This window comes from Macaca thibetana, chromosome 10 (genome assembly GCF_024542745.1).
Source record: "Macaca thibetana thibetana isolate TM-01 chromosome 10, ASM2454274v1, whole genome shotgun sequence".
In the NCBI taxonomy this organism is placed as follows: Eukaryota; Metazoa; Chordata; class Mammalia; order Primates; family Cercopithecidae; genus Macaca; species Macaca thibetana.
Genome location: NC_065587.1, coordinates 73,451,580 through 73,583,841, shown reverse-complemented (window position 1 = coordinate 73,583,841; position 132,262 = coordinate 73,451,580). Strand labels below are relative to the sequence as shown.

Genomic DNA, 132,262 nt, shown 5'->3' with positions numbered 1-132,262 from the left:
AAAAAAAAATTAAATAGAAACATACTTCCCATTGTGTTACAATTGCCTACTGCAGCAGTCCCCAGCCTTTTTGGCAACAGGGACCAGTTTCGTGGAAGACAATTTTTTCCGTGGATTTGGGGGGTGAGGGGATGGATGGTTTCAGGATGAAACTGCTCCACTTCAGATCATCAGACATTAGTTCGATTCTCATAAGGAGCCACAGCCTAGATCCCTCGCATGCGCAGTTCACAATAGGGTTCACGCTCCTATGAGAATCTAATGTACTGCTGATCTGACAGGGGGCGGAGCTCAGGCAGAAACGCTCCCTCGCCTGCCACTCACATCCTGTTATGTGGCCTAGTCCTAACAGGCCGTGGGCTGGTACCAGTCTGCGGCCCAGGGGTTGAGGACCCCTGGCCTGCAGTATTCAATACAGTAACATGTTGTGTAGGTCTGTAGCCTAGGTGTGTAATAGGCTATACTATCTAAGTTTGTGTAAGAACACTCTATGATGTTCACTCAACAAAACCACCTAACAACACATTTCTCAAAACATATCCCTGTTGTTAGTCAACACATGCCCGTATTTGCTGATACAGGTTGAGTATCCCTAATCCAAAAATTCAAAACCTGAAATGCTCCAAAGTCTGAAACATTTTGAGCGCTGATGACATGCTCAAAGCATGAGCATGAGAGACCATTGAGACCAAGCATATCAGATTTGGGATTTCAGATTTTCAGATTAGGGATGCTCAACCAGTAAGTATGATGCAAATATTCCAAAATCTGAAAAAAATCCAAAATCTAAAACATTTCTGGTCCCACACATTTTAAATAGAGGACCCTCAATCTGTATCACAAGAAATGGGAAATCCTCTGTACTTCTCTGAAACTGATATGAAAACTTGTACTTCCTCAGATTGTGCTTGACATTAAAATAACATTTGCAGCCAAATATATCTCAGTATAAATATGAGAGTGTTGAAGCCACCTCATATATATTGCTACCTTTTGTCCAGGATGGGAAAGGTTTTGCCTAACAAATGACATGGCTTAGTAGACAAAGTCTTCCAGAACCTTCCATCCTTGGGGGAAAAAAACAGACTTGGAACCACAAGTTCAGACTGGAGGAATGACTCAGATGGTGGGATTTACCCATCTGCCTCTGAGCTGTACCCAGAAGTCTACAATGACCACCCCCACACCTCCCCCAACCTACACACACACCAGGGCAGCCCTTGCGTTAACTGGACCAATGTTGTCTCCAGACACGTCCCCCAGCAAAACGACAAGAAGACTTCCTCCATCGCCGCTCCAACCTTCCAACCCCTTTGAGGCACTGTGAGCCTCAAAATCCCAATTTGTATCACTTATACATAGAAGCATACTACACTGCCACTTGCTTTTTTCACTTGACAATATAGTGTGGGCATTTCTACCAATGGGAAGATACAGATCTAATATTTTATGCATCAAGATACAATTTAACATAGCCAAGATCTCATGCACATGGATTCCTTTTTAGTACAGCCTTTTTTTCATCTCTTCTGTTTGCTTCTCCTCTGCCATCCCGCTCTCCTTCTGCCCATCCTCCTGCCTTGCTCCATGTGAGCAATAGGCTTGGTATCATTCACATATTTCTCCATGATCATCGCCTTGTCAACATCCAGCTAGCTAGCTATTCTACATGTACGCACACATATACACCACACACATATATATTCCTTCATGTTTTGTCATTGTTTGCTCTCATACACACTTTTCTGCATCTTGCATTGTTTACTGAGCAATATCTTGTGGAAATCCCTACAATTTAGCTGGTATCACTCTAATTAATTTTCCTGATGATTTCACAATATTCTTTGCTGTGGATTCACCATAGCTTATTCAAAGTTGAGAGATATTCATATTCCTAGTTTTTACCCATCATATATAGCTATAACAAACATTGTTTTATCCAGGTTTAAACAAATGATAAAATACATTCCCAGGAGTAGTATTGCTGGGCTAAATAGTATGGGTATTTTTAATTTTTTTTTTTTTTTGATGGAATCTTGCTCTGTCACCCAGGCTGGAGTACAATGGCGTAATCTCGGCTCACTGAAACCTCCGTCTCCCAGGCTCAAGTGATTCTCCTGCCTCAGCCTCCCAAGTAGCTGGGATTACAGGTACAAGCCACCATGCTCAGCTAATTTTTGTATTTTTAATAGAGACGGGGTTTCACCATATTGGCCAGGCTGGTCTTGAACTCCTGACCTCAGGTGATCCACCCACCTTGGCCTCCCAAAGTGCTGGGATTATAGGCGTGAGCCACCACGCCGGGCTGGGTATTTTAAATTTTAAGGGATGTTGTGACCAGATTGCTTTCCAAAAGACTATAATAATTTACATTTCCACCAGAAAGTACGAAAGTACCTTACCTGATTCCTCACTCCTTCATCTCTGTCAATAATGCTGTTATCTTTTAAATTTTGTCAGTCTAATAAATATAACATATTTCATGGTACCTTAAGTGGTATCTCCTTGAAGCTGTGTTTCCTTGATCACTAATGTGTTCAAGTAGTTCTTTTCTATTTCTCAGCCATTTCAATTTGCCCTTCTATGGATTTTCTATTCATATTCTTTACCATTTTTCTTTTTCTTTTTCTTTTTTTTCAACTTTGATTTTAAGTTCATGGGTGCATGTGCAGGATGTGCAGATTTGTTACATAGGTAACAATGTGCCATGGTGGTTTGCTGCACAAGTCATCTGCCATTTGTCTTTTAGGTTATCTTTTATTTTGTAAGAGTTATTTGTGTATTATGGGTGTTTAACTCTTAATCTGTATTGCAAATATTTATTTCCCAAATTTATTTGTCTATTGCTATTTCTTGGCAAGAAATAATTAAAGAAAAGTCAACACACAAATAAATTTGGGAAAAAATATTTGCAATACAGATACAGATTTGAATATCCATAATACATAAAACACTTTTATAAATGCTTAGTTAACTATCTGGATCCGCAGAGCAAGTGGGTTTCCTGTTTTGGTTTAGATAATTTCTCCATCCCTAGGTTTTATGTGTAGTCCGATACTTCATTCTTGATCTTTATCATTTAATATTTTACATTTAAGTGTTTTATGCTTCTGGAATTTATATTCATGATTGGTTGTTCCACTAATCTATCTATCTGTCTCTGTTACAATAAGGCAAATCCATACTGAATCTTGGCAAAGAGTCCTCAGCCTCCCAGGCTCAGGTGATCCTCCCACTTCAGCATCCCTGTTACTGGGCTGACAGGCGTGCACCACCACATCCGGCTAATTTTTGCATCTTTTGTAAAGATGGGGTTTCACCATATTGCCCAGGCTGGTCTCCAACTCCTGGGCTCAAGCAATCCGCCTGCCTTGACCTCCCAAAGTGCTAGGATTACAGGCGTGAGCCATCATGGGTGGCATAACTCCTAAATTTTGCAGAGATAAGGTAATACTCTTCATTTGAGCTGATTATTTGAATTTCTCTCGTATTCTGTCTTCTATCTATAAATTCTTACTGTGTGCTTATACTATGCAATTTTATACAGAGTATTATTCTGTTAGATTTCACTGTGTGTTTTGAAAGGTCCATTGCTCACCACTGTTTCCTCTTTTCTTTACTCTGTCTCAACTTGATATCTCTGTTTTGAGTCTTTTGGGTATTTTCCCCTTCCCTTCCCCTCCCCCCCCCCCTCTCCCCTCCCTTCCCCTCCCCCTCCCCCTCCCCCCCCCTCCTCCCCCCTCCCCTCCCCCCCCCTCCCCCCCCCCTCTCCCCCCCCCCCTCCCCCCCCCCTCCCCCCCCCCCCCCCCCCCCTCCCTCCCTCCCTCCCCTCCCTCCCTCCCTCCTTTCCTTCCTTCCTTCCTTCCTTCCTTCCTTCCTTCCTTCCTTCCTTCCTTCCTTCCTTCCTTTCTTCCTTCCTTCCTTTTCTTGAGACAGGTCTTGCTCTGTCACCCAGGCTGGAGTGCAGTTGCATTATCACAGCTCACTGCAGTCTTGAACTCCCAGGTTCAAGGGATCCTCTTACCTTAGCCTCCCAAATGGCTGGGACTACTGGCATATACCACCACACCCAGCTAATTTTCATATTAATATGTTGTATAGAGACAAGGTTTTGCCATGCTCCCCAGGCTGGTCTTGAAGTCCTGTTCTTAGGCAATCCACCCGCCTTTGCATCCCAAAGTGCTGGGATTATAGGCATGAGCCACCATGTCCAGCCTGAGTCATTTGTTTTTAGACAGAGTTCTTTTCTGAGATATTTCATTCTAAGGTGCAGTACATTTTGATGTTTCTCATGTCCATAACTTTTTTTACTCTGACATGTCAGTGATATCTTAGTCTAGTAGAAAAGATTCTTAGTTTGCTGTTTTATTTATTTATTTATTTTTAAAAATCAGTACTTGTTATTCCACTGTCTGTTAGCTTCCTGTGTTGGCCATCCTTTCCTTTAATTCATCAACCAAATATTTTAATTTAAAAGTTATATTTATATGCGGGATCCTGTGCCATAAAAAAATTACATTTTGATAATTGTGCTTAAAGAATTCTCTTTAAAAGGCTGGGCACAGGCCGGGCGCAGTGGCTCATGCCTGTAATCCCAGCACTTTGGGAGGCGGAAGTGGGTGGATCACGAGGTCAGGAGATGGAGACCATCCTGGCTAACATGGTGAAACCCTGTCTCTACTAAAAATACATAAAATTAGCCGGGCGTGGTGGCGGGCGCCTGTAGTCCCAGCTACTCAGGAGGCTGAGGCAGGAGAATGGCATGAATCTGGGAGGCGGAGCTTGCAGTGAGCCGAGATCTTGCCACTGCTGGCAACAGAGCGAGACTCCCTCTCCGAAAAAAAAAAAAAAGGCTGGGCACAGTGGCTCATGCCTGTAATCCCAGCACTTTGGGAGGCCGAGGCGGGCAGATCACTTGAGGTCAGGAGTTCAAGACTAGCTTGGCCAACATGGCGAAACCCCGTCTCTACTAAAAATACAAAAATTAGCCAGGCGTGGTAATCCCAGCTACTTGGGAGCCTGAGGCAGGATAATTGCTTGAACCTGGGAGGTGGAAGTTGCAGTGAGCCGAGATCATGCCATTGCACTCTAGCCTGGGTGACAGAGGCAGACTCGGTCTCAAAAAAAAGGTAGATAGATAAAGCATGTGTCAAACTGTAGTTAGAGGAGAGCACATGCATATTTTTAAGAGACATGCATTGAAATATGTAGGGGTGATATGACATGGTGTCCGAAATGTGCTTTAAAATACATAGTTGAACGAAGCTACAGTAATCAACAGTGTGGTGCTGTCATAGAGACAGATAGACCAATGTTATAGAATAGAGAGCCCAGAAATAAACCCTCACACATATGGTCAAATGGTTGTTTTTGTTTTTGTTTTTGTTTTTGTTTTTCCCGAGATGGAGTCTCGCTCTGTCGCCCAGGCTGGAGTGCAGTGGCATGATCTTGACTCACTGCAACCTCTGCCTCCCAGGTTCAAGCTATTCTCCTGCCTCAGCCTCCCAAGTAGCTGGGATTACAGGCACCCACCACCACGCCCAGCTAATTTTTGTATTTTTAGTAGAGACGGGGTTTCACCATGTTGGCCAGGCTGGTCTCGAACTCTTGACCTCAAGGTGATCAACCCGCCTCAGTCTCCCAAAGTGCTGGGATTACAGGCGTGAATCACCATGCCAGGCCAGTCAAATGGTTTTTATTTTGACCATTTATTAGGAGAAAAGACCGTCTTTTCATCAAATGATGCTGAAAAACTAGATATCCATATGCAAAATAATAAGCTGAACCCTTAGCAAACACCATATACAAAAATTAATTCATTATGGACCAAAGAACTACATGTAAGATCTGAAACTATAAAACTTGTAAAAGAAAGCATAGGGCAAAATCTTCATGACAAAATTGGGCTATATAAAAAATTTTTAAATTGTGCATCAAAAGATAATATCATCAGAGTAAACAGCCAACCCACACAATGGGAGAAAATATTTGCAAATCATATATCTGATAAGGGATTACTATCCAGATCATTTAGAAAACCCCTAATAACTCAACAACAACAAAAACAACGCAATTCAAATATGAGCAAAGGACTTGAATAGACATTTCTTCAAAGAATACAATACAATATACAATTGACCAATAAACAATGAAAAGATGTCCAACCCCAGTAATCATTGGGGAACTACAAATCAAAACAATAATGAGATGTCATTTTATGTGCATTAGGATGGCTACCGTCAGAAAAATGGAAAATATTAATAATAAATGTTGGCGAGGATGTGGAGACATTGGAATCCTTGTGCTCGGTTGGTGAGAATATAAAATGGTATATCACTATGAAAAACAGTATGGTGGTTCCTCAAAACAATAGTGATAGAATTACCATATGATTTGGGAAGCTGAGGCAGGTGAATCACAAGGTCAGGAGTTCGAGACCAGCCTGGCCAACATGGTGAAACCGCGTCTCTACTAAAAATACAAAAATTAGCTGGGCGTGGTGGCGGGCACCTGTAATCCCAACTACTCAGGAGGCTGAGCAGCAGTATCGCTTGAACCTGGGAGGCGGGGGTTGCAGTGAGCTGAGATCGCACCACTGCACTCCAGCCCGGGTGACAGAGCAAGACTGTCTCAAAAAAAAAAAAAAAAAAAAAAAAAAATTATATGATTCAGCAATCCCATTTCTGGGTACATACCCAAAAGAGCTGAAAGCAGGGTCCCAAAGATATTTGTGCACTGATGTTTACAACAGCATTATTCACAAGTTAAAAAAAATGGAAGCAACCTAAGTGTTCATGGGTTGAATGAATAAGCAAATCCATTCAACCTGTGGATGAATGGATAAGCAAATTGTTGTATAAATATACAATGGATAACCACTCAACCTTAAAAAGAGAGGAAATTCTGACCTATAGTACATTTATCTGCGTTGTACCTTGAGGACATTATGCTAAGTGAAACAAGCCAGTCGCAAAAAGACAAATATTATATAATTCCAATTATATGAGGTACTTAGAGTAGTCAAAATCATAGAAAGTAGAATGGCGGTTGCTAGGGGATGGGAGCAAGGGGGAGATGGAGAGTTATTTGTTGTTGTTGTTGTTATTTTTGTTTTGTTTTGTTTTGTTTTTTGAGATGGAGTCTTGCTCTGTCTCCCAGGCTGGAGTGCGGTGGTGCGATCTTGGCTCACTGCAACCTCCGCCTCCCAGGTTCAAGTGATTCTCCTGCCTCAGCCTCCCAAGTAGCTGGGATTACAGGCACCTGCCAGCACATCCAGCTAATTTTTGTATTTTTAGTAGAGACAGGGTTTCACTGTGTTGGCCAGGCTAGTCTCAAACTCTTGACCTTGTGATCTGCCCACCTTGACCTCCCAAAGTGCTGGGATTACAAGCGGGAGCCACCGTGCCCCGCCGAGAGTTATTGTTTAATGGGGACAGAGTTTCAGTTTTACAATATGAAAGAGTTCTAGAAATGGATAGTGATGACAGCATTATGAATGTATTTCATACCACTGAACTATCAACTTAAAAATGGTTAAGATGGAAAATTTATGTGCATTTTATCACAGTTTTAAACGTTAATGGGAAAGAATACTTAGAGAAGACAAGAAGTTGATGAAGCATGTGTGGCAAAATCTTTATGGCTGTTAAATCTGGCTGATGGCATATGGAGGTCTATTATGTTTTACTGTGTGTATGTAAATATTCATGATAAAACTAAATTTTTTAGTTCCAGAAATTTTTTTTGGGTGCTGTTCTCAACTCTTTCTAGAAACTCTTCTAATTTTTTGCTCATGCTGGGGTCTGACAGCTGACTGAGCAAAGTCAAGGAAGCATAAAACAGCAGAGCTGGTGCAGGGAGCAACAAATGCTTCAGCCTTGTTGGTGCATACAGTGTGAACCAGAGAGAAGTAAGTAATGAAAATGGAGCCTCCAGCAAGGGCTGGCTAATGGGCTGCCTTGTAGGCCACAGCAGATGATGTTCTCTCCCTGTTCTCTATACCTCTGGCCCTGCATTCCCCTGTAGCTGCAAAGGAGGGCAGTTTCCAGCACACTGACAGCTTCCTGCCTCAAGCATCTGTACATCTTGCTTTTCCTCTGCTTAAGATTTGGGTATCATGGGAATTTCCTCAACTGACGGCAGGTATATCCTGGAAGTGAGGGAGGCAGGAACTTAATCTCAACAATGCAAGGCGGGACTTAGTGGGAAAATGCCCCAGCCTTCTACCCTCTGACAGGATGATTCAGAGGAATGTTCCACGCAGTATCTCAGAAGACCTACAGGATTGGGCTGCAGTTACCCACAGGGGGATCCTGCTCATTATCGCACCACTGATGGGCCTTCCTCCCTCCACTGTTTCACTTCCCCACTCCCTTATTGGTGCTTCCTAGGACTACCTCCCAAATAAAGTATCTGCACCCAGATTCTTGTCTCAAGGTGTGATGATTTCAAAATATATTCATAAATTCTTTGACAATCCTCCCTTCAATAGATGGAGCTAATTTCCCTCCCCTTGAGTATGGGCAGATTTAGTGACTGCTTCTAAGGAATAGTCGTGATGTGTGTCTTCCAAGGCTGGGTCATAAAAGACTTTACAAATCTCCACCTTGTTTCTTTGAGTCATGCCATGCATACATGCAAGCATGCCTATCAAGGGACAGAACCACGGCCCTCTGACAACAGCCACGTGCCTGAGCCATCTTAGAAGTGGATTCACCGGCCCCAGTCAAGCCTTCAGATGATTACAGCTCCAGTTGACATCCTGATGACAACCCAGTGAGAGCCCTTGAGCCTGAACCACTCAGCTGAGCTGCTCCCAAATCCATAACCCACAATAACTGTATGAGTGTTTATTATTGTTTTAAGCTGCAAACTTTTGCAGTAATTTGTTCTGTAGCAATAGATAATATGCAGGGGCTGCTGTTGGGTGAAGCCAAATTAAGACATTAGCTGTGATGAACTTTCAGGACATAATCCTACAGGTGGGGGAAGTTACAAAAGGTTTTAAAGGGAAGCTCCCACCCCCAACTAGCAGACCCTACCTCGGGTCTTTTTCCCATTCAGGCTGCCCACTCTCCCCATGGCCATGGTTCGTATTCTCATCCAAGGTAGCAGAAGCACAAATTTAATGTTTCAAAAATGAAACATTTGTTTTATGATTGTTCTCTTGATGTTGAGAATTCATTAGAATTTTCCGTTGGTGTTCTCCAGCACAGGCATTTTGGTAGGGGGCTTCCAGTCCCACTCAGGATCTGTTGGGTACAGTTCCACTGCCACACCCCACCCACTAATTTCCTCCCCCTCACTCTAGGCACACCAGCCCCATAGAGCATGGGGCCATGGTATGGTGTCTGGGGGCAGGGTGTTCCATGACCCTGTCTGACTGTGCATTCAGATTCCTGTTCTCTATCCCCCTGGCCCACCTGCATTCCCCTGTAACTGCAGAGGACAGTTTCCAACACTGACAAGTATCTGTACATCTTACTTTTCCTCTGCTTAAGGCTTGGGCATCGTGGGAGTTTGCTCAACTGAAGGCAGGTGTACTCCAGAAGTGGGAGAGGCAGGAACACACACATCAGTAATTGTGTGGCTACTGATGTCCAGGTGACCTTTTCTCTCACCTCAGGGCCACTTAGGCTGCCTCTCTCATCTGGAAGAGCCAAAGAACCTGCATTCTTGAGTGGGGCACTTCCCCCAGAACTGAAGTCACATTCCACCCCCCTGTCAATCCCACCCTAGGTGAACAATCCATGTGCATCCCTGGAATGCTCTCTTAAGGTACCTCTCCATCAGGCCATCCCAGGGAGAACCCATGGCTCCCAGAAACTCTGGAAGTGATCACTATTGTCCCTCCTCCCAACACCTGTGGCTCTGGCCACGTTGCAGGGTGGAGGGTACCTTTTCATGCTCTCTGTGTGATGGACAGGATGACCTCTTTCCCCACTATGGGAGATGCTCTTAGCACTCACCTGACTGAAACTGCTCATGGGAACATTTTGAACAACATAGGAAGTGCCAGGGGATAATGCCCACAGGGCAGTCTTCAACTCATAATTGAAGGGATCAGTGTCAGCTCTTTATTCCCTCAAGTGGGGTATCAGAACCATGCTCTACACTTTCCCAGAGTTCTCGTGGGACTGTGCCCTCCCAGTGTCCCACGATGGTAACCTGCTCCACACACCCCATGTGGGGGGTCCTTCACTTCCCCACCATGCACCTTCCAGCTCTACAACTTGTACTCGAGTCTGTGTTTCAGTGTCTGCATTTGAAGGAACTATGACACATACCACAATTACACTGAATTTCACAGATGTCTCCTACTAAGAGTGGAGATAAGAAGAAGTTGCACATTACTCTGGAACTTCTAAAAATAATTTTCTCAAAATGAAATAGCAAAAACCCTCTCTCCACCCAAATGCAGTTTATCTCCTTTCAGCCTCTCTGATCCTGAGTGAGAATCGTCTTCTCACCCGGCAGCACGATGCCCCTTGAACTTAATCACATGGGGTCTGGTGTCTTCAGAGGTCTGTGTCAGGGTGTGGGGCTGGGGAAAGGAGGGCAGATCGCCTGTGGTGTCACAAGTTATTGCCACAAGCAAATACTTCACAAAGCACTTTGTAGGCTTTGAGAAGCCAATGACTATTCTAAACCTTTACCTGGACCTTGTTTCCAAGTTCCAGAATGTAGGGACCTCTGCTCACCTGAAGCCACCATGGGATGCCTTTCAAACTGGAAGATTGCCTTCCCTCTCCACCAAAGATGCTTCTCCTCCAGCCCCATCAGCCTCTCTCCAAGCCTGGCTGTCAGAGTGATTCCTTCTTCTCTGTCATTTTCCATACTCAATCTATCACCACATGTCATGGGTTTTTCTTGCAACCACCTCCAGAGTCTATCCTTGTCTCTGCACATCCACTGTCACTCCAGTAGTAGATCGCATCACTTTTCTCAGTTCTTCACTCACCCTGAGTCCATATCCTTTGCCATGTGACTTTGCAGCCCCTCCCACTAGAGGTGGTATGTTCTTCCATATGCCTTGACCTTGGGCTTGGCCATGTTGACTTACTTCAGCCAATGAGATGTCACAAAGACTTGAAATGTGCTTGTGTGGCAGGGCTTGCTGACTTGCACCTCAGACATCATCAAGAGAACACGTGCTGGCTAGCCCCTGGGCCCTGGAGAATGACAGACGTACAGGGCAGAGCTGCAGCAGGAAATAGAGCTATCCCAACTGCTCCTTACCAATTACCATTGTTTTAAGGGGCTTGTTTGTTACACAGCTATATTGTGGCAATAGCTGACTAATATACCCCTGTAGTCCAAATGACCACAGTTTTGTTTTTCAACTTCCATAGTAATCTCTTAACCAGTTTGCATGTTTTAATTTTGCCCCTTGCCACTCCATTGTATAAACGGCAGCCACTGTGATATTTTTATTGTAAATTCAATTGCATCTTTTCCTAGTTTAAATGATTTCAATGGCATCCCATTGTAATTTTTTTAAAGATCAATTTTTTAAGATCAAGCACTTCTAACAGTCTAGTCATTAAAGGGTTTGTGTAGATCTCAAGAAGAAAAACAGAAGGCAAATACACTTATCAAGTAAAGGAAGAAATGTAAAAAATATATATTGGGAACAAAGAAATCCTATGCCATCTCTTCTACAAATAAAATTTCTCAAAACCACACTCAGAAACAATGCTAAGTTTATACAAGTGTGTTTGTAACACTAAACAAAACTAGAATTACAGAAAGCTCTCAATTTATTCTATACTCCATCTCTGTTTTGGACTCTGCAGTAGCTCGCACTGTGTCAACCAAGCTAAGCTGGAGTCATATCTCCCAGAATTCCCTCCCCTTGGTGCGTCCAGGTCAGGGCTGGCCACAGGAGTAACTTGTGCAAGATTTGGAAAGAGACAGACAGCAGCAGCAGCAGCTGTTACATTTGGAAGATGGGTGTAGGCTTTAGATGCCACTACAGCTGCCTCTGTCCCCATCCCCATGGCCTCATCTGCCTGAGGTCAGTCAGACCGACAGCTCCTGTTCCTCACACTGGACCTCCTACATGTGCAGCTCTGAGGGTTTTTAAAATTTTTTAATTTTTTGGATGCAGGGTCTCACTCTGTTGTCCAGGCTGGAGTGCAGTGGCACAATCACAGCTCACTGCAGCCTCGACCTCTTGGGCTCAAACAATCTTCTCACTTCTCAGCCTCCTGAGTAGCTGGGACTACAGGCATGCACCACCATGCCTGGCTAATTTTTGTATTTTTTGGAAAGATTGGGTTTCTCCATGTTGACTAGGCTGGTCTTGAACATTTGGGCTCAAGCAATCCTTCTGCCTCGCTCTCCCAAAGTGTTGGGATTACAGGCGTCAGCCACCTGCGCCCAACCCACAGATATCTTCCGTAGGTCATCCTGGATGTATGAAAGACAGCCAGGTTCCAATTTGTCCTCATGGGTTTTGCTGTGGCTTCCTGGGTCTCCATTCATGTTTGCTTTTTCCCACTTCGTGTCAAGCTTTTCTTTGTAGCCTGCCCTGGCTGACCCAGGTTTACCACTACACACAAAGAACAGCCTTCTATCGATTTTTTTCCATCATTTCCCCTGTGACATCTTTCTGATCTTCAAGTAATCCTTACAGGTTTTACCTCACCAGCTTTTCCCACAAGGACATAAGGTCTAACTCCTATAATAAATCTGTGATTCAAGGGCATCCTATTGCAATAGGAACAAACCCCCAGCTCCTCATCATGGCCTGCAATACAAGGCATGACGTGGCCTCTCCCATCTCATCTTAGGTCTGTCTCGTCCCTGCTTGCCTGGGTACGGTGTCATCATTCCTTCAGAACAAGAGCCAATTGACTAGATATCGTAATCACATTCTCTGTTGAGTCACTTAGCTGCTTCAAGGCTCTCCTCCCCACGTTCCCTGGTTGCCTGAGTCTGGGGAGGAAGAGGTTAAGCTTGTTGGAAGGCCTGGATAGCTTGGGCCTGTTCTCAATCAGAGCACAGCAGGAAGGCGTGGGGCTGCTTGCTGGGTCGGGGAAGTCTCCATAGCAAAGCGATTAGGTCAAGTGTGGGAGAGAACATGCTGAACGTTCATCTCTGTGCATGGAAGAGGGTGGGCTGGGCCAGGGGCAGGAAGGATGGGCGGTCAAGGTCTCAAAGTGGTAAAGCCCTGGGAGTTGGCTTTGCCTCTGCAGAGATTTGGCCAGCTCTGGGCGGAGGGTCAGCGTCTCAGGCATCTCATGACAGGCTGGAACGGGTCAATGGACCAGTCTTGCTGGCTGTGCTGTCTCCAGCCCTCCCCTCCCTGGCTTCTTCCTGAGATTTCTTGGCCCAGGAAGCATGTCTGTCCTCCAAGAAACTTCTCCCAGCTGGCTCCTCTCAGCCGGCTCTGCATCACCGTGAGAGGTGGCGTTGGCTCCCCGTCTGGCCCTACAGTTTGGACCAAGTACACACATAGGGGAAGGTGAGTTGTGTCCCTGAAACACCACAGGAATCAGGGAACTTGACTTGTCTTGAATTTTGTTTCTTGGCTGCATAAGTGGAACATGAAACGCCTTTCACCTCCCACCTTCTGTTCCAGTCACACTGGACCACACGCTGTTCTCTGGTTGAGCCAGGCTCCCTCACGGCTTTGAACGTGCTGCTGCCTCTGCTGAAAATGTCCATTCCCATCTCACCCTTAAGACCTGACCCAGTTGTTACTTCCTTTGTGAGGCCTCCCCTTCTACAATGAGTCCTGTCTTCCTAGGGGCTTCTGTGTGGTGACGGCGTTACATCCCCGGTCTCCACCTTTAACCTCCACACAGAGCACCTGAAACTTTTAAAAAATATATAATTTAGGTGGGGCGCAGTGGCTCACGCCTGTAATCCCAGCACGTTGGGAGGCCGAGGGGGGCGAATCACAAGGTCAGGAGATCGAGACCATCCTGGCCAACACGGTGAAACCCCGTCTTTACTAAAAGTACAAAAATTAGGTGAGCATGGTGGCGGGCGCCTGTAGTCCCAGCTACTCAGGAGGCTGAGGCAGGAGAATAGCTTAAACCCAGAAGGTGGAGGTTGCATGAGCCGAGATCACGCCACTGCACTCCAGTCTGGGTGACAGAGCAAGACTCCGTCTCAAAAAAAAAAAAAAAGAAAAAAGAAAAAAAATTTAATCTCTACTTTGAACCTCGATTTGGCTGGCAGCAAAAATCATGCTGGTCAATTTCTGAGAAATGTGGTCATTTTAGGTTAAAATTCACTTAATTCTGAAATGTTTCTTTCTGTAGTCCCATTCCTACCTTCTCACCAGAGTCTCGTCTCTGTTTCGGTGGTGGTGGGCTGATGGAACATGGGTGTTATCATGGTTCTGGGCACAGCATTCTTCCTCCCTGGCTACTCCCAAGATGTTTGAGCTTCCATGTGGTCCCTGGCAAGACTCATGGTCCCCTTGTTCCAACCATGAGGTGCCCTCAGGTCCCCAACTTTCTCCCATCTGACTTCCATGCACTTCTCAGGGTTATGGGAAATGTTAGCCACTCTCCTATAACATCCTGCAATCCCTAGAAGCTCTCTGGGTCTACTTAGGTCCCTCTGCTGCCAAAGATGCCTGGACAGCCCTATGCTATGGGTACCATGTTACACCAGATGACTGACGGGAAGTGGGGCAGGTCTCTACCTTCAGATCCCAAACTCGTATGAAATCTGAGGGTCTTATTGTCCACTCCCATCCTTCTAGATATAACCCTAGAGAGAGGGTAGCATGCAGGACACTTTCTCAGGATCCATCCCCTCCAGCATCAAAATGACTTGCTTCCTCAGCTCACCTCTCCCTACCTGCCTTCCCCCTGACCCTCTTCCCTGCCCCTAGGATCTTTACCTTTTAATCCTTTTTTTCTCTTTTTTTTTTTTTTTTTTTTTTTTTTTTTGAGACGGAGTCTCTCTCTCCCTGCAGTGGCCGGATCTCAGCTCACTGCAAGCTCCGCCTCCCGGGTTCACGCCATTCTCCTGCCTCAGCCTCCGGAGTAGCTGGGACTACAGGCGCCCGCCACCGCGCCCGGCTAGTTTTTTGTATTTTTTAGTAGAGACGGGGTTTCACCGTGTTAGCCAGGATGGTCTCGATCTCCTGACCTCGTGATCCGCCCATCTCGGCCTCCCAAAGTGCTGGGATTACAGGCTTGAGCCACCGCGCCCGGCTAATCCTTTTTTTCAAGCCGGGATCTCACTCTCACCCAGGCTGGAGTGCAGTGGTGCAATTTCAGCTCACTGAAGTGTACACCTTTCAGGCTCAAGTGAGCCTCCTACCTCAGCCTCTTGAGTAGCTGGGATGACAGGTGCAAGCCACCATGTTTGGCTAATTTTTTATTTTTTAATTTTTTGTAGAGATGGGGTCTCTCTATGTTGCCCAGGCTGATCTCAAAGTCCTGGCCTTAAGCAATCCTCTTGCCTTGGCTTAACTTTTTTTTTTTTTTTTTTTTGACTAGTTAATATATGCACATGGAACAAAAGGAAGTCAAATAGTACAAAAGAACACTCATATTTGTATATAATTTATTTAATCCTACATTTCTTAGGATGCAATCAACTGACTTCACCAAGAGTAATGACAAAACCCCTTTCTCCCAAATCGTCTCTTTTCTCTCCTCCATTCAGTTTGGACCAGTTATTGCTATTATTAGTTCTACTGCTTTACTGCTCCATAGGGACACTGAGTGTTTGTATGAGAAAAATCGCCTTTGTTCAAGACAGTCAAGCATTTTGCAGTTTGCTCATTATCTTTGGTCCCCACACACTAAATGACATCAACACTGCCCAAGCTCCAAGACCACCAAAGAAGCAGACGCTACCCCTGGCCAACAGCCTCTCTCTAGAGGATTCTTGTATAACTTCACACTTATTTGTATCTCTAATAGCTAGGCTACAGACTTTAAACGTATCTTTTTGTGGCCTTCAACTACAAAAAAATGAGAAAATCAAGATACTTAACACATTCTTACCTTCATTGGTTTTTACAGTTTCTGCTTTATAATGGTTTATAACATTCGTTTTGTTTCGCAACCATAGTTCCAATAGTTGTTTTAATTGTAATCCCGAAACATAAATGTATTCAGTGCTCACTACTGGTGTTTTTGCTTCTGTTTCTCATTTGTTTACTAAACTTGGTCTTTTTGTATTTTCTTCAAGGTAGCTGAATTTTTGTAGTTTTGAAAATATGTGCATGTTCTATATTTGGACTACAGTTTGGGTTGATATGAAGTTCCTGAATCATGTTTTCTTTCTCTGAGGACACCATAGGAGCATATGTGGCACAAGATTGTTTCATTGTATTCTAGCTTTGAATCTTACTGTGCTGATGTTTATAGTCAATCTGATTTTTTTAGCTTTAAGTTCGGGGGTGCACGTGTAGGTTTGTTAGATGGGTAGATTGAGTGTCACAGGGGTTTGGTATACAGATTATTTCATTATCCAGATAATAAGCATTGTACCTGATAGGAACTATTTACAATCCTCATCTCCCTCCCACACTCCACCCTCAAGTAGGCACCAGTACTCAATGTTTAGCTCCCACTTAAGTGAGAACATGCAGTATATGATTTTCTGTTACTATGTTAGTTCACTTAGGATAATTGCCTACAGCTCCATCCGTGTTGCTGCAAAGGACAAGATCTTGTTTTTTTATGGCTGTGTAGTATTCCATGGTGTATATGTTCATCACAGCACTGTTTTCTCAAACTTTTTAATTGTTTTGCAGATTCAGGGTCTCACTATGTTGCTCAGGCTGGTCACGAACTCCTGGGTTCAAGTGATCCTCCAGTCTTGGCCTCCCAGAGTGCTGATATTACAAGTGTGAGCTACCACACTTGGCCCTGATGGGACTATTCACAATAGCAAAGACATGGTGTTATTTTTTGTTGGATGATCTGATCTTTCTACTGAGTAACCAAAAACTCTTTATCTTTGAATTAGGGCAATATTAATAGGATATATTGGTATTAGTTAATCTGTTCCTTTAGCAATTCATTTAGTGAATGTTCACTGGGGGCTCCTAGATGCCAGGCATTATTTTAAGCATTGGGAAAACAGCAATAAACAAAAAAGAACAAAAATCCCCATTCTCATATCTCAAAGAACATACATTTGGGTGTAAACATACATTGGGTATAGTTTAGAAAAAACTATATCCATTTTCCCAGAATATAGTATTGTCTTTCAATCTATAAATTCACATTTTCAGTTTAGGGAAGTTTTTTTAATGTATATATTTGAATGCCAATTCAAATGTTCATATGTTGACTTTCTTCTGTATTTGTTCCATAGCTATTATTTCTTCTCATCTTAAAATTCACGGTTATTCTCCATGTTACTGCATTCATTTTTCCGAAATGTACTTTCCAGGCTTCTAGCTTAATTTTCATAGCGTTTTGCTCCTTCATTGGGTCTTTCATTTCTGTGATAGTTTTATTCTTCTCTTTCACTTTTTTCCTGAGTCCTGGTAGCTTATATTTCTCTTCTTTCCCTTGTCTTGTAATTCTTTTCTGGTATACTTGTAATTTCTCTTTTTTTTTTCGTTTCTTTGTCTTCTTTCAGTCTTTCGTGCTTGCTTGCTTTCTTGCTTTCTTTTTTTTTTTTGGACAGGCTCTCGCTTTGTTGCCCAGACTGGAGTGCAGGTGCAGTGGCATCATCTGGCTCACTGCAGCCTTGACCACTTGGACTCAAGTGATCCTCCCACCTCAGCCTCCCAAGTAGTACAGGCAAGCGCCACCATGCCCAGCTAATTTAAAAATTTTTTTTTGTAGAGACAGGTTTTTGCCATGTTGCCCAGGCTGGTCTCAAATTTCTGGTCTCAAATGATCTATGTGCTTTGGCCTCCCAAGGTGCTGGGATGACAGGTGTGAGTCACTGCGCCTGGCCTGTAACTTTTCTTGGAGTAATTGTTTACAGATAATTTGTTTTCATTAAGTTACTGAATTCATGAGAAAATTCTTGGTCCCAATGATCATCCCAAGACAAAGTCTTTCTCAAATGTTAGCAAGAAGTCTCTTTCTGGCTTATTGGAAAGCTCTGAACAATAGAGTTGTGTGTGTGCGTGGTGGGTGTGGTGGTAGTTTGGCCTTTCCTATGCCAAACACAGACTGTATAGTTCACCATGGTTTTATATATATATATATATATAAATATATATAATTTTGAATGTGTATGCAATTTGTATTGATGGGGTAACATTTTTCCCACCAAGTAATTGGTATTTCCTTCCAAAAATGGAAGGGGAGCTTTGGTGGAATGTAACCCTGGGGTTAAAAAAACTTGAATGGATTCCTAGGAAAATTATATGACATATCCCACCTAATTTGAAACATGGTTCAGTTACCAAATTGTTTATAAGCACTTTGTTTAGCAGGAAGGTGGCCAAGAGACAGTTTAGCCTTGAGGCTGTCTATCAAACACTTTTTGTGAAAAGAGACAAAAGTTGGAAATGAATAAGTTTAGATTATGTACTTTAGGTCCTTTTCTTTTTGTTTTTTCTCTTACCAGCACCTGTTCATGTTTTAACTGAAGAGGGAAAGCCTAGTAAGATAGGTCTCCTGTCTGGGGCCCGAGACATGGGCACATGAGCCTTCTTAGATATCAGCTGAGCGAGAGCTTCAATCCACTCTCCCATCTGCAAGGATGGATCCAGGCACTGTGTCATATAAATATTTTAAATGCTATAGAAATTTCTTAGTGGTGGATAAAATGAACTCTTTTAATTAAGATAGTCCTGCCCCATGAAAGATAAACTTGTAGAGTTCAGTGACAAAATCTTTGTTACTCAAATTTCCCTTGGTCTCTCAAGTTTATGAGAACAAATGGAGTCACATTAAAAGCCATAAATCTAAATGTCACCAACTCACTCAGACTTAAACCATTTGAAAATACCTCTTATAGGCTGGGCACGGTGGCTCACGCCTGTAATCCCAGCACTTTGGGAGGTCGAGGAGGGCAGATCATGAGGTCAGGAGATCAAGACCATCCTGGGTAACATGGTGAAACCCCGTCTCTACTAAAAATATAAAAAAAAATTAGCCGGCCGTGGTGGCAGGCACCTGTAGTCCCAGCTACTCGGGAGGCTAAAGCAGGAGAATGGTGTGAATCCGGGAGGTGGAGCTTGCAGTGAGCCAAGATCGCGCCACTGCACTCCAGCCTGGGTGACAAAGTGAGACTCCCTCTCAAAAAAAAAGAAAAAAAAAAAAAAAGAAAATACCTCTTATGCTGCTTTGGTGGTGGGGGGCAAGGGCAGGGGCACAGGGCTGGCAGTGGGGACGAATTCCTAGAGGTAACTCGCGCAAGCTCATTAGCAAATCCAGGGGACTTCAGAGTTGTATCTGCTCAATACCCTGGTCATGTCAGCCTTGACTGCAGGATCCTGTTAAGTTCTTTAACAGTTCACTATTGCTATAAAACAAACTACGCCAAACCTTAGTGGCTTAAAGTGACAACCATCTGTTTTGTTTATGCTTTTTATCAGCTGGCTATTTGGGCTAGACTCAGCTGGGTTCCCTCAAGCGTTGGTGGTCAGCTCTGGATTTGGGTATGGGACTTGACAGATCTTGGTTGGGCTCTTTCACATGCCTGGGGCTTTGGCTGGGACAACCGGGCCCACTTGGCTCTGGGCCGTGTGGTCTCTCATCCTCCAGCCAGCTAGCTCAGGCTTGTTCAATGGTACAGGTAATGTTCCAATAGAGAGAGTGGGAGAATGCAAGGCTTCTTGAGGCCCAGGCTCTGAAAAGGCACAACATGACTTCTGCCTCATTCTATTGGCCAAAGCAAGCCACACTGTCTGCCCAAATTCAAGGTGGAGATATAGACTCCACTTCCTTATTGGAGGAACTGCAGAGTCATATTGCAAACAGCATGTGTGCTGGGAGCCAGTAGTTGTGACCATTTTGGCAATCAAGCTGTCTCTTTCTAGGTCGTGTTGTCAACATAACAAGCTCTTGAAATAGAGAAGCTGAACAGTGGAGGGTTGGCCCCTTAAGTTTCTTGGGTCTCAGAGTACCTGGAAGTTTACAAAACATCCCCTTCAGTTGTAACCTAAAACCCCTTCTTCTTTCCAGGAGCCCCCTACTGTGTGTCCAAGGGACCAGATTGGGAGCAGAGTTGAGTGACAATCTCATTAACCTTCTGTCAACTCAAGCCTTGTTACCACTTGTTTTCTTCTTTCCTTAGAATGCAAATTCTCTCCCAAGAGGGTCTTTTTCGCCTGTCAAGCAGATATCCAACCGGCATGCCATGCTGGTGCACCAGATATGTGAAGAGGTGGCGGCAGCCCAGGGGTAGACCTCACTTAGGCTTCCTTATTTCTCTATATCTCATTGGATCTTCCTCTGTAAATTCTTACTTCCTGGATAGCAGAGGGAAAAAATATCTGAATATTAGTCTGGTAAATGAAGTCTTATGCAATAATCTAAACAGTCCCTCTGGTCTTCTTATGTAAACACTCTCTCAGAGTTCTTCCTTCCTGCCCAGCTCTTTTTAAGATGCATCTTTGGGAGAAGTTGTACCTTAATCTCATGGTGGCAAGTGAGGCTGGTACTCAGGATCACAGGGAGGCCTCTGGGTCCTCCCTGGGCCCCACTGCAGATGGCCTGCTCTGGACCCTCCCTTGACAGCAGAATGCTGAACATGCTGCTCCCATTCCTGAGTACTGGGCTGGCATCTACTGCTGACGTCTGCAGCGTGTGCAGTTTAGGGTCTGGGTGCTCCAGGCTCTTTCAGATCTCTGCTCCCTGATCTTCACTCTGCCTTCGCTGATGCACCCTCTGGGTCTCCATTATGTCCTCCTGCCAGCCCCTGACTTAGGCAGCCCCTGATTTAGTCTCCCTGCCCCTCTTCATCCTAGGGCTTAGAGCAGAGGATTTGTGTGTTCTGTGTCGCATCCCCTCTGCCTATGTCTCATCCCAGCAGAGCAGTGGCGGATGGCTCCACGAACAGGAACTCGTCCCACCTTAAGGGACAATGGCTACTGTTTCTCTTTTTTCTTTCTTTTCTCTTGTGATGGATTTTTGTTCTGTTGCTCAGACTGGAGTACAGTGGTGTGATCTCGGCTTACTGCTACTGCAACTCCCCGCCTCCCAGGTTCAAGCAATTCTCCCGCCGCAGCCTGCCGAGTAGCTTACAGGCATGCGCCACCATGCCTGGCTAATTTTTGTATTTTTAGTAGAGATGGGGTTTCACTATGTTGGCCAGGCTGGTCTTGAACGCCTGACCTCTGGTGATCTGCCCGCCTCGGCCTTCCAAAGTGCTGGGATTACAGGCGTGAGCCACCGCGCCCGGCTGACTCCTGTTTTTCTGCCTCAGTTGTTTCTTTTAGGCCAAATAAGTCCTCACAAACCAGGAGGTAAGAGGAGGTGAGCTCAACTAGTGGAGAATGAGAGGAGTCAGCAGATGAATGCCCCAACCCCCAGCCTTTAATGAGATAATTCTAAGGTGCGTTCTACACAGTTCCTTAGACGGTTCTCAGAGAAGTCAAGTCCCAGTTGCCCACAGCAGTAACCTGTCCAATAATGCACCTTTCCCCACTCTCCACTTCCTCCCTCCCTCCCTCCTGCTTTCTGGGTCCTCCTCAGTAAATGATCTGCACCCAAGTCCTTGTCTCAGGCTCTGCTCTTGAGGGAGTTCAAACTAAGATAGGCCCTGTTAAAACACCTGTGGCTCACACAACTCAGCTTCCTTCTGAAGCCCCTGGTCCTTGGGAGCAGGTAGGAACTTTGGCATCACATCTACGCCACACAGGGATTGTGGGTGACCCCAGGAAGCTGAACCCAGGCCCTCCCTCTGTGTACTCGTGGTGCTCCACTGAGCTGACCGGTATGAAGCTGTCTAGGTTGGAGGAGAAGCGAGTGGGCAGCCGGGGTGTTCATTTTTTTTTTTTAGGCAGAGTTTTGCTCCTGTAGCCCAGGCTGGAGTGCAATGGTGCCATCTCCGCTCACCTGCCAGGTTCAAGCAATTCTCCCACCTCAGCCTCCTGAGTAGCTGGGATTACAGATGCCCACCACCACGCCCAGCTAATTTTTGTAATTTTATTAGAAATGGGGTTTCACCATGTTGGCCAGGCTGGTCTCGAACTCCTGACCTCAGGTGATTCTCTTGCCTCGGCCTCCCAAAGTGTTGGGATTACAGACGTGAGCCACTGCATCTGGCCTGTAATCCTTGATTCTGTCCCCAGAACTCCACTTAACCCACCAACATACCTCTGCTTTAAGGTCAAAGGTCATAAATCAGGGAGATGCAGCATCCAGGACTTTCTGTCTTTGTCCCTTTTCCCAGAATCCACTGGAAACTGAGGAGTGGGCTTTGGGCCTCTCAGTTCTCTGCATAGCCAGCCTCCTTTTCCCAAGCCACACAGGAGAACTCTGATCTAGTAGCAAGATCTGCCTCTCCAGTTGTTATAGGGGGAGACAAAGAAATGTAGAAGCTCCTTTTTCTTTCTCTGGCCATGCTTGTCATTCCCACTACTGTTTTGCTGAGGAAAAAAGGCACTTAGCTTTGAGACTCCAAACTCATCAGTGGCCTCCTTGTTCTGTAAACCTGTGCTGTCCCAAGCTGGTAGCCTGTGGTTATTGAACACTTGCAACATGGCGAATACCCCCGAGGAACTGATTTTTTTTGTTTTGAGACGGAGTCTCGCTCTGTCGCCCAGGTTGGAGCGCAGTAGCGCTATCTCAGCTCACTGCAAGCTCCGCCTCCCAGGTTCATGCCATTCTCCTGCCTCAGCCTCCCGAGTAGCTGGGACTACAGGCGCCCGCCACCACGCCCGGCAAATTTTTTGTATTTTCAGTAGAGACGGGGTTTCACCGTGTTAGCCAGGATGGTCTCCATCTCCTGACCTGTGATCTGCCCGTCTCCGCCTCCCAAAGTGCTGGGATTACAGGCGTGAGCCACCGCGCCAAGCCACAAGTTGTGTTTCTATTGGAGAATTTTAGACAATTGTAGACAATGCTCACCTGTTGCTTCCTGGGCCATGAGCCTCTTCGTCTGTCCTCTGGTGGTAGAAACCTATAAGAAAACATGGTCTGGTTGGGTGCGGTGGCTCATGCCTGTAATCCCAACACTTTAGGAGGCCGAGGTGGGTGGATCACAAGGTCAGGAGTTCCGGGCCAGCCTGGCTAACATGGTGAAACTCTGTCTCTAAAAATAACACAAAAAATTAGCTGGGCACGGTGGTACATGCCTGTAATCCCAGCTACTCAGGAGGCTGAGGCAGGAGAATCTTGAACCTGGGAGGAGGAGGTTGTGGTGCGCAAAGATCACGCCATTGCACTCCAGCCTGGGCAACAAAAGCAAAACTGCATCCAAAAAAAAAAAAAAAAGGAAAAAAAAAAGAAAATACAGTTTAAGGGTAGACTTTAATTATTAGTTTAATATATGCAAAATATTATCCCTGTTCAAATGTGTTGCTCAATTCTGCCTTGAAGGATGAAGGATGAAGGGCTATTCCTTTCTCTCCTGTGGCTTTGGTAGGCAGAAATTGATGAATGGGAACACGTTTTCTGTTGTCATGCACGAATGAATCCATCAATCAATCAATTTATTCACTAAGATGGAGAATCTAAGTAGAGACAAATGTGTTCATGGCTTGGCAAGATGGCTTATGCTTGTAATCCCAGCACTTTGGAAGGCTGAGGGGGAGGATTGCTTGAGGCCAGGAGTTTAAGACTAGCCTGGGCAACATAGTGAGACCCCATCTCTACAAAAGATAGAAAAATTAGCTGGGCATGGTGGCACATGCCTGTAGTTCCAGCTACTCGGGAGGCTGAGGCAGGAGGGTCTCTTGAGCCCAGGAGATTGAGGCTGCAGTGAGCTATGATCATGCCACTGCACTCCAGCCTGGGTGACAGAGTGAGACCCCATCTCAAAATTACAAAACAAAACAAAAACAAAAGTAATGGGTTTAGTTTTAAATAGGGCCTAGGTTCAGGATTTCTGGCAGCCCAGTTTGGACAACCTGAGCTCATCCCTAGCCCCACCGTCACAGGAGGGTGAGCTGCTCTTTTGGGAGATTAGAGAATAAGGGATTCTAGCAGCATCTGTCTGATTTCCTGTACAGCAGAGCTCCAAGCCCCAGTGATAGAAGTCATGGCCACCCTTCACCAAGTGTCTGGGGTGCAGGGAGGGCCAGTCTGTGATGAAGGAGAAGAAAGAACCCCTCAGGGAAGACTTTCTGGTTACTGGAAGCCCTTTAGGCTCTGGATTTGCCTCTTATACTGAGCTCTCCATGCAGTTCTGACACTGAGATTAGATGAGATTATCTAGAAACCACTGCATCTGCAAATGCATTCCCCTAAGGTTATTTCTATTACCTGCAAAGGAAAGAAGCTTAACTAAGAGTAGTGGGTCCAGATGGGGAAACTTAATGGGAGAGCTTTAACTTATTTAATTTATAGTGTTTATAGCTCAAGAAGAAAGAACCAGAAGATATATACATATTTTTTTCTACAAATAAAGCTGATCAGTGGCTTTCTTTTTCAGGGTAGCTGACACAGTTCTCAGCACCACCCTACAGCTGCATTTTGGGTTCAACAGACTTTTGTGGCTGGCCTGGGAAGCAGATCACCATTTATAACATTGTTTCTAAGGGAGACACATTCCAAGATCCAAACAATGAATTTAGCAAAGAATGCTTGGCTTCCAGGCTGGATGAGCTAGGCTGGTTGTACCTTGGGGGTTGGCCTGAGGCTCCCTTTCCCTTTGGTCAGTAGACACTGCCGGGTTGGGGGTAGGCACGTGAGGGGGAGAGCTCTGAACAGATAGGGAACCTGCAGCCGGGCTGCTCAAGGGCCTCCTGTGTGCTGGGGGCGCCAGGAGGTCCAGGGATGGAAAAGGGGGGGGTGAGAAATGGACAAAGAAACTTGGCCTCCTTGGCATTGCTGTCACGTCTGGCCGGCCCGCCAAGTCGAAGGGGCCTGTTTAGCCCCTGTCCGGCTCAAACTCTTTTGGGAATAAGCTGGGGTGTTAGAAAAAAAAAAAAAAAAAATCCCACAGCCTCTGCCTGGCGAACCCGGGCCGCTGGAGGTGGGCTTGGTGGGGCAGCGTGTTTGTTCCCTGGGAGTGGCTGTCACAGTGCCGGGTGAACCAAGCAGCTTGGGCCAAGTCTCCATCCCTCTTGGAGAGGGCAGCAGCAATGAGGTGAGGGGAGCCAGCTCATCCTCCCCAACCCTGCACTCTCACCCCCTCCCCACCCCCAGCCCGGAAGAATCGCTGGCGGCGGGAGCCTGGACGAGCTGGCGGGGAAGGGGACGCAGCTACAGCATTGTCTGGGAGGGAGGGGAGAAGCTCCGCCCCTAGAGGGGAGGGGAGAAGAGGAGGGGGCGGGAGACAAGGGGAGGAAGAAAGGCGAAGGCAAGGCGAAGGGGTGTGGAGTGATATGAAGATCGAGAGAAAAGAGGGGACAGCGGACTAGCAGACCCGGTAGGGGCTGAAAAAGGCCAAGGGGCGGGAGGGAGGGAGAGGAAAGAGGAGGGGAGCGAGGAGGGCGGGGCGCCCGGTCCCCAATCGCGCGGCCACCGCCTGCCCAGCCTGGCTGGATTTGAGCCCTGCCCGCCGATCGCTGGCCGAGGCGCCCCCACTTTTCAACTCCACGGTTCCCGCGGCGCGGGCGCGATGCAGCTGGCCCGGGGTGCAGGCAAGGCGCGGGGCGCGGGGCGCTGGGAGCTAGGCACTGGCGCGGGATGCCGGGCGCAAGGTGCAGGGCGCGGGCCACTCTCTTTCCGCGTCCCCCCACCTCGCCAAAGTTTTTCCACGATGGTCCCTATCCCGGCTGGGTCAGCCCCTTAGTCTTCGCCTGCTTCTTGTCTCCTCTTTCCTCCCCCAGCCGTGGAGCTCCCGGGGCGCGCCGACTCCCCCTCCTCGCCCCCCCGGGGCCATGTAGGCGCAGAGCCCCAGCCGGCCTGCCTTGCATCCGAAGAAAGTTGTGGCTTGGAGCTTGGAAAGCCTCCGAGAAAGGAGGCTTCTCGGACCCCTGGGGGTGTCCTTACTTCTTTTCGAGCCCACGATGGGAAGGTGCTCCCACCCCATCCCCGGGGTCTCTGAGACTTCCTGGCGAGGTGGGGCGGCGTGGCAGGTGCAGGATTCCAGAGGCCCTGACAGACCCGGAGAGTGCCCGACCCCAATCCGCCGCCGTCTTCTAGGCAGATTTCCCCGAGGCGGGTCCTAGTCCCCGGCTCGGGGAGGCGGCGAGCTTCAGAAGGGCACAGGGTGAGCGGGGGCCCTTGGCCTCCGGGCACTTCCCCTTTGCGGTCTCCCCGCCCTCCTTCGGAGCTGGTGCCTGAGGTCGCTGGGGACCTCAGCCTGGCGTCTTCTCTAGCCCCAAGCGAGGCAGGTGCCGTGGGCGGCCCCGGCTACTTCTGCATTTCCAGCGCTTACTTTGCATTCAGCTCTAAGTCGGAGAGTTCTGGGGACAGCCGAGAGTGCCAGTGGCCTCACTGGGAGACTGAGGGTTCTGTTTCACCTCTGGGGCGCTGCATGGGTCCGGGCTGTCCACAGCCCCCACCGCGCCTCAGTGACAGGAGAAGCCGAGCACGAGGCCTCTCATCACTGCGTGTACTCTATTTCCCAGGTATCTGGAATCCTGGCGCCTAGAACGTGTTTTTCGGGAGAGCAGAGGCTGTGTCTAGGGCAGGCTGGGGTTATAGTAAGTACCTTGTAAATGGTGAATGAATGTATGAACCAATCAGCTGACAAACAACAATTTGTCCTGGAGGGGGACCCAGTTCCTGCCACAGTTGATCTTAGTACAATGGGAGGAAAGAATTAGAAACAATGATTCTTTTAAACAGCCGGGAAGACACAGCCAGGGGGCTTCTTTCAGGAACATCTGGATGAGGAATCTGCAGCTAGGCTTATTTGACTAATACATCCACATTTACTTACTAGGCACTTTTTCTGCAGGTGGTCTGAAGAATTAAAGAAATCTCGCATGGCAAAGATATATCGGGTTGTTTGAGGAGAGTCAATTTGCAAAAAAACCAAAACACTCGTGTTCAAATGTAGTGTCCCAGGGACACAGTGTGGCATCTACCTGGGTGGTGGCCATTTGGGATCAGAGACCCTTGTGTGGGGGGGCATTGGGTGTGGGCAGCAGCTGCGTTTTCTCCTCTGGACAGGTCAGCCTGATGCCTAGGGGCTGTGGCAGTCCAGCAGGCCTCACAGGGGTAGAAGAGGGCCTCAAATGATGGCTGAGCTTGGAGAGGGGGTAGTTTGGGAAAGAGTGGGAGCTCTTCCCCTGGGAGAAGGTGGAGGCATAGTGTACAGCCTGCCTGAGCACCTGCAGTGTGGACTGGTACAGCTTGAGAGTCCCTCTGCTGGGGAGGCTGGAAGGCGAGTTCCGCTCCTCCTTCAGCAGATGGAAGAGCAGAGGTGGAATATCGGGGAGACACATGGTAAGCCTTGGGGTGCAGCCTAGACATATCCCAAGTGCTCCACTCCCCTCATTTTTATGCTGTTGAAATTGGGTTGGAATCATGATGGCCCCTTTGAGAAGCCTGGCTGAGAGGAGACCAGGGATCTGAGGTCCCTTTTCATGCCTTCCTCCAGGGGAAGGGGACTGTGTGCCCTCCACATCTGGCCAACTGGGGCTGTGCCCGCATCTGCTGCATCTCCAGCCAGCATCATCCCCACTTTCCCGAGCGTGGCCTCACTCTGTCCCTGGTGCTCCACAGCCTACCTCTCTGCGTCTCTACATGGCTTCTGTTTGGAGGTTCAGGTCTTCTCGCCAGTTTGTGTCATCTTAGGAGTCAGTTGGTGTGGTGGACAACCCTATGCCTTGTTTTCAATCCTTTGGATGCTCTGACCCACCTGAGACATCCCAGTTGCTATTGGTTTTGCTTTTACTTCTTGGTCTATTTCCTGGTGCCCCGGAGTCAGGCTTCATGTCTGCGTTCTATGCGTGAGCTGCTTAGGAATGGCTGAGCGACTCGGCTGGAGAGGTGCCCAGGGTGTGCATCTGCTGTCTCAGAGGGCTGGACGACGTTGCTTGCCAGAGAAGGGACCTGTCATCAAAGCACAAAAGAACCTGGGCCTGATTATTGCTTTCAGACCTCTTTAGGATATTTTGGCAGGAAGTGTCCTTACTGAGTGGGAGGTGGGGACAGAGAGGCAGGGTCAGGTTGCCAGAGAGTCTCACAGAGAGGCTGGGAGATGGACTGAGTGACCCCATGAGTAGTCCCAGGACTCATCTCCCCCAGAGCGAGAAACAGGGCAGGTCTCAGCAGTGTGCTTGGAATGGAACAAGATGTTCAGCGTCTATCTTCAATCTGTAGTAGCTGAGAGCTGCCACAGCTGGGTTTATAAAGCGAGGGTAGCAATTCCCTCCTGCTACCTCCCTAATACTCTTCACAATGTGGTCCAGTTGTTTACTCCAATGACACACTGTCCTATTTCAATACCTCCCTGTCTACAAGAAGAATTTTTATTTTTTATTTGTATTTATTATTTATTTTTTTGACATGGGGTCTCTGTTGCCCAGGCTGGAGTGCAGTGGTGCAATAATGGCTTACTGCAGCCTCCATCTCCCGGGCCCAAACAATCCTCCCACCTCAGCCTCTTGAGTAGCTGAGACCCCAGGCATAGGCCACCATACCCAGTTACGTTTTTATTTTATTTTTTTAATAGAGATGAAGTCTTGCTATGTTACCCAGGCTGGTCTCAAACACCTGGGCTCAAGCCATCCTCCTGCCTCAGCCTCCACAGCCTACACCTGCAGGATTACAGGTGTGAGCCACTGTGCCTGGCCCAGAAGAATGTATAAATGTCCTCAAGGTGGAGTGAGCCCCCACAGGTCTCCCTGCTGGTTTCATTTATTTGGCCTCTTGTGGGTTCCCATGGACCACGTGGCCGTGTGAGGTGGGGGTTGGGAATGGGGCAGGAAGCACCAGGGAAGGAGGGTGGCACATCCTCTGACTTGGGCTGGGCAGCCAGTGGGTCATTTTTTATCATTTCTGGGATGGCAGACTCTAAAGCCTGTCATTACAGGTTGATGCAGCTGTTTGGGGTGACGGCTTGGGGCTGGGGAACTGCTGCTCAAGGCAGCTGTGCTGGTACCAGAGAGAGACCCTCTCATCCATTCCTGTGGAACAGGCAAAGTGACTTCCAAGGGCTTTTCCTATTCCTTCAATTGGTGAAAATTGGCAGAGAAATACCTGTGCTTTCTTTGAACATGTCGACCCAAAGTGATTTGGCAAAGTCGATTTACTTCATCGGCATTGTGCTTTAACCGTCGTTGGCATCCAGTGAAGTGCTCATTTTTATAAATGTCATGAAAAGAATATTGGATTTGGAGTTTGAATTGCATCTTACCATTTCCTAGCTGTGGGACACTGGATAATGTAATAGATGCTGTCAGCCTCCTGCCCATGTTCCACTGGTCTCAACCAATGACTGATGGGAGAAGGTGTGCAAATACTCCAGCTTCCTCGCCTCTCTGTTGGGATAAGTTTGGGGCATGTTCTGTGCTGTCTCTAAGAGTTCCCTTGCAGGACTGAATCCCGACTGCTCATAGTGTTAGCTCACTCACTTCCTCATCTCACTTTCCCACTCCCTTTGTACTTGAACTTGAGTTCTTGTTTCACGATCTACTTTTGGGTGAAACCAACCTAAGACAGGTTTTAATCTATAGTTAAAAGTCATTAAAAGTTTCAGTTTCAGGCCGGGAACGGTGGCTCACACCTGTAATCCCAATACTTTGGGAGGCCGAGGCGGGTGGATCACTTGAGGTCGGGAGTTCAAGACCAGCCTGACCAACATGGTGAAACCTCGTCTCTACTGAAAATACAAAAATTAGCCAGGCATGGTGGCGGGCGCCTGTCATCCCAGCTGCTCAGGAGGCTGAGGCAGGAGAATCGCTTGAACCTGGGAAGCAGGGGTTGCAGTGAGCTGAGATCTTGCCATTGTGCTCCAGCCTTGGCAACAAGAACAAAACTTCCTCTCAAAAAAAAAAAGAAAAGAAAAGAAAAGAAAGAAAAGACTCAGTTTCCCCAACTGTAAGATGGAAATTATAATAACTATCTCACAGCAATATTGTGAGGGTCAAATGAGCTATCATATGTGCTCAGCCTGGCACATAGCAAGCGAGTAGAAAACCATTTGCCGGCTAGAAGCAGGCTATGATGGATTTGGGAGTGTGTATTTTGGTGGAACATAGAGAGTTACAATGCTTGGAAAGAGAGGCTGCTCTTAGGTTAGTTGAGGAAGCTGAGGTCACCTGCACATGGTTTGCATTCCTAGGTTGTGACCAGTGATGTGCTGGTAAATATTTAACACCTGGCTCTTGGTAAGGGTTTTGGGGGAAGCCCTGCTTTGTGGTGTTTTCCAATTTGTGTGATATAAATAAATATTCCCACTAGGGCTGATTTCACTCTACCAACCTGGTGTCAGTGAACACTCAGTTGGGAAGAGTTGTGCGCCACTGGCACCTGAGAGCCAGTAGGAGCTGGCCCCAGCACACATCTGGCCATGACTAAGTCAGCATGTGACCCCAGTGATTTCAATTTCCAATTCTGTACATGGGAAGGGGAGGATAAGATTTGTACTATGCATCCAAGACATGGGATATGTTCAAGCGCTGCCCTGAACCAGTTGAACCTCACCTGCATGTGAGATACTTCTGGGGTACATTTAATGATTATAATTATTATTGTTTTTTTGAGATGGAGTCTCACTCTGTTGCCCAGGCTGGAATGCAGTGGCATGATCTTGGCTCACTGCAACCTCTACATCCTGAGTTCAAGCGATTCTCCTGCCTCAGCCTCCCAAGTAGCTGGGACTACAGGTGCATGCCACCACGCCCAGCTAATTTTTGTATTTTTAGTAGATACGGGGTTTCACCATGTTGGCCGGGCTGGTCTTGAACTCCTGACTTCAAGTGACCCACCTGTCTCAGCCTCCCAAAATGCTGTGATTACAGGCATGAGCCACTGCGTCTGGCTAATGATTATTGAAATATTTATGCTGTGAGACTTTCTGACTCTCAGTTTCCCCATCTCCAAGGCAAGGGATTAAATGATTCCACGTGTCCCTTCTAACCCTTGACCTCTTTCAGAAGAGTCATCGCCTTGTCCTTCTGTCTATACAAGAACAAAACCTTTAAAAACCTTTAATGACAAAAAACCTTTTGTGTGGACTACATATGTGGCACCCACCATGAGACCCCCGGCACTGGCCCTTCCTAGAGTCCTTCCTGCTGGGAATTCAGTGGACATTAACCCAGTATAATCCTGCTTGTCTTGTATATCAGTTTCACCTCAGGGCTCCAGCATGGTGTGTCTCCAGAGGAGGACTGGAGAGGTCGAGGGGGAGGGACTGGTTTCTTACGGAATGGACGGTCCCTTCCTTTCTGAATCACTATGCAACATTATAGACACCCGAGTGGAGTCTGCTCACGGTTTACATTCCTAGGTTATGACCAGTGATGTGCTGGTAAATGTTTAATACCTGGCTCTTTTTGGAAGGAGGTCTGGAGAAAAGTCTGTGTGGAGAAAGAGAACTTTCTGTGACAGAATTCAACATCTTGGTGTAATTTTACTCTTAATGCTCTGTTGACAACCCTCCCAAACAAGTCCCTGACTCAGCAGTTCCACCCCTAGGAATTCTTCCCCTAGGGATGTAATTGGATAAATGCAGAAAAGTATGTATATGGGGATGTCCCTCGCAGCATTATTTATAATAATGACAACACTCTATAGTGACAAATGGAGACCAAATGCCCAACAGTCATACATTAGTTAACCATGGCATATCTATACTTTGGAATACCATGTGGCTACAAAAACATAGGCTGCCGGTGTGTAGCTATTAACATGGAAGAATATGATATATATTTTTTTTGAGACGAAGTTTCACTCTTGTTGCCCAGGCTGGAGTGCAATGGTGTGATCTCAGCTCACTGCAATCTCCGCCTCCCAGGTTCAAGCAATTCTCCTGCCTCAGCCTCCCGAGTAGCTGGGATTACAGGTGCACCACCACGCCCGGCTAATTTTTTGTATTTTTAGTAGAGATGGGATTTCACCATGTTGGCCAGGCTGGTTTTGAACTCCTGATCTCAGGTGATCCACCTGCCTTGGTCTCCCAAAGTGCTGGCATTACAGGTGTGAGCCACCGGAATAGGATATATTTTTAAGAAGCAGGTTACCAAACTGTGTGCTATTTTTACAAACTGTATCACCCATTTATATTAGCATCTGGAAGGATGTATGGTAAAATGTTAATAGTGATTATCTCTGGGTGGTGGAGTTTTGGGAGATTTCAATCTTCATCTTTTTTCATATGTAATAGTTTATTTTTATTTTTTATTGTGGTAAAATATGCATACCATAAAATTTACCCTTTTAACCATTTCTAAGTGTACAAATTAGTGGCATTAACTATATTCACAATGTTGTACAACCCATCACCATTATCCACGTCCAGAACTTTTTTGTCATTCCAAACAGAAACTCCGTACCCATTAAACAATAACCCCCTCATTCCTATCTCCTTCCAGCTCCTGGTAGCTTCTAGTCTACTTACTGTCTTTATGAATTTGCCTCTTCTAGCTACCTCATATAAATGGGATCAAACAATATTTGTCCTTTTGTGGATATTAATCTTTTCATTTATCTATATATATTTTTCTTTTTTGTTTTTGAGACAGGGTCTTACTCTGTTGCCCTTGCTAGAGTACACTGGTACAGTCATAGCTGTCTGCAGCCTCCACCTCCCGGGCTCAAGTCATCCTCCCACCTCACCTCAGCCTCCCAAGTAGCTGGGACTACAGGTGCATGCCACCAAACCCAGCTAATTTTTTATTTTTTGTAGAGACAAGATTTTGCCTTGTTGCCTGAGCTGGTCTTGAACTCCTGCATGCAAGCGATGCTCCTGTCTTGGCCTCCCAAATTGCTGGGATCACAGGTGTGAGCCATGGAACCTGACCTATATTTTAAAAATAAAACAAAAAAATGTTTATTTTACTTATGTAATAGAAAGGAAAGGGAAGCCCTGGCAGGCAGTTGTGGTATTTGGCCCCTGGTGATTCCGTCTCAAGCTGGGTCATGTGGTCCTGACTATCCTTCCCGGCCCGGGCAGTGTCAGGGTGCTGCCTCCATCTCAGCCTCACAGGACGAAAGTGGCCAGGGTGCAGGTGTGCAGCACCACTGGCTTGGGAGCTGACCACAGCGTGGCTTGCTGGCTGCTGGCTGCTGGCCCATGGGGCCCAGACCCCCTGCTGCTGAATCTCAGGGTTTTCTGTGTGGTGATGGGTTTGGAAGGGTGGGCTCATGATTCGCCGTGACTTTGATGGAGCAGCTGCCATGCAGAGAGAGAGAGATTCAAACCAGGTAGAGGTGGAGTTGTGTGGAGACTAGCTTCCTTGAAGCTCGAGAAGGAGGGTCTCTGCCTTTCTATTTCAAGCATCCTTTGTGTGTGCCAAACCCCTGCCCTGTTAAACACCCATCCCAGCGGCTGTAGGGCTGGCTGTTGAATGTTTTGTCCATAGCATGGCATGGGATGCAGGGGGCTTTGGTGGGGTCCACGAGGCCTCAGGTACTCTGGGGAGATGGGTGGTAGCCTCAGATAATCAGTGCCCCTTCCTAAAGTGCCATGTAGGGCCTTACAGCTGATCACACAGACATTTGGGGCAAGGATGGCTCTTTTGCGTACAGTCGGGGCCATGGTGCCATGGAGTGGGGGGCTTGTGAGGCAGAGTGTGCCCGCAGGTCAGCTCAGGAAACTGCGGGACCCAGAACTGGGAAACCAGGTCACATGACTGTATTCAGGGGTCACGGGAGTGGGTCAGGTGGCTTTTCTCTGGGACATTTGCTCTGAGGCAAATGCTGTGAGTTCCTTGTTAGGTGAGTTCCCTGAAGTGCCCGCGGCTCCTCCAGTGAGTTGGTAAGAGCGTGAGCCTGGGAGAGCACTCACGGTCTCTTCACCTGGCCGTGCCTAGTGGGCAGCTGCCCTTTGAATCTTAGGCAGTCGTGGGGGTGTACAGAGGTTTGATAGAGCCGCCTCTGCAGGCCTTGTGGAGGAGCAGTTCTGCTTTACATGGGGCTGACTTTCCTTTAGGGCTGGTCAGCTGTGCCCAGGGTAGACAGAGGAAGGTGTGAATGTGCTACTGTGGCAAACTTCCCCTGGAAATGGTCTGGAAACCCCCCGATGTGCCATTTCTCCTGGCACTAGGAGGGGTTTGAGATTTGCTGTGAGCGGGGAATTTCCCCACACATGTTGCTGGGTGCGTTAACTCGAGGTTAAAGGAGGGGGGATGTCAGATGCGCCGCAGTGACTGCTGCCCCCACCACACCGGAGGGCTCTGGACACACCCAGCACTTCCTTTGCTCTTCCCACTCACTGCTTTTCAAGTCCAAGGAACCTGCTGGGGTCTGGGGGTGGAGGCCAGCGATCTTAGCTTTTAGGTTTTCAGTCCTGTCCCCAGGTGTCGAGTAGAGGAAACCCCAAGATCACTGCACACAGAGCTCAGAGTCTCAGCCTATAGCACCAAAAAAGGAAGAATGCTGGGGTTCCCTTGAGGAAGGGGATGTGAAGTCAGAGATGAGTCTGAGTGGCCTGTGACTTGGAAATCACGCAGTAAACAGGAAGTGTGGCTACCAAAGAAATCTGAACTTGTAGGAAACAGGGGACCCGGAGCCAGCCCCTCCTTACCTGCTTGGATCAGTCTGTCTCTCTCTCTGTGAAGCTGGGAGAAGAACCCTCAGATAGGCCAGCAGGAGCACTTGGGGACACAGGCCTCGGGCTCTCTCTGCAGGGTGGCCTCCCTTAAATCCCGTAGTTACTGGATGGGAGGAAAGCTTACCTTGCTCTTCCCCAGGTAGACATTAAAACTACCCTATAAACTGGCTTGGCTTTGAGAAATGCAGGCCAGGGAGTGTCTCGTCTTATTTGCTTTATTGGGGCCAGTGTTGTCTCCGCCAACTTCCCACTCTCCCCTTGGGTTCCACAGCCACAGGGAATTTGTCACTTGGTTGAATTGGAACCCACAAGAGGCTGTCTTGGCTGGTTAGCATTCTAGGTCTTTAGTTTCTCTGAGCCAGAGTCTAGTTCTACACATACCAAGCACACACACCATGCATGTGGACACACACATACACACATACACAGCGATACACCACTCCCCAACCATATGCTCCATCCACACACTGGACTCTCACTCACACACCGGGAGCTATGCTCACACCCACGCACACACAGCTGCTTCTTTCTGGAGTCTGTGCTTCCTCTATGCTTCCTTTTTTGTCCTGCTTCAGCGCCCTGGCTCTCTGATTAGAGGCTAAGAGCTCTGAGTTTCCTTCTACAACATCCATCCTAAAGGTCAGGCACTTGTGGACGCCGGTGGGGCTTCCCTGTAAACATGTGGCTGCTTCTCTGGCCTGCGAGGCCATTGTCTGGGTGGGCCCAGGACTGCTTCCTCCCATCTCCCGCAGTCGCGTCTGGGAACCCAGGCTTGGGCAGGGAGGGCTGGGCTGGGCCGCAGTTGGTGGTGGAAGAGCCGGGTCTTCGTAGGCTGACCTGCGTGAAGAAACCCCAGCATGGCTCTTGGTGCGTCTCAGTTCCTCCTGTGTCGGTGGGCCAGGCAGGGGCAGGTCCGGGGATGGGAGTGGGGTAGCTTGCCAGGAAGGGCCTGTACCTGTCATTTACCAAGCATCGAGGCTTTTCTGGGAATGGGGTGGGGATGGTCTGTGGGGTCTGTGAGTGGGAGGGGTAGTTCATTGTCCCCTCAGTGTCCCACCCAGTGTGTGATACGGGACTGAGATTCGATGGCTCTGTGACTGCAAGTACCCACGTCCTCGACCTGTGGCTCTGGGCCTCTCTCCTTGGCCCCTGCAGGGTCTGCTTTTTCCACAGCTTGTCCTCTAGGCTGGTCACTCACTCACCTCCCATCCCCAGGACCCCCCAGCCTGCTGTGGGCTGGTAACTGGAGCCAACCTGCTCCTGCTGCTCCATAGTGAGCCTCTCAGATCCAGTGCTCAGCCAGAGAGCCATAGGAGAGCACTGGGCTTCGTGTCGGCTCTGCCACCTGGGACAAGCCACCTAACCTCTGGGACCTTCTGTTTCTCATCTGTAAATGGCTAAAGTGAAGCCTTCCCCATGAGGTTCTTGGAGGGACTAAGATAAAGCACCTAGAGCCAGCTACCAGCAGCAGCAGCAGCAGCCCCGGGTGCTTATTAGGACTGTACCTTCTCAGACCCCACCCCAGAATTACTGAATCAGAAACTGGGACAAAGGGACCTGCAATCTGTATTTTAACAAGCCCTCAGAGGGATTCCAATACACACTCAAGTGGGAGAACCACTCCTCCAGAATACAGTTGGGTTGACTGATTTTTGGCCGAAAGCACTTTCTTCCTTACCACCTCAAGAGAAGTTGTAGTCTATTGTTGGGTTCCGCTTGGCAGCTGCACCGCCCTGGATTTGAGCCTCAGCTCCGCCCCTTCCTAGCTGTGTGTCTTGGGGCAAGTGGCATAGCTTCTTTGTGCCTCAACTGTTCAGCTGCAAAATGAGGATAATATTCTTTCTTAATGAGGTTGGTGTAGGGGTTAAAAGAGTCCAAGCAGTGATGGGGCTTCTGTTCCATAATGCAGGAAGGCAGAAGGCAGAGTGTGCCATTTCCTTCTGAGGCAGCCTGCATTTCGCCCATGCCCAGGACAGGCTTGGGTTTGGGAAGCATGATCTGGCATCTCTTACCATCTCTAGGTCTTGGCAGGGCCCCAGCCTGCAGCTCAAGTCTCCTTCCTCATGTGGTGCAATGGGGCTGGGGTTTCCTGTTTGCCATCCACACCACTTCCTGCCCCACTACGAGGGGTCTGAAGTGCAGAGGGATCAGCACTATCTCCTCTGCCATTGCTTGGTTACAAAGCAGATTCCCTCAGGAGACCTGGCCAGTTGGTCTTTAACACTGTAGTGGAAAGCACTGTGCCCAGCAACTTTCTTCTCCAACCCAGGAGATCCAGGGTGTCCTCAGAGGGAGGTGCAGGGCTCAGAGAAGAGGCGTGCACAGGCCCCAAAAGGGGAAGCTATAGGCCCCCAGTGAGCGTTTCCTTTGCATCAGACCTGGGGCCTGGGGCTGGGGTCCGGCTTCTGTGACATGGTGCCCTGGCTTGCAAGAAGGAGCCCTTTGCATCAGCTCAGTGCCTGCACACATGGACCCTGCAGGACGCTCTACACTGTCCCCTTTCTTCTTGGAAATATTAGTAGCAGGGAGACGGTGCTAAATACCCAACTCAGTTTGTTTTTAGAAAATTCCACCCCTTCCTTTCTTGAAGGGCTGCTTTGAAATACTTATGGTGATGTCCTCAGTCTACACAGTTCTTTCCTACAGGTTCCACAGTGGTGCTCAGCCCTGGATGTACACTGGCATGACCTGGGGAGGCTTTGAAAAATGCTTCTGCCTGGGCCCCTCCCCTAGAGTCTGATGTAATTGATCTGGGCTGCAATCTGGATGTCAGGATTTTAATTTATTTTATTTTTTAAAGACAGGGGTTCACTCCATCACCCACACTGGAGTGCAGTGGTACCGTCATAGCCCACTGCAACCTCGAACTCCTGTGCTCAAGCGATCCTCCCACTTCAGCCTCCTGAGTAGCTAGGACTACAGGGGTGCACCTCCTGAGTTGCTAGGACCACAGGCATTAACTGTGCCTGGCTAATTTTTTATTTTTTAATTTTTTTGTAGAGATGGGGTCTCACTATGTTGCCCAGGTTGATCTTGAACTCCTGGACCCAAGCCATCCTTGTGCCATGGTCTCCCGAAGTGCTGCAGTTACAGGCAGGAGCCACCATGCCCTCGCTGACATCAGGATTTTTTTTTTTTTTTTTTTTTTTTTTTTGAGACGGAGTCTTGCTTTGTAGCCCGGGCTGGAGTGCAGTGGCCGGATCTCAGCTCACTGCAAGCTCCGCCTCCCGGGTTTACGCCATTCTCCTGCCTCAGCCTCCTGAGTAGCTGGGACTACAGGCGCCCGCCACCTCGCCCGGCTAGTTTTTTTTTTGTATTTTTAGTAGAGACGGGGTTTCACTGTGTTAGCCAGGATGGTCTCGATCTCCTGACCTCGTGATCCGCCCGTCTCGGCCTCCCAAAGTGCTGGGATTACAGGCTTGAGCCACCGCGCCCGGCCTGACATCAGGATTTTTAAAGCAACCCCTTTCTCTACTCCCTCCCTGCCCCCGCTCTGGGAGTTTAATGAGCACCCAGAGTCAGAATCCCTGCGATGTCGGGTGTCTGTAAGCCACCTCTTCCCACTGCCTCCCATCCTTGGTTTCAGTCAAGGCTTTGGCAAGTGCCCAGCCCTCCCACTGGTCAGGTGGTGGCTCTGTGGGGTTTGCCACCCCGGGAATTCTCCATGGAAAGCCCTCTCCTCCCCAAGCCTGTCTCAGAGACTGGGGCTGCCTGGATCCTATAGAACAACTGTTGCTCTCCCTCCCTTACCCCCACTGGGAGCTGAGAGGGGGGTGGTTGGGGCCTGGCCCCTGCTCTACAATCAGGAAGACAATTCAGAAAACAAGAAGCAAAAGTGACCACCAAAGGGGGGCTCTTCCCCTCTCTCACCCTGGACTTTCCTGCCAGGGCTGCCCCTCCCTTGGAGGACTTTCCAATTCATAAATGAGAGGTGCTGGGTCTCCAGGCTGGAAGTGAAACCATGTAGGTTGAGCCAGGGTCCTGGGGATGCTCTGAGACCAAGGAAAGGTGGCACATTCTCCGGGATCCTGACCATGGAGCGTTTGGAGGAAGCAAGACCTAACAGCAGAGGGGATTCTACTGTCTTTGTTGGGAGCTCCAGATGCCTCTCCCACCTCCGAGAGCGTCTTGAGGACTTGGTGTGTGCTCTCTTCTCAGGAAGCTGAGCCTGTGAATTTCAAAGGCTTGGCCAGCCCTGCATTTATTCTTGAGGAGGCCTCGTGTGGGAGGCTGGAAACACCTGCGAGTGGGGTCTGCGGGAAGGCAGGGAAAGGATGCTTTGTGCAATTGCTGCAGCTTCAGCTGGTCCAGAGCTTGGGCGATGCTGACCCTGTTCCTGCAGCCTAGGCTCCAGCACCAGGCTGGTCCTGAGTGGGCAGCTGTTTCCTCCCAACCGGAGAGTGAGTGGGGGACAGTGAGAGACCCAGTAGTTGCTTCAATCTTGATATGGAGCAGGTGTAATGGATGCTGCTGTACCACCCAGGCCCCCTTAATCTGTGGCATGCTGTGCGTGTTGACGGTGCTGGGTCTTAGCTGCACACGTTTCCTGAGAATTGCTCTTGCAGGGAAATGCCTAGGGGCTGGCTCTCTGCCAGTAACGGACACGCAGTGGTCTAGAAGCGCCACCTGCCCGCCTCCAAGTAGGACAACTCTGGGGGCCCTTCACACCACAGAGCTCCCCAAGGGATCAGCTGTGGCTGGGCTCCAGCTGAACCCACCTCATTCCTAGCTCCTCCCGCTGCCCCCGTCCTGCCTCCCCAACTCCCTTACCGGTTTCTCCTGAAAACACCTGCACAATAAATCACATGCCAAAGCTTTCTCTCAGGCTAGGCTTCTTGGAATCCCCTGGCCTAAGGTAGCAGGTTAGTGTCCCTGGACAGACTGCTGATCCCCTTCCTGGAAGCAGTAATCACGATAACCCAGGTGCGGGAGAGAGGCCCAGGCTGGGAGCTGGGGGCTGGGGACCAGAAAGGAAGCTCCAGGCCCACGGGGGGACAGAAACACCAACAGGTGACTTCTGTGTGGGGTACGTGCTGTGCTGAAGGGCAGGCCGAAGTGGGAGTGCCTGTCCCTACGTTGTCCAGGGGCCTCAGGGTTCGTTTATAGGGGGAGGTAAGTTTTGATGGTCGAGGCTAGAACATGTGAATCTGGGTCTGAGGGGGTGCATGGGCACACTCACAGAGCATAAAAAGTAGGCTCAGAAAGTTCTCTGTGACTGGGATGTCATCATATTAAACGGCCAGAGGACCTTCCCTTTGTCCTGCTAAGACCTTCCCTTTGTAAAGACGTGCTCTTGGGTCTTAGGGAAGGTCTTACCCACAAGTTGTCTTTCAGGCAGTCAGGAAGTCATGAATGGGTCTCCACGTAACCAGCTGAATTCCACTGACAAGCAGAATGCATTGCCCGGGCATTTAATGGAGCTGAGGAGAATCTGGAACATTCTGCCGAAGCATGAAGCCAGTGCCAGAGGGAAAACTGACTGGTTGGTAGCCCCAACAGGGTTCCAGCATGACTGGAACCTGGGAGGCTCATGTCTCAATGAGGCAAGCTCACATCTCTAGCTATTTTAGTAGACATGCTTTGTGGTCAGTAGATATTCAATATATGCTTTATTTTCTAAAGTGTGGTTTCTAAAAAGAAGTACTGATTTATAATTCTAGATGGGGTAAGTAACTATGTTCATAGAGGAAGTTCAGTAGATTTAAATATGTTTTTGACTTCCAAAGACCGGCTCCATATTAAAAATGATTTTTGAGCCAGGAGAGGTGGCTCGTACCTTTAATCACAGCACTGTGGGAAGCCAAAACAGGAGGATCACTTGAGGCCAGGAGTTTGAAACCAGCCTGAGCAACATAGCGAGTCTCCATCTCCACAAAAAATAAAAAATTAGCTCGGTATGGTGCGCGTGGCATGGACCACGTGCACCTGTGGTCCCAGCTACTCAGGAGACTGAGGTGAGAGAATCACTTGAGCCCAAGAGATCAAGGCTGCAGTGAGCTGTGATTGTGCCACTGCATTCCAGCCTGGGTGACAGAATGAGACCCTGTCTCAAAAAAAAAAAAAGGATTTGTGTAAATTCTGCCTCTTCTTTCTTGTCCCCTTTCTGCCCCTCTTCTCCTTTCTCTGTGTGGTAGACTATGAGGTATTTTGGTTCTGTGCCTAGATGCTGGCTGATGTGGGAAGTCCCTCATTCCTCCTTGCCTCAGTTTCCCTCCTATAAGACATAACAACCATTAGTCTGTATTCCCAAGGCACTGTGGGAAGTGATGATCGTAAATGGTTCTTACAAGGCGTTTTGGAGCCCAGGAGAGCACCATAAATTCTGGATAATAACAGGGGAGGCAGAAGCGTTGCAACCAGCCAGCTGAACGAATCCCTGTCTCCAAGGCCACAGATACTGGCAGACACCCTCAGAGGAAGTGTCCAGTTGAATCCAATTGAGTCCACATTCCTGTTCCACCAAGCTTCTTCCTCTGACCTTCCTTGTGTGAGAACAATGCTCTGTTTAAGGCATATCAGAATTAACTGTGAATTTCCGGTCCTCTGTTAGTGCTGCTGCTGCTGCTGCTGCTGCTGCTGCTGCTGCTGCTGCTGCTGTTTGCCCTAAGGTGGATGTGAATGTAGCTTAGTTTCTTTAGCTGGCTGCAGGGAGCCAGTGCTTTGTGAGGGTGGTTGGAAAGTTTGTGAAGAAAGCTGCAGATGCCCTAAGGTGGGCAAAAGAGGAACTGGGTCCTAGAGTCACCTACCTATAATTTCAGTTCAACTATGGGGTAGCCTATGTAAATATTTTCTTAACACTCTTTTCCCAAGAAATGTAAAAGTAAGAAAAAAGGTGGGGAGAAGTCAGGCCATAGACAAAGATGGGGCAACATGAACCCATAGGTCGGGGTTATAGCTGTGGCTTTCGTGAGATCACCCAACAGGTAGAGAGTGGCTGAGCCCTAGAAAATTCCCACAGTTGGGGCCATCAGACTGATTTGTACCAATCTGGTAAGTAAAAAGGAGGGACATGAGGGAAGTTGAACACCGTTTCACGGATTTATTAATTACTTGTATTGAGTTTTCCATGAACTATTGTGCATGTCCTTTTCCCATTTTATACATGAGCATAGGACCTTTTTCTTACTGATTTATTAAAGCCCTTTATGTATTAAGGACATTAGCCCTTTATCGTATGTTTTGTAAATATTTTCCCTCAGTTTTTAATTTGCCTTTTTGACTTTGTATAGCGTACTCTTTTTTCTAAACAGAAGTTGAAAATTTTCACAGATTGGTATCAATGTCTTCAGCATTTTAGTTTTTAGTGCTTAATTTTTTTATTCAATTATTTCTTTTGGTGGAAGGAGTAAGGTAGTGATTTCGTTTCCCTGTCTTCCCCCTTCCGAAGGCCAGCCAGTTCTCTAGTGATATTTTTAAAAATTAAGCTACCTTTCCCCTGCTATTTAGAACTGCTACTTACAATCCATGTTCCCAGATATATTTGGGTCTATTTCTCTATGTTTATTGTTTTGTTGCTCTATTTTTTTCTGCACAACCAAATAGATTTAAGAATCAAATTCTCTAACTGGTATTCTCAGTGGATTTAAGAAGACATGGTATCAAAAATAATTGTCTTAAGAGCAGGATAGATGCAGAACTAAATTACCAAATGATAGGTTATGTTGGAGGCAAAGAAAGAAAGAGTCCTGGAGAAAATTCAGTTGGTGAATTAGATTAGCTGGAGAATTCTGAGAAAAATAAGGAGATAGAGGGTAGCTGCTGGGATGGATGGATGCATAGTGCTAGAGAAGAGATCGCAGAAGAACCAAGAATGGACTGGGTGTAGTGGTTCACTATAATCCCAGCACTTTGGGAGGCTGAGGTGGGAGAATCACTTGTGGCCAGGAGTTCAAGACCAGCTTGGTTAACATAACAAGACCCTGTCTCTATAAAAGAAAAATTAAGAAAAAATTATCTGGGTGTGGTGGCTCATGCCTGCAGTCCCTTCGGGAGGCTGAGGTGGGAGGATCGCTTGAGGCCAGGAGTTTGAGGCTGCAGTGAGCTATGATGGCTCCACTGTACCCCAACCTGGCTGACAGAACCAGACACTGTCTCAAAAAAAAACCAAGAGTGGGAGGAAGAGGGAAAATAATCAAAGAAAGATAGAATAACATTTCCTCTGGCTGAAGAAAGACTCCAGTGTTGAGAGTGACAAGGGCTGCTGACAGCAGGCGCTGCTCACCTGATTTCCACTCCAACCAGGCTGTGCCATCAGCCTGGCTGAGATCCCCCATGACCTTTATGTGGTTTAACAGAGGCTACTCAGGATTCCCCTTCCCTGGACTCCGACCACCAGCTCCTGGCTCTGCTGACCTTGGCCTCCTTCTCAAGGCCCCTAGGCTTCCTTGGTTTCCTGGGCTTCCTTGGTACCATGTCTCCTGTTTTCCCTCTTTCTCCAGGGACTCCTTCCTCTGGCCATGCTGACCCACTGGGTTAATCAGAACCCTGCCCTCAGCCCTGCCCGCTTCGCCCCTTCTGTTCTTTCTTGATGACTTCATCCTCTTCCCTGACCTCACGTGCCAGGAATCGCTCTCTGGGGTCCCAGGCCTGCTGTACTTCTGGTTATCTGCACTGGAAGTTTCCATGGGCCTGCCTGAAACTCAGTCTCGGTCCTCACATCAGCGACTGTGAAGGTGGCACCTCTGCTTACATTGCGGTCCTCGCCAGCAGCCCGTGTATCACCAGGACTCTGCCTGTCACCCCACGTTTCATCCTGCAGCACACCTGGCACACCGGCAGCACAAGAGGGTGTGCTTTCCACATCATGACTTTTCTCTTCCTCTTCGAACTCTCTAGAGTCTGTCTCTCCAACTCGGGCTCCAGCCTGGCAACTGGTCCCCTGGCCGCTCTTCTCCCGGATTATTTCTCCACAAAGCAAGGCGTTGGGTGGGTGACCTTTCTAAAATGCGCATCAGATCGCATCCCTACCCTCGGAATTCCCCTGGTTTTCCTCTTGCTGCCGAGAAAAATGACTACGGTCTTGGTGGTTTGAAACAACAGAAATGTAATACTCATATTCTGGAGTCCAGAAGTTTGAAGTCAGTTTCTCTGGGCCAAAACTGAGCCGGTGGTAGGGCTCTGCTCGCACCAGGGGCTCTGGGGCAAATCTGTGTCCTTGCCTTTCCTGGCTTGTGAGCTGCCTTCAAGGTTCATGGCCCCTTTCTCCGTCTTTGTCCACAGTGCAGTGTCTTCAGATTTCTCCCTCTGCTGCAGTTGTCATGTCGCCTTCTCTCTGCTGGGGCAGAGCCTCCCTCTTATAAGGACACTGGTGGTTACATTTAAGGCCCCCCTGATAATCCAGGATAGTCTCTTCATTTCAAGATCCTTCATTTAATCACATCTTCAGAGTCCCTGTTACCATATAAGGTAATATTCACAGGCTCCAGGTTGGGACCCAGGTGTCTCTGGGGGCCATTCTTCATCCTCCACATACACACGGCCCAGCATTGCCCACCAGATGAAGTCCAGACTCCTCTCCAGGTTGGGGTTCTGCTCGGGCCACCCCATCTGGCACAGTTCCGAGTTGCCTGCTTTTTCTGCCTGGACCCACTTGCCTCTCATCTTTGCTGACACTGAGGTCTCAGTTTAGAGGTCCCTTCCCCCAGGATACCACCCTTATCCGTAGGTGTCCTTCCTGTTTGCTACCATAGCACTCACCCTCCCTTGACAGAGCCCTCTGCCCCCACACATCCCCCTCCTCCTGCACCATGTACCAGTGCTGGGATTACAGGTTTCCTTGGCTGCTGAGCCACCATCGCGAGCACGACGCTTGGCACGTTGTAGACACACAATAAATGCTTGTTGAATGTATAAATTTACACATGTATAGAAGCGGCACCTTTTTACAAAAAGGGGCACTGACTAGTTATGGGTAATTGTCACTTAAAAAAGAAAAGCTTTGGCTGGTGTGGTGGCTCATGCCTGTAATCCCAGCACTTTGGGAGGCTGAGGCGGGCAGATCACTTGAGGTTAGGAGTTCAAGACCAGCCTTGCCAACATGGTGAAACCCCATCTCCACCAAAAATACAAAAAATTAGCTGAGCTTGGTGTCACGTACCTGTAATCCCAGCCACTCAGGAGGCTGAGGCAGGAGAATCGCTAGAACCTGGGAGGCAGAGTTTGCAGTGAGCTGAGATCGTGCCACTGCACTCCAGCCTGGGTGACAGAGCTAGACTCTGTCTAAAAAAAAAAAAAAAAAAAAAGTCTTTCTCACTAGCTTGACTTTCCTTTTTCTGCATTACATGTGCACTCTGGTTTTCATGATCAGATTCTTCTTCTTTTTTGGAAAAGTAAAAAAAAAACCATAAAATTTAAAATTTAGAGAGACCAATTGTGTTCTCAGGGTACCACTTTTGGGTACACTGGTAGGGTCCGAGTTTTCTTTTTTTTTGAGATGGAGTCTTGCTCTGTCGCCCAGGCTGGAGTGCAGTGGCATGATCTCGGCTCACTGCAAGCTCTGCCTCCCGGGTTTACGCCATGCTTCTGCCTCAACCTCCTGGGTAGCTGGGACTACAGGCGCCTGCCACCACACCCGGCTAATTTTTTGTATTTTTAGTAGAGTCAGGGTTTCACCGTGTTAGCCAGGATGGTCTCGATCTCCTGACCTCATGATCTGCCCTCCTCGGCCTCCCAAGGTGCTGGGATTACAGGTGTGAGCCACTGCGCCCAGCCGGGTCTAAGTTTTCTGAATGGAATCAGCCCATGGTAACTTGCAGTAACAATTTACCAAAACTTAGTGGCTTAAAATAACACTAATTCATTTTTATTTTATTTTATTATTTAATTAATTAATTTTGAGATGGGCTTACTCTGTTGACCAGGCTAGAGTGCAGTGGCGTGATTGTGGCTCACTGCAGCCTTGACCTCCTGGGCTCAGTTTATCCTCCTGCCTCAGCCTCCCTAGTAACTGGGACCAGAGGTGCACGCTACCACATCTGGCTAACTTTTTATTTTTTGTAGAGATGGGATCTCCCCATGTTGCCCAGGCTGGTCTTGAACTCCTGGACTCAAGCGATCCTTCCTCCTTGGCTTCCCGAAGTGCTGAGATTAGAGGTGTAAGCCACTGCGCCTGGCCTTATTTTATTGTTTTTTTTTTTTTTTTTTTTTTTTTTTTTTTAAGAGACAAGGTCTTACTCTGTTGCCCAGGCTGGAGTACAGTGGTGCGATCATAGCTCACTGCAGCCCTGAGCTCCTGGGCTGAAGCAATCCTCCTACCTTAGACTCCCAAGTAGCTATAGGACTACAGGTGTGTGCCACCACATCCAGCTAATTTTAAAATTTCTTTGTAGAGACGGGGTCTCCTGCCGTTGCCCAGGTTGGTCTCGAACTCCTCCTGCCTTGGCTTCATGAAGTATTGCAGTCATAGGCAGGAGCCACCACGCTTGGCCAACACTAACTGATTATCTCACAGTTCTGTAGTTCAAAGGTCTGACATGAATCTCACTGGGCTAACATCAAGGTATCAACAGCGATGTGTTCTTTTCTGGAGACTCTAGGACAAGTCCATTTTCTTGCTCTTCCGGCTTCTAGAGGCTGTCTGTGTCCCTTGGGTCATGGATCCTTCTTCCAGAAGGTTGAATCCTTCTCACATGGTGTCACTGTAATACTGGTTCCCATTCCTCCCTCTTCCACTTAAAACATATATTGTGGAGTGGGTGCAGTGGCTCACACCTGTAATCCTAGCACTTTGGGAGGCCGAGGTGAGCAGGTTGTTTGAGTCCAGGAGTTCAAGACCAGCCTGGGCAACATGGCAATACCCCGTCTCTACTAAAATTCAAGAAACTAGCTGGGCATCCGTGGCACATGCCTTTAGTCCCAGCTACTTGGGAGGCTGAGGTGGGAGGATCACTGGAGCCTGGGGAGGTCGAGGATGCAGTGAGCTGAGATTATGCCACTGCACTCCAGCCTGGGTGACAGAGTGAGTCTCTGTCTCAAAAAAAAAAAAAAAAAAAAAAAAAATATATATATATATATATATATATATATATGTACACACACACACACATATATATGTATATAGTGGTAAAATACACATAAAGTTTACCATCTTAACCATTTTAAAGTGTCCAGTTCAGTGGCATTAAGTACCTTCACATGTTGTAGAACCATCACCAACATCTATCTCCAGAGCTCTCTTCCTCTTGCACACTCTGTTCCCATTAAGAAACTCTCCATTTCCCCTTCCTCTCAGCCCCTGGCAACCACTGTTCTGTGTTTTGAAGCATCACCATTCTATAAAATCAGTCTCTGATTTTGTCTACTCTAGGTACCTCATAAAAGTGGAATCATACGGTATTTTTCTTTTTGGGTGTGGCCTGTTATAATGTCTTCAAGGTTCACCCATGTTCTAGCATGTGCCAGCATTTCCTTCCTTTTTAAGGCTGAATAATGATCCACTGGATGCATATACTCCGTTTTGCTTATCTGCTCACCCATCAGTGGACACTTGGGTGGCTTCCACCTTTGGGCTGTTGTGAGTAATGTGATTTTGCCCCTGAGGGCACTTAGTAGTGTCTGGCAATAGTTTTGGTCGTCATCACTGGGGTAGTGCTGCTGGCATCTAGTGAGTAGAAGCCAGAGATGCTGCTAAACATCTGCGATGCACAAGACAGTCCCACGCCAAAGAACAGTCCCAGGCCAGGGGCGGTGGGGCACAACTGTAGTCCCAGCTACTCGGGAGGCTGAGACAGGGGGATCGATGGAGCCCAGGGATTTGAGGCTGCAGTGAGCTATGATCATGCCACTGCACTCCCAGCCCAGGTGACAAAGTGACATCCCATCTCTACAAGTAGAAATAAAAAAAGAATGGGCCAGGTCCAAATGGTAATAGTGCTGCTGGGCGTGGTGGCTCATGCCTGTAATCCCAGGACTTTGGGAGGCCATGGCAGGTGGATCACCTGAGGTCAGGAGTTTGAGACCAGCCTGGCCAACATGGTGAAACCCCCCTCTACTAAAAATACAAAAAATTAGCCAAGTGTGATGGTGGGCACCTGTAGTCCCAGCTACTTGGGAGGCTGAGGCAGTAGAACCTGGGAGATGGAGGTTGCACTGAGCCGAGATCACACTACTGCACTCCAGCCTGGGCGAAGAGAGAGAGACTCCTTGTCAAAAAACAAAACAAAACAAAACATGGTAATAGTGCCAAGGTGGAGAAATCCTGACATATATATATACCTATCTGAATAAATATTTATACGTGTAAATGTGTGTATGTATATGCATATTTTATACTTACATAGATTTTAAACAAAATTGGACCCATAGTTTTGTTACCTGTGTTTTTGTAATGTATAGTTATAATTAAATTGTCTTTCACATTGTCATATTTTAGTGGTGTCTGTAGACACATACTGTGATTTCTCACACTCGGCTATATTTGGGCATTTGTAGGTGGTTTACCCATCCTCAGTAGACCTCAGTAGAATCGGGCTGTCCCTGAGATAACTCTCTATTCTGTGTTGTGGTGGTCTCTTCCGAGAGGAGGACTCATCAGTCGTCCTTGGAGCCAACGTGGGTGTCAGTGTGCTCTGTGGCTGGGGCATTCGTGCTTGGATTGTCCAAGGGTTGTCGTCTTTCCTTTGGATGTTTATTCTCAGAGGCTGTGGTAAGCCAAGGCAGCAGCCAGCAGTGTTGCCTCTCACAGCCTTGGGTCAGTGTTAGCTGTGGATCTGGGTGGGGAGGAATGGAGAGCCATGGCATCCAATTTTGTGTCCGCTCCCCACCCCAGGTTCTGCTGAGCTCCCAAGGACACAACCTGACTTTAACCTCTGTCTTCTCCTTCCAAATATAGGCCTCTCCTTCCGATGAAAAGAGAAAGGAAGAATGGACTACAGTCACCAAACGTCCCTAGTCCCGTGTGGACAAGATAAATACATTTCCAAGTAAGACGTTTTGCTAGAGAGTTTTGTCCCCAGTGACCAGTCCCACGCTGGGATGTTGTGGGTGGACCGCAGCCGCTGGCACAGGGGCCTCCCCTGTGTATCAGACTGGCGGGGCTCCTGTGTGTGGGAAGGAGTCAAGCGGCTGAACTTGGACTTGTGAGAGCATCAGGGCGGCTGCTATAGATAAAAACATGCCCCCAGAGCCTGGCCTGGAGGTGAAGTAAAGGGGATGTCAAGACGCAGTACCTTTGGGGGCTCAAAAGATGTGGTGTCTTGGAAGGCTTCCAGGAGGAGCAGTTGGCTGGTGGCAGTTTGCTATCTTCTGAATGTTTGTGTCTCCCCCAAATTCCTATGTGGAAACTTCACCCCAAGGTGCCGGTATAAGAGGTGGAGCCTAGGCCGGGCGCGGTGGCTCAAGCCTGTAATCCCAGCACTTTGGGAGGCCGAGACAGGCAGATGACGAGGTCAGGAGATCGAGACCATCCTGGCTAACACGGTGAAACCCCGTCTCTACTGAAAAATACAAAAAACTAGCCGGGCGAGGTGGCGGGCGCCTGTAGTCCCAGTTACTCCGGAGGCTGAGGCAGGAGAATGGCGTGAACCCGGGAGGCAGGGCTTGCAGTGAGCTGAGATCCGGCCACTGCACTCCAGCCTGGGCGACAGAGCGAGACTCCGTCTCAAAAAAAAAAAAAAAAAAAAAAAGAGGTGGAGCCTCTGGGATGTGATTAGATCTAAGTACCCTTATAAAAGGCCAAGGGAGCTTGTTTTTCCTCCACAGTGTGAGGACGCAGTGAGAAGGCACTGTCTGTGAGGATAGGGCTGTCACCAGACACTGACTCTACCTTAACCTTGGACTTCCTGGCCACCAGAGCTGTGAGAAATGAATTTCTGTTGTTTAGAAGCCACCCAGTCTATGGTCCGGCAGCCAGAACGGACAGAGACACTGCTCCCCGTCCTGTCTGTGGTGTTCCTGGGGAGTCCTGGCTGGGGCAATGTGTCCCTGGGCTTCTCTGGTTCTCGCTGAATTTGGCACAGGTGCCCTCTGAATAGAAGGGGACAATTTAATTGCTTTCTATGCACTGAAGTCTCTTGAGCTCAGGCTTTTTGCTAATGTGACTGGGCTTGAGCCAAAATAGACCCTTGAATTGGAAGTTCGAAGATGTATTTTCATGTCCAGCATAGGGATTTCTTTATCTTTTTTTTTTTTTTTTTTTTTTTTTTTTTAGAAAGGATCTCCCTCCTCACCTAGGCTGGAGTGCAGTGGCGTCATCTCAGTTCATGGCAACCTCTGCCTCCTGAGTTCAAGTGATTCTCCTGCCTCAGCCTCCTGAGTAGCTGGGATTACAGGCATGCGCCGCCACACCCAGCTAATTTTTAAATTTTTAGTAGAGATGGGGTTTCACCATGTTGGCCGGGCTGGTCTTGAACTCCTGACCTCAAGTGATCCACCTGCCTCAGCCTCCCAAAGTGCTGGGATTACAGGCGTGAGCCACCATGCCCAGCTAGAATTTCTCTCTCTTAATGAAATATTTAATTTATCTGAGATCAAATTGTTTGAAGTCCTTAGACACACTTAACACATGTTTTGTAACATCTGACCATTCTTACCTCTTTATGGACAGATTTCCCCAGGGACTTCTACCAACCAGTGATTTTCTATCCCGGTTCAGATCTGTGTGTTCAAAAGTACCAAACAGCCTTTTGTCTTAGGTTATATGGAATCACATTTCCCACGAATTCATTTCAGCTTGCCTAGAACCACGTTGGTTTATCTAGGTTTAACTTGTCAGGAGTTTCTTGGCATTTCCAGTGGGTTTTGACTCCTGGCATGGTCCAAAATCTCTCCACTGAATGGTTAGGTTCAGAGAGACTGAACTCTGTTACCCCTTACTTGAGACTAGACAAAAGCGGGCAGCGGCCCCCCCCACCTCTCTCCACTCTCATCCCACCTGGAGTGCAAAACACGCACTTTCAGATGAAACTTGACTCATGCATTCTCAGGGTTGATGAGGGATTTCCCTGATCACAAAGTGGGTGAAATCTCCTCTCTGGCCACGTGCAGTAGAACTGTGTACTCTCAGGGCAGCCACTTGGAAAACTTGATGGCTAACGAGGTCTAGTACTGGGCTTCAGAGTGGGAGTTTCTAAGGATTTTTATTTTTTATTTTTTAAATTTTTATGAACTGAAAAAGTATTGCCAGGGCCCAGAAGCCACCTCATGCCCACTTCTTGTCACTACTCCCCAAGGTGAACCACTATCCTGAATTCTAACACTCCATTTTGAACTTTATATCAATTGAATATGATCTGTGCTTTTTTGTGAAAGAAACTAGACACAAGAAAAGCACAGATCCTGTAATTCCCATGAGTTACACACATGCGTGTAGTTCATTCACATTCTCTTCGCTGAGAGTTTTCCATTGTGTAGCTATTACTTCCTTTATTCACCCATTCTGACGCTGATGGGGGTTTGCAATTTTTTTTTTTTTTGGAGACGGAGTCTCGCTCTGTTGCCCAGGCTAGAGTGCAGTGGCACGATCTCGGTTCACTGCAACCTCCACCACCATTGTTCGAGCAATTCCCCTGCCTCAGCCTCCCGAATAGCTGGTATTACAGGTGCATGCCACCATGCCTGGCTAATTTTTTTTTTATTTTTTATTTTTAGTAGAAATAGGGTTTCACCACATTGGCCAGACTGGTCTTGAATTCCTGACCTCAGGCAGTCTGCCCATCTCAGCCTCCCAAAGTGCTGGGATTACAGGCGTGAGCCACTGCTCCTGGCCACAAGTTTTTAAACACATGATAAGGTCATGTCTATGAAGCATAGGTTAGTGTGGCTCAAACCTGTCCCATTTCGCTTCTGAACAGCCTGGAAACTTCTGAGTCTTTTATATTTTTTCTGAGACAGAGTTTCACTCTGTCGCCCAAGCTGGAGTGCAGTGGCATGATCTCAGCTCACAGCAACCTCTGCCTCCGAGGTTCAGGTGATTCTCCTGCCTCAGCCTCCTGAGTAGCTGGGAATACAGGCGTGCACCACCATGCCTGGCTGATTTTTTTGTATTTTTATTAGAGATGGGTTTGCACCATGTTGGCCAGGCTGGTCTTGAACTCCTGACCTCAAGTGATCTGCTGGTCTTGGCCTCTCAAAGTGCTGGGATTACAGGCGTGAGCTCACCGCGCCTGGCTAGCTTCCGAGTCTTACGAAGGCCTGTCATTATTGTCCTTTCCTCACACACAGCGTGCTTGAGGGAGAAGAGGCCACAGCCAGGCAGGAGAATGGCTGTCTGTGGGCTCTGAAGTGCTTGCCTCAGTGAATCCATGGCTTATTAACACCTGCTCATTCGGCTTGAGTTTGGGAGTATTGTCAGCAGACGAGGCCTGCCTTGGTGTCCTGGAATTGCTCTTTACATTCAGCATTGTTCTGGGGTGGTGCTCACTCTTGACTTTGATCCTGGGGGAACATGGTTATGGGGTGGTGGTGGCAGAACTCTGTGCGCATGTGCATGTGTGTGTACGTACATGTGGACAAACACCAAAGTGCGGTGACTGAAGGCCAGGTGAGAGGTGAGAGAAAGAGGGAACAACTGCATTATAAGTGGCTTCAGCTGATCATGTTTTACCTCTTATATTTTCCCCCTAAGAAATGAACTTCTCTTGCATCTGAAGACCTACAACTTGTACTATGAAGGCCAGAATTTACAGCTCCGGCACCGGGAGGTGAGGAGTCTCCAGGGAAGGCCCTGATTGGCTAGTCCAGACCTTGTCCCCGTGTGTCCTGGATCTGAAGGTCCCTGAGGTTCTGAGAGATCCCTGCCTCTCCTGCTTCTCGTTTAGGATGCTAGTGGGGGTCCTTGGGGTTCTTTGGAAGAAGACTCCAGGCCCAGTTTTGTTGTAAAAAGGGTGAATGTTTCAGAGATGTGTTCCAGAGACATTCCTGTAGAAGTGTGGCTGGGCTAGCACAGTCTCATGGGGGAGATTCTCCAGAGGGAGCTTTCATGAAATGACCTTTCCAGGTGGCTCCCAAGCAGGCGTCCTCTCGTTGGGCAATTCGGGAGCCCCACCCAGTCCTCTGTGTTTAAACATTTGGGCCCAAGTCCTGTCGCTGCAGTGACCTGGGCAAAGCACATAAGCTCTTGATGGTAGCACTTGGCCCATCCCCACACCTGGTCATCCTAGTTTGCTTTTGTTATTCATCTGGTTCCCATCCCGAAACCGAGCTTCCTCATCCTGTATCCATTTCTCTAAAGCCTGTTATCAGATAGATGGTGAGTTATAAAGGAGTCTGGTAGGGTACTTTATACCCAAGCACTCGTGACTGATAAAAAGGTCCGTATGTGTAATGCCCTTTGAAACACATTTTCAGGTTATCAGGCTGTGGAGATTTAATCCATAGAAACAGATAACAGATGGTGGAATTTCAGCTGCTAGGGCAGGTTGCTTGGGGACAGTATGTGGGATGTAGTGGCCTATTCTGTCCCTCAAACCACCCCACTTAGATAAAATCCTGTTTTGGGTTAAATTTTGACCTACAGTTGTGTAAAGTGATGATGCCCACCTTGACGAGGGGAAGGCCATGTAAATTGCCAATGTTTACATAAAGCCTTCCTCCCTGGGACTCCTAAGTGCCCTAAAATTGTTTCATTTCTCTCCTTCCCTCTTTTATTCCTTCCTCCCTCTTTGAGGATGATGTTGGGCCTCATTGGGCTGATGTCATTTTCACCTATGGGGCTTGTCCTGAAGATGTGGCTCATGACCCAGATCTACCACTTGATCAGCCCATAAAACATGGCTTCAAAAAGTTTCTTCTGAGACTGAAGGGAGGAGAACGGATTCTTTTCGGGATTGCCCTTCAAGCTTTTACTCATCAGCAACTGGGCCATGCAAGATTTTAAATAGTTTGTAAATAGCTTTCCTGGGTTATGTCCTATCGAATAAATGATTAAAAGTGCTCCATGATTAAAGGATTTCATAGTCATAAGCGAGTCCCAAGTCTTTGGGATAGAACATATAAATGCCTTTAGAATGGTTTTACATTTAACGTATTTAACGTCTAATTAGTCAGCAACCTTTGAGAATAAACTGGGGACTCCTGCAAGATTTATTCACCTGTTGCAGAGTTGTCATTTAGCCCGTTAGTTGATTACAGAACCTGGGACGTTCTGCTGTTTGGAAATCTGATTAGCACAGCCTCTCCCAGCTCATGATCACTTGACACCCTTTTAAAGACAACAGTTCATCTGCTAGAGGAGGTGGTGTTCTGTAGAATAAACTTCGGCAAATGTTGCTTTAAATTTCCTTCAACCACCAGGTTGGGTTGCTAAACATATGTTATAGCTACAGAGACACCATTTTCCATAGTAGGGGATGGGACGTAGCTAACTCCAGTTCTTGCTTCTGTTAGCAAGGCTAATCTCACGTATTTTAAGAGATGTATTCTGCTTTCTTTAAAAGTCGTTAGGATAAAAAGAAAAACAATGCTTTTATAATTTGCACCTATATATTTGAATTTCACAGCAACTTTTGTGCTGACCTGTGAGGTCCGCTTCAGGATCTAGGGTAGTTTACCTTAGAAAGTGTCTCAGAGCTGGGGTGTGAACTGGGCAGCTACCCCCATCCTGTGAATAGAATCTGGGGCACCCAACTAGGACATATGAAGAATGTGTCATTTGTACCTCAGCATGGTCTTGGCGTCTGTGGGGGCTTTTCCAGGCTCACCACTCTGATTGCTTTGTGGGCAGGAAGAAGACGAGTTCATCGTGGAGGGACTCCTGAACATCTCCTGGGGCCTGCGCCGCCCCATTCGCCTGCAGATGCAGGATGACAACGAGCGCATTCGGCCCCCTCCGTCCTCCTCCTCCTGGCATTCCGGCTGTAACCTGGGGGCTCAGGGGTGAGTCAGAAGAGATGGTGCCGGGAGATGACCGGGATGCCTGGGGGTTCTGTGTGTTCTCAAGCAGATAAATGCTGCCTTCTTCCAGCCAGCCCTGACCCTGGCTCCTCCTCCTGCCACCTCTACTGCCCACCTGCCTTGGCCTTGGAATGAGGAACAAGGAGCAGACATGGTTGTGATTGGACCCCCTTCCTGTCACCACAATCACTGATGAGGTCACAGAAGGGAGCTGCCGAGTCATAGGAGGGGAGATGCTGAGTCACAGAGTCCTCCCTTAGGGAGAACTCAGGAGTCTCTGGGTGGAGTTGCTAGTGGCTAGTGAGGCCCAGTCTGCAGATTTCTAACAGAGCGCCCCATGCCCCAGCATCCTCCCGACTAGGACCACTCCTCATAGAATGGCCCCGCTCCAAGGCATTTACGACTTGAACCTTCTGACCAAAGCTCTCTGAATCTTGGGGGAACCTGGAAGAGGAAAAGGAATGTCAGGCTCTGTCAGAGTCAGCTAAGCGAGATCAGCCAGGGGTCTGCTCTCTGCAGACCACATGGGGAGCCAGGGTGTGGTGTGATGGTGGGTAGTCCAAGTCCCCACCGGAAGGGCTGGGAAAACCTAGTCCATCCCTCCTTATCCTCCATGGCTGAATAAGCCGCGGAATGCACCGCCAGATGCCTCTAGCAAGGCGTGCCTTCTTCATTGTCTTTCTGGGACTTGAGTTTTAGGATCAAGTGACTAGCCTGGCTCCATCCTGAAACCTGCTGATGCTGACTGCCTTCGGCCCCAGCCTGGGTGGAGTGTGCTCGCCTCTCAGCCAAAACCACAGTGACCTTTTTTTTTCTGGTTTAAATGAGAACCAAGCCCTCTCTGTTGGTCACATTGAACATTTTGCTAAACTCCATAGCCAAATCTATGTTTCTCTACTATTGAGAGAAACCTAGTATGTGGCCAAACCCTGGGGCCGGTCTGGTTTCTTTCCAAGGGGATTTAAGAGGAAAATTGTTGCCTACCCCATGGGTGCTAGGATGTCTGGTTAACGTTCTTTGGTTTCATCTAACTTTGCTGGTTTCATGCTCTGCTTTTCAGCATTATCACCGCATTTTTGTTTTGTTTTGTTTGAGACAAGGTCTCGCTGTGTTTCCCAGGCTGGAGTACAGTGGCTTAATCACAGCTCACTGCAGCCTCAACCTCCTAGGCTCAAGTGATCCTCCCACCTCAGGCTCCCCAGCAGCTGGGACTACAGGTGCACCCCCCCATCACCTTTTTTTTTTCTGTTGCCCAGGCTGGAGTGCCGTGGTGCGATGTCAGTTCACTACAACCTCTGCCTCTCGGGTTCAAGCGATTTGTGCCTCAGCCCCCTGAGTAGCTGGGATTACAGGTGCACACCACCAAACCCAGTCATTTTTTGTATTTTTTGGTAGAGAGGGGGTTTCATCATGTTGGCCAGGCTGGTCTTGAACTCATGATCTCAAGTTATCCACCCTCCTTGACCTCCCAAAGTTCCGGGACCACAGGCGTGAGCCACCTTTCCTGGCCCTACCTGGATAATTTTCATATTTTTTGTAGAAATGGGGTCTCACTATGTTGCCCAGGTTGGTCTCAAACTTCTGGCCTCAGGCAGTCCTCCCACCTTGACCTCCCAAAGTGCTGGGATTATAGGTGTGAGCCACCATGCCCAGCTGTATTTGTTACACTGTACTGTATTTGTTATACTATACTATATTATCTCTGTATTTGATTTCCAATGGCCAAGCCCATTTCACAGCCTGACCCTGACCCCCACACTATTCTATTCCCTAAGTGAGATGATTTTTAAGATTTCGTTTGACCCTGTGGCCTTTGGTTTGGGCTGCTAAGGGGTCCTTCACTCTGCCTGCTTCTTCTCCCTTCTCTGTGGCCTCAAGCTGGTCTTGGTTGACTCTTGAAACCTGCAAAATACTTTGGTAGAATTTTCAGGAATAGTAAATGATGTCTTTTAGATGTCAGCTATAATACAGTGAATGCCTAGACTACTGTCTTAAGAATAAGGATCCTGAGGCTGGGCACAGTGGCTCACGCCTATAATCCCAGCACTTTGGGAGGCTGAGGCGGGCGGATCACGAGCTCAGGAATTCAAGACCAGCCTGGGCAACATGGTGAAACCCTATCTCTACCAAAAAAAAAAAAAAAAAAAAAAAAAAGCCAGGCACAGTGGCAACCGGCTATAATCTCAGCTACTTAGGAGGCTGAGGCAGGACAATCACTTGAACCTGGGAGGCAGAGATTGCTGTGAGCCAAGATCGCACCACTGCACTCCGGCCTGGGTGACAGAGCAAGACTCCGTCCCCCTGCCCCACCAAAAAAAAAAAAAAAAGGAAAAAGAAAAAAAGGATGCTGAGACCAGTTCCTGTTTCAGCAAGAATGAGGGCTTTAAATCAGGGAGTGGGACTGGCTGCTCTGGGTCCCAAGTGTTCACCATTCCCCAGAAGCTCTGACCAGGCCCATTCTGTGGCTCAGAAGTATATGAGTTAAATTACAATAGGAAGTTCTTTCAGATTTTCCATCTTAATTGTCCTTCCTCAAAACGATCCTCCCCAGAACATGAGGTTTATCTCTACTGGGTCCCAGGGAGCCCATGCTCTTCTCACCATGGGTTGGTCCTAATTGGTCAAATATGATTCTCCTTTACAGCCAAATCCTCTGTTGATTTTAGATGTTTTTATGAGCTGCTCCCTTTGTCCTTTTTGGTTTTGAGAAGTTATTTGCCAGTTATGATGGCAAACCAGGGTCTCAGCTTGGACTGCCTACTTGTAACCCTTTCTTTAGCTTGGATGAGGACTCTGTCCTTGCAACCCTGAGAACACTGTCAGTGCCCCTTCCAAAGCTGCCCCTGCCCTTGTGGTGGCCAACCTCTTACTTTCCATTCCTTTTAAATGCCAGAATCAATTATGAGTTATTTCTTCAACAGCAATGAGTCTGAACTGGAATCTTACCCTGCAAAACAAATGGCCATTATTAGAGTTTTCCAAATAAGCTATAGAACCCATACATGCTTAGAAGCAGTGCGGGCAGCACATAGGTTTCTCTCCTTGGTATTCTCCATCCTGGGCTTGATGAATTGGATGCTTGTGTTGCTGCAGATGCTGGAAAAGAACATCTTCTCCCCTCCAGAACGCCCCCTGCACCACCCACTGCTTGACCTGGGAGCTGGGCCAGCCTTTCATGGGATGCTCAGCACAGCCCATCTGTACCCTTCATCTTCTGATGTGTGCCAGTACCCAGCCTGGCACTAGCAAAGTGCTCCCTTTGCAGGAGTGGGGTCTGGCAGGTGCAGGGCATCTTTCCACAGGGGTTAAACTAGTCTCTCCCCTCCCCTTTGTCTTCTCCACCCACAGAACCACCCTGAAGCCCCTGACTGTGCCCAATGTTCAGATCTCAGAGGTGGATGCACCGCCGGAGGGTGACCAGATGCCAGGCCCCACAGGTACATGCAAGTAGAAGGTGCTTCCAGCTAGGGACCAACTGTGTCAAGACCGCTGTGATAGATGTTGTCAACTGTTACTTATTTTTGAGAATGTAAAATGTATATGGTTCAAGATACAAAGGGAGAGAATTAAATCACCTACCTCATCCACCCACCTAGAAGCATCCCAAGAACATCCTTCATGAGATGGCCCATGCAAATATAAGCAAAACACACTCACATACCTTTATGGGTGGATGTAGTTTCTTTCTTCCTCTCCCCTCCCCTTCCCTCCCTTCCCCTGCCCTCCCCTCTCCTTCCTTTCCTTCCCTTCCCTTCCCTTCCCTTCCCTTCCCTTCCCTTCCCTTCCCTTCCCTTCCCTTCCCTTCCCTTTGTCTCCCTCTGTCACCCAGGAGGATGCAGTGCAGTAGTGCAATCTTGGCTCTGCTTCCTGGGTTCAAGTGATCCTCCCACCTCAGCCTCCTGAGTAGCTGGGATTAAAGACATGCACCACCATGCCCAGCTAATTTTTGCATTTTTAGTGGTGACGGGTTTTTGCCATGTTGACCAGGCTGGTCTTGAACTCCTGGCCTCAAGTGATCTGCCCGCCTCAGCCTCCCAAAGTGCTGGGATTATAGGCATGAGCCACCACGCCTGGTCGGATGCATTTTCTTTTCTTCCCCTAGTTATACAAGTGGTAGCATTGTGCAGATCCCAGTTTTTATTTATCGGGTTATCTGGGGAATTTTTCCATATAAATTTGTAAAGAACTTCCTTATTCTTTACAGCTCTGCATTATTTCATTGTATGGAAAAAGGATAATTTATGTAATCACTCCCTATTGGTAGACATTTAAGTCATTTTCAGCCTCTGCTATGACAAATAAGTTTGCAGTCGGTGGCCTTATACATGTGTCATGTCACACATTTGTCAGCGTGTAGAATTCTTTCAAGTGGAATTTCTTAAGGTCATATGCATTTTTAATTTTCATAGATATTGTCAGTTTGCAAAATCTTTTTTATATTACATGGATTAAATATATTTTAATAAGAGCAGATTAACCTACTTGTGATTAATGTCAATATTTTATATTTATACACATACAAGGATAGAAATATGCCATGGGAACCCCATATATTTTTAGATATATGTTCTATTAAGCATTCTTTTTTCTAATTTTTTTATTGTGGTAAGATATACATAGCATAAGATTTACCATCATAACCATTTTAAGTGGTACGGTTCAGTGGTATTAAATACACTCATAATGTTGCGCAACCATCACCACCATCCATCTCGAAAACTCTTTCCATCTTGTGAAACTGAAACTCTGTACCCATTGAACTCCCAGTAACTCCCCATATCCTTCTCTCTCTAGTCCCTGGCAACCACCATTCTACTCTCTGTCTCTGTAATTTTGAATGTACCTAGAACATACTTAGAGTGTACCTCAATTATATGAGATACACTTACATGAGGTACACTCTAAGTACCTCATATATGTGGAATCATTCCATATTTGCTGTTTTGTAATTGGCTTGTTGCACTTAGCGTAATGTCATCAAGATTCATCCGTGTGTAGCATGTGTCAGAGTTCGTTTGCAGTATCTTGTTAGCCCTTATGTCACGTTTATTCTGTGCCAGGCACTATTCTGTGCTTTATGCATATTAACTCATTTAAACCCTCTGAGGTGGGTGTTACTATTATCCCTATTTTATATATAAAAACACCGAGGCACAGAGAGGTTAGTGATATATGGCAATCGTGGAGCTGAGATTTGAACCCAGGGAGTCTGGCTTGGAAGTCTGTGCTCTGAACTTATCACCATATAGCTTCTCTGTAAATTCTGCATTATGTTTTTCCCCAGCAGAAAATACTATTTGTATAAAATATATATTTTTGGAGACAGTGGGTGCTGTAGCACTGGGCACAAAGTGAGGACCATGTGCCATGTTGCAGGTCCAGACAGAGTTCATTTCCCTCTCCTCTCTCAGACACCAGGGGCCTGAAGCCCCTGCAGGAGGACACCCCACAGCTGATGCGCACACGCAGTGATGTTGGGGTGCGTCGCCGTGGCAATGTGAGGACGCCTAGTGACCAGCGGCGAATCAGACGCCACCGCTTCTCCATCAATGGCCATTTCTACAACCATAAGGTAAGGTGGACGGGGGATAGGGGAGGGGGGAAGACCTCTTCCTGGGTAGACGCCACCTCAGGGCTACAGCCATATGGTGGGTGGTGTGATGCCTGGGAAGCCAAGTGTTTGCTGCTGTTTAGTCTTTGGGTTGTGGGTGGGCTGCAAGCCCTGCTGGCTTCCTGAGGGCTGAGGGACCCCAGGTCAGAAGGCTCAAAGTCCTTCTGTGGGTCCCCCTTAAGGTGGTGGGTGAATTCAGTGGGGCTGTACAAAGCAGTCCCTGCTGTAGCCTTGAAGACCCCATAAACACAGCTCATCAGTCTCTCCCAAGAAAATCCACGTGTTACCCTCTCGCGCACACTGTGCCCCCAACTGGTGTATGGTCTGGCTTTTCCCAGAGCTGAAGCAGAGCTGCAGGTCTCAGACCTGGGGTGTCAGTGCACCGCCCACCCCACCCGAGCTTGCTGATCCCTCCTTTTCTCCCGCTTTGTTCAAATCCTACCCCAGGAAGCAAGCGCACGGTGGGAGAGCGGTCAGAGACAGCCTTGTGCTGGAGTCCCAGCGGAAGGGTCTTTTTGAGAGTGGAGCATGAACTGAATTATGCAAACCCCGAGGGTTGCTTTGTCTACAAAGCCTGCTGCTCGCCAGGCTGCCGGGGTCTCTCAGGAAGTACATTTTGAGTATCATTGTCACTGTGCCCTGTACCGCACCTGGATTTTAGCACTGGGTCCTTGTTCCCACTCCCACCCTGAGCTGGATCCTTCTATTGACAGACGTCTGTGTTCACGCCAGCCTATGGCTCTGTCACCAACGTCCGCATCAACAGCACCATGACCACCCCACAGGTCCTGAAGCTGCTGCTCAACAAATTTAAGGCAAGTTCCCATTGCTGGCTGACCACAGATGGGGTCACAGGTGTGCCTCGGGCCCCTAGAGTGGTTGTGCGAGGAGTTATGGAAGTTGCGTGGTTTGCAGGATGCTGAGCAGAGGGCTTGGGTTCTTTAGATCCTCGTGATCCAAGACAAAGTCCACAGCATCAGCATCACCTGGGTGCTTGTTAGAAATTCAGATTCTCAGGCCCCACCCCAGACCCACTAAATCAGAAATTTTGAGGGGTAGGCCAGGGACACCGTCTAACAAGCCTGCCGGGGATTTGGATGCCTACCGAAGTTTGAGAAGCATCAACCCTCAAATCCTTTATGGTCTACTTTAGAAGGACCCTGGGGCCTGCTGACTGGTTTTGGGCTCAGTGCGAAGATCGACTTCTGGGACACAGTTGGGAGACCTACTTTGAAATATGACACTTTGTGCAAATTATAGTGCAGGAGTGCTTTTAAAGTTCTGTTGCTCTGTGTTTTCCACAATCTCTTGGAGACCAGAGATCTTTTGCAGACCAGGTATTCTTACTTTTAATGGAAGCCAGTGTAGCCTAACAACCTAAGAACACAGGCTCTGGGTTCAAATCTCCATTGAGCACACGCTAGTTGGATGAATTGGGCAAGTTACTTAACCTGCCCCTGCCTCTGCTTCGTCATCATAAAATGAAGATAACAGGACTTTGCTACAGTATTGTCGTGAACATTAGATGGGATGAAACCGTTAACATTTGTAGAACTATGCCTGGCACATTGTGATAGATGATAGCTATTATCCATTCTAGTTGTGTGCTACAGAACGACCAATTTGGTCAATGACACACCACATATATGACAGTGGTCCCATGAGATTATAATCCTTTTTTTATGGTACCTTTTCTGTGTTTAGATATGTTTAAATCTACAAATGCTTACCATTGTGTTACAAGTGCCTACAGCATTGAGTACAGGAACATGCTGTATAGGTTTGTAGTCCAGGAGCAATAGCTATACCACATGGCCTAGGTGTGTAGTAGGCTATGCCATCTAGGTTTCTGTAAGTACACTCTATGATGTTTGCACAACAATGAAATTGCCTAGTGATCCATTTCTCAGAATGCATCCTTGTGGTTAAGCACGTGACTATATTATTGATAAAGTCATCTACCTTCTCAATCTTCTCATCAATTCTGAGAGCTGTAGATAAATAGCTCTCCCCTCAAAACAGCCTAAAATCGACTTAGCTTTGCATTGTTAAAGAAGAGGAAAAGCCTCGAAGTTGGGATGTTTAAATAGATACTTTCAATAAGTATCTTTTGCTCCTGCTTCAGATTGAGAATTCAGCGGAGGAGTTTGCCTTGTACGTGGTGCATACGAGTGGTGGTAAGTCTGAAGACCACAGTGTACTTTCAAACTTCTAATTAACTCAAAATAGCAAGTTAAAAAAATACCTCTGCCTCCTTTGCTTGTTGTTTGGGTTTCGGAAACTTCCAAATGTTGTTTGCCTTCAAGGCCGATGGGCTTGCTGTGGGAGTCCACTAGGGATTGCCTTATATGGCCAGTAAACAAATTCTAAACCTGTCTATTAAAACAGGAACTAGATTTTCTCAAGAGACAGATAAACCCAGTTCCTCCAAGGGGTTGGAGGCATGGTGGTACTGTTGAGGGGTAGGGAGTGGGAGGAGGTTGCTTTTCACAATACCGATGGAATAGTTCATTTATAAATCAGTCTCCTGACTTATATGGTGCATCTCCTAAGGTGCCTAGTCCATTTGGACCCCTGCATTGACCACTACTTAATGTGAGAAAGGCCTCTGGCCAAACTCAGGGCTGCTCCTGGTTGTGTGTGGTTGCAGAGAAACAGAAGCTGAAGGCCACCGATTACCCGCTGATTGCCCGAATCCTCCAGGGCCCATGTGAGCAGGTCTCCAAAGTGTTCCTAATGGAGAAGGACCAGGTGGAGGAAGTCACCTATGATGTGAGTTCCCTTTGGGTCAGGTGGTCTGTCCTCAGGAGGGTGGGGATTTGCTTGGATCACCTGTAACTGGGGTATAGAATGACTTTTTTGACCAATGACCATGCCCCCTTTTACTTCTTCAGTGCCAGGTTCTCTTGAAGCCAGGTTGAAGGTATGCCCTGAGGGAGTTGCTGGAGGAATGCCCAGGCACAAAGTGATTTCCATAGAAGGACTAAATTGCTTGAGCCTTCCTAGGGTACTGTCAGAGGGATGGGAAGTGTCTGCAAACACTCTTTTAGCAATGCTAGGAAGTTAGCAGTTGGCTGGTTGCGGTGGCTCACTCCTGTAATCCTAACACTTTGGGAGGTCGCTGCAGGAGGATTGCTTGAGGCCAGTGATTTGAGACCAGCCCAGGCAACAAAGTGAGACTCTGTCTCTACCAAAAAAAAAAGTTTTAAGTAACTGGGCATGGTGGTGTGTGCATGTGGTCCCAACTACTTGGGAGGCTGAGGTGGGAGGATCACTTGAGCACAAGAGGTTTAGGCTGCAGTGACCTGTGATGGCACCACTGCACTTCAGCCTGGGTGATAGACAGAGCAAGACCCTGTCACAAAAAAATAATACAAGAAGTAAGCCATGTAATAGTCAGCTTTTGCTACAGTAACAAACATCTCCAAATCTTAGTAGCTTACAACAGCAAACATTTACTTTTTCCCCGTGATTCTATGGTCTAGTAGCAATGGCTCTACTCTAAGTGTGGGCTGAGTTCAAGTCTGCATTGTGTGACTCACCCAGAGGCCCAGGCTGTTGGGGCAGTACTTACTGCTCATGGCTGTGCTCCTCATGGCAGATGGTGGAGCACGAGAAACCAGGCCAAATCATGTAAGCATATTTGAAGCCTGCACTCAGATTTGGTGTGTCATGTCCACACACATTCCACTGGCCAAAGCCAGTCACATGGACAAGCTCAACATTAAAATTGTGGAGAAATACACTTCTCCCAGGGAGAAGAGTTGATAGAGCAGGGTGGGGATTCTGGTGGGGAAAGGGAAGCCATTTTTTAACTTTTTTTTTTTTGTGGGGGGGACAGAGTCTTGCTCTGTTGCCCAGGCTTGAATGCAGTGGCACCTCCCTGGTTCAAGCAATTTTCCTGCCTCAGACTCCTGAGTAGCTGGGACCACAGGTGTGCATCACCATGCCTGGCTAATTTTTGTATTTTTAGTAGAGATGGGGTTTCACCATGTCGGCCAGCTGGTCTTGAACTCTTGACCTCAAGTGATCCGCCTGCCTCAGCCTCCCAAAGTGTTGGGATTACAGGCATGGACCACGATGCCTGGCGCCGTTTTTAAACTTTAACTCACCCCAGAGCCACCCACAGCCTCTCCAAAGCAAGTTCTTATTTGGATGCTTGTTTGAACCTTGAGACCCAAATCATCATTCTGAACCCTGATTCCTTCCATTCTCTTAGGGGAGAACAAAGGGGTTTATTAGACATAACGGGTTCAGTTCTTTCTCTGCATCGCTGTATCAAGAGAAAGTGCTTTTCTGTGTTTGGCGTCACCTCATCATGAATTGAATGCATGACATGAAAAATGAAAAGTTTTGAGATGGTGTCATGTAAGTGAAGTGATTGTCGCAGACTCCTTCCCAGCCTGGTGAGGAATGAGGCTTGGCTCCTGCCTTTAAGGAAATCCTGGGTTTCTGAAAAAAAGAGACTTTCCAAGACTTTGTGCCAAGACTTTGTGCCTTGTATGAGGACAACCCTGAAAGGAATTGGAGTAATGCTGGGAAGGGCATTCACCCAGACTTGCTTCTTTCTCCCCAGGTGGCCCAGTATATAAAGTTTGAGATGCCGGTACTTAAAAGCTTCATTCAGAAGCTCCAGGAGGAAGAAGATCGGGAAGTAAAGAAGCTGATGCGCAAGTAAGCGTGGCCTCTGGGGTGCTGGGTGCACTTCTCCCGGGGCCTCAACAGAGGGGCCCCTGCTGGGTCCTCGCAAGGACTGTGCTGAGCTGCTGCATGGGCCTGGGTCTCTGGGCTTTCTTTGGGGGCTGCCCATTGACAAACCTGGATTTAAAGTGGGGACGTGATAGTTAAGTGTGTTCGTCTACTTCTTGTGTCAGCTTCTCATTTTGATGTGGGACATCAAAGTGTCTCTTGTCCTCCCTCTTATGGAAAGACTCTGAAAAGAAGGTGTTGGTTTAAAATTTCTTTGGCGTCTAGATTCAGAAATAGGGGAGGTGACTGTACGCTGGTTTCTTAAGTATATGATCAGGCTCCCAGCAGGAGACTCTGATGAGGGTCTTTGAGGGGTGTTTGAAGAAGGGACTATTTACAAAGACTTGGGCAGAGTCTGGAGTAACCTCAAGGGATAGTGCAGTCCCTGGGGCTAGTGTTACCACCCCTTGCCTGAAGGGGTGAGGGCAAGGAGTGCTAACCAAGACCCAGAGGTTCCAGGGATTTCAGGAAGGCTGTCTTAGCAGTGGATGTAGCCTGAGCTACTGGCCTCTAAAATCCTTTCTTCTCCTGTTTCCTCCCTTTGTAACATTTATCTTCTGGAAATTGCATTTGGATTGAAAAATAAAGCTTCTTTCTGGGAAGGATTTTGTGATTTTTTTTGCTATGTTTAGTCATAGAAGAGACTGCCTTTCATCACTATGGTGGAATAAATGATTCATTTTTGCCAATGGAGAATAAAGCCACGGCTGGATCTGCTGTATCGATGATCATAACTAGTCTGATAACACACTGAACACTTACTATGTCCTAAAGTTTTGGGTTTTTTTTTTTTTTTTTTTTTTTTTTTTGTCATGGCGTCTTGCTCTGTTGCTCAGGCTGCAGTGCAGTGACGCGATCTCGGCTCACTGCAACTTCCACCTCCCAGACTCAAGTGATTCTCCCACCTCAGCCTCCGCAGTAGCTGGGATTACAGGCACGCACCACCACATCTAGCTACTTTTTTTTTGCATTTTTAGTAGAGACGGGGTTTTGCCAAGTTGGCCAGGCTGGTTTTGAACTGACCTCAAGTGATCCACCTGCCTCGGCCTCTCAAAGTGTTGGGATTACAGGCATGAGCCACCATGCTCAGTCAACTATGTCCTAAACTTTAAAAACAGATTTTTCTGTGTACCACAAAGTCCCGAACATAAGGAATATGTCCATTTATCCCTGCACAACAGTGCCCACTCCTATAGCTGCAGTGCCACAGCTCAGGGAAGTCGTGGGAAAACCGAACTTCCCCCAAGCCACGGACCTCCATGCCTAGTAGCTGCTATGGCCTCTTCTGCAAAACACAGGTTCTAAGGTTGCCATTTTTGTAGGATCCCCAAGAGGGTCAACTGTTAGCAATTTTATATTATCTAGCCTCGGTGAGGGTTCATGAGCTACTGTGCATATGAAGTACTATGCATAGTGTCTTGGACACAGTAAGCAAACACACAGAATTTGTAGTATGCTTATTATTGCTGTTTTTTTTTTTTTTTTTACCTTTTTGATTTTTTTTGGCCAGATGTTCTACCCATAGTAAAATAATCTAATTTGGATTTGGCCTCTTTATTGCCTCTCATCGTGTTGTAGGAATGAACATAAGCAACAAAGTAGCCAAAGAGGGGTCAGTAATGGAAGCGAAGGAGCAGGGCGCTTGACCGCACTGTTACCTGGTGTGACCGTGGTGTTACCCAGGTGGCCGGGAAGGTCCTGGGGAGGGGTGTGTTGCTGGCTGCTCTCCACCTGAGCTTGTTTCTTGTCTCCAGGTACACCGTGCTCCGGTTAATGATTCGGCAGAGGCTGGAGGAGATAGCCGAGACCCCAGCAACCATCTGAGCCACGAGAACGAGGGGATCCGGGTACCCCAGGAGCCGCCATTGCCATAAAACCCCCAGGAAGCTGGGCACTTTCTTTCCATGGAAACATCTAGACACAAACCTCCCCAGCTCCGGCCAAGCCATCATTTGTTACCTGGAGCTGGATGTAGAAGTCAGCAGACAGCTCCCCATCCCTGGACCCCTGCCCTCCTTTCTTCCACTCACAAGGACTTTTGATTTTAGTTATAAGGAGGACCCAAAATGTGTGTGTGTACATGTGTGCGCACGCATGGTACGTGTCCATGTGCCTACCTGATACTTTCACATGAAATTAAATTCCAGGCAACCAGCACAAGAGCCTGAGCCTGGCGAATGTGCAGCTCGTGGGCAGGGAAATCAGAGGAGCCACTGATCTGAGTGGTATTTAGGTTGAAGGAAAGATTTCTCCTCTCAAGTGCCAGGGAGCAGCCATGTGTCTGCCTGTGTTTAGAAAGGGAAGAGGGTTCTCCAGGTTCACCATTTGGGTTGTTTATATGTTGGTAGAAACTCTCCCTGTATGCCTAGAAGGATCAGTGAATGTGACAGCCTTGGAAATTAACAAAATAACAGCCACATAACTTGCGGCAAGTCTGATGGAAAGAAAAAGATAAACCATCCATAGGGTAGATGCAATAAGCCCACATATTTTTACACTGGAAACCTTGATTGTTTTAAATGACAAAGACATATGTGATGTTCTCTGTGGAAACCTGTGAAGAGTGGATTTTGCCTCCATCCCTGCCTCCATGGCTACCTTTAGGAGACAGAGAGGATCCTGTGTGTTTCTCTGTACCCAGCTGACAACCCATCTCTCCGGCGCTTCCTTGAGTGGAAGGAAAGGTCTCAAGAAACAAAGATCTCGCTGGTGTGCACACAGTGCTGACCAGCTAGTGTGTCCAGGGCCTGGTGGCCTGGTGGCCAGGAAGTTCCAGGTTGAAGGGAAGTGTCAAGGCTACCTGCAGAAATGACAGGTGCCTTCAACCCAGCCCATCTTCACGTCATCAAGGGTCTTCCTGCACTTGAAGCTGGGGCCATGTTTGCAGTCAAGACTTCATTCTTTCTAACCTCTGGGTTCTTGCAACTTGCCCTCACCTTGTGTGTGGAGATGCATTCCAAGAATGAAGCCTCATCTTGCTGCTGAGTGTGGGGTTCAGGAAAGCTCTTTAGGCCACCTGGTGAAGGTGCATGGGGAGGATAGAACTTCTCCTCAGCTTTTCTGAGCAGCCACCTAGGTGGTCTTTAGAGCCAACCCCAATGAGGGGGAAAGGGCAAGAACGGTCTGTGCCCTGGGACTCCCATCAGGAAGCTTGCCAGACAGCTGGGCATCAGTGCAGCTGATACAGTCTGAGGAGGGAGACAGATGCTTGGACCTGGGTGCCTGGCTGTGGAGATTGACCAAGCAACACCAGCAGCTCCTAAGAGTGGGCGTCTCTGAGTCTAGCTGAGGTAGAGACACTGCCCGTCTCTTCTCCACCTTCTCTCCACGGAAGGTTTGCAGAGCTGGGCAGTTGAGGAAAGGACAGTCCCTGGTTGGTGCCCAAAGTTGGGCCTTTTTGGTGGAGATGTTTCTGGCCCGGGTACCCTCCTGCCCCCCATTCATACCTATGGCTTCCTTAGGAGGCTCACAGCTGTGGTCTCAATGTAGACTGCAAAAAGATGGCACGCTGCCCCTGGCATTTTGCCGGGGGTTTTATAGCAAGTCTCCTTCCTCCATAGGGACAGCAGCACCATTCCTGTGGGGCATGGAGTGGAAACCCAGAAGGGCTTCTGCAAACTGCACAGAATTGGGGTAAGAAGACAAGGAGTGGGCACCGGGAGAGGCTTCCTTTGTTACAGCTGGGAAAGAACAGTTCTGTGAATGCAAACACCTGAATCTTGCATTTGAGAAAATGATATGGGGAACTTCTCTTCTGGTAATTCTTATTTTGAATGTTCAAAGCCTCAGTTGGCCCCAGTAATTCTCCCTGGAGGACTTGGGAGAATTTCCACAAGGCAAACTACTAACCACTGGCTCTTGTTGGACAGCGATTTCTGGCTTTTAAGAGTTCTCTTTGATTTGCACTAGCACTACAATAGTGTTAAATGTGGAAATACTGCAACATGTCCAGTTGGCCAGATCACTTTCCAAGGGAGCAATACTAAGGCAGACTCACCTTTTTAAAGATGGGAGGTCAGGAGGTGGAAGTGAGAGGAGATCTCATTTTACACAACACACTTCCACGTAATGCAGACCACACTTTTCCATTTTGTCCTGCCCTGTTTAGAGGTCATTTCTCACATCCTAAGAACCTGATCAGAAATTTTGGACAGGTTCTTTGAAATAGCAGCAGTTGAAAAAGAGACGCTTTGCCACAGTGTGGAGCAGATTTTCTCACTGGTATCACATGCTCTTGCAGTTTTGAACTTTTCAACCGATTTGTGGGAGTTTACGTAATTGTGTGCAATGAACCTGAAATTGCGTAAAGAACAAAAGACCAATTTATTGGGTTGGGTTTTTTTTTTTTTTCCCCAACTTGTGAAAAGCAGTTTAGCTGCATCTGGCTCACCCCCCCCGCACCACGCCCCCCAACCGCCCGGCAGGGGCTTATGTTACAAGGTGATCAAGTGAAGGAAAAACCTGAGCCCATCTGGCTGGGATGGTGGAATTAAGCACAAGGTCATATTCTCTGTGATCACATGAGAGGGAAGGTGATGACTTAAATGGCAAGGGGGTTATCTTGGGGAGAGGCTGAAAAGCACAAAAGATAGTCTTGCCTGTACGTGTTGGTGAAGAATGTGCACATTGGTCTCCAGGCTGGATGGACTTCAACTTGGAGTTGAGTTGAAGCAAGAGGATTTCAGGATATTAGCCACCCATCTGCAAGAAAAATGCTGAGGCCTCGGGTCAGGATTTTGATCTGAGACATGCTGATGCTTCAAGGAAAAATATTTTCACCATCCTCTCTTCCCTCACCAAAAGAAAACAGTACTCTCTCCCAGAAACCTCTAGGTAAAGACATTTTATCCTAATATCGGTGGCATATAATGCCCCCCCCCCCGCAAAGAAATCTGTTCTCCATGCAAAAAAGTCTCAATGAGAATTCTGTGGAGTTGAGTGGTTATTTCAAAGTGTCAGGAGGGTGGAGAGAGAAATTGGCCACAGAAGAGCAAGAAGCTCTCTTAAGAAAAGGGAATTCTCTTTAAAGAAACCACCACCAACAACAAAACAACCAAAAACCACGTTTTATGTCAAAGCTCTGTAGCACAGAGAATGTGGTGTCGTAGATACATCGCCGAGAGAGATTTCTCTTTTGTTTTTTTGAGACGGAGTCTCGCTCTGTTGCCCAGGCTGGAGTGCAGTAACGCGATCTCAGCTCACTGCAACATCCGCCTCCAGGGTTCGAGCGATTCTCCTGTCTCAGCCTCCTAAGTAGCTGGGATTACAGGGACCCGCCACCACGCTCAGCTAATTTTTTTGTGTGGTTTTAGTACAGATGGGGTTTCACCATCTTGGCCAGGCTGATCTTGAACTCCTGACCTCGTGATCCACCCGCCTAGGTCTCCGAAAGTGCTGGGATTACAGGCGTGAGCCACAAAGCCCAGCCAAGAGAGAGATTTCTACATGAACAAGGCAATTTCAGTGTCTTACAGTGGCCAAACCATGACGTGGAGAACGAGATAGGAGACAGGAGATCACCATGAGCGTCCCTGATATAGCAGCACACATTTTCACGTTTCCACTTCAATCGTTTTGCACAAAGTCTTGCTTCACTCAGACGAAATGAGATATGATTTCCTAGAGATGTAAAAATAAGAATGAATGTGGCACCCCTTCTTCCAGATGTAATAGAAAGCTTTGCCGTATGCCAAGGAGGGTGTTTAAGTGCCCCTTGTGTTTTAACTGTATTCAACTGAGCACAAGATGCACAGGCTATGATGGGAAACCCTCAGTTTACTTTTGGAGTCTTCCCTGCAGATCGCAGACCTGTTTCCAGGCTGATGTTTCTGGTGTGTAATTGCTAGTGTTTCTGAAGGGTTTTCCGAATTGTTTCAGCCTTGTGAAGTATTCTTTTCTTAATTATAACTTGCCTTTCAGCGATGGTACATGACTTGGTTCAACGTTTGGTTCTGAACTTATACACTGATGCATTTACTCATCTAACATAATCTGACAAGGCCTCAGTAGGGAGCCATACATTTTTGTAACGTTTTGATATGTTTTAATGCACCTGACTTAGATCTTACTGAAATAAAGCACTTTTCAAAGAGATGTGCCCCGTGGATGGGTCTGTGTGTGACTACTGGGTGCACGAGCTCTGTGTTGTGAGAAGGTGGTTGCAAGGTGGGTGACAGGAACAGAAAGGAGCACCCACCAGATAAGTTAATTTTCTTCCCTGAGTTTATGGTTTGAACATGCTTGGGCCTGGCTGTTATGTCCCAAATAAGAAATGAAATGAGAAGGTCGTCTTAGGAGCTCCCAGACGAGGACTCTGGAGAGCCAGGAGCTGCAGAAGAAAGAGCTTGGAATTTCTACTCAGTGAGGCTGGATTTCCGCTCTGACTCCACCCCCAGCTCTTGGACCCTGGGACCAACTCAATGATCCTTTCTCTAGGACTTGGTTTTCTCATCTGTAAAATAGCTAAGCCACCCTGCAGGGGTTGGGCACCTGGGCTTGCTTCTGTAGGAAGCATCCCCCCCATGGGTCCCCAAGTGTAAGATTTTCAGACTAGGACCCAAGTTTCACCCTATGGTACGGGGAAGGTATGATATCTAATTTTATATGTCAACTTGGCTAGGCCATGGAGCCCGGATATTTTGTCAAACACTCGTCTAGGTGTTACTGTGGATTTGTTTTTTTAAAGTTGAGATTAATATTCAAATCAGTAGACTTTGAGCAGTCTACCCTCCATAACGTGGGTGGGCCTCACCCAATCAGTTGAAGGCCTTAAGAAAAAAGACTGAGATCCCAGAGAAGAAGGAATTCTGCCTCAAGACTGCCTTTGGACTTGAGTTACAAGATGAATTATGTGAACCAATTCCTTAAGCTTTGTCTCCCCACACCCGCACCTCTCTCTCTCTACACACACACACACACACACACACACACACACACACACACACACACATCTTTGGAGAACCCTGACTAATACAGAGAAATAATTTCATTGGTTCATAAAGTTTAATATGAGATTTGACAGTTGTCTTCCTAAGAAACCTGGCCATGGAGCATAAATAGTGACCATCATAATTTGGCCTCTAGAAGAAGGTAACAACCAAGACCAGATTTTTAATGATGCTTCTGTAAACAATGCATATGTAAGTATGAGAGAGAGACAGAAAGAAAGTGTGGATAAGTCACAGTTCCCTTCGAGTGTTGTTTCGATTTCCCATATTTAGAGTTTTTAATTCAAAGAGAGCTTTTCAGTTGCTGGATTTAAGTTGGGGGAAACAGATGAGCAGGCAGTTAACCCTTCCACAGTAGTGAGACTTTTGTACAGTGCATCATGTAGATGTAGGTGATATAGACTGAAGATAAATGGCTCATTTGGGGTCCAACCATGACCCCCCCAAAGGCGGTAAGCCTTGTAGGAGTTACAGTGCCTAAAATAACCAAAAAATTTTTTAATAGCCTTCTGCCAAAGGTGCTGGCAGTTCTTGGCTTGTTTTATGGAAACAGATTTTATGAAGTAATTTGGTGTGATCTATTTTAGGTAATGAAGTTATTACTGAATGAAGTTTGCTGTGAGTACAAGACTTCACTGTCAAGTTTTGAAGACATTTGAATAGGTTGCTGGAATGTTTAAATGCAAGAAAACACTGCTGAAAATTGAACTTGAGTAAAATTAACATTACTATTTTCAGTTTAAAACCATGCAAAATTTTCTGTGGATCATATGGGGGCAGAAAGAAGAAAAGAAGAAATAATGCAAAATAGAAATTGTGACTTACAGTTTAAGTATATGTTATATAAGTAAGTTAACTTTATCTAAGTGATAAATTGTAAGTATATGCTTTATAAGTATATAAGTTAACTTTAGAAGTTTTCAAATGGTAGGTAGACCCACTGGTAGAGACCGTAAGTCCTGGTTTGCTTGGGACACTTCCACTTTATTCTGTGGTTGTATGTAATTATTAACAGCATCCCCCTTTACTCTCAAAATGATCCAGGATGGATGATAAACACGATCACCCTATGAGGTGGCCAAAGAGCAGCTTATTATAATTTTGATGAGAAGTCTGTAAGCAGCAGCCATAAGTTGGAATTTAAGTGTTAAGTTTAAACTTTAGGAAAAACTGAAATCTAAACATGTGTTTTGGCATAATGCAGAATATAATATGGATTTTTATATATCAGTGTTTTATTAACCCTGATTTAATTGTTCTTGCATTAGAGCAAGACACATTTTTCTTATTGGAGTTTTAAGCCTGGACTTACTAATTCATAAGCCATAAACATGAATATTATTTTTTCATTTAAAAAGTACTTATTTTTCAGTTTTATTGTGGTATAATTGACAAAAACGACATATATTCAAGGTGTACAACCTGATGATTGTTGTACATATACATTGTGAAACGATTACCACATCACATTAACACATCCATCATCACACAGTTGCCATTGTGTGTGTGTGTGTGTGTGTGTGTGCACGCGTGCAATGTCAGGACACTTCAGATCTACTGTTTTTTTCTTCATCCAGCCCAAAATGTCAAAGATCTACTTTCTTAGTGAATTACAAGTAAACAATACAGTACTGTTAACTATAGTCACAGCACTATATATTAGATCCCTAGAACTTACCTTGAAACTGAGCATTTGTTCCCTGATTTTTAGGACATGACACCAAAAGCACAGGCAACAAAAGCAAAACTAGGCCAAGTATGGTGGCTCATGCCTGTAATCCTAGCATTTTGGAAGGTTAAGGTGGGTGGATTGCTTGAGCACAGGAGTTGAGATCAGCCTGGGCAACACGGCAAAACCCCATCTCTACAAAAAATACCCCCCAAAATTAGCTGGACATGGTGGCATGCACCTGTAGTCCCAGTTACTTGGGAGGCTGAGGTAGGAGGATTGCTTGAGCCCAGAAGGCTGAGGTTGCAGTGGGCCGAAATCACATGCACTCCAGTCTGGGTGACAGAGCGATACACTATCTCAAAGAAAAAAAAAAAGGCAAAAATTAACAAGTGGGACTATGTCAAACTAAAAAGCTTCTACACAGCGAAGGAAACAATGAAATGAAAAGACAACCTGGAAAATGGAAGAAAATATTTGCAAACCATGTATCTGATAAGGGGTTAACATTCAAAATACATAAGGAATTTCCACAACTCAATAATTCATGACTTTGAATGTCCCCTGATAGTCACTAAGCCCCTCTAAGCTGCCCTTGATGCCACCTACCCTCACCTGCAGAGTCATCTATGGTGTCAACAGCACCAAGATTGGGGTATCTTACAACATCCTTCCCTGGGACAACCCAGGGTTTCTAAGAGGGTAGTTGGTGCCAAATACTGGGACAGAGGAAACATGACAGCATGGGTATATCTTGCTGATGGAAAGTAATTATGCCTCAGTGATGTCTAGGGTATAATTTTGGGAACAAACTACTTAGAACTCCCACACATTGTGAATATTGAATGTCTGGGACTACAAAGAGCCTTGATTCCAAAATGATCTCAAGGAAAGATCTTAACTGATAGAGACGTGCTGGGAAGGGAAGAGGGAAGGGAAGAGCGTGGTCCCTTTAAATGACACAGAAGTGGGGAAGTGAAGTGCTGGGTAGAGGAGCACGTGGTCCCTAACTAGGGCTCTACCCCCACGGACCTAGGTGAGGACAGGCATTTTTGCTTTCCTGTCCAAATGTTGCATTTCCCAGGACCACCCTGGCCTGCCATGCCCCCATCCTATGCCTATAAAAACCCGGGACCCTAGCAAGGCAGGAACAGAAGCTGCTGAAGGTCGAGAGGAGCACATCAGCGGAGGAACACATGGGGGGCTGGACATGGAGAGGAGAGCATCAGCGGGCACTGGCATGCCGGCAGGCCACCAACTGGCAGAAGGGCATGGAGTTTGGCTGGGGCAGTTGGAGGAGAGCCCAGGGGACCGAGTGGCCTGACTCTAGGTGAAAATCATCTCCCTTCTGGCGCCCCCCATCTGCTGAAAGCTACTTTCACACAATAAAACTTTGCACTCATTCTCCAAGCTCACGTGTGATCCGATTCATCCGGTACACCAAGGCAAGAACCCTGGGATAGAGAAAGCCCTCTGTCCCTGCAACAAGGTAGAGGGTCTAACTGAGCTGGTTAACACAAGCCGCTTATGGGCGGTTAAACTAAAAGAGCACCCTGTAACACACGCCCACTGGGGCTTCAGGAGCTGCATTCACCCCCTAGACACTGGGGTAGGGTCGGAGCCCCACAGCTGCCCGTCTGTATGCTTCCCTAGAGGTTTGAGCAGCAGGGCACTGAAGAAGCGAGCCACAGTCTCTGTCTCAGGCCCTGCGAGGGGAATAAGGGAACCTTTCCCATTTCTTAATGTAGTGTTCAACTTCAATCGTTAAAATTCCTTAGCCAAATGTTGACTATAACACAAGTTGTCACAAAAATCACTAAGCAAAAAAGCAAATTATAACATCTATGACCCATTAAAAGAAACCAACAAAAGTTGAATTCGAGTTGGTTATAATAATCTAGAGATAAATTATTAGAAATATGAAATGAATTTTGCAAGGTTGCTAAAACAAGGAAAATATATAAACATTTATTTCTATGTATTTCTAGGTGTATAATCTAATAAAAGATTAAAAATAAAATTTAAAAATGGAAAGATATATCTCATTTATGGATTGAAAATTTAGCAGATCTCCCCCAAATTATCTATACATTCAAGTAATCCTAATAAAAAGCCAAGTATATTTTTTTCCTTTCTTTCCTCCTTCTTTGTGATAATGGTATAGGTAAAATAAAAAACATAAGCATGAATATTATTCTGCTACTGGAAGTATAATTATCAAGTTTATGTAGAAGGCTAAGTGTGGTGGCTCACACCTGTAATCCTAGCACTTTGGGTTAGGAGTTTGAGACTAGCCTGGCCAACTTGGTGAAACCCCGTCTCTACCAAAAATACAAAAATTAGCCAGGTGTGGTAGTGGGTGCCTGCAATCCCAGCTACTCAGGAGGCTGAAGCGGGAGAATCGCTTGAACTGGGAGGCGGAGGCTGCCGTGAGCCAAGATTGTGCCACTGCACTCCAGCCTGGGCGACAGAGTGAGACTCGGAATGAAATTACATAATAGTTTATGTAGAAACCTGGAAAATATTGTTATGTAAAGTAAATAAAATAGTACGTTTAATATGATTGCAGGCCTACATGTAAAGGCCTATGAAAAAAGTTATATGGGGGTGGTGCCATTAGATTTTCTTAGTGCTTCTATTACATTGGCTTTAAAATTAAAATTTCCTGCTTAGTAACTCCAAAAATATTGAGAATCCAAAAACGTATAAACACATACAAAACAAAACAACCACAACAACAAAACAATGGCCAGAAGATTAAAGCCAGTCAGGCCTTTGTGTCCCTGGTAGGGTCAGTTTTTCCAAGCGCTAGACTTCAGAATTCCTAGAAGAATAAGAGGCCCATGATGCAATGGAAATGCAATCCCATATATGAAATATCATATATATACACACACATATATACATGTGTATATATATGTAATGTAAACACACACATATGTAATACACACACAAAATGGAAGGATTGCACCAATAGTTCTAGGGCCTTTGAGAAAACCAGCCACCAATCATGCCATCTTGAGTACGCAGGAGCCTGAGGACGGAGACCCCATGTGAGGAATTGGGAAATTCCTTGTGTTTAGGATCAGTCACCCTGGATACCCAATGCACTTTCAAATTGTACTCTCAATTCTCCTTTCAGAAATTGGACACACACAAGTTTTCAAAAGGAGAGAAAAATACACACCATAAATCCTGGAAACCTGAAGTTAGCCAGAATGTGCTGTCAGACAGTTCCACTTTCAGTTTTTTACATTCTGAAGTTCTCTTGATTAGGAATTGGGTACCAGATGCGGTGCTTGATTCACAAATCAAGCCCTTTGCTTGGTGTCTTCTGGATAAATGTGTGCCTTGCCCTGCCTGGGCACGTGGGACAACCCCCACTCCCCTAGCCCACTCTGCCCACCCCATGCACCTGAGGCCTGAGCTAGGAGCTCAGGAGCTGCTCTGATCTTCGTTCCCATAGAGGCCAGGACACTGGCAGTAAGCGTGATTTCTGGGCTGACTCAGATGATTATCAAATAAACTGAATTTAAAAATTGTTCACTCAGGTGCCTACTGGTACCTTCTCAGGATACACACACTAAGTAGACAATAAACAACCCTAAAATAACCCAAATGACTCTAAGGTTCTTAAAATGCCCTTAGAACTCCCCCACCCTAAAAAACCTGAAGGATCCTGAAGAGCCCTGTAAACTTCATGCTAGTGGGGTTGACCTCTAGGAAGCATCAGAATCAATCAGGGTTCCTGTTAAAATGCAGACTGCCAGGCCCCAACACCAGAGTTCCTGATTCAGCAGATAGAGTAGGGCAGAGAATCTGCGTGTCTAATAAAAGTTTTCAGGTGATGCTGATGTTTCTGGTGCACTCACTGTTCTAAACGAGCCTAAGGGGAACACTGCAACCACACAGGGAGTTTTTTAGAACACTGATGTCTGTATTCCACACCAAGAGATTGTGGTTCAATTCTGGGCTGTGGCATTGGCAGCAGAATTTTTAACACTGCCTTTTTCTTACTAACTGATATGGTTTGGCTGTGTCCCCACCCAAATCTCATCTTGAATCCTAACTTGTTATGAGGGTGACCTGGTGGGGTGGAAGGTGGGTAATTGAATCATGGGGGCAAGTCTTTCCCATGCTGTTCACTTGATATTGAATGTCTCATGAAATCTGATGGTTTTAAAAAGAGGAGCTCCCCTGTGCAAGCTCTCTTTGCCTGCTGCCATCCATGTAAGACTTGGCTTGCTCCACCTTGCCTTCCACCATGATTGTGAGGCTTCCCCAGACACATAAAACTGTAAGTCCAATTAAACCTCTTTCTTTTGTAAATTGTCCAGTCTCAATTATGTCTTCATCAGCAGCATGAAAATAGGCTAATACACTAACCTCCTCCCTGATTCCTGTATGCACTGAATTTGAGGACCACTTCATGAACCTTAAAAGGTCCTAAATGAGTCCAAATAATCCTTAACAATGAAACATGATCCCCTGTAAAACATTTAAAGGTGGTAGACAATTAAAATGACAAGCAATAAAATGACAGTAAGATTCCTAATGCTATTAATAAACCCTAGATGATTCCAGAGGACCCTAAAAGATGCAAAATAACTTTTAGTGACCATAAACTCTAGAAAAAAATTTAAATGCTGTAATAATTGAAAAAGATCCTAAATAACCTTAATGAAGTCAAGATACAATAAAAAGTTCTAAATGACAGCAAATGCTACATGACCAGCCAGGGTCCTACCAACTGTAAACCTAAAAACTTTAAAACCAAATCCTTGACAACAATAACCCTAAATCATCCCGAATGAACTTCAAAAATCATAAATAATAGTAAAAGATCCTAAATAGCCACAAAATATTCTAAATGGCCTTTGGTGGCTCCTGACATCCCTAGAGGTTCCTAAACCTTGAATGAGCCAACTTTAAAAACAAAGAACCCAAATGATATTCAGTGACCTAAATGACTGTAAACCTTTTTAAAAAAACATCGCAAGTCCTTATGTAGCCTACCTGGACCTGCTACTGAACCAGAGGTTCAGTCTATGTTCTACTGCTTGCCTCCCAGAAAGCCAATCACTGAGACAATGAGCCTTGCCAAGGAAGAAGTCTTTAATCAGGTGCTGCAGCTGAGAAGATGGAAGATCAGTCTCAAATCCATCTCCCTGAGGGACTAAAATTAGAAGTTTATATAGCAGGAAAGAAATGTAACCATGTGTGGGAAAACAGGAATTAGCAAGGGATAAGCAAGAGGAGTTGGTCAACCAGAAGCAGGTGGTCACTTAGGCAACCATGATGGGTAAGGGGGGTCTCGCCTCTCATTGTCCAGATGCAATGATCTGGTGAGTGTCAGATCCTTGATGCTATCTAGAAGGCCTGATAGTTGGTTTCCTGAGAAAGGAACTCAGATAAGACAAGTGTCATTTTCCCAGGTTTTAAGACTGGGAGGATCAATTTCTCTGTTTATTCAAAGAAACCATAAACATCAGCTCTATGGGACAACTGTGTCAGTTTCAGACCTACATGGTCTACCTCAGGCCTCTTCTTGGGACCAGCTACACTGGCCTTGCTGCCCTTCAAGCATGTCCAGACCTGTCCTGCTTCTGGGACTTGCACTTGCCACTTGGGCTTTTTCGGTTACTCTTCTCCCCAGCCCATCACATACTTGCCTCCTTTTTGATTCAGATCTCAGATCAACTCTTCCTTCCCAGCAAGGCCTTCCCCGAACACCCAAATCAGCTGCCCTCCTGCCAGCTATCCTCTGCTTCCACTCTCTTCAAAGTGCTTTTTGCAGTCGGAATGTATTTGTTGATTTATGTATCTCCTCCACTAGAACCTAAGCTCTGTGAAGACATCCCAATCACCTAGAGCAGCACCTGATCCTTGGTAGACACTGTGAAAGGAAAATAAACCTCAGGACCCCCAACTCACTAAGCCAAAGGGAAAAGTCAAGTTAGGAAATGGGTCATGCAAACCTGCTTCCCATTTTGTTCAGAAAAAGATAGCTACAAAGATAAAAAGAGCTACATACTTCTCTCACGATGTGCCCACAAGGAAATTCCTTGTGGGTCCCAAGATCTTTACCTTAAAACAGTTCTGTTGAATTTCACCCTGATCTTCACATGTACAGGACAAAGGACAGAACGAAAAGTCATCTCTCTGTTCACCTGAGACAAATGCGTAACTGCTTCCTCTGCCCTATGTTTGTTTTATCTTATGTAAAAATGCCAATTCACTGAGCACCAGACGAATGCATAACTGACTATCCCTCTACCCCTTTCTCATATGTATAATGTGTATTCAGTGAATGCTGACAGAAGAAGACTCAAAAGAAGGCAACTGCTTGCCTTTCTCATTGCCCACCCTTTTTTAAAGTCCCTTCCTTTTTCCCACAATAGTTGCTTTTTTTCCCTTTAAATATTGAGGTCTCCAGATGCTCTTTGGAAAAAGCAAGGACCACAGATTTTTCCTGAGCTTCTGTATTCTTTTCCAGGTTGTGTCCTTAACCTTGACAAATAAACCTCTTAAAATGATTGAGACCCATCTCGGTCATTTTCTTTGATTTACCACACCTTGATAATATTTGTGTAATGAACGAATAAATATCCAAACGTACCATAAACACCAAGACCTCAAACACCAAGTGTGCCAATGCTAACAGCCTCTAAGTCCTGAACCAAACTCACTAACAAGTGTAATCCTTCTTAAAATGACCTTATATGATCCCAAGCTGTTGAAATCACCTCAAATTGTCCTAAGTCCTTTGTGATCCTAAACTACCCCAAGTGGTATAAGACTTCAGACACTCTTAGAGATTCTGAAGAGGTATAAATTACTCAAAACAACTTTAACTGCTAAATAATCTTCATGACTATAAATGGTTCTAAGAAACATAAACCACCTGTAAAAAGCTCTAAGCAATCAAAATAGAACCTAAACCTTAAAAATCTCTATAAGACTTTCAAGACGTCTGAACCCTAAATAATCCTAACTCTAAATGCATAAAATATCCTGAATGAATAATTTCAGGATATTTTTAGAGTCTAAGCACTCTAAAGAGCTCAGTCATTTAAATGACCCTATGGTAATGTGTCTAACAACCTTACAAACCTAATATCTGGAAGTGGCCTCAGATGCCTGTAAACTACCACAGAACTTGAATATGCAAGTTTTGTGATTCTGGAGAGGATCTTGTTAGAACGTTGACTCAGATTTAGCAGACCTGGGGCGCGGTTTGAGACACTGCCTTTCTACCAACTCCCAGGGGATGTGGATGCTGCTGATCCACAGGCCACACTTGGAATAGCAAAGCTAGAAGCTATATAACCCAAAGGATCTTAAGTCAATTAAAACTACCGTAAAGTCTAAAACACCCTCAGAGATCCCAGACAATCCTAAATCCTAAACAACTCTAAACATGCTAAAGTTTCTTAAATGATGCTTAAAACCTTAAGCCCCAGATTATCTCACATGACCCTAAACTAACCATAACAACTCTAAATGACCCTAAGTATCTCAATAGACTCTAAGAGATCTTAAGCCTTATACATCCCTGAGGGCCCTTAAAAATTTAAATGTGCTTGAAATGACTCTACACCCCAACAGTCCAAAAGACTCTAAAAGATCCAAGAAATCATAATTGCACCTAAAATACCCCAAGTATTCTAAACCGTTCTAATTGATCCAAAATTATCCTAAACCCAAAGTGACCTTAAATAGTTTCAAAGGAACCCAAGTCTAATGAGCCCAACCTTCTCAGCCTCAACAACATCAATGCTAACTCCAACGCCCTTGACATTAATGACTCAACAATCCTAAACCCTAACAGGCAATGGAGCAGACACCTCATCAGTTACCTGTCCTGACCCTCATTATCCCATACCGCAATAACTCATCTGTTACCCAAAGAGCAGAGCTCTGCTTGTGTACTTGGACTTTAACCCTGCCTTAGGGATCCTGTTGATGTTGCACCAGAAGACCCCAAATTCCAAATGATGATAAATTAATGGATGGTTGACCCTGACCCCCTTGACAATGACAACCCTAAAAGCCTAATTACTATAAACCAATGATCCTGAGCTCTAAACTCTGTGAAGAAGTTGGAGCAGAACCACATACACCCTGACCAGAACCTGAACCCTACATCTCTCTTCTTAATGATCTGATACCTTCACCCTAATAATCCAAATGATATAAGAAGAGTGACTACCCTGAGGCTTTCTTGTTCTCAAATGTAACTTTGATCCCAAGGGCTCTAAAATCTAATAACTCCAATCTTAAACCCTAAACCCTAAATAATGCTAAAGCATTATTAAGATACTCAACTGTGGCCGGGCGTGGTGGCTCACGCCTGTAATCCCAGCACTTTGGGAGGCCGAGGCGGGCAGATCATGAGGTCAGGAGATCAAGACCATCCTGGCTAATATGGCGAAACCCCATCTCTACTAAAAATACAAAAAATTAGCCGGGTGTGGTGATGGGTGCCTGTAGTCCCAGCTACTCAGGAGGCTGAGTCAGGAGAATGGCGTGAACCCGGGAGGCGGAACTTGTAGTGAGCCGAGATCGCACCACTGTACTCCAGCCTGGGTGACCGAGCGAGACTCCGTCTAAAAAAAGAAAAAGATACTCAACTGTGAGGCTAACTCTGATACTCCTGATGAACATCATCAGACTCTTCACCACAGCACTCCCTACCCTCAGCCCATGTGCATGCCCATCACCTGAGGATGCTATTATAAATTAATATGAACTCACATTTCTAAAATAAATTTATTCCACTTTTGAACTGGGATCCAAAAATCCATTTGAGGACCACGAGCCATGTTTTTCTTATTTTAATCACCAAAATTCACCCTGAATTGAGGTAAAAATAATGCATATTTGGGGCTTTATGAGATGAAATATAAATTACCCCGGCAGCAGTAAAGTTGCTCTTCAGGCCAGTGTGACATTCAACATGTTGAAAAAGAGGGGGAAAGAGTCCCAAGGGTAGCTACTTAAAGAATAATAATTCATGTGGGATATTATACATGAATTATGCTGAGGGATAATGACTTAAACTGCTTTATACCCTCAAGGAGGATGCTCCAAAAATGCATCTCCCAGAAAATTCAAGATCCATAATACTATCTTTCTTGGGGGGACATATTGAAAGATAACATTTTAGTTTCAATGGACTACATAAATGAGATTCAAGTCCTGGTAATAAAGATGGGTCTGTGTAATAATTTCTTTATTCAGAATTTGTAGAGGACGGATATTAAAGCCTACAGACCTATCACCACACCAATTCCACTAGCTAAAAGCGGATGACAAGATATAATGTTAAGTGAAAATAGATAGTTGGTGAAAGATACATACAGGATGATACTATTTATGTATCATATACACACAAAAGTTAATCTTTATATATATATATATTCCTTACATATATTAATACATAGGCAGATAGATCTCAATAGACTCTAAGAGATCTTAAGCCCCTCACCCCCCCTTTTTTTTAGATGGAGTTTCACTCTTGTTGCCCAGGCTGGAGTACAATGGTGTGATCGCGGCTCACTGAGATGTCCACCTCCCAGGTTCAAATGATTCTCCTGCCTCAGCCTCCCGAGTAGCTGGGATTACTGTTGTCTGCCACCATGCCCGGCTAATTTTTTGTATTTTTAGTAGAGACGGGGTTTCACCATGTTGGCCAGGCTGGTCTTGAACTCCTGACCTCAGGTGATCCACCCGCCTCAGCCTCCCAAAGTGTTGCGATTACAGGCATAAGCCACTGCACCCGGCCAGATTTCAAGCCTTATATCTCCCTAAGGACCCTTAAAAATTCAAATTTGCTTTAAATGACTCTAAACCCCAATGGTCTTTATATATATATAAAGATTGGAAGGATATAATTGTTAAGGGTTATCGTGAGGCAAGGATGGGGGTTGGAGGTGGTGGCTTTACCTGTGATCAATTAACTTTTTTCAAAAGTTTGTCTTTTCTTCAATGATAGACATGAACATGGTTAAGAAAGTCAAATAAAACCAGCTGTCTCTTGCTCCTTCCACACTCTACCTCCCCTTCCTTCCCATGGCCTTCAGTTCTTCTAGCTGATTCTTTGGTACTTGCCACCTTATCTGTAAGTAGCATGTTGGTGTTTCTCTTCCTGATTTGCTCATCTGGGGCCTTATCCTTCTCTACCTCCCTCCCTGATTCTTGGGTCTCCATCCTGCCAATCATAATTTTTGGTTAGTGCGCATCCAGCCTTTACATTGTATAACTGTATAAACATGCTCTGGAAAGCCGAATGTGTACTGAATTGGGCTTATTTTTCCATTTTTAGCACAACTTTTTGTTTTCCTTGAAGTTAAAAATTGTCCATTTGTTTGCTTATGCTTTCAATGTATTTTTCATGAATTCAGCCTCATACTTGTTCCAAGTTCTCTAAACCTCTCATACGTTCAGTCTCCCCCAGCATTCTATCCATTGTGTCTCCTTCAGCACCTGTCTCCTGGGGGTGACTCTCAGCCTGGTGCTGGTTGTCAGCAGGGGTCTGTCTTCGTCATCTCCTGGGGTTCGTGCAGCATACACACACTCTCTCTCCCTATCTTTATTTCCTCTTTCCTGCAAACCACACCTTCCTCTTTTGGACTGACTTTCTGCTACTAGCAGGATTGCAAATTCTGACTTCTCAGGCAATGCTGCCCTGTAGAAGTGAAAGCCCCACAGGATTCAGGAATTCCTGATTTTTCAAGAAAATCCAGAAACCCAGATTATTATCAGAATCTCTGGGTTTTAAAAACACTATGCTAGACAGGAAAAGAGTGTCACTTGGATTGGCTTGTAGGCTACCACTTGTTACCCCTACTCTAGTTAACTCAATCTGACTAAAGTTAAACTGGTCTCCCAGGCCATGCCTGTATCCTTGTGCTCTATAGTTCAAGGTTATTAAGACTTTATGCCGGGCGCGGTGGCTCATGCCTGTAATCCCAGCACTTTGGGAGGCTGAGGCAGGCTGATTCCTTGAGGTCAGGAGTTTGAGACCAGCCTGGCCAACATGGCAAAACCCCATCTCTACTAAAAATACAAACATTATCCAGGTGCAGTGGCACATGCCTGTAGTCCCAGCTACTCAGGAGACTGTGGCAGGGGAATCGCTTGAAAGGCAGAGGTTACAGAGAGCCAAGATCGTGCCCCTGCACTCCTGCCTGGGCAACAGAGTGAGACTCTGTCTCAAAAAAAAAAAAAAAAAAAAAATTAGACTTTAGAAGTCTATATGTTTAGAAGATTATAGAAGAAAACACATGTGTTTCCCCATCCAAAAACAAATGAACGGAAGCTGCTGGCCTTACAAGATTTGTTGAAGGTTTCTTTAATCACAAGGGTTTGGCTTGGGGCTTGACATTTGGGGCAGGTACTGGTTGTGGAACCTGGGTTTGCCCCCTCCCTGAGATAAAGTTCATTCCTCCTGCATGTCCATCATTCCAGCCACTGCAGGTGAGGTGCATGCCCTTGTCTAATAGGGCACAACCCTTCCACCTCAGCAGAACACCCTGGATGTCCCTGGGGCCTGGAATGTGGGGAGGCAGCACTTCTCTCCTGAAGTGCCAGTAGGGGAGCATGCCTGCCTCAAGGTCTTACAGGCATTTGGCTGCACAATTGTCCCACAGGCCCGCATGGTCATTTTCACACACAGCTATGCAGTCTATCACCTTCAAGCCACTGAAACTACACCCTGACTTGGGTCAGCTTTCCCAACTCTGCCCCAGTTGCCTCCTTATATGAGAGGGCCAGGAGGGCCATTTGACTCAGGTCCAAATTCATGAAGGGCCTTTAATGCATGCTTTTGACATTCTCACTAAATGAGATGCAATAGGGTCTTAGTTTGGGCTCCTTCGGAAGCAGACATTAAAACCAGGAATGGGGCCGGACGTGGTGACTCATGCCTGTAATCCTAGAACTTTGGGAGGCCAAGATGGGCAGATCACAAGGTCAGGAGTTCGACACCAGCCTGGCCAATATGATGAAACCCCGTCTTTACTAAAAATACAAAAAATTAGCCAGGAGTGGTGGTGCGCGCCTGTAGTCCCAGCTACTCAGGAGGCTGAGGCAGGAGAATCGCTTGAACCTGGGAGGCAGAGGTTGCAGTGAGCTGAGATGGTGCCATTGCACTCCAGCTGGGGTGAGAGAGTGAGACTCCATCTCAAAAAACAAAACAAAACAAACAAACGAAAAAAACCCCAGGATTTGAGGGCTAGTAGTTTGTTTGGGACTTGATTCTAGAAAACAATGGAAGTGGAGTGGGGAAGTCCAATAGGGAGGGGAAGGAAGCTTATGAGGGTATGTCATTAAATAAGTTCTGATGGTGGGCAACTGGAGTTCAGTCCCAGCGGAGACCTCTTGGAGCCAATGTAGAAGGTACCTCAGAGTTTTTCCACCTAGGGGTGAGGGAGCTGGGGTATTTATATACCAACTTCCATTAGGCATTGGTTGAGGGCTGCTCTTGGGGGCTGGAGAGGCATTAATTGCCTGAGACATCTGCAGTGTACACAAGCAGAGCAGGCTCTGGTGGCCAAAAAACCCTGAAGACCAAGCGACAAGGTTGATTGCTATTAGAGGCATATGTGCACAGGCATGGCAAGTGGATATTACAATAGTTTAAATCAGCATTTAAACTATTCTACACTTTTGTGAACTTGTTTTGGCATTTCATCATGTTTTAATTTCCTGGACATTCTAAAAAGAAATACCTTTTTCTTCCACTCCAGATGACATTCTTGGAATTTATTTAAGGTCCACCTAAATATTAATAATCAAAAATAACCTTCCTCTCTCAAGATTCTTGACTTAACCCTATTTGCAAAGACCCTTTTCCCATATAAGACAATAATCTTAGGTTCCAGGGATTAGGACCTGATATTTTTGGGGGATATTTTTCAGCCTATCACACTCTGGAAGATCTGAACTAGTTTGGAAAAAGTGAGGTTGGAAAAAAAAAAGAAATGCCCTCAATCAGTCAGATAACCCTGTTTAATAGACAAGAAGATACAAACATGGGAAGTCTACTGCATTGCCCAGTCACGAGAGACAAAGGGAAGTGAATGTGGCTGAAGCAGGGCTAACTCCAGACCAGCTCTCAGCACCTCCACTTCCCCTCTTCTCTTCTTCTAAGCCAACTCCAAACCTCAATGCTGTCAAAATTCTGGGTAAATCCCAGAGCAGTTAGTGAACTGGGGAAGCTTTGGTTCTTTCCTCAGTCCTTTATTTGACACTGGAAATAATTAAGATCCCAGGCAGAGAGAGACAAGAAAGAGTGTTTTCATTTCAGGAGAGGAGCCCTTTGGGAATCTGGAAGGCCAAATCCTCCTCTGTAGAAGCCTGAGAGACTTGCTGAAATTGCCCCTCTATTTCCTTGCTTTCCACCCAAGTGATTTGCTCCAGTTTGTCCCACTGTGGATGAGGTCATCTCCATTCTCTGATGGCCCCATCTGAGACATTCAACTTGACTTTTCCTGCTCTGGGGAACTCAGACCATTGGGTGTTTGGGGTTGACTTTGGGTTGGTTTGCTTCCTTCTCCTCTGAGCACGTGGCTGTCAACTCCAAGGCACCTGCCAGATAGAAAGAATGAGGGAAGGCATTTTGCAGACACTCTTAGGAGTTTTCAGCCACCTACTGACATTACAGAAACCCCTAGTTTTCCCTGTGTGGACCAACCAGGTGTCTGTTCCCTGGAACGCCAGACCTCCTTAGGCCCATCCTGTGGACCCCGAGGAGGGGATATTCACAGAATTCAGGCCAGTGGCTGGGCAATGCCCTTCCTGCTGATAGCATTCGGCTTTGTCCCTTTCCTTCTGGCTCTTTTTTTTTTTTTTTTCCCACATCTGCAACAGATTTATTTTTTAAAGGAAGGGGTTTTGAGAGGAAAAACATCGGGAAGAGAAGTATGGAATAGAAAATAAATACAAACGTAAGCCATTTAGTGGCTTTGTAACCACAACAAACTAGTACAGAGAACGACCTGTTACACAACCCAGTAAGCTGAGAGCAGTGGTGCCTGCCTGTAGTACCAGCTACTCAAGAGGCTGGGGTGGGAGTATTACTTGAGCCTGGGAGTTTGAGGCCAGTCTGGGCAACATAGTGAGACCCTGTCTCTACAAACAAAGAAAAATGCAATGAAGTTTCAAACATTGAGATGTTCCCTTAGCAAAGCCGATAATTTTGGTCTCTGGTATTTGGTATTTGGAATTTAGGCTATAGTTTATTTATTTATTTTTTTCTCCTTTTTGAGACAGGGTCTTGCTCTGTTGTATAGGCTGGAGTGAAGTGGCAGAACGTCAGTTCACTGCAGCCTCAACCTCCTGGGCTCAGGCTATCCTCCTGCCTCAGCCACCTGAGTAGTTGGGACTACAGGCGTACCTACGCCCAGCTAATTTTTGTATTTTTTGTAGAGATGGGGCTTCACCATGTTGCCCAGGCTGGTCTCGAACTCCTGAGCTCAAGCAATCTGCCTGCCTAAGCCTCCCAAAATGCTGGGATTATAGTTGTGAGCCACCGTGCCTGGCTATCCTTCTTTAGACTCTGCCTGGAGGTGGTCCCAAGGCTGATCGGGTTGGGGACCTGTATCTTTCCTCTATGTGGTCCCCCAGTGACTTCCAATTGCACTTAGAATGAACTTAGACCTCCTACACAGACTTCAAGTCCCTCATCTGCAGCCCCTGGCTACGGTCTCAACCTCCTCTCTCGGACCTGCCCTCCTGCTCCCTTTGCTCACAATGGCCTCTCCATGCTCTCATTGCATTCTCACCATGGGTCCTTCCAATGCAGCGTTTCCTCTGCCTGCAGCATCTTGGCAGGAAGAGACAAGATCCTGGCATGGCTAACTCCTAGTTCATTCTCACTTTTCAGGTCTCAGTTCAAATGTCCCCTTTGCAAAGAGACCATCCTGATCACCCAAGTTAATGTCTTCCTTTCCCAGCTATTCTTCTTATTATATAGAAAATATTTTTGTTGAAAAATGTGCATACAATGAAACACACCTATCTTAAGTGTCCAGTTTGGAGAGCTTGGCCAAATGTATTCATCCTTGTAGCAATACCCCAATCAAGGATACAATAGTCTCCCCTTATCCATGGAGGATACATTCCAACACCTCCAGTGCATACCTGGGACCATGGATAATACTGATCCTTATTGCCATCAATCAGAACACATTTCTCTTCACATTTTTATCCACAAAATTAACGCCTTTTCCATCTTAACTAAGCTCTTATCATGCACCATGGCCACTACTTTGCAGTCCGAGATGTGACAGCAAAACTAGCACATATTTCTTTTTTCCATCTTCAGAATTTCATGAATCGAAGCTTCCTTGTTATCTTAGATCTTAGCAACCTCAGCTAAGGTTGCTGATTAATGCACAACTTTCACTTTTTCCCTTAAAGAAAGCACCTTGCAGCTTCTCTTTGGTATATACAAATTGCCAGCATCACTATGCTTGTGCTTTGGAGCTATTGTTAAGTAAAATAAGGGTGACTTTGAACACAAACACTGCCACACCTCGACGTCATCTGAAAAACTGAGATGGCTACTAAGTAACTAACGGGCCTGGAGCACGTGCAATGTGGACAGGCTGAACAAAGGGACAGGACTGCGAGAGATGGCGCAAGATTTCATCACGCCGCTCAAAATGGCATGCAATTTAAACTTAGGATTGTTTGTTTCTGAAAATTTCCATTTAATATTTTTGAACCTCGGTTGAACATGGGCAACTCAAACTGCAGAAAGCAAAATCACAGCTAAGCCTTTTCCAGCCTCTTCTTATTATCTTACCTTGTTTCATTGATGTCACTTAGCTCGTCAGGACAGTGTCGGGCTTATTCATCTGTTTGTTGTTTGTCTCCCCGGAAAGCAGGGACCTCTCTGTCTTGCTCGAGGCTGTATTCCTCAGGTTCAAGACACCCTTCTTACTGGCACTGAAGGAAGGAACTGTCTTTTGCATTTACGTGAGCATTGCAGTCTCTGACTTCCAATGCTGCCCCTGACCCAACTTCCGTGGGCTTAGGCATTGCCCTCTCCGTGGAGGGACGGAATTCAAGACGCAGGTGACTCGGGGTGGAGGGCACCCCTAGTCCCTCTGGCCCTGAGGATGAGGATGCCAGAGGCTTTCCTCTCTGGGTCAGGAGGCGCGGTGGAAAAAGCCAAACGTCGTTTTTGGCGCCTTTGGAATGTTGGGAGCACGTCTGGGTGTGAGAGCTAGAGTTTGCACGCGTGAGGGGCGCCCTGCACCTTTCTGTCTAGCAGAACCCCCGACAGGTGTCCCCATAGTCATCAAGACAGACAGGCATTCAGAGACCATCTCCGCGAGGACGGGAGCGACGCCCTCGGGGCACTTTCTGTCTCTGTGACTATAGGAGGGTTCCACCTCCTATATCAGCCGAATATCGCAGCAGGTTTGCCTGTCTCGAGGATGTCCCTGGGAAGGATTTGGGGCTAGGAAAGACTTGGGTGGACTGGAGGGCTCCCGAGGGCCAGCTCTGCAGAAGGCGTCCCTGCGGTTCTTCCAGCTGCCAGGCGGCTGGGAAGGTAGCCTTGCCCCACGGGGTGGGTGGTGTCCGCGCGCCCCCTCGTGGTCCAGACGCGGTGCAACGCCCGCTCCCCTGCTCTCCTAGCAGTGGTGCCAAAATGAGGAGGAAAAAGACTATAACTTCTATCTTGATATAATTCACATTTTTAAATCTTAAAAATAGTGACATTTGGTCTTGGTGTCTATACTTGGTTCGTGTGTCAGCCCCGCATCACAAGGCACCTTTCCTGGGCTCAGTAGTTTGGTACCTAAAGCTTTTGACACATTCCTGGTGTGTTTTGATGCCTTCTGAACCAGACTTCTCAGGTTCAAATCCTGTCTCTCCTGCGGTGAGACCCTGGATACCCTCTGCCCGCCTCCATTTCTTCATCTGCTTAATGGACATAATATTAGTATTCATCTCATGGGACTGCTGCAGGGATTAAACATCTTTAAAACATTTACGTGCAGATTAGAAGGGATCATGGCGGAACTGGAAGCAGGACTAGATTGCACCTCCGGACAGAGCAGCATGTGGGGGCTTACACTGAATTTTAGCTCCAGATCCACTGCAAGAACAAACCAGCACTCCCAAGAAGACCCACAGACCCTCTGAAGGAAGCAGGGCGCTCCTGCAGGGCCTGGGAGATACCCCAAATACTGTGAGCGTCCCAACTGAGGAAGTGGGAAAGGGAGACTTCTTCTCCTGAACACACACCCCCAGTGGAGAAGTTGAAGTTCTGTTTGGCGGGGGAAGTTTCTGACTTTACCTGGAGATGAGTCAAGTTAGAGAGCCGAGCAAAGACAGGGGTACAGGAAGTAGCAGAAAGGCCCTGGGAGCTCGCTGGGTCCCCAAGCAGCCCATTCCTGCCTAGCACAACAGGGATCCATCGGGAGGGTGGCTAGAGGAGCAGAGGATAAAACTCCACTGGGAGAAGGAATTCCCCAGCTGAACTTTGTAACAATTTGAACGGGGCAAGAAACCTGGTCAGAATGCAGCCTGCAGACTTCACAGGCAGGGGAAGAACTAAAGCCCTTTTGTCTCCCAGCTGGGAGGTGTAAAGCCTCGGGCAAGTTTTCAAGCCTGTCACCTGCAGCCTGAAAACAGATTCCGAGCTGTTGGTGGGGGCACGGTGGGAGTGAGACAGGCCCTTTAGTTTGCATGGGAGCCAGGCGAGGCCTGTGACTGCTGGCTTTCCCCCACTTCCCTGACAACCTGCAAGATTCAGCAGAGGCAGCCATAATCCTCCTAGGTACACAACTCCAGTGACCTGCGAATCTCACCTCCATCCCCGACAGCAGCCACAGCAAGACCCACCCTAGGAGAGTCTGAGCTCAGACACGCCTAACCCCACCCCTACCAGATGGTCCTTCCCTATCTACCCTGGGTGGAAGACAAAGGGCATATAATCTTGGGAGTACTAGAGACCCACCCAACACTGGTTCCTCTCCACGCTACTACAGCTGATGCTTTCTGGAAAGCTCCACCTCCTGGCAGGAGGCCAACCAGCACAAACATAGAGCATTAAGCCACCAAAGCTAAGGACCCTCAGGAAGTCCATTGCACCCTCTGCCACTTCCACCTCCACCGGAACAGGTGCTGGTATCCAAGGCTAGAGACCCACAGACAGTTCACATCGCAGGACTCTGTATACAACCCCCAGTACCAGCCCACAGCTGGGTAGACTCACTGGGTGGCAGACCCAGAAGAGAGACAACAATCACTGCAGTTCGGCTCACAGGAAGCCACATCCATAGGAAAAGGGAGAGAGAACTACATTAAGGGAACAGCCCGTGGGATAAAATAATCTGAAGAACAGCCTTCAGCCCTAGACCTTCCCTCTGACAGCGCCTACCCAAATGAGACGGAACCAGAAAACCAACTCTGGTAATATGACAAAACAAGTCTCTTCAACAACCCGCGAAAATCACACTAGTTTACCGGCAATAGATCCAAACCAAGAAAAAACTCCTGATTTACTTGAAAAAGAATTCAGGAGGTTAGTTATTAAGCTAATCAGGGAGGGACCAGAGAAAGGTGAGACCCAAAGCAAGGAAATCCAAAAAATGATACAAGAAGTGGAGGGAGAAATATTCATGGAAATAGGTAGCTTGAAGAAAAAACAATAAAAAATTTAGCAAACTTTGGACACACTGTTAGAAATGCAAAATGCTCTGTAAAGTCTCAGCAACAGAATTGAACAAATAGAAAAAAGAAATTCAGAGCTTAAGGACAAGGTCTTTGAATTAATCCAATCTAACAAAGACAAAGAGAAAGAATAAGAAAAAAGCCTCCAAGAAGTCTGGGATTATGTTAAACGACTAAACCTAAGAATAATCGGTGTACTGAGGAAGAAGAGAACTCTAAAAGCCTGGAAAATATATTTGGGAGAATAATCGAGGAAAAATTCCCCAGCCTTATGAGGGACCTAGATATCCCAATACAAGAAGCGCAAAGAACACCCGGGAAATTCATTGCAAAAAGATCTTTACCTAGCCACATTGTCATCAGGTTATCCAAAGTCAAGAGGAAGGAAAGAATCTCAAGAGCTGTGAGACAGAAGCACCAGGTAACTTATAAAGGAAAACCTATCAGATTAACAGCAGATTTCTTAGCAGAAATCCTATAGACTAGAAGGGATTGGGGCCCTATCTTTAGCCTCCTCAAACAAAACGATTACCAGCCAAGAATTTTGTATCCAGTGAAACTAAGCATCATATATGAAGGAAAGATACAATCGTTTTCAGACAAACAAATGCTGAGAAAATTTGCCATTACCAAACCACCATGACAACAACTGCTAAAAGGAGCTCTAAATCTTGAAACAAATGCTGGAAACACATCAAAACAGAACTTGTTTAAAGCGTAAATCACATAGGACCTATAAAACAGAAATATAAGTTAAAAAGCAAAACCAAAAACCAAAGTACACAGGCAACAAAGGGCACGATGAAAGCAACAGTCCCTCTCAGTTCAATACTAACAATTGAATGCTCCGCTTAAAAGATACAGAACTGCAGAATGGATAAAAACTCACCAACTGGCCCAGTGCAGTGGCCCATGCCTGTAATCCCAGCACTTTGGGAGGCTGAAGTGGGTGGATCACCTGAGGTCAGGATTTCAAGACCAGCCTGACCAATATGGTGAAACCTTATCTCTACTAAAAAAAAAAAAAAATTAGCCAGGCATGGTTGCATGCACCTGTAGACCTGCAGTCCCAGCTACTTGGGAGGCTGAGACACGAGAATTGCTTGAACCCCGGAGGCAGAGGTTGCAGTGAGCCAAGACTGCACCACTGTACTCCAGCCTGGGTGACAGAGTGAGACTGTATCAAGAAACAAACAAACAAACAAACAAACAAAACACCTCACCAACCGTCTGCTGCCTTCAGGAGACTCACCTAACACATAAGGACTCACATAAACTTAAAGTAAAGGGGTGGAAAAAGACATTTCATGCAAATGGACACCAAAAGCAAGCAGGGGTAGCTATTCTTATATCGGACAAGACAAAATTGAAAGCAACAGTGGTTAAAAGTGACAAAGAGGATGGGCATGGTGGCTCACACCTGTAATCCCAGCACTTTGGGAGGCTGAGGCGGGTGGATCACGAGGTCAGGAGATCGAGACCATCCTGGCTAACATGGCGAAACCCCGTCTCTACTAAAAATACAAAAAATTAGCCGGGTGTGGTGGTGGGCGCCTGTAGTTCCAGCTACTTGGGAGGCTGAGGCAGGAGAATGGCATGAACCCAGGAGGCGGAGCTTGCAGTGAGCTGAGATTGTGCCACTGCATGCCAGCCTGGGCAACAGAGCGAAACTCTGTCTATAAATAAATAAATAAAAGTGACAAAGAGGGACATTACATAATGGTAAAAGATCTTGTCCAACAGGAAAATATCACAATCCTAAACACATATGCACCTAACACTGGAGCTCCCAAATTTATAAAACAATTACTAATAGACCTAAGAAATGAGATAGACAGCAACATAACAACAGTGGGGGACTTCAATATTCTACTGACAGCACTAGACTGGTCATCAAGACAGAAAGTCAACAAACAAACAATGGATTTAAACTATACCTTGGAACAAATGGACTTAAAAGATATATACAGAACATTTCATGCAACAACTGCAGAATACACATTCTATTCAAGAGTGCATGGAACTTTCTCAAGATAGACCATATCATAGGCCATAAAATGAGCCTCAATATATTTAAGAAAATTGAAATTATATCAAGCATTTTCTCAGACCACAAGTGGAATAAAACTGGACGTCAACTCCAAAAGGAACCTTCAAAACCATGCAAATACATGGAAATTAAATAACCTGCTCCTGAATGAGCATTGGATCAAAAGCTAAATCAAGATGGAAATTTCAAAATTCGTCAAACTGAATGACAATAACCACACAACCTATCAAAATCCCTGGGAGACAGCGAAGGCAGTGCTAAGAGGAAAGTTCATAGCCCTAAGTGCCTACATAAAAAAGACTGACAGAGCACAGACAATCTAAGGTCACAACTCAAGGAGCTAGAGAAACAAGAACAAACCAAACCCAAACCCAGCAGAAGAAAGAAAATAACCAAGATCAGAGCAGAACTAAATGAAATTGAAACAAACAAACAAAAAATACAAAAGATGAATGAAACAAAAAGTGGTTCTTTGAAAAGATAAATAAAACTGATAGACTGTTAACAAGATTAAGCAAGAAAATGAGAGAGAAAATCCAAATAACCTCACTAAGACACAAAACAGGACATATTACAACTGACACCACTGAAATACAAAAGATCATTCAAGGCTACTATGAACACCTTTATGCACATAAACTAGAAAACCTAGAAAAGATGGATAAATTCCTGGAAAAATACAACCCTCTTAGCTTAAATCAGGAAGAGTTAGATACTCTGAACAGACCAGTAACACGCAGCAAGATTGAAATGGTAACTAAAAAATTACCAACAACAAAAAGTCCAGGACCAGATGGATTCATGGCAGAATTCTACCAGACATTCAAAGGATTCCACAAGATAGAGAAAGAAGGAACCCTCCCTAATTCATTCTATAAAGCCAGCATCACCCTAATACCAAAACCAGGAAAGGACATAACCAAAAAAGAAAACTATAGACCAATATCCTTGATGAACATAGATGCTAAAATCCTTAACAAAATATGAGCTAGTTGAATCCAACAACATATCAAAAAGATAATCCACCCTAATCGAGTGAGTTTCATACCAGGGATGCAGGAATGGTTTAACATATGCAAGTCAATACATATGATAACCACATAAACAGAATTAAAAACAAAAATCACATGATCATCTCTATAGATGCAGACAAAGCATTCTACAAAATCCAGCATCACTTTATGATTAAAACTCTCAGGAAAATTGGCATACAAGGGACATACCTTAATGTAATAAAGCCATCTACGACAAACCCACAACCAACATAATACTGAATGGGGAAAAGTTGAAAGCATTCCCTCTGAGAACTGGAACAAGACAAGGATGCCCACTATCACCACTTCTCTTCAACAGTACTGGAAATCCTAGCTAGAGCAGTCAGACAAGGGAAAGAAATAAAGGGCATCCAGGCCGGGCGTGGTGGCTCACGCCTGTAATCCCAGCCTTTTAGGAGGCTGAGGTGGGCAATTTACCTGAGGTCAGGAGTTTGAGACCAGCCTGGCCAACATAGTGAAACCCCGTCTCTACTAAAAATACAAAAATTAGCTGGGCGTGGTGGCAGGCCCCTGTAATCACAGTTACTTGGGAGGCTGAGGCAGGAGAATCACTTGAACCCAGGAGGCGGAGGTTGCAGTGAGCTAAGATTGTGCCACTGCACTCCAGCCTGGACAACAAGAGTGAAAACTCCGTCTCAGAGGAAAAAAAAAAAAAAAAAAAAGAAGAGAAATAAAGGGCATCCAAACTGGTAAAGAGGAACTCAAACTATCACTATTTGCTGATGATATATATGATTGTTTACCTTGAAAACCCTAAGGACTCCTCCAGAAAGCTCCTAGAACTGATAAAATAATTCAGCAAGGCTTCCAGATACAAGATTAATGTATAGAAATCAGTAGCCCTTCTATACATCAACAGCGAACAAGCAGATAATCAAATCAAGAACCCGACCCCTTTTACAATAGCTACAAAACAAACAAACAAACAAAAAAACAAACCTTAGGAATATACTTAACAAAGGACTCGAAAGAACTCTACAAGGAAAACTACAAAACTCTGCTGAGAGAAATCATAGATGACACAAACAAATGGAAACACATTCCATGCTCATAGATGGATAGAATCAATATTGTAAAAATGACCATACTGCCAAAAGCAATCTACAAATTTAACTCAATCCCCATCAAATACCACCATCATTCTTCACAGAATTAGAAAAAACAATTCTAAAATTCATATGGAACCAAAAAAGAGCACGCATAGCCAAAGTAAGACTAAGCAAAAAGAACAAATCTGGAAGCATCACACTACCTGATTTCAAACTATACTGTAAGGCCATAGTCACCAAAACAGCGTGGTACTGGTATAAAAATAGGCACATAGACCAATAGAATAGAATAAAGAACCCAGAAGTAAACCCAAATACTTACACCAACTGATCGTCCACAAAGCAAACAAAAACATGCATGGGGAAAAGACACCCTTTTCAACAAATGGTGCTGGGATACTTGGCAAACCACTTGTAGGAGAATGAAACTGGATCCTCATCTCTCACTTTATACAAAAATCAACTCAAGATGGATTAAGGACTTAAACCTAAGACCTGAAACTATAAAAATTCTAGAAGATAACATTGGAAAACTCCTTCTAGACACTGGCTCAGGCAAGTATTTCATGAACAAGAACCCAAAAGCAAATGCAATAAAAACAAAGATAAATAGCTGGGACCTAACTCAACTAAAGAGCTTTTGCACGGCAAAAACAACAGTCAGCAGAGTAAACAGACAACCCACAGAGTGGGAAAAACCTTCACAATCTATACATCTGACAAAGGGCTAATATCCAGAATCTGCAATGAACTTAAACAAATCAGTAAGAAACAAACAAACAAACAAACAAACAAAAAAACAATCCCACCAAAGAGTGGGCCAAGGACTTGAATAGACAGTTCTCAAAAGAAGATATACAAATGGACAACAAACATATGAGAAAATGCTCAACATCACTAATGATCAGGGAAATGCAAATCAAAACCACAGAGCAAGACCACCTTACTCCTGCAAGAATGGCCATAATCAAAAAATCAAAAACCAGATGTTGGTGTGGATGCAGCAATCAGGGAACACTTCTGCACTGCTGGTGGGAGTGTAAACTAGTACAGCCACTATGGAAAACAATGTGGAGATTCCTTAAAGAGCTAAAAGTAGAACTACCATTTGATCCAGCAATCCCACTACTGGGTATCTACCCAGAGGAAAAGAAATTTGTATTATTAGAAAAAGATACTTGTACACATATATTTATATTTAAAGCAGCACAATTCACAATTGCAAAATCGTGGAACCAACCCAAATGCCTATTAATCAATGAGTGGATAAAGAAACTGTGATATATGTATATATATACAATGGACTACTACGTAGCCATAAGAAGGAATGAACTAACAGTATTTGCAGTGACCTGGATGAGATTGGAGACTATTGGAGTGATGTGACTCAGGAATGGAAAACCAAACATCGTATGTTCTCACTGATGTGTGGGAGCTAAGCTGTGAGGACGAAAAGGCAAAAGAATAATATGATGGACTTTGGGGACTTGGGTGGAAGAGTGGGAGGTGGGCAAGGGATAAAAGACTACAAATATGGTGCAGTGTATGCTGCTCAGGTGATGGGTGTGCCAAAATCTCACTAATCACCACTAAAAGCCTTACTCATGTAACCAAACACCACTTGTACCCCAATACCCAAATAACTTATGGAAAAATAAAAATAAAAAATAAAAAAAATTTAAATGCATATATTTTTATTTTTATTTTGAGAGACAGGGTCTCTCTCTGTCACTCAGGATGGAGCGCAGTGGAGTGATCATAGTTTACTCCAGCCTTGAACTCCTGGGCTCAGCCTTGAACTCCTGGGCTCAGGTGATCCTCCTGCCTCAGTGTCCCAAAGTGTTGGGATTGCAGGTGTGAGCTATTGCCCCTGATCTAAATGCATTTAAAATAATTTAGAGAAGTGCCTTAGTGGGGACCATACAAGTGGCAGAAATGATTACTTTTTCGGTATTTTTTTTCAGTTTTACTTAGACTAAAACTGTCACAAAAATCCTAAGAGGCTTAAGCATGACTGCAAAAAATATAGATCAAGATAATCCTGTAACACAAGTGCAAGAGGGTGAGAAGATGAACCATTAAAATGAATGATATTTAAAAATACATGTATGTAATGTTATAAATAAGCATCAGCACATATTGAGAATGCTCACTGAGTGGGTGTCCAATCTGAAAAGTTTGGAGAACACTGCTTCTGTACGTGGATGAGGACCAGTGAGCCTCAGCACAGGTGTGGGCTTCCTTTTGCTCCTCTCCTTTGATTACTCTACTGCTCTTTGGGTTGGTAAGGACTTCAGAGGTCAACAGCCATGTCCAAAGTTACACGGGTGCTCATTGGCCAAACCAGGCTTCTTCACTCCAAAGCCAGCTCCCAGCTGCTTTCCTGTCTGCCCCATTCTTCTTGGCGGTATAAAGAGGGACCCCCAACAACCTTTGCACCTTGGCCACTGGCTACCTTCTGCAGCCCCCACCCCCTCGAAGAATAAGCAGATTTGGGATGAGGGGAATTTGGAGCTGGATCCTGCTCTGAATTTTATCAGTTCTATTGTGTCCAGGGTAGAAAATATTGTGTCCATGGTCCTTGACCCAGTCAGGGCCATGTCCGCGGGCTTTTTCTTCTGCTCTGGATCAGGAGGTGGCTGTCGTAGTCCTTAGGACCATGTCCAAACAATTGCCAACAAGTAGGTATGAAGTTGCCTGTTGATTAATAAAAGACTCCATTGTTAAGCAAAAGTTTGTATCTGAGTCCATATTCAACAAAAGCCGTATCTGAGGCCGGGTACACTGGTTCATGCCTGTAATCCCAGTACTTTGGGAGGCCAAGGTGGGTGGATAACCTGAGGTCAGAAATTTGAGACCAGCCTGGCCAACATGGTGAAACCCTATCTCTACTAAAAATACAAAAATTAGCTGTGTGTGGTGGTGCGTACCTGTAATCCCAGATACTTGGGAGACTGAGGCAGGGGAATCACTTGAGCTTGGGAGGCAGAGGTTGCAGTGAGCCAAGATCAAACCACTGCACTCCAGCTTGGGCAACAGAGCTAAAATAATAATAATAATAACAATAATAATAATAAAAAAATTAAAAAGCCATATCTGAAAAGCCAATTGTTGTCATGATGGCTTTATAGTACAATTGTCATCTAGAAGTAACACATGGGCTTCCCGTCTAGGAGTTCATTCAATGTATAATAAAGGGCCCCGACCATGTTGACTCATGCCTGTAATCCCAGCAGTTTGAGAGAAGGAGGTAAGAGGACTGCTTGAGCCCAGGAGTTGAAGGATGCAGTAAGCCGTGTTTGCGGCACTGCACTCCAGCCTGAGTAAAAGAGTGAGACCCTGTCTCAAACAAACAAACAAAAACAAAACAAAACAAAACAAAAGTATAATAAGGGACTTGTTGAGCATCTGTCACATGTCAGGTACTGCTCTAGGTGCAGTGGATACCAGGGAAAGTACACAAGATAGACAAGCTTCCTGCTTGCTCATTCTAGTGGAGGGTGGAGAAACAAAAATATTCATCATGAATCACAAATCATGGCAGCTGAATGACTGCCCTCATGTTTTATCCCTCCTCTCTGTGGACACAGGCCTGCCTGGCCTCACTATGGATGGAGGGCATTTCCCCACTCTTTGAGTTTGGGCTTGATCACAAGGATCTGCTTTGGCCCATAAAATGTGGTAGAAAGGATGTTGTGTCTGTTTTGGGCCTAGGCCTTGAGAGAGCTAGGCCTGCCTGCTCTATTGTTCCTCTGCTATTACCATGAGAAAAATGTGCCCAGTCTCATTCCAGCAGGAGGATGAGAGATATATGGAACGGAAATGCCCTCCATGACCCACAGCCCTTCCATGAGGACCACAGGTGCCCAGCTGAACCCCAGCCAGCCTGCAGTTGCGAGTGATAATAAATGCCTGTTGTTTTTAACCATGGAGCTTTGAGGTGGCTTGTTACACAGCAATAGCTGACTGATACAGGAAGAGAAGGGCAAAGTGGAAACAGATAATGATGCAGCAGCAGAAGGAACCTACTTTAGAGAGAATGGCCTGGGGAGGCCTGGTGAAGAGCTGACATTTAGGCTGAGATCTGACGTTTGAGAAGGAGCTTGTCACATAACGAAGGGAAGGGAGTGGAAACAGACAAAGGTCCTGAGGCTGGAAGGAACTTGTCGTGTTTCAGGAACTGATAGAGAAACTGCATGGCTGAAACAGAGTTTGTCAGGGAAATAGGGGTCTAGTGACCTTGTAGAAAGGCACAGGGCTTTTGAAGCCAGTACAAGAGTTTGGATTCTATTTAGGTACAATGGGAAGTTTTTAAAAAAGTTTTAAGGAGAGAGGGTGAGTCAGATTTTAGATTTTTAATAGATAATTTCTGTTCCTGTGAATGGAAGCAGGAATATCAGTTAGGAGGCTGTCACAGACATCCAGATGAAAGATGATGGTAGTGAGTGGAGGTTGCTGGGAACTGGATTAATAATGCATTTTTGAGTGGATATTATAGGATCTCAAGATTTCTGGTTTGGAGCGTGATGGAAAACTACCATCAGTTACCGATTCCTTTCCCCCAAAAAGCCATCCCTGGAAATCTAGAGGAGAGAAAGGAAGGTAGATGGTGGGTGGGCATGTGGCATTCGACTGTGAGCACACATGCTGCATCAGTGCAGTAACTCATATTGTGGAGCACTTACTATGTTCTAAGCACTGCACTAAGCACTTGGCATTCTCACAACTCCATGAAGCAGGTCACGATCTCCACCTTATGGATCAGGAAACAGAGACACCACGAGGATAAGTGACTTTCTCAAAGTCACACGCAGCTGGTAAGAGGAGCAAAGTGTTCTGAGGCCTGCCACAGTCTCTGTCACGGCCATGTCCCAGAGGAGTGCCTCAGGTATCTGAATGGTGTTGCGGTTTGCCGTTGAAAGGCTTTCAGTTCTGAGCAATGGCCCCCAATACTGTGGCACCAGAGCTTGGATACCTGGATGCTGAAGGCCCCTGAGTCCCTCTCGTGTGTAGGTTCATGGCATAAGCCTTTTCAAGTCCTTGTCTACGTATTCCCGGCCCCAACTTGCAAGCTTAGTTTTGCTCCCAGTTCTGGATGGTGGCTGATGCACTTAAGAAACCTCTTTCTTGGTTGACACATGAGTCCCCAGACTTAACATTTGCTTTTCAACAAGAGTTTTAAAGCAAATGGAAAAAAAAATCTTGTCTTTTGGACTCAAAGTTTTAAGTCTCCTTTGAGATCTGGGAAGTCAAATTTGAGATCTGAGAAGTCAAATTCTCAGGCTAGCGCCTGGTTTGATGGTGATGGGCATGGGAGTCTCTTGCAGTTTTTAGGTATATTCCCGGGAATGGCTTGTTTCCCCCACTCTGACACAATGAGCTCTGAGGCCAGCTGTAACTGGCCTCTGATTTTCCTTTGTCTTTGTTCAGTCGGTTTCCTTTCCTGCCAGCTCCCATTCTTCCCACCAGCAGGAAGAGAGGACAAAACCCGGAGCCAAAGCTTCCTTCAGCTGCCTGCTCCATGCCCTGGACAGCTCTGAGACATGTAGAGAACAATGGAGCCCTGGAGAGCCTGGGGCCAGCTTCCTCTGGACAATCTTCATCCTCACCTGATGTTTCTGCTGAAGTCACTTTGCTTTGCTCTCATGGAAAGGTGTTGGCAGTTGTGCTGCCTTGCGGGTGAGGTTTCCCTGTGTCCATATGGAGAAGGACGCTGTGTGCTAAGAAAGGGGAGGAAAGTCCAAGCACTTGAATTTCTCAGTGTACTGCATCCCTGGTTCTTCGGTCCCCCAAACAAGAGGGCAGAGCTCAAGGCCAGCCCTCTTTCTTGCCTGGAAAGGCAAGAAAGGTCTTGCTTTCTTGCAAGGGTTGTTGTGAGGGTTAAGCAAGATACATGTTGCCCCTTAGAACAGGGCCTGGCACATACTAAGCACTCAATAAATGCTAGCTGCTGTTTTTAAAACTTTGAAAGTCATAATTAGCATCTGCAGTTGTTAAATATTTTAATTTGTGTCTTCATTTTTCTTTTTAAATTTTAATTAATTAATTAATTTTCTATTTTTCTGTTTTTTTTTGTTTGCTTGTTTTTGTTTTTTTTGAGACAGAGTCTCACTCTGTTGCCCAGGCTGGAGTACAGTGGCACGATCTCAGTTCACTGCAACCTCCACTTCCTGGGTTCAAGTGATTCTCCTGCCTCGGCCTCCTGAGTAGCTGGGATTATAGGCATGCGCTACAATGCCCGGCTAATTTTTATATTTTTGGTAGAGATGGGGTTTCGCCATGTTGGCCAGGCTGGTCTTGAACTCCTGACCTCTAGTGATCTAGCCACCTCAGCCTCCCTAAGTGCTGGGATTACAGGCATGAGCCACCATGCCCAGCCTGTTTTTCTTTTTAAACTCGGTATTAAAATCATTGCAAAGTCAGTAAGAGAGTCAAGTGCATAAAAGGATGGGCAGGGACAGGTGAGATCGTGTAATTTAATGAAGACCTGGAGCAGGAAAGGGGGCTTCCGTGTGTCTGCTCCTGGAGCTCCTGGGTGGACAAGGCAGTGACCACACCCCAAGACCCTGAGCTTGCCCTCATGAAGCAGACCTGTCCGGGGTTCTTCCGGACCTGCTTTCTGAGGGCCGCCCCATCTTCCAGGGCCCCCCTGCCTCACCCTCATCAGCATCAACAGGGACATCCAACAACAAGACACTAACCTCAGAGGGACCGTGTCGGCCCTGCTCAGGCCCTCTCTCCCTTTGTGTAGCCTCCTCAAGGTCTGGCTGCTCCTTTTAAACTCATTAGACGGAATCAGTCAATGTCTCCATCTTGTCTGCTTGTAGAATCTAGAGTTAGAGGGACTTGGGTTCCTCTGGGGGCCTGACCCCTGCTGTAGGAATTTCCTCTATAGCCCCCTGACAGAGGCAGGGGTGCTCCTTAGTGGGAGCTACATGTGTTGGGGTAACTCTTCACCAAAGGGGATGCTGTGACCCCCACTCTATCTGAGCCTCTGCTCTGCTCCCATGCAGCCTCCTGCCCTGTCCTGAGCAGATCCCAGCTGTGCACTCTGGAGTGGCTCAGGGACCTCTCTCGCTCCCAGGACCAGGACCAAGAACGGCTCCCCTGGCTTCCCAGTCTTCATTCCTTAGCAGCTTGGAGCAAAGAGGTGACCTCGACCTGGCGCAGTGGCTCATGCCTGTATTCCCAGCATATTGGAAGGCTGAGGCAGGCAGATCACGAGGTCAAGAGATCGAGACCATCCTGGCCAACATGGTGAAACCTCGTCTTTACTAAAAATACAAAAATTAACTGAGAGTGTGCCCATAATCCCAGCTACTAGGGAGACTGAGGCAGGAGAATCGCTTGAACCCAGGAGGCAGAGGTTGCAGTGAGCCGAAATCGCGCCACTGCTCCCCAGCCTGGTGACAGAGTGAGACTCCATCTCAAAACAAAAACAAAAACAAAACAAAATAAAAAAAGAGGTGGCCTTAGAGCCACTGCACAGTGGCCCAGGTTCTCAGGCCCAGGTGGAGCAAGGAAATGATGTCTCAGGCTTTTCCTGTGTGTCTCCCCTCCCCTGCCCCACCTCCCAGGACAGAATCAGGAAGGGTCTTCGTGGTGTCCTGAGCACTGGTACCAACTCAGCCCCTTCGGGTTGATGCCTTCCTGGCAGACAGGACCAGCCACTTAATTCGTGGGGGCCCAGTGCAAAATGAAGTGTGCACTTGTGTTAAAAAATCATTAAGAATTTCAAGGCGGTGATGACAGAGCTTAAACAAGTGCAGGCAAGGCCCTGTGACTGCTACACCAGGCGCATGCTGGGAAGATCCCCCAGTGATGACGGGAGCACACCCTGCTCATTGCATCTTCCTGGATTTCTGAAGCTCTTTGCCTGTGTGTTTGTTTTTGCTTTTTGCATATATAATTCACATACAAGCTGGGCAAAGTGGCTCATGCCTGTAATCCCAGTACTTTGGGAGGCTGAGTGGGGAGGATCGCTTGAGCCCAGGAGTTTGAGACCAGCCTGGGCAACATTGTGAGAACCCCCCCAATCTCTACAAAAAAATAAAACAATTAGCCAGGCATGGTGGTGCATGCTTGTAGCCCAGCTACTTGGGAAGCTGAGGTGGGAGGATTGCTTGAACCCAGGGGGTTGAGGCTGCAGTGAGCCGTGATCACGCTGCTGCAGTCGAGCCTGGGTGACACAGTGGGACCCTGTCTCAGTAAAATAAAATAAAATAAAATAAAATAAAATGCACATGCTGTAAACTTCACCCTTTTAAAGTGTGCAATTCAGTGGTTTTTGGTATATTCACAGAGTTGCACAATCATCACTCTCTGATTCCAGACCATTTTCGTCACCCTGGAAAGAAATCCCATATCTGTTAACAGTCACTCTCCAATTCCTCTTTTCCCCGTGGGAAGTAGATTGGAAACCACTAAGCTACTTTCTGTCTCTATGGATTTGCTTATTCTGGACATTTCATCCAGTATATGGTTCTTTGTGTCTGTTTTTTTTACTTATCTTAATGCTGTCAAGATTTTCCCATGTTTCATTTCCCTTTATGCATGAATAACATTCCATTGTACAGATAGACCACATTTTGTTTATCATCCTCCTGTTTTAATGTTCCCCTTTGAAATCTGATCTCCACACATGCCGCAGGTACAGTCAATGACTCTCATTTTATAGCAATTATTCCATCTTCGAAGACTCACCTATTTCCTTTTTTCAACTTATGTGTTAACTGATGTAGAGCAGATATAAAGTGCACACATCTCAAGTGTGAAGGTTGCTAAGTTTTGACACACGTCTTTACCTGAATGACCACCAGCCAGATGCAGACATAGAACATTTCATCCTCCCACTGGGCTCTCTTAAGCCTCCTCCCAGGCCATACATGTGCCCGTACCTCCTTTCCAAGGAAACCACTATTCTAATTTCTATCACCTTAGATTAGCTCTACCTACCCTTAAACCTCATAGACATGGAGCTGTACAATATATTATTTTTTGCATGACATTTTTGCTTAGAATCAACCTGTGAGATTCACTCATGCTGTGTGTGGCAGTAGTCTCTTCTTTTTGGTTGCTGTGTAGCATTCCATTGTATGGCTATGCCACCATTTGGCTACTCTTCTATCTATGGACATTTGAGTTACTTGTAGCTATTGTGAATAAGGTGGATATGAACATTTTTGCATGTATCATTTGGGAGCCATAAACTCTCACTTCTGTTGAGTATTTACTGAGAAGTAAGACTGGTGGGCCGTAAAATGAGCACGTTTAGTAGATACTGCCCAGTTGTTTTCCAAAGCGAGCTGTGCCAATCCCACGAATAGTGCTTGGGAGCTCTAATTCTGCTACATCCTCATCAATGTTGGTGTCAGTCATTCTGGGACATAGTAGCATCTGGGTATAGTTTTAATTTGCATTTAACTGATGGTGAATGAGATTAGGGACCTTCTTATGTGTTTATTGGCATTTAGATAGTACCTGTTACTTTCGAGTCATAGTTTCCTTTACAATGGGGCAAAGGGATCATGCCTTTCTTTTTCTCTTGGTTTCCTTAAAAGTTCACCCTCGTCAATTTATACTTAATTACACAAGTATTGTATGGATACATTTTCACTGTTACCTCGCACCCTTGCTAACACTGACCTTTAAACTGAGAAAAGAAATCAGTCTTACTGATATTTTAATGGAATGTACATTTCTCTGATTATTAGTGAGATTAAGCATTTTTCTTATGTTTTTTGGACACTTGTGTTTCTTCCATGTATTGTCTTTTTACATCCTTTGCCAATTTTTAAAATCAGGTTGTTTCTCTTCCTCACTGATTCTAGAAGTTTTTAATACAGTCTGTATAGGAATCTGTTATCTGTTACATATTGCAAATACTTTCTTTTCTTCTGTTGATTGTCTTTTTATGTATTTATTATTTTTTCTCACATAAGGTCTCGCTTTTTGGTCCAGGCTGGAGTGCAGTGTGTTAAACATTAACCTCTAATTCTTTCCTCCTCCCAGCCCCTCGTAACTTCTATTCTACTTACTTTCTTTATGAATTTGCCTATTCCAGCTGATTCATATAACTGGAATCATACAATATTTGTCCTTTTGTAGATATTAATCTTTTCATTTATTTATATATTCTTTGTTTTTGTTTTTGAGACAGGGTCTTGCTCTGTTACCCAGGCTGGAGTGCAGTGGTACGATCATAGCTCACTGCAGCCTTGGCCTCCTGGACCCCAGCAATCCTCCCACCTCAGCCTCCTGAGTAGTTGGGACCACAGGTGTACACCAGAATACCTGGTTAATTTTTTAAATATTTTGTAGAGACAGGGTCTCCCCACATTGCCCAGGCTGGCCTCGAACTCCTTGGGCTCAAGGGGTCCTCCCACAGTGTTGGGATTACAGGCCTGAGTCGCTGCACCTGGCCTTGATTATATTTTTAAAATACTTTTTTTGTTTAGAATTGTTTCAAACTTACAGAAAAATCGAGAAGATAGTACAGAGTGTTCCCATATGCTCATGGCCAACGTTCCCTTTGTTAACATCTTGCATGAGTATGGCACATTTGTTAGAAGGAATGAACCAACACTGATACATGATCTAGTCATCGCGTCTCCTTGGGCTCCTCTAGCTGTGACGGTTTCTTAGACTGTCTTTGTTTTTGATGACCTTGATAGTTTTGAGAAGTACTGCTCAGATATTTTCCTGAATGCCTATTTATTAGATTTGTCTGATGTTTTTCTCCTGACTTGACTGGGGTTATGAGTTTTTGAGAGGAAGACCACAGAAGTAAAGTGCTGTTTTCCTCACATCACATCAGAAGTATGTACGATCAACATGATTGATCACCACTGATGTTGACCTTCGTCACCTGGCTGAGGTCGTGTGTGTCAGGGTCCTCCACTCTAAGGTCACTCTTCTTCCCCATTCCATACTGTTCTCTGAGGAAGGAAGTCACTAGGCTTACTCCACATTTAATGAGTCAGAAGTTATGCCTCACCCCCTTGAGGCAGAGCATCTGCATAAATTATTTGAAATTTCTCTGTCCAAGGGACTTGTCCCTCCTCCCCCATTTATTAATTTATTCAATCATTTACTTGCAATAGTGAGGACTCAGGGGTATTTATTTGATACTCTGGATGATAATCCAGCACTGCTTTATTTTGTTGCTCAAATAGTTCCACCTTTGGCCGCTGGGAGCGCTCTCACTTGGCTCCTGTGTTTCTTTGATGTAGCTTCATTAATATGCATTTGTTTTTGTTTGTTTTTGAATGCCTTCTTATTTTCTGGCACTACAAAATACTCCAGGCTCCTCTTGCATGTTTCTGTCAGAGGCATAGAATTGGCCATTTCTCCAAGGAGCCTTTCATTGAAGAGTGTTGTTAGAAACCAAGGTCTGGGTGCTAGGTATGCTTTTCGCTACTGGGTGCTGTTTATTTTAGTCCTTCTCAGATGACAGAGCAAGGAAATAGTCGTGTGTATACTAACTTGTGAATATCACATATGTATACATGTTTCTATGTGGAATCTTCTGCCCCTGTGTTTAGTTAGACATGAGTTCATACTGACATCTCAAATTCTGCTCCATTACCAAGTGGATCATTCTAGCCTCCTTCCCTGGCTTCTCTGTAAATTTGCATTCCAACAGTGAGTGACCTGGCTCCTACTGCCCACCATTTGTTTAATTAATTTTCAATTTCAGTGTGCACATATCAGAATTGTTAATGCATATCCTCACGAGAAACAACTTTATCAAATAGAGTAAGGTCCAAAACTCATATGAGAGAAGAAGCCTTGGTGACTGATCACAGATGGGGTTATCTTAGCCTGTTTGTGTTGTTATAAAAGAATACTTGAGGCTTGGTAATGTATAAAGAAAATAGGTTTATTTGGTTCATCATTCTGCAGACTGTACAAAAAGCATGGCACCAATACCTGCTTCTGATGAGGGCCTCTGGCTGCTTCTACTCATGGCGGAAGGGGAAGGTGAACCACTGTGTGCAGATCACATGGGGAGAGAGGAGGCAAGAGGAGGCAGGAGGAGGTTCTATGCTCTTTTCAACAACTAGCTCTTGAGGGAACTAAGAGTGAAACTTACACCTGTGAGGATGGCAGCAGGCCATTCACAAGAGATCTGCTCCCATGACCCAAACCTCCCACTGGGCCCCACCTCTGACACTGGGGATGAAATTTCAACACGAGATTTTTTTTACGGGGAGGTCAAATATCCAAACCATAGCAATGTGTCTTATTTGCAGCTGGCTTGTGTGGATTCAGTGCTTAACTCCAGTGGTATGTGGGAATCCGGTAAAGACCCTCAGCCAAGATATGAATTGATTTTTCTTGCTGGTGATTTATAAGATGCTGCTTAAAACCAGAACTCTCTGGGAGGTATGCCGCAGCAGCATGTCTGCATTATTTCTTAAACATATGTAGATTGATGATTTGCATTTGGTTTACATGTTTACTCAGCCTGATTTAAGCTACGTAATTAGTGGAGTATACAAAACCCCTTAGTAAGCTGTGCCTTAGCTTCCCAAGACCAAGGGATTACATACATATCAAGAAGAAAGTGCTCTTTTTCAAATGAAGCATGATATAGAAATGTTTCTTCATGGTACTGATAATGCAGTAAAGTGTATATGCTTCTGAGTGATTTGCTTACGTGTATGTCAGCAACACATTCAGTGTCCAGAATGGCTTGAAGTTATGCCTTCAGGGCCAAAATAACATGATGTTAAATTCTGCGGATTCAATAAAAGAATTCATTAAGAAATCTGCCCTGTGAGGTAAATGATTAAAGATTGACTCTTTCTCAACATTAGATAATTCTTTTTATTCATCAGAGAAATGTGATTTATGACACATTTAAAAAGCATGTTTAAGGCCAGGCATGGTGGTGTATACCATGGTGGTGTAGTCTCAATTATGTGGGAGGCTGGGGTGGGAGGATCGCTTGAGCCTAGTAGTTCTAGGCTGCAGTGCGCCATGATCATACCTGTGAAGAGCCACTGCACTCCAGCCTGGGCAACATAGCGAGATCCCATCTCTAAAATGAAATTTTGTCTTAAAGCATGTTTAAAACATACATACACCAGCCTGGCCAACATAGTGAAACCTTGACTTTACTACAAATACAAAAATTAGCTGGGCATGGTGGCACGTGCCTATAATCTTAGCTACTCGGGAGGCTGAGGCAGGAGAATTCCTTGAACCTGGGAGACAGAGGTTTCAGTGAGCTGAAATTGTGCTACTGTGCTCCAGCCTGAGCAACAGAGGGAGATTCTGTCTCAAAAAACAAACAAACAACAAAAAAAATCATACATAGAAATGTTCCAGTAGAATACAAAGAACCACTTTCTAGAACTGAATGCACCAGAGAGGATTAGAAACCCACTTATTCTCTCCCAGCTTCAAGTATTTAATGTTCCTACTTTTGCATGTGGCAGGCTTGCTGACTCAGATGTGAGCGCGTTGAAAGACAGATTCATAATTTCTGGTCCACATTTGATGCAAATATTTAGAACTATCTAGCAGAGCTTGCTGCCTTTCCAACAATCCAGTTAGTGAATTGAGAACGTTCTCATTTAATAGAAATGAAGCATAAAAGAAGGATCCACCTGGCCATGGGACTGGAGGAATAGCCCAAGCCATGCTCCGTGGAGGCACAGATAGACACCCTCAGGGAAGCTGACCCTTTGAAAAAAGGGCCTAGTGTGTGTATTTCCACACTGCCCCCTGCTGGCTGACACTGGAATATTTATTCTTCCTGTGGCTCTAAGAAGACTTAACAGGATGAGGCCAGTGGCCCCCGCAAGGAAACTTGAGCAAGAGGCAGCTGGATTTGGCTGAGACGCTCTCCTCAGGGAAGGCTAGGTCTGGGAGTGGGTTTGAACAGTGGTGGAGAAATAACTTCTACAGGGCATGTCAGAGTAAGTTCTGGTGTTTCCAAGAGAATGGGACAGGATCTTAGTGGAATTTAGAAGTCAGGCAGGTGGAAAAGCATCCAGGACCCCATTCCAAGGGCTCGAGTCCCTGGAGACAGCCTGGCAAGATTGGGTGCCAGCTGTAGAGAGCAGAGCAAGGCGACCAAACACAGGGTAAGGTCTGGAGGTGCTCATGGTTCACTATGGGACATGTACATGAAAGTAAATAATTATGTCCCAAGGTGCTAAGGGGGTTAGTTCCCTCACATAGGATCTTAGAAAAGGTCTCCTGGAGACCATGTCTGAGCTAGTCCTGAGGTGTGAGTAGGGATTCTCCACAGGGCGGGGAAGGGCTTGAAAGAGTCTGGCAATGTGGAGCACATCAGGATTATGGCAGGTGAGTTTGGAGAATGAGGCAGAGTCCAGCCTATAAAAGATCTCTTGCAATTTGTTGAGGAGTCATGAACTTCTCCCATGCATGGTGAAATGTCCTTAAACGATTTTGAATAGATTTAAAAGATACTCAGAAACAAAAAATGGTAGATTCAAAATAGACGGTAGGGATCCCTTTCTTCCGTTTTCTTTGAAGAATCAGAAGTGTTTACCACCTGGATTGTTTCTGCTACATCTGAAGGATATTCTCATAAACCCGCCATATCTCTTTTCAACAATTTTGTACTTTGCCTTTTTATGGTGCAGGCAAGCTCTGGAGTACTTGGGCTTTCAGGTGAGTGGGAAAACAAAGAAATTCATGCCTGATCACGTTAAGCCACTTATGTGATGTTGCTTTGACACTAATGGAGATGTAACTTCTTTTAAGACATAATGGAATCTCCTAAGTGGGTGTGGGAGTCGTAAGAAGGAGGAATCTGGGCTTCTACAAGTGAGACAGCATGTATTCATTTATTCAGTCAGTCAGTCAGTGGGTCGATGCGCTTAGCTTTCTGCTCTGTGCTGGGTGCTGTGTGGGATATAAAAGAAGCTGAGGCCGGGCGCGGTGACTCACGCCTGTAATCCCAGCACTTTGGGAGGGCGAGGCAGGTGGATCATGAGGTCAGGAGATCGAGACCATCCTGGCTAACATGGTGAAACCCTGTCTCTACTAAAAATACAAAAATTAGCTGGGAGTGATGGTGTGTGCCTGTAATCCCAGCTACTTGGGAAGCTGAGGCAGGAGAATGGCGTGAACCAGGGAGTCGGAGGTTGCAGTGAGCAGAGGTAGCGCCACCGCACTCCAGCCTGGCAACAGAGCGAGACTCCATCTCAAAGAAAAAAAAAAAGAAGCTGAAATTCCAGCTCTTATCCCCCAAAGAATCTGTACTCTGCTTGGGAATCCACAGAAGAAGGAAACAATGTCAGCAAAGTAAGATCGTGCTGCATGACCTCAAGATAGATGTTAAGGACGTTTTGATGGGATAAAGGAAATTTTTGTTGGTTCAGAGATGAGCTTTACTGGCTTTGAGCTAGGTGATAGACGTAAGTGGGTGGAGTGCGACTGGGGAGAATTTCAGGCCTGGATAAGGGCCAAGTGTGAATGGATGGTCTCATGTAGGAAGCCATCAAGATAGGCATAGCAAATCCAGGGGTCCTGTAACCATGGACAGAGGATCTTTGCTGATGTAGGAATTGCATGGCAGGTCAGTACACCTCAGTGAGCCTGGAGACCCTGTTGCTTCCTATTCCCTACCTCGAGGCACTCAGTCTTATAACTTTGGGCTGCATCTCTGAGACAGTGGACTCTGGAGTTAATAGCCGTATCTTCTTCTTTAACATTCACTCAAGATGAGCTGATAAAGTACCTCTTTCATGAAATATCTCTATAATTTCTATAGTTAGAAGTTGAAACTACTCTCATCACATCTTTTGATGTTTATATGCACACTCTTCTGTTAAAAAAAGATTGCCCTAGTTTTTAGGGCTAATATTAGGCTAATATTAGATGTTTCTGGCATATTCTTTACAAGGTCTTCAAATTAAGTTATGGCATAATATTTGCAATTAGAAAAACAAATACCCAAAGCATGCTTAGAGGTGTTTATATGTTTTCTGGTGTCAGTTGGAGGTGGAGAGGCCACCAGTGCTCTGAATCCAGAGGCTAAGATGAGCTACTTGTTAGGCTTGGCTGTTTGGAATTGTCTGTCTTTGTAAAAGCAGACGAAATGAAGATATTGAAGTTAGTGGCATGAGTGGGCCACCCAGAAAAGTCAAAGTTCAGGTTGGACTCATTTTCTCACGTATTTAAGTGTCTTTGCCATTTGTTTGCCTTCTCCTGTGCCTCCACCTCTCATCATTAGGAGATGGGACCAGCATGTTCAGAAGCCCACTCAGCCTATGCACTCAGCAGGTTGGAACTATTAGGAAAGTACAGTCTTTGGGAGCTGTCCTTAACCAGTGATGGACAGATCTTGGTGTATAAATTCCCCAGCTCCCTCACCCTGCAGGCAGGATAACCCTGAGGAACATGTTCTACTCTGGCATCCAGGGGCCCCCCAACCAGAGTGAAGCTCCAGTTCCCCATGCAATAAACATGCTAACACAGCCTTTTTGGGCTACCTTCCTTTCCCTTTTTCTATTCCCCACTTGCAGCGTTTCCAGGGATTACCTCTCGAATAAACCACTTGTACATGAATCCTTGACTTGGCATCTACTTCTTGGGGAACCCAGCCTCAGGCAATGAGTAACTCACATAGAGACGGCCTGCTATCTAAGTATAAGCGAAGATGAAGGAAAACTCTATTTTCCTTGGATTTGATCCAGTTTATTTACAATCTTGATTTTATTTTTATTATTTATTTATTTATTTAATTTATTTAATTGAGACTGAGTCTCTCTCTGTTGCCCAGGCTGGAGTGCAGTGGTGTGATCCTGGCTTACTGCAACCTCCATCTCCTGGATTCTAGTGATTCTCCTGCCTCAGCCTACAGAGTAGCTGAAATTACAGGTGTGTGCCACCACACCCGGATAATTTTTTGTATTTTTGTATTTTTATGGAGTTTTGCCATGTTGACCAAGCTTGTCTCGAACTCCTGACCTCAAGTGATCCACCTGCCTTGGCCTCCCAAAGTGCTGGGATTACAGGTGTGAGCTACCACACCAGGCCTACAATCTCAGTTTTAGATTTCACTTATATTCTTCTGCTCTGTAACCCAGTGTGGAGTGCAGTGGTGCAATCATAGCTCACTGCAACCTCAAATTCCTGGGCTCAAGCAATCCTCCTGCCTCAGCCTTCTGATTAGCTGGGACTACAGGCATACACCACCACACCCAGCTAATGTATTTTTATTTTTTGTAGACATGAGGTCTCACTATGTTGCCCAGGCTGGTCTCTAATGCCTGGCCTCAAATGATCCTCTTTCCTCAGCCTCCCAAAGTGCTGGAATTACAGGGATAAACCACCACCAAGCCTGGCACAATCCCACTTTTAAAAAACATATTGTCACAATGATATATCCAATAGTTCTGAGGCAATTGACATTTATTTTGTATCTGGTAGTTCCAAATTCATCCTCTTATTTCATTTTTACAAAGGCTTCATGAGGTAGGTGGTATTACACCCAGTGCGTGGATGAAGAAACTGAAGTTCAAAGACATTAAAGGATTTTCCCAAAGACTCCCATGCAAGGGGCCGTGCTGGAGCTTAGGTCTTCTGTCTCTCCAAGTTCTACATACTTTACCACTCTGGCCCACTGCCCCTGACATGCTCCACTTCATCCCAAGACCTTTCTGAGTTTAAGAAGAAAGCCCAGCACAATGTATGCAGTGGACCTCAGCTGGCCATTCAGATGGAGAAAGTTTGTTTTATTGAGAAACAGATTTCCTCTCAAGCACAGCAGTACGAAGGCTAAGAGGAGCCTCCTGCTTCCAGACAGGCTGCCAACTTGCTGCACATAAGCCCCTCTTCTTTCTCCTATCTTGATGGGCTAGGAAGCAGTCAGATGCCTTGGCGGCACTGCCCTGGAGAACAGTGAGATTGTGGGGAAATGACAGCCTGGAAGGTCCTCGACGTGTGGATGTAGGTCCAGGGCCAGCCCAAGGGAGTGTAGATACGAGATTGGATTGTGGAGTACTTGCCCTTCCTTTCAACATGGGAATGCAGGGAAAATCAATAAAGTAATAACAAGAATGAGCTGTGGCTAAACCCCTGTAGCAGACCCTCCCAGCCAGATCCCTGGGAATCTCTTTTACTGGCTATGGCCAGCGTCTCACATATCTCTGCAGCCCTTTCCAGAGGATGACCCCTGGGCAAGAGGTCCTGCTTCTCCTAATGCACAGCTAGTGTGCAGGGTATGGAAAGCTAGCCCCCTTACCTCCAGGAGTCACAAACTCTGGAGTGTGCATCACACAACAGAGCTTCCTGGGATCCAGTTGAGAACCGGCTCCAGTGGAATCCACATCTTTGCTTGGCATCATCCTCTGCCTATTGCTCCCATTTGGTTTCTCCTGTACGCCCCGCCCCAATACATGACAGCTCTAGAATTTCCTTCTCAGGCTCTGCTTCTGGGGAACCTGACCTGTGACAAAAGCTAACATTTATAAAGCATGTATTATGTGTCAGACACTTGCCAAACAATTTGCATGGGTTATTTGGTTGAATATTCATGATGCCCATGAAGCAGGAGCAATTATTCCCCTTTCACATATGAAAACACTGAGAATCTGAGAGGTTAAATAGTTCCCCCAAGGTCACACAGCGGATGTGGAAGGGCTGGAGTTTGAACCTGGGCTATCTGCTTCTGAGATCTTCACTCTTCCGTGCTTTTTTTTTTTTTTTTTAAAGGTAAGATCAACTTCAGAGGGAGCCTTGAAAAAGCAGACAGCAGAAAATGTCTCGAAAATCCAAGCCAATGCCAGGATCACTCAGAGGGAACGTGGAAAAGGGTAAAGGCACAGCTCCAGCTGACAAGGGGAGTGTTAGAGAAAGCAGGGACACCAAAGCCACTGGGGCCACAGTCCCTGGTGACAGCTCACTGCCCTGCCCCAGGCCTTGAGCATGGGACTGTGGCAAGGTGAGAGCTGAAGCTTAGAAAATTCTGTAGCTGTACTTTTGAGGCAGCAAAGACAAACCCTGGACCTTGAGAAAATGTCCTTGTTTAAAAAAATAAAAGCACACATTGAATGCCATTTGTATGCCAAGCCTCAGGTTAGGTGCTGTTGGTCTGAAAGTGCTCACGGCAGGGTGAGGCCTAGCAATTGCTCCAGGCTGCTGCCTCTGGGTGCCTGCACCTCATCCTCCTGTTGTTGTGGGTCTGTCTCGACCCCAAACTGCCTGCAGGTTCTGCTCCCAGCCTTTCTCCCTGGGCCTTTGCCTCTGTGGTCCGGACTCTCAGACTCTGGTCTGCTGGCCCTTGTCTGGATGCTACCCACACCACAGGGTTGGCTGAGAGCTGTCTCTGGTCTCTTGAGCCGTCCTGACAGGTGTCAGTCTCCCAGGGGACTTGGTCAGCTGGCCATGGGACTCACCCTGGTCCCTAGGAGTACAAGGAGGTCCTCCTCCCCACCACTCCATCAAATGGGTTCTAACATCTTCACAACAAAGCCAGAGGCTCTGTTATGGCACTTGGAGCCCAGTCAGATAGAACAAAGAACTTGGGCCTTCCCTGGAGCCCAAGGACAGGAACCCACCCACCTTCTGTCCTTCTGGCCTGGTCAGTGTCCATGAGACACCCAGGACTGGGGAGGACCCCTCTGCTCTGGCCAGTGGCTGGGCAAGGCTGAAAGCTCCCCATGTCAGATGTGTAGCCAGCAAAGAGCTCCCCACCCCAGGGGCCAGTGGTCAGAGCCATACTGTTTGTGTGCAGCTGGACACTGTGAGTGGCCTTGGTGGGGGCAAGTGGGAGGGAAGAGCTGAAGAAGAGTGTGGGGACTTGCAGCCGGTTAGTTCACTTGCTTTGAGGGTGGTGAGTGTTGGGATTTTAGGAGCTTTAAAAAAAGGAAGGTCGAATTTGCATACTGCAAAATGTATAAATTTTGAGTATAAAAGGTGAAAAAGGTATTTGTGTGTGTGTGCACCCATGTAACCGCTAACTGAATTCAAAGATAGAAGCTTCCATCCCCGACAAAGTTCTTTCCAGTTAACAGCCCCTCCCACTCCAAAGAGAATCACCTTTCCATCCTCTGTTGTTGTAGGTTGGTTTTTGTCTCTTCTCCAACTTCGGGTGAATGGGATCATGCAGTGTGTGCTTTTTCGTATCTGGCTTCCCTGTGAGATATATTCATGTTGTTCTGTTTCAATAATTCATTCATTTTGATTGCTAAGTAGTATTCCATTGTGTGAATATACCTCACTATTATTATTCACTCACCTGTTGATGGGAATTTCCATTCTGTTTTTTTTTGATACGGAGTCTTGCTGTGTCTTCCAGGCTAGAGTGCAGTGGTGTAATCTCAGCTCACTGCAACCTCCACCTACTGGGTTCAAGAGATTCTCCTGTCTCAGCCTCCCAAGTAGCTGGGACTACAGGTACGCGCCACCACGTCCAGCTAATTTTTGTATTTTTAGTAGAAACGGAGTTCTGCCATGTTGGTCAGGCTGGTCTTGAACTCCTGACCTCAGGTGATCCACCCATCTCAGCCTCTCAAACTGCTGGGATTACAGGCATGAGCCCAGGGTGCCCGGCTGGGAATTTGCATTCTTTTTTCCAGGATGGGGCTTTTATGAAGAAAGCTGCTATGAACATTTGGATACAAGTCTTTGTGTAGACACATGTTTTGATTTCTCCTAGGTATATAGCTAGGAGTGGGATTGCTGGCCCATATGTTTAACTATTAGAAACTGCCAAATGGTTTTTCAAAGCCATTGTACCATTTTGCACTCCCACCAGCAGTGAGGAGAACTGGGAATGGGTTTTTAACATGCCTCATTCTCACTTAATCTTCAGGTCTCAACCCAAACATCATTTCCACAGGAAGGTCTTCCCTTGCCCTCCAGACTAGGAGAAAACCCCATATTTTATATCCAGATCCCCTTGTTAATGGCCCTAATCACAGATGAACTAATTAAAGACCTGCATGCATTGTTCAAGTCTGCTCAGCTGCTGGCCTGTTCGAGGCTCCTTGACAGTGGCCTCCAACCCTGCATCCCCAGGCCTGGCCGCCAAGCCCAGCACAGAGACAGGCTCAGCCAATGTTTGTTCCCAACAGGCTGGCCAGTTGGGTAGAGCCCAGCATCCTGCAACTTAGCTGCCCTCGTTTTGGTCCTGCACGTAGGGTTTGCTGTGTTCTGTTCTCTGGTGATTGCCCTGTTTCATTTCTCACCACTCCCCTTCTCACAGTCTATGCTAGAGCTGTGTAACTCTTTTCAAAGGACCTCTTGTGGGATCTCAGACAACACAATTCTGAGCTTAGTGAACTCTCATAGAAAATACAAATATTGTTCTGGCATGGGGGCTCAGGCCTGTGTAATCCCAGCACTTTAGGAGGCTGAGGCAGGTGGATTACTTGAGGTCAGGCATTCAAGACCAGCCTGGCCAACATGGCGAAACCCCATCTCTACTAAAAATACAAAAATTTGCCATACATGGTGGTGCGGGCCTGTAATCCCAGCTCCTCTGGAGGCTGAGGCAGGAGAATCGCTTGAACTCAGGAGGCAGAGGTTGCAGTGAACCCAGATCGTCCCATTGCACTCCAGCCTGGGTGACAGAGCAAGACTCCATCTAAATAATAATAATAAAAAAAGAAAATACAAATATCCAGCCCTAAAAGATAAAATCCTGGTTTCTGCCAAAAACCTTGATGATGCTGTTTTCTTTCACTGAATTCAACATGTTTTCACATAGAAAACATGTTTTCAAACACACGTTTTGTGGAAGCTCAGAAAAGACAATTTTGGGCCCAGTGGGTACTCATAGAATGATACAAATATCCAGCCCTAAAACCTAAAAGTACGGTTTGTGCCAACAAACTTGATAACGTACTGTTTTCTTTCACTGAATTCAACATGTTTTCATGCAGAACAGTTTTCAAATAAATGTTTTGTAAATGCTCAACAAAGACTTTTTTGAGCCTAATAGACTCATAAAATGATGCAAATATCAAGCCCTAAAAGCTAATAGAAAGCCTTGGGCTTACAGAGCTAGAAAGAGATGGCAAGTTCTGCCCATGCCACACAGGCTGGTACAGGTTTATCGGGGCACCTTTCTCTGCTCCATTCTCTCACTTTTTCCTGGACTCTGCCCAAGTCTCATTTCTAATGTCCCAGGAGCAGCTACGTGTCTGCCTTTGAGCTCCCATAGCAACTCCCCAAGTTCCCTTTGAGCCTCTGATGTTTCCCCATTATAGCAGATTGTGGACATTCCAGAGGAGGGCATCCTAGGATTTTTGCAAATCTCATTATACATCATTCCCCTATAAAATTCAGTAAAGCTTGATTAGAAAACACAAACGGCCTCTCTTTAGGTCTTGAACATATACTCCAGGGACAGCCATTTATAAAGCTCCCAAGGCATACCTGAGCACAGCACTGATGCCACCCTAGTGCCAGGCCTGTGTTCTGGGGGCAGATCAGACATACTGTGACGATGCCTCAGACAGGTATTGGACATCTCCAAGAGCAACAAGTTCAACTCCTCGTAGACAAGTGTGTTCTTTAAAAAAATTCATTATTTATTTATTTTTTAGAGTCAGGGTCTTGCCCTGTGACCCAGGTTGGAGTGCAGTGGTGTGATCATGGCTCACTGCAGCCTGACCTCCTGGGTTCAAGCGATCCTTCTGCCTCAGCTTCCTGATTAGCTGAGATTACAGGGATGCACCACCACACCCAATGAATTTTTAAAATTTTTGCAGAGTCAGGATCTTGCTATGCTGCCCAGGCTGGTCATAAATTCCTGGGCTCAAACAATCCTCCCACTTTAGCCTCTCAAAATGTTGGGATGACAGGTGTGAACCACTGTGCACCACAGAGAAGTGTATTCTTATGGACGAAAATGACAGTAATATTAGAGCTGAGACCAAGAAGAATTGCCACCTGAATGCAAACATTGGGAATGGATTATTGCATCAAGCTCTTAGTGTCTTCTTACTCAACACCAAAATGAGCTCCTGTGACAGCAGAGATGAGATGCTAAAATTACCCTTCCAGCCAGTTTCACCAATACTTGTTTGTAGTCATCCATTAAGTAATCCAGACAAGCTTGAGAGAAATGATGTCATTGGCACAAGTTGAGTAGCACAGAGGCATCTAAAAGCTGAATTAGGAATTCCCATGGAAGAGGCTCCTCCAGAAGAAACCTATTATCTCGCATTAACTGGCAACAAAATTCAATCTGATGACATCTGGGGAGAACATAAAACTGATTATATTTTGTTTGTGAGGAAGAACAGAACTTTGAATTCAGATCCCAGTGAGACAAAAACTATTTTCAGTGTATCAAAGGAAGAGCTAGAACTTCTGAAAAAAGTAGTCATTGGTGAAATTAAAATAACTCCATGGTTTCAAGTTATTATAGAGACTTTTCTCTTTAAATGGTGGGATAACTTAAATCATTTGAATCAGTTTATTGACCATGAAAAAATAAATAGGATGTGGATGTGGAGATAAATGATTAATAAAGTACTGAAAACTTTCTCTACTTAAACTTAGAATAAGCTGGGCACAGTGGCTCATGCCTTGTAATCCCAGTAATTCGGAAGGCCGAGGCAGGCAGATCGCTTGAGCCCAGGAGTTCGAGACCAACTTGGGCAACGTGAGGAAACCCTGTCTTTGCTAAAAATACAAAAAATTAGCCGGGCATAGTGATGCATGTCTGTGGTCCCAGTTACTCGGGAGGCTGAGGCGGGAGGATCGCTTGGTCCTGGGAGGTCGAGGCTACAGTGAACCATAATCATGCCACTGCACTCCAGCCTGGATGATTAGAATGAAATACTGTTTAAAAAAAAAAAAAAAAAAAAAAAAAGGCCAGGCATGCGGCTCACGACTGTAATCCCAGCACTTTGGGAGGCCGAGGGCAGTGGATCACCTGAGGTCTGAAGTTTGAGACCAGCCTGGCCAACATGGTGAAATCCCATCTCTCTAAAAATACAAAAATTAGCCAGGCATGGTGGCGGGTGCCTGTAATCCCAGCTACGTGGGAGGCTAAGGCAGGAGAATTGCTTGAACCTGAGAGGCGGAGGTTGCAGTGAACCAAGGTCGTGCCACTGCACTCCCGCCTGGGTGACAGAGTGAGACTCCATCTCAAAACAAACAAACAAACGAACAAACAGACAAACAAAAAAAAACCCCTAAACTTAGGATAATTTGAAAAAAAATTGGCTCCCAATTAGAACACTCATATGCCACCTTGATACTTCATTTGTGTGAAAAACACATTTGCTTTCTTTTGTATCACACATACTATATACATGCGCTGATCTTTGTAAAAGACATGTAAGAAAAATCATTGTAAAAAAGAGAGAACAAATAAAAATTAATTTAACTGTCCAAACACATGTTCATGACAAGTTTGGACAAGTAAGGGAAGCTCTTCACTTTTCACATGTTGCAACAAACATTTTGAGAACATTTGTAGAGTGCTTTTCTATTTTCCAGGTGCTTTATATATAATTTAATTTTTATCATAGTTCAGAAAAGTGTTCAAAGGAAACTATGTGCTTAGCTAACTCAAAACAGTTCTAATTAACTTTCCATATTAATAGATTAGACTGGTAGCGCAGATTCAAAAACAATTAAATGGTATATAAATAATGCGTCCCGATTTCTATCTTTCTAAGCTGACTTTGTGGTTTAATCATTCTGGAAGTATCACTTGATACTTAAAGTCAACCATTGCTTTTGGTAATGACATTGGATAGGTTAAATATTCTTTTAAGTAGTATATGCAAGTTAGTCAGGTCTGTATTTTCAGAATTACATTGAACAGAGAGGATATTCATAAAATGGGAATTGAGTTGCACTTTGCAGCAGGGTTTCTTAACCTTGGCACGGTTGACATTTGCGCTGGATATTTCTTAGTTATGGGGTTCCATCCTGTGCATTGTAGGATGTTTAGCAGCATCTTGGGTTCTACTCACTGAATGCCATTAGCTCCCCTACCGATGACAACAAAAATTTCATCAGATTTTGCCAAATGTTCCCAGGGAGACAAAGTCAGCACTAGTTGGGAACCACTATTCTGCAAAGTCAAGTCATCTTGTAGGGAAAAAAAATAACAGAGAGAAAGGCTAGTGTTAATGTTAAACAGATTCAGATTATGAAATATGTATATATCAATATTTAAAATCTAGCCTTGATTAATGCACTTTTAAAAAATTGGTATAGATAGATTTCTCAAATTTTAAATCTTAACACAGTTTTATTATCCTTAAAGGTTATATAATAATGTGTAATGAGAAAAAAAAGTAAAAATCTGTTTCTTGTAAAGCTGAATGTTTTATAGATTCAATAGGATAATTCAAGCCTTGTTAACCCTGAAGTTAATTTATAATTTCAGTAGAAACTATGTAGCAAGTATTTATTTTATTGAAAAGGAAAAACAATAAAAATTACTACATTAAAAAAATAAAGCTACTGAAATAGATCTGACCCTAAAATAAATGACTTCACCCTGAAACAGGACTGAGTGACATTAAGCATGACTTTGCCCAATTCTCTAAAGCCAAGTGATGCCGTGCAGGCTGGCACACAGAGGCCTGAGATGTCCTGAAGTAGGAGGGATCCTGGGGGCTCCAGATCCACCTTGGGAGGAGAAACAGGCGAGACAGGTGGTGAGGACAAGAAGCCTGACACAAAGCAGCATCCAAATGGTACCTCTCAAGCTCATCAACGTGCCAGATTTAACTCATTCTTTTTTTTTTGAGACAGAGTCTTGCTCTGTTGCCCAGGCTGGAGTGCAACAGCAGGATCATGGCTCACTGCAGCCTTGACCTCCTGGGCTCAAGCAGTCCTCCCATTTTAGCTTCCCAAGTAGCTGGGACTACAGGTGCATATCACCACGCCTGGCTGAGTTTTTATTTCTTGTAGAGATGGGGTCTTGCCATGTTGCCCAGGCTGGTCTCAAACTCCTGGGTCAAGCAGTCCTTCTGTCTTAGCCTCCCAAAGTGTTTAGATAAGAGGCATGAGCCACCGCACCTAACCTAGACTTTAACTCTTAACCTTCTTTTTCTCCGCCATTGCTCCTGCAGCTGTGGCTGCCTGCAGCCCATCTTGCCCCCAGCAACTAGAGTCATCTTTAGAGATGCAAGCCTGATCGTGGACTCCACCTTTCTAACACCCTTCAGCGCTCTCCTCTTCCTTACACCCTTGCTATGCAAAGGATAGTCCATGGACCAGCAGCGTCAACATAATCAGGGAGCTTGTTAGAAATGTAGAATCTAGTCCACCCCAAACCTGCTGAAGCAGAAGCTGCATTTTACCAAGATCCCAGGGAATTTGTGTGCCCATTATAGTTTGAGAAGTGCTTCCCAAGAGGACACAGGGCAAGCAGCAGGAGGGATCTTTGCAGATCTTGCTCCTTTCATTCTCCAGCCTCATCCTGTCACTCTCCTCCATCTGTGCCCACATTCCCATTAGTACTGGACCGCTTGCAGCTTCTTGAATGCACCATAGTCTTGTTTTCTTTTTTGCAGTGATTCTGCATCTTTCCCATCTTCTCCACCTGGATGCCCCCATTCATCCTTTCAGACTTGCCTTCTCTAGCAAATCTTTCTTGCTAATTCCCATGTTTAACACAGCACTTTTCCACAGTGCATGGTCATTATCCCTTCTGCATCAGACTGTGAGCACCTTGAAGGCAGTGGCAGTGACTCATTCATTGTGGCTTCTGTGGATTCCCGTGGACTGCCAGGCATGCAATAGAAAATCAAAAAAGATTTACTGCTAAATAATCCTCAGCTCCAGCGGTAGCTCCATGTACCATTTCTCTTCTGCTCTGGCCTCGCCTCTTCCTGTGTCTACCTGGGGCTGGGCCTTCACCTAGGTGTCTGCATGGAAGGGAGAGGGACCTGGAGGACCATCGCCAATCCATCAATAGCCTCCCAGCTGAGATGACTTCAGCTCTGACTTTGAAGAGCTATGATATTGTTTGTAGGAGTAAATTAATACGTGTAAAGGCTACAAAGTAAACAGTTAATTAAATTAATTGTTCCGGAGCAGGTCATACAGGCTCCTGAGAGATGATCATACGCATCTGTATTAACTCCACATTCAGTGACATCATGTGGGTAATTTGAAATTGGCTGGGTCACCATTTACATCATAGAAACTGGCAAATGGTACAAATTATGGCTCCCTCACCCCTACTCTGGCATAGAGCTGATACACTAGCACACCTCTGGTTATATGTGCATGCGTGTGCCACCACAACAAAACACCTAACAGCAGGCACGTTGCCTCTGTTGCCCACCATTATGGCTCCCGCACGGAGCAGACAGACTCATGGAAGGAACTGAATGCGTGTTTGTTGAGTGGAGGCACGAACAAATCCACAAAACACCCAAGTTGAGGCAAAGAAGGACATTAGCTCAAATGTTAAACATAAGTTAGGAGCTGAGATAATGCAAAGAGGAAAAATGTTCTGTAATTCTGAGTAAAACCCATCTCTAAGGCAGGATGCTGCCTATGAGGGCTCCACAGACAGATGAGGGAGGCCTGGGTCCTGCCTTCGGAGAGAGTCTGACAGCTCGACTTTTGGAAACAGCCGTCTGCACAGGTCAGCATCTTTCTAGCTGACAGGGAGCAGATTTGCAGATCACATCACATTTGAAATTCCAGAAGAAACTTCCTGGAGTCTGCTCTTGTGCAAATGAGCCTAGAAAGCCCGTTAACTTTGGGTGGAGGCTTCCACCATTTGGCTGTCCTAAGTGGGCCCAAAGCTCAGGAAAACCCACCAGCCCTTTGCTTCCTGCTTCCTCTATTTGTTTTCCCTAGGACATCAGAGGTGATGACATGATTTGGCTTGGGCACCGTCAGGAATAAACGATATTTAAGAGATGTCATAAGTGCCCCCATTTTGTTCTTGATTGCTAAGTAGCCCCGAGCCAAAACAGCCAATTAAAAAAATTAGAATCTTAGTTACAGATTTAGAAATACCAGTACAACACAATCGACATGGCTTGCACCTAGCCAGGACCCTGCCTGCACCTTAACCTCTGCTTTGTTCTTGAAAATCCCTCTCCTTGGTGCTGAATGTTATTTTTTGAGCATGGAGCTCCTGGTTGCAAAACACCTTTCCCTGCTGCATGCTGGTGTCACCTCTGATAAGCCTGTGCATGTAATTCTCCCTTGGACACGGGGTGCATGGATGGTCTCCTCCCCCTAGTCAGTACCTCCCCTCTCCCTCCCCACCACCCACCTCTCACCATCCAGGGAGGCCAGCTGTGTGAGTTCCTCTGGCCTTGACCTGCCTGCTTCCAGCTTCCTCTAGTTCCTCTCTGGCCTTCTGCCAATTTCCTTCCACAGATTATGGCCAAACCTGTTGGAGTCAAAACAATTTGCATTGTTTAAGAAAGCAACGCTTTCTTGCAATACTTTCTCACAAAAGGGTTTGCATTAAAATAAGATCTGGGAATCCCCAGGATGAATGGGAGGGTGGGGGGGCGGATGGAGGGATGAAGCTCAGTTCAGGGTTCAGGGCATCTTGGAGGAGGCGGTGACACTTGTTAGAAATGTAGAATCTGGGGCTCAGTGCAGTGGCTCATGCCTGTAATCCCAGGACCTTGGGAGGCCGAGGCAGGCGGGTCACTTGAGGTCCAGAGTTCCAGACCAGGCCGACCAAAATGGAGAGACCCCATCTCTACTAAAAATACAAAATTAGCCAGGCGTGGTGGCGCATGCCTATAATCCCAGCTACTCGGGAGGCTGAGGCAGGAGAATCGCTTGAACCTGGGAGGCAGAGGTTACAGTGATCTGAGGTCACGCCATTGCACTCCAGCCTGGGAAACAAGGGTGAAACTCTGTCTCAAAAAAAAAAAAAAAAAAAAAAAAAGAAAGAAAGAAAAAGAAAAGGAAAGGAATGTAGAATCTGATCCACTCCAAATCTGCTGAAGCAGAAGGTGCATTTTACCAAGATTCCAGGGAATTTGTGTGCTCATTACAGTTCAGTCCAGGGTACGGGGATGACACTTGAGTATTGGAGGACAAGCTCTTTTTGGGGGTCGGCTTTGTGCTGACCAGGAAGGTCCCTTTAGAAGGGGCATGGTCAGTGCATGGGGCTCATTTCAGTCTGAAGCCTCTCACCCAACACCAGAGGAACAGATTCTCCCACCCTCTATTTGGGGTCTGGGGCTCAGTGTGGGAGGGAGGCCTTGGGGCTTTAGTGCTCTGGGGGTGGAATCTCGGTTGCTTCCCCATGCATGCTCCTGCTCCAAAGTGAGGCTCCCTAAAGCCACGGGTCCAGGGGAAGTCTCCCATTTGCCAAAGGAAACAGCTGAGTCTATTTTTCCGGGGCAGTCTTTGGATGATCTGGAATGTGCTTTGAGATTTCTCAAAGGCATAGTATTTTAGTCTCATTTTTGCAGGAAATATCTGAGCTATTCCCATTTTGTAGGGATGCATTCCCAGAGGCATGAGGGTTGGGCTCCCTTTTCTTCCACTGGGGAAGCTGGATGCCCACTGAAGTGGGGTCCTCTGCCAGCACTGAGGATAAGGGATGAGGAGGCCCTCGCTCATCTCTGACTCGTGGTCTCCGGGTAGACAGCAAACTCTTAGCCTCTGGTCTGAGCCAGGCTCACCAAGAGGTCTGTTCCTCAGCAGGGCAGTGTCTGAGCTGGAAAAACTGAAACTGGTCATGATGCCAAGTCTGTGTAAGTCTTCTTGATCACTCGCCTGGCAGGTGTGGTCTGTGACAGTGCTGGTTACACGAGGGCACACGAGCCCTGCTGTCACATTTCAGTAGACACCCTGGTAGACTCAGGATGTGGATGTGCCATGCACCAACACAGAGACAGCTTACGGTACACGTGTCCATCCATCTCCAGCCATGATGAAAAAAGTCTTGGGTGAAGCAACAAGATGTGACCACATCATAGGTACCATGTAGGGCCTGGAGTCCTTGACCCAGTCAGCCACCACCCCAATCCAGTCACTTGTTGTCAGAAAGCTTGAGGTAGAGAGTGCGGGCAGCTCAAGACAAACTTAAGGCCACTGCTCGGGACACCCTATTAGGACCAGAGGGTGGAGTTTCTAGACACTGTCAGGCATATCTTAAGCAAGGTGGGGTGTGAGGGGCTCCAGGAAAACGCTGATTGTCTGCCAGAGCCTGGAGGGGAGGAACAGCATGGGCTACTTTAATAGTGTTCTCAATTCTCTGCTCCTTTTGAGCTTTTGGATCTAGAGGGTATTCTGGCTGGAATGCAAATGCTTGCATGTGTAATTTTAGTAAAAGTCAGTAAAAAGGCCAGGGCATAAGCTCACCTCAAGCCTTCCCAGTGGCTGGGGTGTGTGGAGCTGTGCAGATACACCACCCTCTGAGTTGGAAGCCCGTCCACTCACTGCCTGTTTTCCAGGCTTCTCAGGCAGATGTTTTGGGCCAAGGACCAGGTTTAGAATGAGAATTGCTAACAGTTTTAGGAGGATTTTCAAATGGTCCTCATGGCCAAAAGTTTTAGAGAGCTTTAGGTGTGCCATTTGCAAAAGAGAGAAGATGCTTAGGCAACATTTGTAGAAAAGGTGGCTTCTCATGCTTAGATGACAGAAACTGTTCCAAATTAATGCCATAAACAGCTGGTGGGAATAGGATTTGCTCCAGCTATGTGCGAACATAACCCGGTCACGGCTGGTAAAATTTAAATTACACACGGGCTTTGTTCCAGAAAATTTGCACGTGTGAATCTATTCCACAGAAACAAAACTACCAGACTGCAGTGTAGTATGTACAAGGATGTTTATTGTTTGCAGTGGCAAAAAACTGGAAGTAATCTGAAGGCCCATCAACAGGCAATGATTCAATCAATCCATACATCTGTATTAAGTGAGATTATGTAGCAATCCAAAAGCATGAGCCAGCTATCTAGATAGCTGTTGTTCCAAAGAGTTTCATGAGGCAATGTTAAGTTAGGTAAGCCAAATTGCAGATGAATAAATATTTTACAAACATAGTACTTTTAAAAGGCATAATCAAGTTAAAAACCCTCACTTATGTATCTGAGCACAGTTAAGGTGGAGGCTGGAAGGAGGGGGCGGGACTGGGGACGATGGGTGGGGAGGAAAGAAAACAAAGAGTAAGCAGGGCATGGTGGCTCACCCCTGCAATCCCAGCACTTTGGGAGGCCGAGGTGGGTGGATCACCTGATGTCAGGAGTTCGAGACCAGCCTGGCCTACACGGCAAAACACTGTCTCTACCAAAAACACAAAAACAATATTTCTGAGCTTGGTGGTGGGCACCTGTAATCCCAGTTACTTGGGAGGCTGAGGCATGAGAATTGCTTAAACCTGGGAGGCGGAGGTTGCAGTGAGCCAAGATCATGCTACTGTACTCCAGCCTGGGCAACAGAATGAGACTCTGCCTCAAAAAAAAAAAAAAAAAGGTATAGAAAAATGAGTAAAAAGAACTGAATGAAGTTAAGTAAAAATTCAGAATATAAAACCACACCTTTTTATTGCGCATATGAAAGTTTATATATGCAAATGGTTAAAAACTAGGAAAGTACAGGGGAAGCAGCAAACACTGACCCAATCAGATGCTGGGATCATTGTATTATTTTGGTTTGGAATATCTGTTGTAATTTTCATGTCACTTTTACAATAAACTTATATTTTAAAAAGTCAACACTTAGCAGGGGCTGAGAAAGCAATGGTTGGCAAAATTATTCACACTGCAAAATGACGATATCCAGAAAAATTCCGAAGCCCCTCCCAATGTTTTGCACATAGTAGGCACTCCATGCCTCTTTGCTAAAGTGAAAAACCAGGTTCACTAAGCCTTTATTCCACCCCATGATTCATCTACTTGAGCAAGAATGTTCAAGCACACACGCTTTTGATTAAAAGCTCCATAAACAAATTTTGCATTTGAATCACCATGTATACATTCACGTCATGCCCCACTGAAGTCTGGTTGCTGGGACTATTAACAGAATGAGAAAAGACAGCAATTACAGAAAATGAACGACATCATGGCCTAAGCGTTTTCACATCAGAAATGAAGTCATTTGGCTGACGTGGCTGCACGTGCTGTTGTAATTAAACTTAGGAGAGCGAGGAAGTGAAATGTCAGTGTCAGCCTCTGAGTACTTTTTCTTTCTTTCTCTCTTGCCATTGTTGTTATGTTTTAAATTAGAAAGCAGGAAATAAGCTTAGAGGATATGTTCTGTACTTTTTTCTTGCTCTCTGATCTAGAATTAACAGGACTGTGGAATCAGAAGGCGAGTGTAGTGCTGGCAGCAGCGTGAACCCCAGTCCTGGCTGCAGGGTGGACGTCTCCTCCATGTGCCCAGTGTAAGGCTGTTTCTTTGTGCTGCTCTGCCCCCAAGTCCTCCGCTCACTTTCAATGTTAAAACCTTCCAAATGTGTCCTTGAGAAGAACACTGATAGCCGAGGGGACTCAGCACAAGAGATGCCCTCATCAGCACTCATGTTCTGAAATGCTTTGGATCAACTGTCTGATAAAATGCATGTTCCCCCCTTACAAACTCTCTTTAAAGGAGAATTGATAATATTCAGTGGCTGTTTTCTCTATAGTTCAACTCCTCCTGGGAGTCTCTGAGAGTGGCCTAGAGTGCCTGTAGGAGCCTCTTAGAGCATTCAATTCATTGTTTTAAATTTAAAACAGATTTTAAACATTATTCATATTTTGTTATATATTTTTAGCTAATAAGGTGGTGTATCAATTCCTGCTTATGGCATGGATTGGATTCTTTATTGGGTCTCCCTAAAGACACAGTTTTGTTTCTTTTTTAACCTTTTTGGTGAGTAATTGGATTTTTGTAGTGCTAAGTGGTTTACAGAGATGATGGCCTTCACCAGGCTGTCTTGAAAGAACTGAGAGACTTTGCACAGAACACAGATATAAAGGGATTATATTTAAAGATACTCGTATGGGTGCACATAAAACATGCACGTAGGTTTAGGGGACATTAGAAGCAAATATGCCATTAAAATTTCTTTTTTCCTTAAATATATGCAATGTTTCAGGGATGGGAACAGCAAACACTTACCCTTCTTTTGAAAAAAAAAAAAAAAAATCTAATCCCAGCACTATGGGAGGCCCAGGTGGGTGGATCACCTGAGATCAGGAGTTCGAGACCAGCCTGGCCAACATGGTGAAACCCAGTCTCTACTAAAAATACAAAATTAGCCAGGCATGATAGCACGCACCTGTAATCCCAGCTACTCGGGAGGCTGAGGCACGAAAAGTGCTTGAACCTGGGAGGCAGAAGTTGCAGTGAGCCGAGATTGTGCCATTGCACTCCAACCTGGGGGACAAGAGTAAAACTCCACCTCAAAAAAAAAAAAAAAAAAAAAAAAAAAAAAAAAGAAAAAGAGAAAGAACATATTCATGCCACAGACATATCCTGCTGTATATGTGGTCTGCTCTGGGAATCAGCTTCCAATATTTCCTTACAATATGATTTCTGGGCCTTTGTCTAGCTTTACTTCTATTTTAGTTTAATTTCTTTATTCTATTTTAGTTTAGTTAGAAGGATTAAAATAGCCACCATGTACCAAAGTACACAGCCACCAGCTCAGGTGTTTTCATTTATTTCTAAACATGGAGCTTCCACAATTTCATTAGAGATACACGTTTGGATGTGGGTCCCTGTGAGCCATAAAGTGATCACGAGACAGCTCTGGAATTGGACAGAGCAGAAAACCTGGGGTTAGACAAGCCAGGGTTGAATCCTGGCTCTGCCACTTTCTAGCTGGTGATGCTGGGTGCACTACTTCAGCTCTCTGAGCCTCAGTTTCCTTATCTGTAAAATGGGAATGCACCTACTTTTAAGAGTTGTTGGGAAGTGCTGTGAAGCAGGTGGCGCAGTGCCTGACGTGTTCTTCTCATCAAGCAATTACTACTAATCTAGTAGTAGTAATGTATTCAGGGAAGGGAATAGCAAGCACTTACCCTTCTTTTGAAATAAGATGCTCTGCTAGGGGCTAAGAATGGAGTGATAGAGACGCTCTGCTAGGGGCTGAGAATGGAGTGATGGAGAAGCCACAGTCCCCCATCTATCAGAACACAGGCACATACCAGGGCGCATATGTGGGAGCGGCATTTGCAGTGCGAGTGCATCGCCGCTCCTGGGCACCTTCAGAACATGCCTGGGTTTGGGGGAGAAGAGCTGGGTCACTTGTGGGGATTTGCTTGCTGCTGCGCTCTGCACTACCAGCCTCCTGGCAAGCTTATTTCACCATGAGCCAGACGAAAGCCGGCAGGCAGAGGAGCACTGGCTGGTGCATGGTGACCCGAAGTCCCGCGCCCCTCTCCAACCAAAACTCGCAGCGCTTGAGGGAGCAGAGCTCCTGGACCAGCCGCCAGAGGACCCGCTGGTGGAGCTTGTTGTCCGGCTTCTGGAACTCCCCCTGGTTTTCCGCCTGGGTGGCGTTGATACAGCCGGTGACAAATACCTCCTTGGTCACGTTGGCCTCGGAGCAGCCGTCGTAGTGGATGCCATCGGGGAACTGCCAGTAGTTGGCCTCGTAGTACCTGTTACCTTCGGCTCCGAAGTCGATGTTGAGCTTGCGGCCTTGCTTGATGAAGGCTCCCGGGCGGTTCTCAGCCACCTGGGCCTCCGTGATCTGGGCAGTGCTGGGCAGGGCCTTCCGGTTCCACTTGATTCTGTGCTTAATGCCCCTGGCCTGGACCACGGAGAGGTGGCTGAGGAGCAGCATGCAGACAGTGGCCAGCCACCACCGGCTCAGGTGCTGCCTCATCGTGTCAGAACCTGCCAGAGAAACAGCAGGGATCAGCTCCCAACCAGGCTCCCCGGGCTCCCCTGCCCCCTCCCGAGTGCAGGAGACTTTAAGGAAGGAATTGCATCCTTGTGCTATTTATGTGGTCTCAAAAGCATAATTGTTTCCCCATGTTTGGGCTGTGCAAGGTTAACTCGAACACTGAGCTCCTTTGCTATTGCTAGGATTACATTCACTTAGGGCCCTGGTCCTGGTTTTCCTAGACAGACAAGCACGGCAAAGGGCAATTACAGAGGCTTTGAATATGCATGGGAAATAAAGGAGTGGTGACTTAATACATGTAAGTTTTCTTTGACACTCCCAAGTCTTTCAAATCAAGAAATCCCTGGAAGGAAAATACAATAGAAGAGTTGGAATCAAATGCTTGTGGGCATGGACTATGTGTGTGTGTGTGTGTGTGTGTGTGTGTGTATGTATATATGCATATACATATATATACACACACATATTTTAGAGACAGAATCTGGATCTCACTCTGTTGCCCAGGCCCCAGGCTGGAGTGCAGTGGCATGATCATAGCTCACTGCAGCACTGAACTCCTGGGCTCAAGCAATCCTCTTGCCTCAGCCTCCAGAGTAGCTGGGACTGCAGGCGCACACTACCACACCCAGCCAATTTTCAAATATATTTTGTAGAAACGGGTCTCACTATGTTGCCCAGGCTCAAGTGATCCTCCCACCTCAGCCTCCCAAAGTGCTGGGATTACAGGCACGAGCCACGGTGCCTGATTTTAGATTGTACTTTTAATCTCCCCTCTTTGTTCTTTATTGCTGTGAGCTGGCACTGTCTTGGGTGCATTCTTCCATCCATTCTGAGGAATTCACTGGCTGCTGATCCTAAAGGCCTTTGCAGTAATGAGAGAGAGAGGAGGAGGAAGGTGGGGGAGAGGGAAAGACGGAAACGTAGTAAAGGGACCCCTGTCTCCCCTATGTCCAGGGGTCAAGTGCGCTCCAGGCATCATTTCCAATCTCACGCCTGGGGGACAGCGTGACCATCTGCTTATCCTACTGGCTTTTTGTTACATACTTTCTTCATGCCTGCCACTGTGTTAAGCCCTTCTATGACATTGCCTAACTTAATTCTCACATGAGGTAGGTGCATTATTATCCCCATGTTATAAATGTTGTCCTGGGATTCAGAGAAGTTAAGTAATTTACCCAAGGCTGCACAGGG

At 46.1% G+C, this 132,262-nt stretch overlaps 2 protein-coding genes across 7 annotated transcripts in view; one reads left to right on the top strand and one right to left on the bottom strand.

The window, feature by feature from the left end:
• The first annotated feature begins 24,736 nt into the window (after positions 1-24,736).
• RASSF2 (Ras association domain family member 2) lies at positions 24,737-70,957 on the top strand. Of its 6 annotated transcripts, none has more exons than XM_050745238.1 (12): positions 25,233-25,431; positions 28,633-28,731; positions 48,506-48,596; positions 52,238-52,313; positions 54,335-54,486; positions 57,853-57,941; positions 59,916-60,076; positions 60,829-60,930; positions 62,241-62,292; positions 62,766-62,887; positions 64,692-64,789; positions 66,619-70,957. In XM_050745238.1, exons 3-12 carry the CDS (start codon positions 48,538-48,540, stop codon positions 66,686-66,688), a joined length of 981 nt encoding a protein of 326 aa, XP_050601195.1. In that variant the 5' UTR covers positions 25,233-25,431; positions 28,633-28,731; positions 48,506-48,537; the 3' UTR covers positions 66,689-70,957. The 6 variants fall into 6 exon arrangements, with proteins under 6 accessions (XP_050601199.1, XP_050601195.1, XP_050601197.1 ...); XM_050745240.1 differs by lacking the exon at positions 28,633-28,731 and adding an exon at positions 26,579-26,653; XM_050745242.1 differs by lacking the exons at positions 25,233-25,431; positions 28,633-28,731 and adding an exon at positions 24,737-25,149.
• A 56,087-nt stretch (positions 70,958-127,044) lies between these two features.
• Positions 127,045-132,262, bottom strand: part of PRND (prion like protein doppel) — a 6,575-nt gene continuing 1,357 nt past the window's right edge. Inside the window, exon 2 of the mRNA XM_050745261.1 lies at positions 127,045-131,061. Within this exon, the coding sequence (XP_050601218.1) occupies positions 130,520-131,050 (531 nt within the window). The 5' untranslated portion in view covers positions 131,051-131,061 and the 3' untranslated portion in view covers positions 127,045-130,519. The remainder of the gene's footprint in view (positions 131,062-132,262) is intronic.

Coding starts and splice junctions, on each gene's coding strand:
- RASSF2 (XM_050745242.1), top strand. CDS start 48,538: ATGGACTACAGTCACCAAACGTCCCTAGTCCCGTGTGGACAAGATAAA. Junction 62,888..64,691: donor TGGAGGAAGTCACCTATGAT/GTGAGTTCCCTT, acceptor CTTTCTCCCCAG/GTGGCCCAGTATATAAAGTT. Junction 64,790..66,618: donor GTAAAGAAGCTGATGCGCAA/GTAAGCGTGGCC, acceptor TCTTGTCTCCAG/GTACACCGTGCTCCGGTTAA.